Below are 144,179 nucleotides of genomic sequence, written 5' to 3' on the forward strand. Positions count from 1 at the left end.
ATGTTTAAAATAACCTCCACGCAGGTCATTAAGTTAAATGAAAACACCATTAAACACTTTATATCCTATGATACTTATAATCTTGAGAGCGTGTTTCACTGAAATATTCAACATCTGCTGGAAGAGGAATTTTTTTTGTTAGCTTTTATTGACTGCACAGTGTCTGAAACCTGTCCCAGTAGCGTTCAGCTCTTATCTCCAGATGCTGTCATACTTTGCAACAATGTGGGTTAACTGTGCAGCCTGGTTGTATAGTAGTACACCTGTTACTGCAGTGCCTACAGAAAAAAGCATTAAATTGTGTGTAAAACAGGACATTCAAGGCAATGAAGCTAGTTAATGAGAGCAAGGCTGGTGCAGATTCATTAACTCATCGACATGCTGTGTTAAGAATAAGGCACTTTGACTCTGCATGAGATAACTGAACTATTAAAAAGAAAGCTTTTCAGTGTTAAATGTGCAGAAAGTATGTCAGAATTGGAATAGGGGGATCCTATCAGGTCTGAACTCATGAATGAAACAATAATCTACAGCTTTAAAGCCCAACAGACCTAATATGTTGTCACATACAGTATCGCTGCAAAAACAGTCCATTTCTTGTTGTCAGCATGGAGGATGCTTCTCATTCAGATTCTGCGTCCGCATTAGCTCGGCTTTTTGAGTGTTTGACAAAGACTTTTTGGGTCTTTCTGTTTTGTGCATTCAGACATCTGCTGGATAAAAGTCTGTGCAGTGAGACTATTCCAGTATCTCCTCCACTTCTGACCTTCACTCCCTGCCAGTGGACCAAAACTCGCCTGATAATTCTCTCCACCTCCTGGTTCCCCGAAAGAGGCAAAAGATAAAATGCGTTGTGTTTCAGGTTACAAATCCGTGGTGGTTTAGAAAGACCTCCTGTTATGCCCTGCAGAGACACCTGTTCTACACGGCTGGCAGCGATCTCCTTCCACTAAAACGTGCTGCCTTTTTGCACCCTCCATGAAACTGAATAACAAGAGTCTTTTTGCTGAGTTGCATTTGACAGTAAGGAGCTGGTTGCATGTGCAGGAGTTGAACTGAGAGATATCTGAGTGTTGCAAACAGCTGACATGTGCAATAAGATCCCTCATGTTGGAAAATGTGGCAGCAAACCAAACATCTTCACAGTGATGTTAATTTGTCATCATTATGGATTAATTCTGCTTCTTTTGATCTGAAAACTCTTTAGTCATGCATAATTACTTCTTGATTGTTTCTGTCTTTATCAGAGGAATCCTGCAGTTAACTGTGTTACACACATGGACAAAATTGTTGGTATCCCTCAATTAATGAAAGAAAAACCCACAATGGTCACAGAAGTAATTTGAATCTGACCAAAGTAATAATAAATAAAAATTCTATGAAAATTAACCAATGAAAATCAGACATTGTTTTTGAACCGTGGTTTAACAGAATTATTTTAAAAAATAAAATCATGAAACAGGCATGGACAAAAATGATGGTACCCTTAACTTAATATATTCAAATTTAGACTTACAAATCTCAGATAATAAATAAAATGCATTCCCAGCCAGAATGATTTTGTTCTGAGAAAATTCTGAAAAACTTCTACTAATGTTTTCAGCAGGAAGATCTTTAAGTTCCCAGAACGTTTTTCTAAGAATGTTTAGTGATTACATTGTCAGATCATTATGCCCTAACGTTCTTTTTTTGTTATTATACAACACTGGAACATTGTGGGAATGTTTCATAGATTCCATAATGTGCTCCTCTCAACAACGTCCCCCAAATGTTCTCAGAACATTACATCCAGAATGTTCCACCATTGTTAATATATTGCAGTACAGGAATGCCTCATAAAGAATGTTCTATCATCTTCTTTACATGTTGGTTTGAGAATGTTCTGTGTTTGTTATCATGGAAAAATGTGTTCCTCAGGAACATCCCTAAGACATCCTCAGAACACTGCAGTCAGAATGTTCCACCACTGTTAATATATCACAGTAAAGGAACATCTAAAATAGAACATTCTGTCATCTCTGTCATCATGATCAGCTTGAAAAAGTTTTCTTATGTTTTACTGAGAACATGCTTTTATCATCATTGTGGAAATGTTTTATAGAACGTTCTAGAATGTGTTTCCTCAACAAAAGGCAAAATGATCCACCTTTAACATATCACATTACATTATATAATGTTCTATATTAATGCATTCTGTCTTCTGAGGCCTCAAAAACATCTGGAAAGGATTTTTTGAATGTTGGTTTGAGAATATTTCCTCTTTTGTTATCATGGAACACTGAGAGAATGTTTCAGCTCCTTCAGAAGAACGTTCTATCATGTGTTCCTCAACAACATCCCTAAAACATCCTGAGAACATTGTAGGAAGAATGTTCCACGTGTGTTAATTAATGTCACGTTACAGGAACATTTCATAAAAATCATCTAAGGTCTCAGTAACATCTGGAAAACATGTTTTGAAAATGTTTTCAGTGTTGGTTTAATGTAGCATAATCTGTGTTCCTGATCCTCTAAGAGTTGATGGTAAAACATTATCTAAACCTTACAGAAACACTACTGGAAATAAAAATTTGATCACGTTCTTTGATTTGGTTAAAACATTTTCTTTAAAAAAGATATTAGAACTTGTCGGTAATATTAGCAAATGTTGTAGGAACGTGGGAGCCTTGTTTTAATTTTCTTTAATAGTTGGAATAATTTCACATTTTTATTTCCCAGCTGAGGAGGTTTCGGTACAATGAGCAGAATGAGGCAACAGAACAGACCAAACGTCACCTGAAACCAACAGACTGTGTTAATCTGACCAACATTTGAGCTCCAGTGACAGGTTGAATCAAAAATGCATGCAATGTTGGGCTTTAAAATTCAATTAAAACAACAAAAAGCTTGCACTTTCTGAACAAACTGTGAGTCACATGTGCTTAAACCTTCAAGTAACCAACTGCTGTACTTTTATATGCATCACTGTGACATTTTAAATTGGAAAAATATTTCCTACCATTCATTTTTCGGTCTGTTTTTCATAGTTTTTCACAGCATTGGCATCGAATAATGAAGATCATATGTCTGAGATGTCAGAGTTCTGAATCTGTCCATAAAAACTGTGTTTGAAACGGAAGTAACGCTGCAGCCCAGCATGAAAATCACTATTGTAACTTTAAGAGTTCCATAGTTGGACATCTCATTTTAACATTTAGATACAGATAGATAACACTTAGACAGAAAACTTAATATCTGAAGTTTCTGCAGTTCTACCAAGAAGCTGTTTGCTTTGGTATAGTTTTAAACAGAAGCATGGAAGTAAAAAAGACAATAAATACATAAAACACCCCAACTACGATGATTTCATTATAATTTGTTGTTGATCAAAGTATTACAAAGTCACCAGTTCATCTATACTTTGGTGTTAAAATGATACTCGCATACTCTACATAATTCACCCAAACACCATTTTTTAAGGGTAAAAAGTTTTTAAAACAAAGAAAATTAGTTCTGTAAGAAGTAATAGCCACATGTTGTCCAAATAAATGTAATCTTGTGTGCACAATGTGTGTTTTTTAACTTCTTTTTGAAAAAAAATTTCTGTCCTAGATAAAAGAAGCTGATAGGAAACTACTGGTGGATAAAATGTGCTCATTTTGGTTGCTGAAATAGCTTAGTCACTTGTAGCTGTTACACCCAGCCTAGGGGTCAGTGAATGTAACATGAAAATGTCATCCTGTTGGGGCCTCAAGCAGCACACACCACAGATTTTTCCAACGAAATCAAGAATTTATTTTCCAAAAGCGAATGTAAACAAAGGTTGTATTAAACAAATTAAAAGTATGGATGAGCTGAAGTCAAAACAAACAAAACTACGCTAAACTTCCCGAAAACAAGAAGAACGAAAGAAACAAAAGATCGCAGCTCGATCCCTTCTCTTACAAATAAACTTGGGTTGTTAAACAAAGAACTAATGAGTGGATGGACTGTGCTGCTGTGTGCTGGTTGGGACTCCACGTAGGATGACTCGCTCATCTGGTTCCCTCGCTCTCTGACCCCCGGAAGCGACGTCATCTTTCCGCTTTTTATGTCCGTCCTCGTGGTAGACCGAGCCAATCCGGCGTCGACTCATCAACGTGACGTCCAATCCTGGCAGTGGTGCGGCGCAGCTGTATTTACATATTGGATTAGCTAAATAGAGACACACAGAGCGCAGGAAAAAAAACTTCCTCATACGACCGCAGTCGTAACAGTAACGCTTACATATACTGGTATCCCATAAATACCTCTATATATTGTTCCAAAGGGCAGGTAAAACTGTACATGTAATTACATTTTTACTGCTCTGCTGCAAACATTATGGATCATTTCCTTCAGCAAAGTTCAACAGCAGAAAAATGACACTTCACTGAAACAAAATCCAAGAATACCATTTACACAGATTTATTTTTCAGTTAGACTCTCACCTAAAATGAAGCAGTAAAGTGAAAATGAAGCTGAGTAGACATCTGGCCTAAAGAGGGAGACTGAGCACTGTGAAATAATGGAAGAAGCTGAAAAAATGAGGCTGGATGTGAGTGGGCCTCAGCCACAGCCGGTAAGGCGTTAAAGCTCTGTGTGATGGGCCTTCAGCCAGCCACACTCTCAGCTTACAAAGACGGAGCCAGTGTGTGATTCAATTGATTCATAATGTAGGTCATGAGTCTAAAACCAAGACCAAAAGCAATCGACTATTAAGCATCTTTAGTGCCGTAATAACGTCACTTTTTGAGATCTGGGGACGTGCTTTTGTTCTGAATGCGTTCATGAAGACCATGCAGGGTGACATTTGTAGGTGAGTTGCTAATATCTCACTCCTCTGACAACAGCCTCATGAAACCTCCCTGCAATAAACACCAGCTCATGCAGTGGAGGCAGAATCCAGGTTTCGTTGTGTTGACTGTTTGCTCCCTCTAGTGGTCCGTCACTGACACTGTTAGTGCTGATTGGGTTCCATCCTTCAGAATAAAACCAGCAAATGAGCAACAAAAATATAAAGCATGGCAGATATTTTGATGTGTAAGACAGCAGAAGTACTGAACCTGATGAGTATAGTAATAATAGGTATTCAGACTGAAAATTACTAGTAGCTTGTGTTTAAATGAATTATCACGGTGTTGTTATGGTTATTTTATCTTAAAAGTGCTTCTACCTCATATATGATACAGTGCAAAGCTTTCAAAACTCTAAAAATTATTCCAAATCGATCACCACATGTCGCATTAAAAGCAAAAAAAAATCTAAATTAATGAACCAAAGCTGTACAACTAAACACTTTTCTAGTGATTTATTGAGGAAATTGAGGTTGACAGCAACAAATTCCAGCCACGAAGCACAAAGCAGTCCTTTACATACAATCCTCTGCATCTGCGTTACCTCTTACCTGTGCTTGAATGTTATATTTAATTTTAAAAAAAGTTATTTTTGCACAACAAAATCCCTGGTGAATGCACAGATATAAAAAGCAACCTGGTTGAAATCTGAAAGAGGGTTTTTTGTTGGTGGTGAAACTGAATAAAAATCAGAAACTGTGCCAATCTACAACAAATAAATGAAAAAACCAAAAGGGCGATAATAGAGCTGTGAAATGAGCAGTGATTTATGTGATGGATCTGAGGTCAGTGCACGGTACAGAACACAAGTTTGTGGCCCAATATGGAAACAAAACAAGACTGTACAGACAATAAATCATCATCAGCCTGAACTAAGAGCTCTGCAGCCCTTTGAGTTGAAGTTTGCTTATTCTAAGATTTATGATCACAGTCAGACACTTCCTTAAACTGCTTCCAGTAGTGAGAAAACACTTTTCTGTTCCACGAAATATTTCACAAAATCAAAAATAATATTAAAAAAAACAAACAAACTCCTATCGTCCTTCAGAACATCACCGTGCTTCATCCACTTGCCGACCTTGATGTTGCTGCTCTTCGTTTTTATCTCGCAGCAGCTGAAACAGACACAACAGAAGCATTTCAGAAAACAAAACTGGGACAATTGATCCACACCTATCTAAGAAAAAAGACTTTTATCCAACTGACAGTGATGGAGGGAGTATTCATATGCTTTATTTAAACAAAAGTAATAATAAAACCCTGTAAAAGTATTCTGATAACCCTGTAAAACCCACTGTTACAGAAACACAATATTAGTTTTATTTTTTTTAATATTATTTTCTATTATATACATATATACAAATGTCGGATTTTATTGTTGAAGTTAGTTCAAACTGAGCATTATGGATTAATCTGTTGATTCTTTTACATTGATCGACTGATTATTTGCTTTGTAAATATCAAAAGAATAGTGAAAAAAGTCATCTCAAATGTTCTAAACAATAATTAAAACAAGCTGTGTGTGCAAAAATCTTAGGTTGCAAAGTGACTAAAGCTGCCACATAAATGTAACCGATTAAAAAATACAATATTTTCTTGTGAAATGTAGGTGACTGAGTAGAAAATAGCATGAAAATGAATATGCCAAGTACCCAAATTTATGGACGGAACTTAAGAAAATGTACTTTTTTCAGGTTCCTTTTTTTTTAACCAAAGTCAGTACAAAGAATTATGAAAAGAAACAATTATAACTTAATTTAACATGTAATAAAGACACACATCAAGTTTTTACCACATATTGTTTATGAATTTATATAAAAAAAGAGTTTGTAGGGAGTCTTAACTCTGTATATATGCTAGTTTTGTTTCTTATAAACTTAATTTATTAAGTTGAGTGACTCATTTAAGGCCACTTTAGGCCTGGAGTTGCTTTTCGAACAAATCTATTAATGCTGTACCTGATTGATTTTTATGAATATTTATGGTACAACTTATTTATTTACTTATTAAATTTTAATCATATCTTTACTAATAGTTGCTTATTTTTATTGTTTGTTTTTTGATATATTTTTTAATGTGATTCTGTTGTTTTGAAATTTCCTCCTGCTTTGCATCTTCTGATTATAGCTTGAAGGACAAAAAAGAGAATCTTTAAGTTATAAGAACTGTTCTGAAAAGAAAAAAAACAGACATTTTAAGTTGAATTAAAAAAAGAAAAGAAGAGTTATAGTGACTAAATTCCACAACTTCAACCTGATAAATGTCAGTACATTTTTTTCCAACTATTGCTTCTTTATGTAGAATTTAGGACTCACAGGAGCAGTAATTTTAATTTTCAGTCCTGAGAGCCACATTACAAGGTTTTATCTCCATGCTGTGAGGTATGCATGAGTAACAAGTTTTGCTGTTTTAAAGCTGCAATCCAGTGAAATCCAGTAGTCTGTGACAACACAAACACTGTTTTCCTCAGCAGAATTCCTAAAGCATGATTCCATTTCCCCGCGCAGCTCACGGCCAAGACATCCAGGCCTGATTGTGTGAGGGAAGGAAGGCAGGACGTTCGGTGCCCACATTTTTTAAGGAGTGTGTGGACAAACTACGTACGACACAAACGTGGATGTGCGTTCACCCCACCGGCGCACACTCACGCCTCCAACGTCTGGGCCGCGCTGACATTTAGCGAGCTGCACAATAGCTCCTGTCCAAAATAATCTGTGTTTATGTTAGGAAGTCCCTATCTTTCAGACCCTGCTGCTGGTTTGAGGGCGGGGGCGCGAAATCACAGGAAACACCTTCTGTTGCCCAGCAAAGCCCCAAAAGCCCGAACGGCACAATGAGATATTAAAAGCCAGTTACTTCCCTGGAATGATTGCAAGTTTGTGTCTGGAGAAATCACTCGAGCCAGTAAGCGATGGAAGAAGGAGCAAACAGAAGCAACCTGGGAGGAGGAACCTGCCAGCTCACCGTTTTCCTCTCCGCCTGATGACTTCACTCCCAGCAGCATGACGCCATCTTTGGTGCTTTCTGGTCGGCTCTGGAAAGATGCACTGTGGAGACGAAGGAGGGAATCAGATGCCTGTACTCACACCTTTAAAGCACAATCCTTAAATATTCAACTTACTTCTCAGTTCCAGTGTCGATGGTTTCTGTTGAAAAGAAGACGAGATTGTACATTGATTCTATGTAAGCATTCAGGCATAAACATCAAACGTAAAAGCAGATTCTGTGCAGATACCTGTGTGATCGTGGACTTTCTTGCATTTGAATTTGAGCACGATGATGGCAGCAGCTATAACCAGGAGGACAGGCAACACAATCCACCACAGCCTTTTGTCTAAGAGGGAAATTAGAGGACACAATCAGCAACATTCATCCAGTCTGGCTTGTCTGTGGCAGATTAATGAAACCAAATGGTGATGCACCTCACAGCTTTAAATTCTGACATCCCAACCAAGAAATCATCCCTCTTTAGTTCAAAATAAAATTTAACTGGTTGGTTTACAGATGTCAGATTTGACTGGAACTTAGAGGGATGTGAAGGGTTTTCTAGATGCATTGTGAAGTTAAGATGTTGCAGATGTTGGCTGCTCAGTCAGCAGTTTGGTCCAAGCTGAAGCATGTCAACAACTGGATGGATAGAGATGATTTTTTTTTTACATTTGTTTCCCACAAAGGACAAATCTTAATAGCATTTTGTTGTTTTATTCTCTGTACGGTGGACAGTTGTGGTTAAGATGCCTGTTTGCAGACATTAATGTCCATCTTTGGATAAATCAGTAAATCTTTGGTGACATTTATTCCCATCAAACAAAGCTGTACTTTATGCTCAGTGCAAATTATCGTATGTTGGCAAGTTGAAACTGCAATGGAAGACTTTGCAGCCATTATACTATCAGCACTGACGCATTATCATCAAGAGTTAGCATGCTAAAGTTGCTAATAATCAAAAACATTTCATTTTGGAACTCTGAATATGGTGTAGTTGTAGTTTTAGTCTTGTTATCGCGGCTTGTTGTTTGTTGTTTTTCACATCTTATCTCCTTCTCCTCACCCAGACCAGTTGAGGCAGACAGCCTCCCTCCCAGAACCTGATTCTGCCAAAAGTTTCATGTTTTTTGTCTTTACTGTCGCCAAGTGCTTGCTGAAAGGGAATCATTGGGTTTCCTTTTGTAATACTGCAAGGCCTTGACGTTACTATGTGGATGCCCTGATGTGACTTATGCCACAAATTGCTGCTACATAAATAAACTCAACTCAAATGAACTTTCTCTTCCTGTCACCAAGTGATCGCTCAAAGGGAATCATTTGTTTTCATCTTTACAATACCGTGAGGTCTTGATCTTACTGTGTGGATGCCTTGAGGTGACTTATATTGTAAACTAATGCTATATAATTTTTTTTAAAAAAGTTTGAGACTCTGCACCTGCTGTATCACCGTTGGGATTTTAATGGAACCAATGGAGTCCATTACCTGATTTGGGAGGTTTTTTCTCATCACTGCCCGTCATGGAACCTTTCAACACAACGTGATTTGATTAGCTTCCTGTCCCTTGTCACTGAACAGTTCAATTAAAAATCATTCACTACATCATTCAGTCTCCATGTGCAGCATTTAGTGATAAAGCAGAACTTACCAGCACTGTCTTGTTGTGTCGCTCCCGGAGGTGGAACGGTCTGATGTGGTACTGTCCAACGAAATAAATTCATCAGTTAATACCTTTAAAACATGACACGCCAACACAGACAGACATTTTTGCAATTTTACTGATAAATATCAATGTATAAATATTAAGAATACAAGAAGGAGTTTGTATACTGTACCTGAGGCAACAGAAGGTGTACCTGCGGATAATAAAAAATACCGTCTTCATATGAAGAAAACAGTTTTCAGACAATCAGCTAATCTGCAAACTTTGCTCTGGTATGTACCTTGTTTGGGTTTTTCAGTGCTTTCATCAGGTCCTAACAATACAGAGACTAGTTTAGATTAAATACACTTTAAATATGCTTTTAGTAAAGTTTAAAGTAGGAAAACCTTCATGTGCTGCATGTTGTTTTACCTCTAGTGTCACTTGACTCGTTTACGGTCTCAGAGCTGTTTCCTGTGTTTGAAGGCTGACGACCTCGTGGTACCAAAGGACCACTCTTTGTGGCTAATAATTCAGAAAATGAATTAAATAAACATATATTCCTGCTTGCAGGTCAGTAAATCCAGTTCAAATCATGACATTTAACCACATCTCTTCAACAAACCAATAATGTCCATTAAGCTCATAGAAAGACTAACTTTCATTGGCTGGTTGGGTGACAGCTGAGGGTGTGGTGGTGACCATCTGCCGGTCTGTAGGTATCAATGCAGGTGCAGTCGGCTTCACGGTCGGGACTGACGGCTTAGTTGTTTCTAGAAAAAAGGAAGGGAATTAAATCTCTCAGCAAATAAGTCAACAGCAGCTTGAAGACAAAATAAGGCCAAGAGAAAGGAGCTCTGAAATTAACTGAAAGCATCTGTCAAATTTATTTAAATTGCTCATAGGACTATGGGATTGGCTTCCAAAACATTCACAATATCACAAATAATGCTTGTATATGCACATCTAGAGTGAAATTCTGCACATGCATCACACTGAATGGTATACAAGAAGAAGCGGGATTTTAGCTTAAATACACACTCACTGGCCAGAGTTGTGTTATCAGCATCGTGAGGAACAGGAGGAGTAACATGGACTGGTGTTGGTGCTGCTGGTGCTGGTGGTGTAGCTGTGCTTGGGGCTGCTGCTTCCTGGGTTTCTGCTTGTGCTGCTGATATAAAGAAAAGAGAGGCAACGACATGTCAACACTTTGATTATACATGTGGAGTCAGAACTTGTTGCCTTAGTTACAGTGCAGGAAAGAATAACGTATTTCATTCTGCTGAAAACAGTTGGGACCTCCATTAAAGGAAGAGTAGGAACTGGATGGGAAAGATTTACTTTCTAGTGGAGGGTCTGATCTTCACTGAAAACAAGTAAAGTGCTATCCTGCTTCTGTCCGAAGATAACATCTGCCACCAACATCTCTGAAGCTTACTGACTGAGTTGTCGTATTATTGGACTGTCTGTAAAACTCCTCGTCCTTCGGTTTTCTGTTTTAAAACTCAGTGTCTGATTCCTCCTAACTACCAAATAATCCAAAAATGGGCAAAGAAAGTGGAGCCAAAGCTACGACACCATTAACTATCAATGACTTTCACCTCTAATACAATTTAAATGGGTGAGTTCTATAAAAATTAATCCACTTTATAGTTGTCATGAAGAGGGATATTAGCTACAGAGACCAAAATTGTTCTTTGACGCAGATGATGAACATGTTTACTTCTGCTGTAAAGTTGGACATTTTATCGTGGGGCTACATGGGATTGACTCGCTTTTGGATCCAGCCTCTACAGGCCATGTGAGGAACTGCAGTTTCTGAGGTACCCCCTTATTGATATCTCAGCTATCCATCTATCCATTATCTATACACCGCTTAGTCCTCAATAGGGTTGTTGGGGGGGGCGGAGTCTATCTCAGGACGCAAACCGGGGATCTTCTAGCTGTGAGGCGACAGTGCTAATCACCCTAACTGCAACTGACAAGCTACCAGGAGCAAATACCAGCTCTTGGCTTAGAAATAATCCTGTACACAACCTCTACACCCACAACAAACTGCGGATAGTCTGTCTTTCTCTGTTGTTTATCCATAAATAAACTAACTGACCCACATTAAAGGTGCAGATTTTGTTATCTTTGGACTTCACCTGTTTCCAGTATTTGTGCTGAGAGTTGTATTGATCTCATCATCCTCAGGGCAAGAAAGTAAATAAGTGTGTATTTCCAGTTTTATAAAATGACTTTAATGTTTTAATCTTGTACTTACTAGGTGACTTCGCTGGTTGTGTTGTTGGTTGTTTGACTTCTGGAGCTCCAGTAGCTGAGTCATCTGGTGAAACTGTAAAGCAGAAACAACTGGCGACTTTAAAACATGTTTCCTATCAGAAATGGCGCTTGGAGATGTTTGTATTATCTGCAAAGTCTAATTTCAGTCAGCAACACTGACACAAATGTTCAGTTTAGTGCTTATAATCGATCACCACCAGGCTCTATGTGTTCTACATCCTCTTCACCTCGGGTCACAGCGCAATATATAAAACTAATGTGTCATCTAGGAAGTCTAAATGCCCTCGTCACAAATACACAAGCATCAGTTTGTCTATGTAAAACACTTCCTCAGACAGATCCTCTATTTTAGGTTTGCATATTCACATCATTCCTGTTTGGCACGGCTTTAAAGGCCAGCGTCTGAGACAAAGAACTCGCTCCAAGTGTCAGACTGGGGATGAAAAGTCAAGCTAGAAGTGGAGGCTGTGGCGTGTTGGGGTGGATTTCCTCTGCCCTCAGTGCTGCAGCCGTGTGAAGCTGCATCCTGCCCCAGACATACGATTGTTACCCCCTGACCTGCGACAGGCTTCCTGTCTTCACTGCTGTCAGCCGTGAGTTCATTCAACATATTTCAAAGCAGAGTGGTCGCCGAAAGGGCCGAAAACACAGGTTTCAGCTTCAGGCGCATGCAGCTCCATCTGGATTTGTGGGTCTTATCAGGAAGACGAAGCAACTCTTCTCGCCAGAGTGTTTTTTATTAGCTCTGTAGTGGATCCAAGTTAAGTTTTTTGGAACAAGTCTCAAGCTCTTTAGGTCATTTTAGACAAGTTAAAGTCAAGTTAGCAGTGTTTTGAGGAAAATCCCAAGAGAAGTCTTCTTTTAGACAAAGTTTTTTAGAAGTTTAATCATGTCTGGTGAAAATCAAGATTTTGACATTGTTAAAATGTCTGCATGACATTCTTTATATGCTAGAAGACTTATCATGAGCTAAATAAGCACTCAGTGTAATGGAAATTGAAACTGCAGTGTTCCTACTATCATCTCAAAAACACAGAATTCATACATCCAGAGTTTCATATGTAATAAACCTCATGAACCAATCCTGTCAGCTTGCAGGGTGGGGCTTTGGGTGTATCAATTCTTCTTCAGAATTCAGGATTCAGCTGAAATGTGCATGACTGAACCTATATCACAACTTGCCATTTTGCAGTGTAATTAGTCGTGGGTGAGCTGGTGTGTTCCAATGAGGAATGTGGAGTTAAATCTCAGCAGTTTTAAGGCATGAGGGAATATTTTAATGGAAAAAAAGCTACTAAATGTAGTTTTGATGTACAGAGATGAGTTTTTCTTTAACCCTCCGCTTGCCTTCAATTACTGGCACCAAAAAATATTGTTTCCTTGTCTGAAAAATATCCAAGAATTGAATAAAAAAATTCCCCAAATTTTGGAAAATTTGCACAACCTTCAGGAAGAAAATTCCAATAATTCCTTAAAAGTTTCCCTTAAAAGTTTAATTTTAAAAAATCCCCCAAATTTGGCAAGAAAATTCTTGTAAATATTGTTCAAAAAATTAGTAAAAATCTTCCAAAAAAAAATCCTAAAAATACCTAAAGTGATTCCATATATATCAGTAAAACTTCTAATATTTATAATAAGGCAACTTTGGATGCAAGAGTCATTTAAACAAGTCAAACCTCCAATATTTCGCAAGAAGTCAAAAGTTAAATGTTGAGTCCTACAAGGGAAATATCAGAATGTTCCGGATTTTACGAGTTCTTCACATTTTTTTTTATGTGCTGTGGAAACAGAACCTCACACGGAATAGCCCAGGCGAGGGTGTTTCCTCCAGATGTTTGCTGCTAAACGCTGGAAGCAGATTTTGCCGCCAGCTGGGATGTCTCGGTCTCAGGATAATAAAGTGTCTTCTCTGTGAGAGAGGGGGCAGTTTGGTTCCCACTGCCTATCTGCTGCTGGATCACCTATCTGCCCTGAGCACAACAGTTAGAAGTTCTTTTGGCTCCATGGTCAAGGGAAAATAAACAAATCAAGAGCCTGCTGATTTGGCTTCTCCTTCAACCCACAGAATCTCATTTATCACTTCACATTTCTCATCCCCGAGGTTCTGATTTGAGCTTGAAATCTGATCTTCATGACATTAAAAATGGATTCTGCCCACTTTGACTAGATGTGGTGAAGTAATAAATGCACACAGAGCTTATCTGAGTCTGGATAAACGGAAATAGACTCTGAGTGGACGTCTCTGAGGTAACGTTCAAAGTGTGAGCGTCTTTTGAACAACATTGCGATCTTTATCTTTGCACATACCAAAACAAAACTAAATTACATGGAGGGGAACAAAACATGCAGCAGAATCAATCAGAAGAGTTACTGAGGAAAACACAAAACAGATATTTTATAACTTGATACTGACACTGTAAGATGTTAGGCTCTTTTTTTTGGTTCAGTGAAGGAGGTCATTTTTAAAAAAATCCTCCCTGCACAAAACAAGGCCAATCCTAACTTTTCTCTGTGAAAAGAGCTACAGACTTGTGATAAATCTAACAACATAAAGTCTGAATTATCCTCCTACCTGGAGTGGAGACGTGGACGGATGCTAGCAGGAGCAGCACGACGACCCTGATGGACTTCATGGTGACTCTAACGCCTCTAACTTCTCCCACAGACTGGAGCGGAGTGTCCGGTGTGAAGGTGTCCGAGCCTGGGCGCTGCGCTGCCGATGCTTATTTTGGCACTTCCTTTAGATAAAGAAGGGGAGGAAATACACTGGCTTCCCTTCCTGACGTAAAAGAGGGGTGGACGTGGAGACTAACACAAGGCAGCCAGTCGGTGCAAACCTGCGTCCATTTAATTTTGGTTTTGTGTTTAAATGCAAAAGGCAACTCCCAGCGCTTATTTTTTCCTGCTCTGACACCGCTTGACCAGTCTGGGAGGAGGCTGTGGGGGAGATGGGTGCAAGAGCGAGTTCATTTGTGAACACAGAATTAGAAAAGATTAAATCAGAGAACAGAACTGAATAGAAGGAATGATGCTGGAGAAATAAAACTGAAAGGACTTTGGAAGAAATGAGAGTTAAAGAAGGATCCTTTATTTCAAACAAGTACCAATAAGGCAGTATAAAATACTCCACTACTACTTAAGTTAAAGTACTAGTTTGGTCCATTAGACTGATATATTACTATAGATGATGTCATTAGATTATTAATAGTGAAGCATCAGCAGCATGTGACTGCTGTAGCTACTGAAGGTAGAGCCAGTTTGAACCATTTTATATGCAGTTTTATATTCAGGGATGCCATAGAAACCTTAAAGCTTGTGATAATATTATTGGGAGAGGACTGAAGAAAACAACTGTTTTCAGTTTTTTGACTTTTTTAGTGAGAAATTGGGTAATTTTATAAAAGGAAAATCTCTATTTTAGGCTGCTAACAAGTCGAAGAAGTCTGAAAACTGTCATTTTACAGTTAAATCTGTACCTAAATTTATACTGACAGCTGTGGTTGCAAGTATTTTACAGTATTTTTAGAGTTGCAATTTTAATTTACATGAAGAATTAACCAGTGTTACTGATTACAGTACTCTACACTAGAATATGAGGATTACTGCTCTATATTGCGAGTAGACTTTTTAATATCTACTGTATTTTTATACTGTTGTCACTGTAATCAACATTAACTGTATTTGTAAATTAGTTACCTGTAAATTAAAGCCTGCTCTTCTTTGAAAATGTATGAACACAACTGTGAATTGCAGCCAGATATCCTAAATTAAGATCTAGCAACTCAATTTAACATTTTAAAATGAATGTGCCACCAAAACATTCTTATGTATTTTGTAAAAAATGGTACGCCCTACTGTTTGAATTTGGCTGAATTTCTATGGTAATTTATTACAAAAGCCAAAAAAGATGCAAAAATGATGATCTAATCTATAGCAAAGTGTTGCATTTTAAGAGTCTGTTGTATTATCTACTGTGTAAAATCTTCACCTTGAAAAAACATGTAGTAGGAAATGTAGTGGAGTAAAGGATGAGAAATGAAAAACCATACTTGAGTAAATGTCTTTCTTCCACTTAATCCAGATGTGCAGATGTACAGCGCAAACTCAGAGAGAGACAATCACAAAATGGCAGTTTGTTATTCTAAATAATGACTGGAAGAGATGACAAAGACTTGTCAGCCCAGGGGAGCAGCTCAAATACCAGCCATGACGTCTCACTATTCTTCACTGTTTACGTAACAATGAATTCATGAACTGTGGAGATAAACTTGCTGCTGAGGCTCACTGGAACGCTCAGCCTCACTTCTGTACACAGATATATTTGAGGGAAAATGTGCCAGTTTCACCTGACACATGAGTATTTTGACTTTAAAGGTAAGTTCCTGAGGTTGCAAACACGGCAACAAGAGGTTTATCACTCCTGAACATGCACTGTTGAGTAATGTTCACTCTGCTTTCTTATTATCCCCCTGAAGCTACAAAACCTTGCTCCTGTTTTTTGGCCCTCCCAAAAAAACAGGATGCCAGAGTTTACTTCCTTTCATTTGAGCATTGTGTTTGATTTCAGTAGAGGAGACCAAAGAAAGAAACTTTCAAGGGACAAGAAAATGTTGGCTTCTTAAAAAGTAATTTATGTTCAGACTATTTACTTTATTTTTAACTTATATTAAGGGAAATAAATCAATACTAAAAATGAAATCAATAAGTAACATGTAATAGTTTATGAGTTTCTGAATGGCTTGGTTGGTATTTTATAAATCAAATATAACAACAGGGCTCTAATGCATGTAAAGAGAAGGTATAAAGAAGAATTTAGCAGATTTGCGGCGCTCGTGCACACAGGTATGTTTGTGAAATCTTGGGTTTGCCTTTGGAATTTAATCAGAGAAGTCACTCAGGTTGATAAAGAGGAAACACCTTTGGGGAGGAACTGCCAAGGAGCAATTTCCCATTTACACCCTCTGCAGCCAAATTCTTCAGTTGAGAGGAAAAACATTGAGCAGAGCAAAACACCGACCAGAAATGAAACTTATACGAGTGTAAGGAAGCAAATGGAAGAGACTTTTGAAAAGTGTGTGAAGCTCCGTTCCGTCTGTCGTCTCTACTGTTGGTTTTCCTGTGGTTTTGTGCACACATACAGGAGACGCTGGTTCATTTCAAGTTGAAATTCATGCACATTTTTATTGAACAGTTATATAAAATACTTTTCATAGTTGCAAGTGCATGCCTCATCTGCCAACAGTTTTGAAGTTAAATTACAAAAGCAAGGCTTCATGTCGTGTAGTGAATTACTTGGGCACTTAAGCAGTTCTTAAAAAAGATCTAAGTATTTTTTTTTGTTTCATCTTAAAGTATTGAGCAGTATCAAACCTGTAACTGATATACAAAGCAGAGTTCCAAATAATAGTAATAATAATAATAATAATAATAATAATAGTAATAATCAAATTACACTTTCTGTGGCACATTTACAAAACAAAACAAAACCGATTCACCTGTTATATGACACAAACAGCTAATCATGCATTTTTGAGTTCCACATGTAACCACACACCTCACAAGAATTGTCAAACATGCTTAATTGGACTGTGTGCACTTACAAGCGCAGGTTAAAAATATGATTTCTCATCCATCTTAGATAATTAAATGCTTCAATTACAAAAGAAGTTGAAGGCATAGAGCATCATGGTGTTAATTGAAAGTATGCAGGTATACATTTCCAGTATATGTTCACTAAAGCGCAATATATTTCAAAACAGGCCTCCACAGCCAAGGTATTCAGATTTTCTATTTCCTTTGTTTGATTTTTATAAAACATGCATAGGCAGACACTTTAAGTTTATTGTAATCTTTTTTTCATATTTTTTTTTACACAATATAGGTTCTCTATTTTTACTTTGTTCGCAATACTTAAAAAGAGAAAAATTAACACTCAATTCCAGCAAGCCACAATAAATCTACCCCCCCTCCCCATCCAAAAGAGACAAAAAATAAACATATTTGCAAATGATAGATAGGTAAGTGTAAATTCCAGTTATGAAACTCAAGAAAATAGGTATTCATTACCGAGTTATTTAGCCATTATACAGAAAAATCAGGTCAAAGCACACACCAAAAGAACCTGAGGTAAGCATAATATGTACAAAACCATAAAACGTTCCATTATTTGGCATTTCGACAACATTGCAACATTCTTTTTAAGACTGCCTAATTAATTTCAGAGCTATTTTATCAGAGTAGCAAAAAAAAAAGTTATCAATAAATAGTCCTTATTTAGTTTGTACACCCTTATACGTTAAAAACATTATCTCATGTTCTGTCCTTTTTAGTGCTGTATTTTTGTAAACGTACAATAGTTAGTAAGAAGTTACACAACTTTCCATTTCGGTGTAAATGAGCAAGGGTCTTTCAAGAAAAAAAAAAAAGAAAAGAAAATTAATCACCTTTAAGATCTCTCCGTGCCTCTGTTTCTGTCTGACATACTGTGGTGTGGAGTGGAGTCAGGCGCTCTAAAGGCCTGACCGTCCAGAAATATGACCTGGCAATAACTTAGCAGATTTGACTATGAACTAATATTTTGAAGGCATATCCAAAGACTAGCAAGTGAGATGTCCCCCCAGTGTGAGCCATAGATGCCTCCCCCCTGCACACTCCCCCTCCTGCACACTCTTTCACCCTCTGCCCCTTTTCTGCGGTGGCGGGCCGTGAAGAGGCCAGGGGCGAGGCAGCCCCGTCGGCCAAAGGTGGCGCCTGCTGCTGGCCTTCACTGGATGTTGCTGCCGCTGCTGGTGCTGCCCTTGGTGTCGGTGCCGTTGGTCTCCGAGGACAGGGCCTTGTTGAGAGAGTTGAGGCTGGCGTCGGAGGGCAGGGCGTCTCGTCGCGGCGGCATCCTCTCGTTGATGCGGTCCAGGCCCTTCGCCTCCTCGAAGCTAGTGATCTTGTGCTGGGGCGAGAAGCCTTTGATGGCTGTTGAGATGTGACAAAAAAAAACAAAAAAACAAAAAAAAGGAGGGAAAAGACGGGAAAAATCAGGAGCGACTTTCAGAGCGGGACGGTTTAAACGATTAAAAGAATGGAGTCACACTTGCTCACATTCACCCACACATCACCAGATTTGGTTTATCTGTGGTTTGATCTTGGTGCATGAAGTTGTGACAAAAAACTTGAGAAAATACCAACAAAGACGCTGCATATGAGGAACTGTTGGCTAATTCAGCTACTGTTCTTCCATGAAAATTGCACATTTGAAGGCAAAGTTTACACTAACGATCTCTAAAGACCTTGCGTTAAAAATATAGTTCAACAGTTTGGAAAATACACGTATTCACTTTCTTGGGTAGAGTCTGATGTCAAGATCAATACGACTGTCATATGTTTTGGTAGGCTGGCTAGCTTAGCTTAGCTTGTGGGAAACAGAAGGTAACAGCTAGCCTGGTTCTACCTGAAGGTACCTGTAAAACTCTATTATAAATCTATTTACTGTGTACATATACACTAAAAAGTAAAAAAAACAACTTTTGAGTTTATGTCAGCATAAGTACGCGACTCTTTCTATGTTGGCAATGCTAACTAGCTGCTAACTGCAGCCCGAGTAGAGCTTGGTAGTTGTGTTTTTGTGTAAATGTTTTTAAAGTGTCTGTGGTTTTTATTTACTTGCAACGATGTGCACAGCTGGAAGTAGAACAGTGTACACAAGGGGGACGCCTTATTTCTTCCACCAGCACAATTTGCACATTTATTGCATCTATCTATCTATCTATGTATCTATCTATGAACACCAGGGTGGCATAATGAAGCCAATGTGGAACTGAAAAAACATGCAGTTCCTTCAATGGCCAGTTGAGGCTGTGCCGATCCCCATAGACTCCCATGTTAAAATGTCCAGCTTTACAGTAAAAATAAACATGTTTACAGCGTGGTACATAAATCAATTTTGGTCTCTTTATCTTATTTTCACATTCATGACAACTGTATGTAGATGTGAATTTGTATACAACTCACCTGTTGATTTGTAATAAGACTTAAATTTATGTACAATGGCTGCTTTGCCTCAGCTCCACTTCTTGGGTTGTTTTTTGCACAGCCAACCATATCTCCACAGCTCAAAAATGCTGAACTTGTTTATCATAATCGTCTTGGTTTGTGCTAAAGTCAAGATGCAGCTATTGTGCCCCTGACAACAGTTAATTCAGTTACAGTTCAAGCAGGGCTTCCTTAGTGTACCATCCAAATCTTTAGCAAAGCTTTCAGTGTATATGTTGTTGGTGCAAAGGTTGCTTTCCTCTAGTGAATGGGGTTTCGAATGTGGTAAAACTAGTGGAAGAGGACAAGAAAGTCTAACGACATACGTGGCAAAAATAACAGACTTATACCCGAAGTCACCATCAGGTGAGTCAGACTAGGCAATGCCAAAATGGCGGTGCCTGGAGACAATGGCTTCAACATAGCTCCTCAGGGAACCTATGGCAGATGATACAGAAGGTTCATCCATATTTCTATACAGTCTACGCTGTAGTCTGATATTCAACCTGTATGTGTGAGAGTGGGATCAACCTTCTCATGTAACTCCACCCAGAAAAATGAATAAGTACATGTCCCAAAATGTTGAACTATTCTTTCAACTGAACGTAAAAAGCCTGATGCCACAAGAATTGGTACTATTCATAAGGCTAGACTTATTCTTCAACCACTGATATAACTGTTTACACGTGTTGTGTTTTTAGTGGACAACAGCATATATTGTACAGCATTGATCATTTTCAATGGCTATTGGCTGAATAAAAGATGAACACTTCATATAAAATATAGAATTAATTTTTATGAAATGACAACACATTAACACCATTTATCAGAGGTTCAAAATAATGTAGCATGACAGACAAAGGATTATATAATCCTTCTAAATCTATAAAGGGCTCTCTTGGCATCAGGGTCAACAGGTTTTCACTGTACCGTCAATCCATGCTTTATTCTGTGAAAAGACATCTACGATACGGGGCCACCTAATGGCCACCTTGTAGTGCTATTTTATACATCTTCACTATTGTACACACTCTTAAAAAGTTAAAAGTATGGCTGATATTAAACAATATCTCGACACAGGCACAGTCCAGAACACCTGAGGACCCCAAACATCCAGATCGCCCCATCACATCACAGCTTAAACGACAAAGGGAAGAAGGAGAATGATCAAAGAGACAAAAAAAAGAACAAGGGGAGAAAGAAAAAACCACTAGAGTGGAGCCCACTGAGACATTCACTTCCACAAAATAGAACCACGTTGAGACTGAGCTCACGTACAAAGACACTACAAAGGTACTTGGGGTGCTAACGACTTGTTTAGTCTGCTTGGAGCATGCAGCAATTAAGAGTTAATTGGACGTTATGAGGGGTGGAGGTCACAATGAGACTTGAATTAAAGAAAAAACAGGATCAATTTCAATGGAGCTGAATATTGGAATTACAAGAAAAGTCATCGAGTGATGTATTAAAGTATCACTGAAATGAATAAAACAAGGCCGATATGCCTTAAAAGTAGGGATGTTCCAATCAGGTGTTTTTGCTTCCAATCAGAGTCATTTAATATGTAATATCTGCTGAAACTAAGTTCAAATCTGATACAATTTCCCTAGATAATACATATTTCTAGTACATTAAAATTATTAAAATCAGCCCAGTGTATGTGCTCGACAACTGAGTAGTAGGAAAAAAACATATTTCTGCATACAAGCTATTACAACCTTGTGTGGAGAGACTAGGGTGTACCGTAGCTCCACAACCTCCAAAACATGGTGAAAAATTGTATTCTCAATATGCATCTCAGACTATGCATTGTAGATTAGCTGTAGTACCTGGGTGTGCCACTCTTACTGTTTCATACTGTAGTAAAACATGGAGGTGGTAGCTCAGACTACAGGCAGTTTATGTTGGCAAGCAGAAAGCATTGTGGGGGTTTAGCTAGTAGTGGGCACCATGACAAAGACCTCTATGCCGCTTAATGACCTCAGACCAGAATAACTGTGTAACATGTTGAATCTGCACTAAATTGATCAGCTCTGATCCAGATCTTTGGCGCTTGATCAGGACATCTCAATAAAGAAAAAATATTTCAAGACTGTTTTAGACAATTCAGTGGTTGCTTTAAGTACACAATCATTCCAACATTCAGCTTGATCGAGTTTCATTTCAGCTCACTTTTAATTAGTTAAAATTTTGTTACTTCCACCTTTCATAAAGACTGAGAGTCTTGATGGTAAGAATTACTATGATTGCAAAGGATGACCCTTTACCAGAATGAGAGAGGGGGCAGGGCATCGTTTTAGTGAACAAATTGGGGAGTGTGGAGAGAAGGGCATGATGGGTAGCGTAGTAGCGTTGCTGCATAGCACAGGTCAGACACAGGTTATTAGCAGCTCACAGGAAAGAACACGACACAGCAGGGCCACAGAGGATCCACATGGAGAGAGAAGCAGAGAAGTGTCTCGACACTACAATGGACTGTCCTCTATGGGGCTAAAGAGGAAGTACTACACAATTTCAACGTAAATAGCAGCTGGCAAACTACTATTTAGCTCGCAGTTGAGGTTGTTCTTGCGCCAAAGGCGGTGTAAGTAAAACTGATTTTAGAGAAAATCCAATTTGGATTTCAAAGCCTCCTGTGGAGCATTAGTCTCTATTCAATTCAGATTCAACTCTAACTGTGTTAGTGTATAAATACAACAGCAACAACAATGCACAACTGCTTCGGTTGTTTCAAAGGGGAAAAACCATTATGAGCTTTCATAGCAAGACTTCATTGTATTGTGTGAGGGCACAGCGGGAGCCACACTATCCTCTACGGGAACAACTGGAAATTATGGTGCTGAGTGATTTAAATGAAACACTTTCCTAGTTAAGGGACTCCTTTCCTTTGGCTAAGTTCTTATCGCTTCAGATAAGAGAACAATTTAATATTCTCTCCATTAACATGTTCTATCCGGACATTAAGGGGCACTTCTAAGCAGAACATTTTGGATGGTGCGTCTAGATGGACTTAAAGGCCCTGAAAACATACTTTCTCAATCAGCTTTTTATTCTGCGTGATCATATATGAGGTTAGAACAGCTTTAGTTACAAGTTTTTATTACATTGATCTACAGTGCTGTTCTTAAAGGTTTGAAGTGGGCTCATTTAGGACAAGGCCGTGTCACATGTGCAGCTACGTTTTAATAAAAAAAAATAAATAAATAATGACGGCTCTTCAGTTCTATTTATCACTGAGGAGAAAACCTTCAAATGTAAATCCAGGTTTTCAGGGGCTTTAAGGACACAGAATGTTGTTCCAGGCAGTGGCTCTGGTATCTGGCGAATGCTTGGTACAGCTGCCAGATGACCCAATGAAACCCATGCATTCACACCTCCCACACTATGTGAGTGTGAATGTACAATCCGTCAAGTGCACTCTCCATTTTAATGCTAGACTGTCTCATTAATTTATTTTGCATGAAAGATGCAATTTACAGTGATGTTTAACTTCAACCTAGTAGTTCTTGTGGGAAAACTATTATATCACAGACCTGCATATTTATTCATTCTGTAGTGTTAATAAAGGCTAATCTAACTTCTGTATTTGCTTTGCACTCACTCAAAATCACAGTATGGCGCCTGTGATTATGAAATCTGTGCTATGAAATATATTCCCCTTTAAAACGTGTGACCACAGGATTTCCTAGCTTACTTACTTCGTTGTCTCTGTTAATACTATGCCACATTTTGTTAGCCCAAACACCCAACACACTCTATTCAAGCACCAGCGAGATGGATGAAAACCCAGCGGAGCCCCCTGTCTATTGCCATGAAAAGCAACAGAAGAGGGCAGCCAGACCCATTTACCTTCATCAGCCTCAATAGCTTCAATAGTAGCTGAAGAGAAGAAGAGGGGGGTTGCAAAATGAATGAGAGAAGTGAGCAGAGGAGTTCATTTCGTCCCAGGAACAAGTCAATGAGCAGCAAAGACAGCCAATGCCGACAACAAAAGGTTAACGTCATCTCCACATTTGTTATGACAGAGGACATGTGGATGTTAGCAAAGAGAGGATAAGTAGGAGGAGGAGAAGAGGAGAGGGATGAGCCTTTTGAATTTTTGATGAGTTCCAGATCTGTAAAGGGAAGGTGACACATGTTTGTGGCTGCAAACCTCACAGAGAGGATTGCATCTTTGAGGTACTTTGAAAAAGTCTGGCAAGGGATGTAGTGAGAAACATTAATATAAGACAAAACAAAGCTGAAAAATGCACTTGTGTCCTCAAATAAGAACACAGATGGAAAGGAGAGAAAAACAGGGATAAAGTTCCAGTGAATGTGAGATTGTGGGTTTTATGGCTGATGTAAACTCAAAGTACCACAGACACATGAAGCACTATTACTGCTGCGTTGTGTGCGACATGGAGTAGCATCTAGAAAGGCAACGTTTAGCATCTTTTGATATGAAAATATCAAAAGTGCCGGCTTACTTTGGTGACGTGAGAGAGGAGGAAACCTTTGATATTTCATTCACTTACCAATCAATTACAGTCATCACTGAGGTTATAAATTAACATACAAATACAACGGTAGAAAAATCAGCTCTACACAAAAACAGGGGATGGCGTGAAGATGAGGAGAAATCACAAAAAAAAGAAAAAGCACGAGAGCGACAGACTTTAAACGGTATGACTGATGGAGTCAACATCACAGTAGAAGCACACTGGTGTCTGCTGCCTAAATGAGAGGAGCAATGTGATTCTACCGATGTTGCAACAGGAATCGCTGGACGTCACTCTACCTTCACCGGGGTTCTCTTTAGTGTCAGCTGCTTCCAAATAGCTTCAAAACAAAGACTCCTCAGCCTGCATATATTTGTTAACCCTACTGTTATCAGAAGAAACACCCCTCTAGAGGTACCAGTGTGTTTAGTGGTTTAAAAACTTCCATATTCACACTTAAAAGCCCAGTAGAGATGCTGAAAAAGAATGAAAATATGCTGATCTTTTCAGCTTAAAAAGCAACTTGCAGGTTGAATTTATTTATTAATGATTCGTTTTATGAGACTTTATGGCAAAAAACTGCTTAAAAAGTCATTCTGAGCTGCTGTAATTTAAAAACTACGTATTTTTGCCACATACTTCACATTTCAGAATGTCTCATGTTTGTGCACAAATTCCTGTTAGCGTCCACAGCTTTTCTAACAATAGAGCTAGCTTTAGCTTTAAGAGACAGAAACTTCTTTCAGATAAGAGGATTATGTTACCCGATATACGATTCAGTTTCAGATGGGATGTCTAAGATTTCAGAGATTCAACTTGATAAAAATTTAAGCTGTGAGTCTTCATTTATGTTTGCAAACTTCTTATGTGAAGCCGTAAAACATTGATTCACGTCAGACAAGTGAGATTTGACTATGTTATGGGAAAGTACTAATACTTAACAGGCAATAGTAGACGTGTTACATCCTGATATGTGTTAGAAAACTTTACATTAAGGAGATGAAACATAACATTAGTTAAAATTATCAAACATTTCTCGCTGATAACCATATTTTGTCCTAATCTGTGTCTGTTTCTATCCTCTGTGGCTCATAATTAAAAGGCTGTGATCCATCATATGCTTAGAAATAAACATCTTCAGCGTTAAAACTACTGCTAAGATCCATATTTCTTATTGGTATATTGGACCTAGCTTGGCTGCTCTCCCTTTTATGGGTCACTTCCAAGTTTTGTTTTCTCAGGTGAGAATAAAACTCCATTAAAAACTACTTTAAATGTTATTCTAGTGCACATATATACACAGTGTTTCAAAAACCTGCTTTGTTTTCCTCTACGCTAATTTACTGCGAACCTGCAAGTTGCTCTTTATATCAGTGGGGCTACATTAGATAAGAGCATCCCATCCTTCCTAAGTGAGATGTGTGCCAACACTGGCAAAATGCTAATTCTATCTGATTTGGTCACTTCCTCCCACACAGGAAGACGAAAGTCAACATGTAATTTTAGATGAGGTGAGTTCTGAATTTGTGCACCTTGTCTTGTCTTGAGTGAATGACACCGCTATACAAATTTTAACTTTAAGTGGCATCCTAAGTGACCTATATAACATTTTAGATTAGAAATAACGCATTTTTCATGTTAGGAATGAAATGATCAATTTACAAACAATAAAAGACACTCTTAAGTTCATACCAGTAGCTTCTGGTGGAAAATATTGCTGCGTAACAACAATACAGAGACATTTTGCCGACTATGTGATCAGAAAACCAAATATATACTAATTTATTGGACAACACAGTGTAAAATACTATGTTTTAACTGCTATCAATTTCCTGTAATGGTTATTTGTGTTAACTATACTCACTTTAAAGTTAAAAGGTTCCTAATATTGTAAAGATGAGAGCAGAATGTTACATAATGTGCATTGAGGGAAGTGCTAGCTGATGTAGTGTGAGAACCTGTGACAGTTAGAGGGAAGCGGTCTGGATTTCTGCTTTATTCTGTGAATGACAAGGCAGACAGCAGCTATCCCCCTTTTCACTCACTGTTGTTTATGTCAATTCCAATTCATCCTTTGAATCGCACAGACCTGCATCTGTCCCGACAGAGTCACAACGAGCTCTTAAATCTGGACAATGAAGTGACCGTTTCTGTCTGTGAGGAGTCCGACTAAATTTAAAGTGTTTGTAAAGCCTTTACTTCCTCGCTGCAGCAGCTTGTCAAACTCACCGAAAGGGAATGTTTGGATTTCAACATGAGAGGGTGAACTGAACTCTAAACTTGTCTCACAAAAAAGAAAAGAAAAAAAAAAACACAACAGAATACTTGCATAACCGATTATACCTGCAGTTTCTAGGGAGAAAAGAGAAAGAAAAAGATACAGGTAATATTGGAGATAAAAACCAGTGGATTACAGAAGAGAGACAGGGACGGGAAGACAGACATCAAGAGGGGACACATTCAAGAAGACAAAGGGAGAAAGAAAATCTCCTGAATGTATTTGACATTATTTGGGAAGAGGAGACTGTCTAACTTCATATTTCTAAAAACTCTGAACTGTATTAAAATTGAAAGTAAACCACACAGAGCAGTGGTTGTTGCTTAGCTGCATTACAGTGTTTTTCACTGTTTTTGTGCCTTTATTTGATTATGACACCGGAATAACATACGGCACATGGTCCAGCCGGCCGAGAATCCAACCGGAGACTCGCTGCTCAAGGCGTAACCACTCAACTATCGGATAACTAAGCATAAAGTATAAAAACGATCCTGAGTCATGCTGCCAGAGACATTCAACTACACTTACAGTATTATTTTCAGACAGCAATTTGAAATTCCATCGCTAAGAAGGAGAGCAGAGGAGCCTGTACAGACGGTATTCTCTAAGCACTGAGCTAGCATTTTGTTGAGGGTTCTGCTGTGTAAGGGGAATTTGTGTTTGTGTGGGAATCCACTCTCAGGGCAGCTGACGGGGGTCTCGGGGTTCTTGGTGACAGTCTTACCATTCTGCAGCTTCTCTTTGCCACCGGACAGCACCCCACTTGGCAGCATTCCTGTCGGAGTCAGTCCCTTCAGCGTCAGCACGCTCTCGCTTTCCTCTCTGAAATACCAACACAGGAGCGTTGAACTGGGCAGAACCTTGTTGAAAAAAGCTGATGAGCTGGTAAACAACACATTAATGTCACAGAATTCACCTCAGTCAACACAATTTGCAGTGGAACATTAAAGCAGCAACAGAGTTTATTGGCCAGTAGAACAAGTTGTAAGCCAGTGTTGAAGTGGCAAGTGACTTGGAAATCTAGTCGGCTAAGCTACCAGATACACGACACAATGTTTAGGACAAATTCTGTTTGACCATGTCTGATATGTCAGAATTTATTGTAGCATAAAATATGGATATTTGCAAACACGTGTGTGAAATTTTAGCTTGATGTATCAAATGCTTTACAAAATCTGTAATTTTCACTGTAACCTCTTATCATGCAAGTGATTTGGTATCTGCAATATTCTGCAAAAGTCCTGACAATTACACCTGGATAGCATTTTAAATATCCATAGTTTATGTAAAACATTCAAAGCACATCAAAGATGATCGAGCAGACAAATAAAATAACCTACAAAAAATGAATTTTCCCTACACTGAGAAGGAGAAACGTTGGAAGTTAAGCTGCACCAACACAGCAAAAGTTGCTTTCACTCTTTATGTTTATGTTTAATTGCCACCTACAGACATAGAAAAACATGTCATTAGCCACAGTTAGCAGTTTTATTAATAGAGATTGACTATCTGGAATTAAAATGACAGAAATCAATATCATCTTGACCAGTTGTATTAACACCGTGGCTAGTGAGAATTTATCTTCAAGATATTTCATTCTGACTAGTCACAGTAACAGTTAGAGACATCTGTAATTTAGTTCTGACTGGTCAGAATAATACCTGCAGATATCCATAGCTTTTGACATAGCTATGGATATCTGCAATGTCATTTCACCCAGTTGCTACATAAATCCAGTGTCGCTATTAAATCTTAAAACAGCCCGCTATACGCTTGCATATAAACTACCCTTCAAAAGTTTGGGGTCTCTTACAAATGTCCTTATTTTTGAAAGACAAGCAGGTTTTTTTCAACGAAGATAACACTGAATTAATCAGAAATCCAGTCTAGACATTGTTAATGTGGTAAATAACTATTCTAGCTGGAAACGGCTGATTTTTAATGGAATATCTCCATAGGGGTACAGAGGAACATTTCCAGCAACCATCACTCCAGTGTTCTAATGCTACACTGTGTTAGCTAATGGAGTTGAAAGGCTGATTGATGATTAGAAAACACTTGTCCATTTATTTTAGCACAGCTGAAAACTGTTGTGCTGATTAGAGAAGCTATAAAACTGGCCTTCCTTTGAGCTAGTTGAGTATCTGGAGCATCATCATTTAGGGGTTTGATTAATGGTCAGAAAAAGAGAACTTTCTTCTTGACGGTGTATTCTTGTTCTGAGAGACGAAGGCTATTCAATGCGAGAAATTGCCAAGAAACTGAAGATTTCCTACAATGGTGTGTACTACTTCCTTCAGAGAACAGGACAAACAAGCTTTAACCAGAGAAATGGGAGGCCCTGGTGCACAACTAAGCAAGAGGACAAGTTCATTAGAGTCTCTAGTGTGAGAAATAGACGCCTCACAGGTCCTCAACTGGCAGCTTCACTAAATGGTAGCTGCAAAACACCAGTCTCAACGTCCACAGTGAAGAGGTGGCTCTGGGATGATGGCCTTCTAGGCAGAGTGGCAAAGAAAAAGCCATATCTGAGATTGGCCACGAAAAGGAAAAGATGAAGATAGGCAAAAGAATACAGACACTGGACAGAGGAAGATTGGAAAAAAGTGTCATGGACAGACAAAGCTAAGTTTGAGGTGTTTGGATCACAAAGAAGAACATTTGTGAGATGCAGAATAAGTGAAAAGATGCTGAAGGAGTGCCTGATGCCATCGGTCAAGCATGGTGGAGGTAATGTGATGGTTTGGGGCTGCCTTGGTGCTGGTGAAGTGGGAGATTTGTACAAGGTAAAAGGAAGGCTATCACTCCATTTTGCAACGCCAAGCCAGACCCTGTGGACAGCGCTTGATTGGAGGTAATTTCCTCCTGCAACAGGCCAATGACCCAAAGCACAAGAAGTAGTCAGCTGGTATTCTGTCTGTAATGGAGTGACCAGCGCAGTCACCAGATCTCAACCCTGTTGAGCTGTTGTGGGAGCTGCTTAAAGTTGCCCATCAAGACAATCCAACTTGCGGGAGGTGCTTCAGGAAGCATGGTGTGAAATATCTCCACGTTACCTCAACAAATTGACGGCTAGAATGCCAAAGATCTGCAAGGCTGTAATTGCTGCAAATGGAGGATTCTTTGACAAAAGCAAAGACTGAAGGACAAAATCATTATTTTTAAAAAAAAAAAAAAAAAATCATTTTTTTCCAACCTCGTCAATGTCTTGACTCTATTTTCTATTCATTTGGCAACTCTATGGATGAATAAATGTGTGAGTTTTCATGGAAAACATGAAATTGCCTGGGTGACCCCAAACCTTTGAACGGTAGTGTATGTCAAGGCATGGTGGTGACATCATTAGTTTTATTGCAGATCATAGTGAAAGCTCCACTGTGCTTGGCCTTCAGAAATACTCAGGAAAGTGTAGCTTGTGTGGAAGCTACTGCACTGTTTGAGCAATGAAACACCTTCACTACTGAAAAATTGCATGATTTAGATAACATCACTTACAACTGCACTACTAAGAAACGTACGAAAACGAGTAATGCCACTACTGCCTGACACTCCTGTAAGTGCAATACTACCTTCATACTATGAAGTTATTATGGATAAGATGTCAGCAAAGAATTGCAAAACTGCACCCTTAGCAGATGGATAGCAATATTAACATTCCTTTTAAGTATCGTTTCTGGCAACCGGTGGAACACAGTATTTTTAGTTCTGTTTTTGTCTTTACCAACTCTACGCTTTGTTGCTGAGTATGTGTGCAGTTGGTTTATCAAAGACGTATCACAGTCAACAGCCAAAAATGAAATTGTAGGTTGTAAAACCAAAATAAGGTTCCCAAAGACACCGAAGAGCTTGCTAAACCTAATTATCTTGGTGAGATGTTAGAAATTTTATCCTCATTTGCCCAACTGTGAATATATATTAGTGCAGTTTTAAACATGCAGTTTAATCTCTTGTAATGCTGTATTACTGAAGTAAACACATCAACGAAGGCAGACTTTTCATATTTGCATACCTGAGCACAGAGAATACCCTGGCCATCTTTCCAATAGCGCGGATCTTGTTGCGGATGACTTCCTTACGGGCGGAAGCTGTGGCACCTGGAGGAATCACAAGTCAGGAGAAGTTACACAAACTGCATTTCATTCAAACTAAACCAGCTCCTGTGGAAGTGCGATGTACAGCACACTGTGTTGTCTGTGCGCTGTGGGTTTGTTTCAATCTCTATATGTCTCCTTAAAATTTACAACTACCATCAAATTGAGGAAACGTCCTTAGACAGAGCATGTTTGTTGGACTATTAGTTTTATCCAGAAGTGCATGAGGCAAACTCAGTACAAACACAATGTTGTTATTGAAGTCTGGTTTTCAGATTATTTCAAATAGTTTGAATCCATAAACACATCACACCATCTGAGTAACTCTCAGCATTCAGGTGCATTCATGCTTCCTCTCTGTCCCTTTAACTCTTACATACTATGTTCCCCGGAAATGTATTTTAAACCTTGTTAGTGAACATGGTCTGTAAAGGGCCTGGTCCTTGTCCAAACATGTCTTTTCAGCACGTTCGATGAGCGCACTCTACATGAATTTTCCTGCGCTGTGTTTTAGTTGCGGAGACTCTAACAGGATTTTTCCTGGAGTGGAAAACAAAACTTTGTTTAAAGAGACCCTTTTGCAGAATAACAGTTTAAAGGCCCAAGGGACCCAGGTTGGAAAACGCATGAGTATGAGGGATGGAAATGAAGTCGATGTGTGGGAAAAGGAAAGAGCGCTCAGTCTGATGTCTTGTTTAAAACTCCTCAGATTGAATTAAACATGTTTTTAAAAGATGTATTTCCACCCTCCACCTTTCACTCCATCATTGCTTATTTAATCTGTACAAAGTCTATATTAATTTGTCTTTTGTCTTGGCTAAAGAAGATGTATGTAAGTGTGATACTACTGACACGTCTTTCAGTTTAATTAAGAACAACAGTGAGACTCAGCAGAAATGTTAGAAGGTGCTTTAAACAGCGGTGTTAGTTGACAGACTTCTGAAACGCAGCGAGCAAGCACCGGACAAAAGTCTATCTACTGCTGCACACACCAGTATGGCTAATGTTTGTACCTTTTTTAGGGGGATATATTAGCTGTCCTTCTCATGAAACACCCCCAGAAGAGAAGACAAAAGAAAGGACAGAGAGATCAGTGGATGGCTGTAGAATGAAAGAGGAGGTGGGGGGGGGGCACACGGCGAAATAATAGGCGAGAAAGCACAACAAGTGTAAAAGGAAAGCGATGCCTTGAGCACAAAACTCTGGAAAACATAGAAAAGAGAAATTAGATGAAGTAAACCAAGAGAGTGACAACATCACAGCATGAGAGAGAGAAAGACAGAGAAAAATGCCAAAGAAATATGTGAAAATGTGATGGAAATATCAATTTAATGGCAAGTGGAAACCATGAAAAAATAGCAGATAAATAGCAGGCCAACGAAAGGATTATCAGAGATTATAAAGGGCAGAGGAAACGAGAGTGTGAGTGAGAAAGGATAAAACAATTCAAATGTCAACATAGTGAAAACTGACAAAATATATGAGTGGAAAATGGCTGTAGAACTGAAAAGAAATGAGCTCAAGAGGAGATAAAAGTGAAAGTGAGGGCAAGGAACGTGAAAAGGCTGCTGAAACCACTGAGTGAATGAGCTGGTGGAAAATGATGAAATGTTAAAGAACGGCTAATAATATGAGTACGAGTTGTGCCAACTTCCAAATAAATAAAAACTAAATTTAAGTTTTGTCATTTGTATTAAAAATTTTAACTTTTAACAGCAATCGACTGCTGCTCCCAAAAACTTTGTTGCTTTAACACGGACAGAAGATGAATAGTATATTAAAAAAAATGCAAATACAATTTCATACAACAAGTAATTTTTTATAAGTGTGGACATTTCAAAGTAAAAGTTTAAAAAGAACCGCATGTTGTGGTGTGAATTTACCCTCTATGCTCTATATCCTGTTACATGTTGCATTTAAACATCTTGAACACTTTCAAATGTGGTTGAAATCTGGTGATATCCTCACACTCCACCCATTTGTGAGAGAGTCAAACTGTGTGCATCAGTAAACACAAAGAGAGTGAGGAGGAGGAGGAGGAGGAGGAGGAGGAAGGACTGGTGAGATCATTTCTTGTTGGGCAGTAAAGGGTGGGGCAGGCAGAGGAAAACTGGTCATCTAATTGCAGATAAGCACTAACCCAGGATCAAAAAGACAACTAAAAACTTGTTGTATGACCATAAAAAGCATGAGAACTGCAGGACTGATTAGAACAACTTCAGACTTCAAGGCATTTAAATATTTTAGCCTTTAATTTTGATGCCGAAGGATATGTTCAGGGTCCACTGTTTTTCTGGGTTATCAAAGGGATACATTTTTAAGCAAAATACAGAGTTTGTGGATGTTTTTCTGCTAATAAATATGTTGAAGAATGTTTAAAGGTGAAGGGAAACCTGTCAAGTGTATGTACACGTGTGTATATGAGGGCTTGAATGAATAAATGTCTGTTATTGGCGGAGGTCTCCCTCTACTGGAGCTGAAGCAAACTGCTGTTCTTACCGTCCAGCTCCTCATCAGTCGTCAGCTCATCGTTGGAGCAGATGCTCAATACGTTCACGAGCATCTCAGTTACTGCAAAGAAAAAAGAGACACATATTTTAGCTTATTTCTATTATCACACTTCCTTAGTAGTCTTCAGTCTGAAGGTGTTGAGCCATTATTGGTGTTAGTCAGACAGACAAAAGTTCACCAGAGGAACTCCTCCACACACCCAGTCAGCAGTGACCATCTGTGACCTCGTAACACTGCTAGAAATGGCCTTGTGCAGAGGTCACAACTAAACTGGGCTTCCTGGAGTGAGTGCGTCAGCCATAGTTACATGTGATTAACTGACACAGATGTGTCACAGCTTAACCCAAAAACACAAACAGCTGGTATAATATTTAAGGCACTAAGACCTCTGCAGCGCCGACCTCTGCTAACGTCTGTCCGTGATTTAGTGTTTGCAGACATTTATCAGACCTCACAACTAGACTATCTGAACTAATTCTAACTCCTGTTCAGACAGCTGTAGCTCATCTGCAGATGGTTTAAAATGCTGCACCTTCTCATAAAGGAGCTCGACTGATGCCTTCTCTCACTAGAACTGAGTATTCAGTAAAAAACTTTGGTTATGACTTGTACATTACACAATTGTTGTGTCCATAATTGGGCTGCAGCTAATGATGAACCACTGTTGATTAATCTTTTGACTATTTTCTCGATTAATCGACTAGTTGTTTGGTCTATAAAGTGTTAGAAAATGGTGACAAATGTCAGTTAGTGTTGCCCAAAAGCCCAAGATGACATCCTTGAATACCAAAGATATTCCGTTTACTGTCATAGAGGAGTAAAGACGACAATTAGAGATTTGACTTTTTTTTTCTTAAAAAATTATTCAAACTAATTAATCAATCATCAAAATAAGTTTGACAGCTAAATGATTATTTATTGCAGCTTTATACTAACTTAAAGTCACTGAGATTGGCTACACAGTATTTACTGAATGTGCTGAGAACTAAACTTAGATGAAAGAAGACTGAGCTTCTGTTTACTTTGCCTCTGGAATAGTTTACGTCTTAATATGAGATTATGCAGTTCAACTGAAGCTTCTCAAAACACAGCGGTTTTCCCTTTTTTCACTATAACCTCTTAGTGTTCCTAGTTTGAAGCACTTTGTAACTTAAAAAGTGCCATTAAAATCCATCTTTTTTAAGTGCTTACCTCTAGCACATCTAACTTATTGAAGTATGTTGCCTGTGAGAATGTTTCTGCCTCCTAGACCATAAGTATTGTACTCATGAACTGATTGCCTGTGCTACTTCTCAAGGCTGGTCCATTTTCATCGTGACTCAGGGAAATGAACGTTCATTACAGCTTGTACTCAGTGTTCTCCCTTTATGTATATTACATCACACTGAATGTAGATGTGTGCAGCTCACCCTTCTCTCCAACAAAGGGCAGGGACCAGGTGAAGACGTCCATGAAGTTGGGCAGCCAGTAGGGGTGAGGTGAGCAGTTAAACTGTCGGATGTTCATCACGTTGTTCTCGTACTTCAGCACCGCCGCTGAGGACGGAAAGAAAAGCATGTGGAAAGTTGAATACAACGCTTTCTATCTGGTATTTGAACACACAGCATGAACAGTTGCCACAGAAACATCTCTGTAAAAACAAAATCCGCATGTCCCACGATAATGAGCCTGAGCACTAAAGTACGTCTCTTTACTGTGCAGCAAATCTCTCTGCACGATGGTGAAAAAACCCAACTCCGGTAATATTGAGGTTTCAGCTCTGACCGCTTTCCAGGTCCATTACTAGATTTTATCATGTTCCAACCACCACTTAGAAATGTACAGCCATCACTGGAACACTCCAGCATGTTACTGGTCTGAAGGGAATATCTCACAAAGTACTCAGTCTATTAGATAATCATCAGTCGAGGAGCGAACAGGATGCATTAAAAACAAACTAAACAACTGAGGAATCACTTCAAAGATTGTTTTACACTAAAATTCTCAATGAAATTAGAGTTTACTTTACTAATCACCTTTTTTTTGAACTGACATTTGTTTTTTTAGCGGCTTATTGACCCTGACGAATGCACTTTGAGTCAAAATTCACAGCCCTTCTTCTTGGTTGAGTGGTTCTCAAAGTATTTATTGCAGCGAGGTGGATCACACATCAAATGAAACTGCGTGGTTTGACCTTTCCAACAGCGCTGGTTGCTTGCCTGTGCGATTAAGTGTCGTGACAAAAAACAACATTTAATCATAGTCACAACCTGCATATAGCTGTGCATCTTCCGCGACGCTCATTGCTCCTATTTGAATTAGTCATTGCATATAAATGTTAATATATAAATACGGTAAGGTATTAACATTTATGAAATGATATGGCAAACATTTGCTTGCTTTGCCTCCTTTGCAAGTACACTACCGTATGTCAACACTTCAGCAAATCAAATGACATTTATTTCTGTTAAGCACATTGTGCTCCCAGCATCACTGTGCTAATGTCACTTCAGACACGCTGCAGATTTATGAAAAAACATCTCTTTTTCCTGCATTTTACGGTGAGAGACATGTAAAAACATACCAATTTCATAATATGAAATACTCTTTTCCTTGCCTACTATTGAAAAAAATAGAAGTATTGTCACATCAAAAGCCTGAATACTGGATAGCTTTGACTGTTCTGACAAAAATAAAGATACAGCATGTTTGGCTATCACTTAAAATTACCAAGATAAGAGTTTAAAAGCAAAGGGAGTGAAGTCAGTCTGGCTCACAGGGTTAAGCCATCCCCTGAGGAGCTTTAGCGTTCTTAAAACATTACATTGAAGACCTCAAACTTCCTCTGTGTTTTTGTTGTTTACCTTTCCTGGTTCGTGATTCAGTAGCCGCAGGTGCTGGAGGAGGTGTGATTAAGCGAAACCACCGATTAGCACCGAGCTCCAATTGGCGACAAAACAATCACGGAAAGTGTAAAGTGGCCAAAACTGTCATCCACAGAAAAACTGATGCCTGGATGGAGCTCAAGATCTTATCAAACGCTGTCAGTCAACCACTGGTGATGACAGTAAATCAAACGGTTCAGAACAAAGCTACCTACACAAAGACCCAGAGGTAGATCTTTTATTTTTTCCACTCTAAGGTGATATCTACACAGTCAGCATTTGTCAATCTCTCACTTTGACAGTGGGACTAATTTATATGCACAAACTGAGTCGTGTAAATTAAAGCTAGCAAACTGCACAAGCATCCAAATGAAGGTAACCGGTGCTCAGAGGATATATTAAAAATAAAAAATCAATTCCCCCCTTTTCTCTCCACTGGAACATTTCCTCTGAGTATTGATTACCGGCCCCAGTGGGTGAAACACGTCTGTCATTTACAGGATTGGATACATGAATAACATCACAGAAACACATGGCTCAGCATTTGGCCTCTATGAGTCTGAGCACTTTTCATTAGTTAACAGAAAAGCAATTTCTGGTGAGGAAGGAAAGAGGAGAGCAGAAAACTAAAGTATTGATGTGGAATACTCGCTGTGGAACTGAACACAATGATGGCCATTAGTGTGATCTAATTAGTATGTTCTTAATTTCCAGGCAATCTGATATTAAATGCAGCTGCTTATTGACAAGTTTTTTTTCCATTGTTAGAAGATTCTGCTTTAAAAGTTAAGGGGGGGCTAAGGGGACAGTACACAACCATAAAACTCAGTTTTTAGATTTATTTTGCAATTCAGATTGAACAAATGATGGTGATCTTATCAACTGTACCTATCTAAACACCAAAATTAGCTTATTTGAATCATTTTCAGATTATTTTTTACCTGCAAACTACTATTACTCCATTTAGAAAACTCAAAAGATGCCATATGCACCTAAGAATTCATCACATAGTGGCTTTAAATTATTGAAATGGTTATATTATTCATGTAACAGCAGAGAGTCCAGTGGGTTTGGTTAAGCTGGTAAAAAAAAAAAAAAAAGCAGAGCGAAAGAATAAAAACAACTAAGCTGTGTGCTTAATTCAAGCCTATTTGACAGCAGAATCGTTTTTTTTTTTTTTAAATTACTTAACAGCTGTGATGGCAACTGTCCATCCTCATGTACTTGCTGGAACATGGCACGGCATAAAAAGACACTCTGTTTGGAAGAAATACGTGATATCTTTCGGTTTCTTCTTCAGAATGCGTTCTTATAATCACATGGCCTCTGTGCACATAGAAACCACCTTCCAAACAGATCAGAGAATGCCCCATGTGACCTCACCCATGATTAAGGCGCAGTGCGAACGTGGGCGTAGAGGCAAACATGAGCGCTGCCAAACGTAAATATATCCATGCTGTATATAGAGGCCTCAGCTTCTCTTAATACGCGAGGCCAGTCTGGTGGCCCAGATCCGGGGTAAGCGGACACCGTGGCTGGGTCACCGTGGGGGACTTTCCTGCCTCACCCCCTCTCAGGCTCGAGAATAGCAAGTCATCAAACCTGGCATCCGAGCAGCTATAGCCTCAGCACAAATCAGGTCAGAAAACATCGCGCCAGGCCGGGATTTGCCTCAGTGTGACTGTGGAATCACTAATGCATATAGTGCAGTGACTGTGCAATTAAAGTGAACTACCCTGCAAAGCTTCGCCTCTTTGTCCAAAGCTGCACAAACAGAACACAGAAACCTCTCCTGCAAGGGGCAACATCCATACACTTGTATAATTAATCTGGCATTATTATCAATACCAGCAAAGCATTACAACCCAGTCCAATAAGAGAAGCATTGTATTACACTGACACGCTCCACTCAGACGGAGCTGTGGGTGTTTATCTGTGTGCGTTGGCGTGTATGAAAGCAATCGCACACGTGGGCAGCCATTGCATAAACATCACATACTGCATAAACATCGTTGAGGCACTTGACTGAATGCAGCCATGGAAGCCCAGAGGGAAAAAGGCAGAGCGGGGGAGAAGGTCAGCTCCCCTGCTGTCGCTCCTTCAAATCAGATTCCCTTTAAAGGAACAGAGACACCCGACAACCTCCCCTGTGCAAAACAAACATACTTGTCGAGCTCTGGGTGCGAGCAGTTCAAGGCCTGCTGTCTTTTTTTAGAGCGTGCACATGAGGGCGACGTGAGCGGCACTTTGTTTCTCAATTATCAGAACACTAATTAGTACAAATGCACAATTATATGCAAAGTTATTTCTCATGCAGCAGGAGGTCACTGCACTTGCGGCGGCCAGCTGCGAGTTCTGTGATTAAGTCCTCTTCTGAATCCAGCTCTGCATGGCAGCCACTAGAGGTCTCTGCTGCTCTGGTGCCAGTTCACAGGGTAGCTGAGGCCAAGCCTGCTGCAATGGTAACACACATTGCAAGGCCACGCCCGTTCATTAATTATTCATAAGGGAGTGCCTCCAGTTGGTTTCCCCGGTAACGAGGACGGTTAATTCTGCTTTGAGACCAGGGGGAGATTCCCACTGTCCTTCCCTGACGCTCAGTGCTGACTGCATATCTGTCTGGAATGCCTCCTGTATAGAGTTCCACTGGGTTAGTGTTCCACACCAGCCATCCTGACCTTTTGGTTCATTACATTCAGAGCTCTCCTTCCATTTGATGTCAGATATGTGGATAGCATGAACTGAATCCCATCCATGTGCATTTGCCGAAGGGTTAACAGTTCATTTTCAGTCTGAGAACATTTGCAAAATCACAGAAAAACGTGTCTTTGCACTGAATCGAGTCTTGGTTCTGAGCAGCTTCTCTTTTAAAAGAACCTACTGGACCCTTGGCTCAATACTGCACTACAATACGGCAACCAGGACTGAGCACTCTGCAGTGTGGGCAAGCACCACAAAAGACAGTAGTGATATATAATCACTGCACCAACATAAATTCATGCAACAGTAAGAGCCCATCTAAAACGACAATGCATCTACTGCAGCATGGTGCAAGAATGCAATGCAAATAAAATGTAATTAACCGCATGGCAGGAACTGTTTATGGGAGTTTTTATTTGGTAGCAACAGGTAGTTGCTGATTAAAAATTATTTTGATTTCACCCTATAATCCCCAAAACCTGCCGGCAAATTTGAAATCTAACCTAACTTACACCATTTATCAAAGCTAGAACATGTAAAAACAGAGAAAATCGTTGAATTTTAAACTTCCCTTGAACCAATCACGTGTGACAGTCAGTTTTACTGGTAAAAACAACCATATTTAAGCTCAAATTTGGGACATTTCACCAAAAATCACTTTATTCTAGATGTCTCATTTAAAAATTGGCCAAAAATGAAACTTCTGGCGTACCCACATTCTGTAAAAAAATTAAAATGATGCTCTCCTCCGATGATGTGATGTGACAAAAATTCAGGGACTTTTTCAGCTGAACTGCAGGCTTACACAAAGTAGACAGGAGACAAAGTATAGAAAACAAATAAAAATATAAGTAGTAATATATCTGTCGCATGTAGAGCCACATTTTCTCAAGTATTGGGAACACCTGTGGATAGTTGGGAAGATGGTACACATTCCAATTCCAGCTTTTAGTAATTTTATAAAATTAATAATCAAACAAATTCAACACTTGTGTTTGATTTTTTCTTGATTTATGGCATTATAACCATGTATAACCATCTCACTGTCTTTTCTGTAAATGGATAGCTCAGTATTATGTGTTTTTGTTCGCGTTATTACTCAAGTAATATCGGAAGAATGGGAACCAGAATGTAAACAAAGACATGCTCACCAATGTGAACAAAAGTGATGCTATACTTTAATACAGCATAAATTTCAGTTATTGAACAAGGAGAGCATTACGTTGCTCAGTTTTCTTGTTTGACGCAACATGAAAAGTTTCATAAGGGAAGCATGTTTACAGAGAAATGAAGGGGAAGCCCAGTAACGACCAGAGTGATAACAGATGGGTGGGCATCTGCAGCCAGGGATACTCTGTTTCACTGGCACAAGTGACGAGGGGGGAAAAATGAATTCCCTGCTGCGCTGGCGTCATCACCTCCCCTGCTTCCACCCTACTATTTATTCCAGAGGCAGGGCCAAGAGCCAATCATGCCACTCCATTTCTCCGCAGGAAGGAAATGGTGCAAAAAGTGACCAGTTTGACCCGTGAGTGAACCAGTGTGATGCCTTTTTTTAAAAAAAATTCATTCAAGCTTCCATTCCATCAATCCATTCCTGTTTCCACTTCTGATCCTAATTTTGTTATATAAGGTTTTACTGGTGTGAGACGGATCAAATCAACCAAACCTCCACTTCCTCAGGGGGTGAAGTAAAAGATTTGCTCTGGCAGCATCACTGTCATTTAGCTTTTATTCTATCCAAGCAACATAACCATTAGGATTCAGTCGCTGGCTTTGCTGGACCAGTCAATAATGATGCAGCACAAAACATTCCATTAATACAAAACCGCAAGCAATCTCCAAAGTGTGCAGCTGCCAACTACACCCCCCCCTCTTCCTCTATCCTCCTCCATCTCTCCTCTCACTCTCTCCACTGCAGTCACTTCAGGACTCAAACCGTGAAAGATCAAACAGTGAAAACTGCTAAATCACTGCTGTTGCCTTTTCATTTAACACAGTCTCCCTGCCAGCTCGCAAGTGTCGCCGCTACTTTTCGGATTTCACTGAAGGGGGTGCAGGGGTCAGGAGCGGTGACGGGCAGCTGGTCAACGCCTGACACTTCCTGCAACAGTTCAAAGTAGAAGGAGGCGTCTTGAAGCTTTATCTTTACAGAATCACCTCCTCAGCATCATTCATGTGTAGATTAATCTGACTCAGCCACGAGTTCCTCCTTGTCTGCTTGTGTTGCCTCACAGATATATATTCCGCCTCCTCCTCTTGGCACCTTTCCCCCCTACGTGAAAAGGTCCCATTGGTTAATCTGGCCAACTCCCAGCGCAGGATTGATGGGAACTGCTGATGCCTCCCCCCCCCACTCCCCTTGAAGATTTATGTGCCCAGTCGATTGGCCATCAATCACAGGGGCGTTGCTCAGTGGGCTTGGAGCTACAGCACGAAGCTAAGAGAACAGCAATTCATTACGGAGGCTTTGGTTCTACCAGTGAACCCCACCCACATGACTGATTAGAAGAGCATCAATGGGGCTGATAGGGCTGCATTGGTTAGCTGTGTAACTGTGGGGGAAAAATACATCAAGCAGTGAAGAGTGAAGTAAATGATTGACAAAATGAGCTGAATTTTAAGAGCGCTGGGTTATAATCTCTGGTATATTTGCTTTGGAATTGCTCTCTTTCTCTGCTATTATATTTGGATGATAAGTCAAAGATCTCGTCATTACGAGATAGATCCAGCCAAAAAGAAAAGTGCATCTCCTTCTGAGGCAGACAGTGAATGATGAGAGAAATAAAAAACATGCGCTCCAGCTAGTTAAGATGTATCTGTGCTCCTTAATGAAGTCAGTTCTAAAAACGAACACAGAGTAATCTTTCTCTTGCTGATAACCACTCCTGCTCTGGTAGGCATTTTTATCAGCTGAAGGTCAGCCAGTCGCAACTAAAATGAGGGTGTAGAGGAAAATCATTTTAGATATTTTGACTGTTCCATATTGAGCTCGAGAGGTGATTTTCCAGACGAACGGTTGCCAAAAACTAAAAACAACACATGCCTGACATCATTTTGTTTGTTTGTTTGTATTGTGTTGTGTTGACTGCGAGCCATAGGAAGATTAGTTGGCATGGAACAAATAAGTTCCTAATAATAAACGGCAATCCAGACAGGCAAACTGCCTCGCTGTTTCTTGACTATCTTTAATGCGAAGGGAAGGAGGCACCAGAGGGCAGCGCATGGAGAAAAAGAGCAAACAAATGTAACCTTGTCTCAAATCAAAGGCAGCAAACCTGCAAATGGGCCAAAAGGAAAAAAAAAAAAGGACAGTCCTCGCCCCCGTCCTCACACAGGCAGTATTGTGGCATTTCATCACAAGAGGGATTGGAAAGCAGCGTGTACAACCTGCATCCAGCTCTTTCCTTCCCATTTCCATTTCCTGTGGTTTGCCCATCGCCACCTCCACTCCTAACGTGCCCCCACAGCTAAAGCAGATACTGTCTGTTCTGCGGGGAAAAGTGCTGACTCACAGCACAAAGGCAAACCTATCTGGGTGCGTGGGCATCGCAGCACAGCGATGGGTGCCACCAGGTGCCAAGTGAACCGGCACCGGGCCACTTCATTTCACACCAGCTCGCTTCCTGAACTGATCAGACCAAAATCAGCAAATCACAGACGAGTACAAAGCTGTGACCCACTTTCATTCTGTACTGTTGATGCGGGGCATATTGGCTCTCCATTGCCATTCTGATAAGCTGCATATGAATACAACGATGTGTCAATCTGGATTTTTTAGCATATTTTGCAGTCTAGCGAACGATTTTTACTGCCATTCTTGATCAAATAAAGCGCTTTATCCGTCTGAACTCCAAAACGGAGAGTAAAAACAGAGATAATTATGAGATTTTCACCTTTTGGACCATCCTTCAACATATCTCATGTACATTTTTGAGTTTTACAAGGCAATCCAACCAAATATGAGCTTGAAATCCTGATATTACAACAACATAATCACTTCATTATACATGTCTCTAACAATAAATCACAGTAAAAATCTAATTCTGCTCAAATGAGAACAGATAAAATTTCAAGGAGTTTTTGGCTGAACTGGGCTGATTGTTTACATAGAACAAATAGGAGACAATTATGAAGACTATTAAAAATCTAAGTAGTAAAGTATCTATAGTATGAAGAGCCACCATTTTTGTTACAGTATTGCTAATACCTGTGGGCAAAAAAAAATTGTGCTTCCAAGTCTTTTCTATTTCTGAAAAAAAAAAAAATCAAAGAAATTCAACATGTGTTTTGCTTTATTCTGATTTATGGCATTATAACCGTGGTAAACTCCACAGATGACTTTTTTCAGTTCTTTCTGCTACTAGTCACTGTTGTCCTATTTCCATAGAGATGCTGTACTTTATATTGCAGTGAAAAATGAGCCCACAGCGAGTAAAAATGTAGTGTGACTCACTGGATGTAGGCTGTGGGTATACGCCTGCCATTGACTGTACACTTCAAGCAGCTTTCTCCTCCTATCTGTGTGTTACAGTTTTTTAAAACCCACTTCACTACAGGAAATGACAACAAGTTACAGCAGCATTCTGTGCTGCAAAAAGGCCTGGCGAAGCAAGAGCTTGGAGAAACAAAAAGGCCCAGAAACTCCTTGGCGTTCAGCAGGTTAAAGAGGGAAGAAACAGTACTTTAAAGTGTTCTACCAGGACAGAAATAAAGGAATAAATGAAGCCTTTCGTCTGTTGTAGCTTCCCCGAAAGCCATGTCAGCTGGCATCGACAACACAAACGAAAACACTCATATTGTTTTAAATTACACCTGCATTTTCCCTCTAGCTGTGTAAAAATAGCATGAAAAAAAAAAGCATTTTGGATCGTCCCAAAGCTGTCATTACATTTTTCACAAATCTGAAACCAGCAACTCTCCAAACCTCGATCCACTTGTCTGTGAATGTGATGTTGCCCTGAAGCAAGTCATAAATGTGACACTGTGGTATTCGTGCTACAAGCCACAGAAGATTGATAATGACATACTCCGTTTACTTACCTTTGTTGTTGTAGACATCTAGATAGTTAGGTGCTGAGAAGATAGTGATAAGGGACGGGAAGCCAGTGGTCTGACTCTTTCTGTACATGCGGTATCTGGTAAAAATATGAGAAGCATTAGTTAATTTTACAACAGTTCATCCATGGATTAGTCAACAGTTTTAAACCCTCGAGATGTGATTAGCAGCGACAGCTTCTATTGCCTCTTGTTTTCACTATGTTTCTGTTGATGCATTAGCAAAGGGGGCTTAACCTCAGGAGAGTAAATCCCCGAGTTACAGGTGAAACACGCCCACAAGTTGTCATCACACTGAACCAGCTCAGCATTTAAAACCAAGTACTGCTACTAATCTCACTGTGGATGATTTATTTGCTGCACCAAACCTTACAGAGATGTTAAAAACTGACCAATTGCTAAGACAACCTAAATGGAAGCCGGTAGCATAATTACACGTGTGGTCTGGGGTGTCTGGGGGCAGCAGTCCCCCCCTGTGACCGAGCTGTGGGTGTGCGATGGTAAACAACCTCCTACCGCCTTCACCTTATTCAGAGGCAGATCAGCTTGACACATCCACCCACCGGGCCCCCTTTTAAAAGCCTAATTTTTCAAAGTGGTTTTCATAAAAAGCCTGAGTGAGATGTTACTGTGCAGAAAATTTGGTGCTAAATGTGTCTGAATGTGAAGCACGAATCAGGCTAAACTTTTATAAACCAGAGTTCTTAACAAGATCCGCATGAATCATTCTCGTCACATCACATCTGGCCAAACTCATACTGGATTCATTTTCATTTCTCGGATTAACATGAGTTCAGACTGCAACCGAAACCTACTCGCCAGACAGGCTGGATCAAAGCTTTTTTTTTTTTTTCATTTAATACTGAATCACTCTGCTGTGTGACGAGTGTGATGGGAGAAGACAAAATGCCACAACACTCACCCAGCATCCTGCGCTTCATGGGCCCGGATGATAGATAATAAGTTATTGTGTTGTAGAAAGTCACAGACTGCAGGGTAGCTGTTGAATAAAGAGATGTTTGGTTTACTCATACATCAAGAAAAATCCCAGTAAGACCAAGAAAGCATGATCAATAGAAATAATTAAATAAGTCGCGGGTGTTATTGATTGTGCTCGGAGAAACAGCGGATAAACAACACAGAGTTCAAGTTAAATTTGTTCTAAAACCGACTGCAGCTCATATGTAGACATATTGGCCCGACTTTCATGTCAGTTTTAAGCAGTTTTAAGCAGGCTCTTCAATGGCTAGAAAGCCAACAGTAGAATAACTCATAGTCTAAACAAAAGCCCATAAGATGATTTCATACTATAAGAGGAGTAGGTGTGATGCTTCTCAAACGTTGGACTGTATTTTAGAATGAAGCTAAAAAAATGTCAAGTACGACATGATTCATAGCAGACTGCTTCTTTAAGAATAAAAAAAAGGTATCACTGGGGAGTGTTAGAGCGTGTTTTATGCTCACGTTGATCTATTCAAGTCTGCGAGACTAAAAGCCCGACTGCCAACAATCAAACGACGGTTCAGTCGGGCTTCAGAGTTTTCCATTTCTATCCTGCAGCAGCGGCTTCCACTGGAAATTTCCTTGGCAAACGCTATTTCTTAAGTAAATCTGCCTTTAACACTGCATTACCAAAATACATTTGAGAGGTGCTGCTACCGAACACGATGAAAAACCCAAGCGGACGTCATGATTTGTGAATCGTGGGATGCTTTGTAATGAACGACATGAGTGGCAGCTCACGATAAATGAGTGACACCGTTGCTTTACATATGAAACGCCTGAATGTGGGAGGATTTTTTTCAGTAATAACAGGGGCCTAATTCAAGTGGCTTTTTGCAGTTTCATTTCTAGAACTTTTGGCTGATTAAAACGACAGTCACTTTACAGCTTTTGCAGCAATGCAGATGATATTTTAGGGAACTTCACAGCATTGTGTGAGGCAGACAGTACATGAATCAAATCTCTATTTTCTCCGGTGTCTGCTGGCATCACTCTGACTGGAATCCCAGTCTGTTTCAGGTATTAAGTATCTGTCCTGTTGTTATTTAACCAGTGACGTAAAGCAAAGAAAAAAATAAAAGTATAACCAGGATCCATAAACACCCCCCCAAACACCCAAACTTTTGTGTATCAAAGAAGCAATATGATGTACAAGTTGGGATTTTGTACTAAGTTCTGTAATCCCAGCTCAACACCTCTGCAAAATCAGAGCACAACAATGAACAACGCCCACATGCTGCAATCAAAACCAAACTAAACATTTTTGTTCATCAACTGCCTCACGACCAAACCAGCTGAGTTTAAAACAGGATTTTAGAAGATTCTTTCTCAATATTCAACAAAATACACCGTTGAGGTTTCGGAATTCTTAACGGTCTCGGATACACACGCATTCCTGACAATCAAAACAAACATCTGCTGGGAGGGACGTGGAAAGGAGAGACGGCAGATGCCAAGAGGGAATTAAAAATGCAATTAGTTTATTTTTCTTCATGGGAGACAAGAAATCAGGAATAAATGTTTTATTTTGCACTTGATTTCTTGCAGCAGATGCAGATACGTGCCATATGGCGCTGTTCGGGCAGATAAGATACGTTTCGGCCTAGTTTGTTTTTTGGCAGTTTGCATTCTGAGTTTAGATCATCTCCCATCTGTCCAACAACAGGGCACAGATGTTAATGAGCTCCTTGGACACCATGAGAAGTTGCACAAGAAATTGGTTCACCAACCTGCAATCTGAAGGGCCACATTGTACATTCACTGTGTCAAAAGCGGAGTTTAAAGTTGGTTTAATATGCATAGCTTGGATTAACGCCGATGATTAAAGATGCAACAACAAAAAAAACAACAACAATCCCTTTAGGCTGACTGATCTATACTGCTGTGTGGAAGCTATAATAAAAGCAACCATATTTGAAATGTGCAATTTCATGCCTGAATTACATTTGTAAAAGTGTTACGAGCGTGCCTGCGGCGTCGGTGGGGGGAAATATTGGTTGCCGCAAGACGGAGGCAACAAAGAAGCTGATGTTCAGGGAGGGGTTGTTGAGGAAGGGCTCGCTCTCAGTCTGGCTTAAACCATCTCATAAATCCCGCAAGCCAGTGTGATGCCAATTAGTGACCATCCCCTGGGCAGATGAAGTGGAGGACACTGATGAAAACAAGACTCCGGAGGAATTTTGACCAAACGGCAGAAGGTTAACAAGGATGCCGGCACAACACAAACATGTGACAGTCAAATCAGTCGTCTGAGGTAAAAGGCCAACATTGTTGACATTTTTGTTCGACCTCCCTTTATTTACATTAGCGAGAAACATTCTTTTCACTTCTGCAATGTAAATGCTCAATAAACTAAGAAAATATGTAAAGACAATTGGTGGAAATATATTCTCATAACTCCCCAACTACTGGAGCGCTGGGAGTTCATTTCTAACATTAAAATACTATTAGGCCAGCAAGTTATGAAACACCTGCTATTATTAATAAAAGACAAAAAGAGAAAATGCTTATTAGGAGCTTCAAGACATATCTGACTACTTCTGCTGGCTTGCCCCAGGCATGCAGGGCCAAGTAAGCATCGCTCAGGCCATAATGAGCGGAGGGAGCGCCGAACACATTTAGAGACAGGACTGTGCCTCGTGGTAATGTGCCAGTTCATTACATTTTGTGACAGTGCAAGCTGCTTGCTCCGAGCACTTCCTCTGTTTGTTCAGTTACTCAGCTCAATTGAAGGTAATGTGGGTTACATAAATACGGGCAACAGGAAGTCTTTGAGAAATTCACTGCAAATATAGCGCTAGCTGGTTAATGCTAGTAGGGAGTTAAAGCTGTTATCTCTCTGGAATCCTAGTGCAATTTTTCAAAGATCTTCAAATGTGGCATTACTGTAATTGTAAGAAACACAACGCTCACCTGTAGAAGTAGGAACAGCCTCGCACTGTGTTGTGTGTGAAGTGCTCTTGGCTCTTTTCATTTCCAAAGTCCTCCAGAGGGTCGGACCACAGCAGATCGCACATCGGCCCATACGCTGGAGGCTCTTTGAATCTGTCTAGCTGTGGAAGAAAAAGCAAAAAACTCCCGTCAGCCTGTGTGGCAGGAAAAATTACACACGAAGAAGACTGCAGTCATCGTAATTAAATCATGGCTGAAGCTAACATGCTTGCTGAAATGATTTTAAATGGCATTCAGAGTTACACAGCATGGATGATGTGTCAAAGACTGTGCTCATCTTTCAGTACCTAGAAGGATGTTATATTGGAAAGGCATGAAAAAAAACCTGATGGCTGCCATTCTTTTCAAGCAATGAACATAAATGTCTCCGCTTTCAGGCAAGGATGGCTCTTTCTCGAACAAAAGCTTGTGGATTACTGGATGGGTAGCATGATGGACACTTCAATAGAGCAAATTCTATTATGCATGCCCTCTGATTGCAGCCACAAAATCCATTTGGAATTATTGAATTAGTTTGAAAGCAGGATCCGACTCTTCAGCATTTTTTAATCAGAGAGAGGACCAGACTGGTGCTTACAATCCCCCGTGTCCAAGTCCTGAGCAGTATCTGAGACAGATCTGGGAGAATCACTTCATGCACTGCGAGCAAGGTTGTTATTTTCACAGCACATCATGCTAAAACGAACAGTTTTTTCTCTCATTAACTTGAGTGAACGCAGAAAATACACGAAGCGGACAGGAAGCTCCAATTTTCAACAAATGATCGGTATTTTTAAAGTCATTAACGGCAACCTGCTGCTAAGAAATCACACACGGACTGTAGCTTTGAGAAATTATAGAGAAAATGATGTCAAATCAGTCACATACTTTCCTGATGTCGTCAAGATTTGTGATTTCTGGGGATAGTCCTCCGTGTACACACAGGAACTGCTGGTTCATAAGTGCAGCCAGGGGAAGGCAGTCGAAGGCGTCCATACATGCGTCATACACCCTCTCTGAATACTTAATTCTACCTGTCATGGGGGGAAATAGGGCAGGGAAAAGAAAGCATGCCAAGTCAAACAAAGCCGCTCTCATACATTGGGGCAGTGTACTAGTCTGGGACGGAAAAGGCACTCAATAGTGCCAAAAAACTTCCAAAACATACTTAAAAAAAGAGCACAATTTCACAGCGTTTTTGTTGTTTTTTTCCCCTTCCCTATCTGAGTCCAACAGAAACAGTTCTGACATGTGTAAATATCAAAAAGGGCAAAAATCTGACTGAATCCTGCAGCGGGCCAGAGGTTCCTTTAAAGTGAGCGTTTAAGGTCAGCGGCTGAACCGGACACATAATAAACAGCTTTTAGAAAGAATAACTCAATTCTCCTTCCACTCTGTACAAAAGCATCAAGAGATGGAGCCTCACTTCAGATCAAAGGTGAAAAATGAAGTGCAAAAGCATTACTTACATTCCTGCTTAAATGTGAAATACTCTGTTAAATGTCGACATTCATGATTCCCACGCAGCAAAAACAGTGTTTTGGGGTAAAGGATCTTTAAGGCCCACAAGTACAGCACACACTGGAATAAAGAAGGACAAAAAAGACATGGGGGAAGGGTTAGCATGTCATCTTTACTTAAACTCGAAGCAAAACCCCTCAAGTCAGACTTTGTCAGCTTCACAGAGTGGCACAATACAAGTAGTTCTTCTTATAATGAAACATTCATGCAGCACATTTCGAAAGAGATGACAAACCTTCAAAGGAACCTTCGGAGAACAGGCACGGCACACTCCATTAAAATATATTTTATTAATACAAGTATAATGTTTCAGGTGATGAGATGGCAGGAAATATATATATTACTAACTCCAACCTGCAGTCCCAGATTATATACATGTATTTTGCTTCATATTAAAAATCTCTCTGTACAGAACCCTAAGCTACACCATGACATTTGCTATCCAGGCTACATTTGAAGTTATTACAAAAGCCCATCACCACTCCAATATCTGCAGTCTGATTTGATCCACGCTCAGAGAAAAGCTATTAATAAACACAGCTTCAGTCGAGCACATGGTGTGTGTCGCACTTGATCAGGCCCCTCGTGGGGACAAAAACAAATATACAGACTCACTTCAATACTGAAATACCCTCTGTCAACGTAGTCCCCCAGGAAAAGGTAGCGCGTGGATGCTGGTGATCCTCCTACTTCAAACAGCTTCATCAGGTCAAAGAACTGCCCATGGATGTCGCCGCAAACTGGAAATATGGCAAAAAAAAAAAAGGGACCAAAGCAAGTCAGGATGACAAGTATTTTACACCTGAGAAACAACACATGAAAGCCTCAGTAACATGGTGAGAGGGGTATTTGTTTATTTCCACATTTTGCATCATTTTTACTGTTCGCTGTCCAAGTGAGCTGAGCAGTTAAGAGCACAGATGGAACAACATTTTATCTGCAGTTTTCTACACAGGATTTAATCAGATCCCTTTAATGAAATGTATTTATAGAAACTGTTTTTGATCAGCCCATGCTACTACTGTATCACTCTCAAAAATTACACAAAGAACATGAAACAATGTTGATTTGTACCCAAAAATACAAACAAGAGATTCTCTGAATGTCAAAATTAGGCAGATTATCGCTGCCAATATTTGGCAATTTTTCGGATTATCGGTATCTGTATTTTTATTGGTTGATTAATAACAAATTAAATGCACTATTTCAGGTCTGATGCAGCCTCCTTTCTCTGTCTGTCATCACTCTGTGGTCTCAGAAAAACTAAACAAGAAACAAAAGTTGTTGTCACAAACCAGGAAATTACCTTCTCTCAAAGTGGCTAAGGCTTTAAGCTAACAGCTAGCGGCTAAGTTAGAAGGCAGCCACAGATTAACCTGAAACAGAGTCTGGAAAACAATAATGATGCTTTACGATATGCACCTTGCATTAAAAGTGAACAGAAAAACAACAGATGTAAGTGCAGGAGACAAACTGATCAGTCTCAATCGATGCTACATAAACAGAGGAGAGCGTACTAATTTAATCCCAACTATTTCTATTTAACAGATCCAATTATAGTCACCCTTATAAATGAATAAGTCTAGTTATGAATGATACGTTATCTGCTATCATGCTGTTAAAACATTACATTTACCAGCCTTTCCTGAGTTCCAGAAAAACCCATATCGTTCAATCCCTCGTCAAAATGTTTGCTAAAATAAGCTGTTTATTCACAACCCTTGAAATATAGGAAGCATAGCATTTCTATGGCAGGCACTAAATGTTAGACATTAAATTCCATATGGTTCCAGCTCATGTCTTTAATAGCAAACAAAATCTACCAGACGTCAGAACACACTCTTTTCTCCAAGAAAGAATTTGTCCAGTTTGGAGAAGAATCACAAGAACTGGCTCCATTTCCAAACCTGGCTTTTCCACCACATCCTCCTCTTTCAACCTCTTTTTAACCTTGAGGTGTTTCAACTGGCTAGCAGGACTCATTCTGAACACAGCCCGTGCCTTTGCCAAATACACAAATGTTTCATTGGCCAAAACCACTGGAAAGCTTTGTGCAGTTTCTAAATTTTTCCTGTTAAATTACCTGTGATTACAAATCTGGCTTGTCATGGCAGTAACTAACAGACAATTACTCAGAATATGCTCGCGCTGTTACACTCGCCGCATCACTTGACATACTTTGATCTGCTGTCATATCATTTCCATACTAACAGCCACGGCAGGCAGCTGTTAAACACCGTCAGGGGAGTATTCTGGGACCAACAGGAACCAGCCACGACCAATGATTCACCCTGGATTGGTTTCCCATCACCCTATGTGATCCTGTACTTCATTACTCCCTGAGGACACAGGAGAAGCAGAGGCCCCCGGGGATTTGCTGCTTAGCCAACATTGACTGACAGGAAGCATGCGAGGTCGTCTGATTTAAACGCCCCTCGTCAATTTTACAGACACCATAAAGGTCGGTTCAAGGATAAGCTCCACCTGAACTTATTTATCACTAAAAAATCTCATCACATTTTGCCAGCTAGTGACTTCACTTTTGGATCACTTCTCCCTGTGAATAAAATTAAATTCTAATTACCTAGTATTTAAAAAAAATAGCTAAAAAAAAAATACAGATGTTCCTCCTTTTTCCCCCTATACTCATTAGTCTGTGTGCAGCAACTCCTTTTTTTAAAAAAGTAGACTATTAATGAGGTGCAAAACAAAACAAAACATAAACACAGTAATTTTTGAATTTCTGCTGAGAATAAAAAGCAGCGACAGACTGAAGGACGCATCCAGGAGACTGCCGCTATGTGTAAAACATTAAAACAGTGTGGTGTTGTTTAGGAAAACACTGAACACTAACTAGGCGACTTATCTAAGTCATTCTGAAGTTGGAAGGGTGCAGTCTTTGGTATGAAGGCACACACGAGCGTTAGACACTTAAACACCATCGTTATATAAACATATTTACATCTGATGGGTACTAAAGTCACTCTGCAGCATGACAATGACCACAAACACACAGCTGCTGTCATAAGGAACTGTCTTTAGTGACAACATGAACAACACGTAGTGCAACAGATGGTTTGGCCCACACAGAGCCATGAACTCAACCTCGTGGAGTCAAACTGGAATATCATGAACAAACAGAAGCAGCGAAAATCCACACAAGGACTGTGGCGAGCTTTCTGTCAAGCGGCTTCGATAAATGAGTAGCTCTGGAGACGATTTGAAGGCAAAGTTTAAAGTAAAAAGTTATCCAAACCAGTATATTTTTAAGGAATCCTTGGCATATTTTTAGTGTTCCAGGTTTCTGCAGGTATTTTTCCAAGGAAACAGGAGGTTAAATGTTTAGTGTGCAACATCGCAGACCAAAACATTGGTAACACCTTTAATTAAAGAGAAGCTGTGGACGACAGCAACGACATCTGGATATGGAAGTCCACTGACATATTATACACTCAAGATGTACTTTTTTTAGTCAGGCTTTTGATTAATTTGATAGATTGTACTAATGTATCACCTTCATACAGTTAATTTTATTTGACTTCTCTATTTATTCACCTATTTACATTATTTTAGTCTATTTAACGTAGTTTATTACTACATTTTTGACATTTATTTTGTTATTTTTATTATCATGGACTTCTACTTCTATTTTTATCCATCTCTAGTTTAATAATAGCTATTTTATTTCACTTATTTTATTTTAGTTGTCTAGCTTATCTTATTTTATTTCATTTTATCTCCTCTGGTGTTTCCTCATTGCATGTGTTGTATAAGATAGTGTTTATTCAGTTCCTCAGTCCGTATGTTTTAAAGTCCTTTACTGATAACTTGACTGTGGGGTGGGGTTGGGGTTGTTTGTGCTGTTTTATTGCATTTTTATTTCTATTATCTGTAAAGCATTCTGAGTTAAAGTCTGATGAACTGATTGATTGATTGATTGATGTGTATATACACAAACAGTGCTGCAGGCATTCTGGATACAAAGACACTGATTGTATATATAGAAAATACTTTTGTTTGGTTAATATGGTCTGCATTTTGGACAGGGTGAGGGTCTGCAGCATTTACATTATTTGGATGTGTTACTGCTGTTCACCTCTTCTGTCTGATTGTGGGTTATGTTATCCAGTATTGCTGTGTATTTTCTAATGAGCTTTACCCACACTAGGTCAATATCTTGTGGCAATATCAATGTTTCTCTTTATATTATTGTTGACTCTCCTGTTTCGTATAAAAATAAGCATTTTGTCTCTGTTTTGGTGATTCATACCCCCATAGGGTAGGGTCTGTTCATTGGTGGTCTTCCTTTTTAAGATGGCTTCTGACTTTGAATCAAACAAGTTGCCTCATGAAGGTCTAGTACCAAAAAGTTGCACCAATAGATGTATTTTTGCAAGTTAGACGGTGTTTGGGAGTCTATCTGAAGCTGTTGTGTACACGACAGCCAATAAAAAGTTATCCAGCAGCCGTATTAGCCCAAGCTAGCATTATAAAATACACTGAATGTCTGCAGCTAGTTGTTGTTAGCAGTGTTGGCTGTTTGCGGCCTCGATGAGAGATGTCAAGTCTGCATAACTACAGAAAATGAGGTGAAATCTTGTGGTCCTTTACTCACAAACTGCATCCTGCTAAGATAAGTTATACCCATGCTATGTTTATTATGCAGCTATTTCACATCACAGAAAAACTAAATATCAAAGTTTTTTTCCCAATATTGTGCAGGCCTTGTAAGCACACGTCAACAAAATCTACAACATTGCTTTTGTTGTTTTCAGACATTTTGTTGTGAAAATGGTCCATATTATAGCTTTAAGTCAAAGTAACTGACTTGTAAATGTTGTTGCAATACTTATTTTTGTTTTAGAAGTTCATTTTTTTCTTGATAAATGCTTCTAAAGTCATTGCACTTGAAGCCCAGTTCTACTTGAGTTGTAGCAAATTAAGACTGAACGACAGCAAAGAGGGTCAGCTGACATGCTGAAAGGTTGGATGGGAAATTTGGACACGCACATTGCACCAGTCGGGGACTGCTAATCCAAATCTAATGAAACTAAAGATGAGTTCACCGAATGCTAATGGCTGTCAAATGGTGTCTAATAGTATAACAGGCATAGTGGTGAACAAACGTGTCACTGAGGGCTTAAGTTACAACAAATATTAAATCATTTAACACAGAATTAAATCTACACAGCCAGTTTGATCACAACAGCAGTTAACGGCACCATTTAAAGCCTTTCCATGTTGGTTAACAAGTCAGAAAAGTCATCTTCATCATCTGATAATAAACAAATAACACAAAGATAACAATCAGCAATATTCACTGAACGCTCTCACAGCGACAGCAGCGATAAGCAAAGCATCCATGTCTGATGCCAGCGTGCCACAACCCATCTATTCTTCAAGCAATCGGTTCATTAAGTAATTAACAACAGGGTGAACAGATTTAAATCTAATTTGAAAAGGACACAGACTTTCTTTTTGTGAAACCGTTGCTTTATGAACTGTATCTTGGAGCAGGAAATACAATAAGAGCCTGTGAAAAAAAAGTCTTTCACAGAGATACCCAATTAGTGGGAACTGGAGGACAGCATTGGAGAGCAATTATCTCAAGTTACGAGCCTCGTGAGACCGCTCGGAGAATCAGCTCGCCTTGACTGTATCGTAAACCTCCGCTTTACCATTTGTCTTTTATTAAATCCACACTGTGTAACTGTGTAAATCCACAGCAGGGACCGACTTCAAAAAGGTGCCTTGTTATTTGTGTCTGATTTCTAAAGATGTCCTTATTCCCTCGTGTAATCAAACCAAATCTACTACAAACGTTGGGCTGGTCTATTTTAGATTGGGTGTAAAGTTCAAGGGAAATTGATTTAATGGAATAAAAATTACTGAAGCTGTGTTTTAATAAGTAGAAATTAAACTGCAGCTACTGTTTACGGGCACAGTTATTTTCTGTATTAAGTAAAGAAAAAACACAACATATCTTGATAAGATGTTGGACGTTGGAGATCGGCACTATTTTTCTGCCTTTTTTCTTCTCAAATTCCTCCCTTACAATGTGATTTTTGAAAAAACAGCTCTCATAACAACCAGAAGTGACCATGTAACTGTCATTTTCTTTAAAAATCTGTGTTGACATCATTTTATTTTGCTGAATTTACACTTCAAATAATGTATACTTTCATTTATGATTTAAAAGCTGGGTGTTGCAATGCTCTCTCCAGGTTTTCGGGCTTCGTCCCAATGTCCAATATCATGCTTGGCAGGTTAATTGGTAATTCTAAACTAGCTGAAGATGTTTAGGCGAGCGTGTGATGAACTCCTGACCTGTCCACACCGCTTTTCACCCTCTGCACCTCTCTATTGGATGAAGCATGTATGGCAGATGGATAAATGTGTTCCTGTACATAATGATGCAACAGAATGCAACACAATTACCCCAGTGATGCATCTATCCAGAAAGGTGTGTGATGCTAAAGCTGCTTATTGCTATGGAAACATCAAATCCTTTCAAATGCAAACAATGGCAGCTTGTAACACGGAGGTGAAAAGAAACTGACCGAGGCTGCTGCTGAGCTGATAAAGGATCCCTATAAGCATCACCAATGGCAACAATGCAGCGTAAAAACATTCAGAATCAGGCTCTGTAGCTAAAAACATTCACATTAAACTCTGGAGAATACAATACTGTCTGAAGGGAGGACCACCAAGAGAGCAATTATTGTGAAAATCCAGTGTTTACAGTTTCCCACTGAACGGAGCAACATTTTAGAAGTCTATTGAGGGAGCGAGAAACTTCAATTTCACCTGAAGCACACGTCAAACACACTGTGTGGGAGGACTGCACCTCCAGCTGACCTTTTGGAAAGCTATCACTGGCTGGAGAAGAAAACAGCGGGGTGACACGGCAATGCTGGGAGTTCAATCACCGGCCAAAAAGACCCGACGTGACCGTCACTGTGATTTGCAGTCACCTCTTCTGTGCGATGCTGGTCGATGCAAATCAAACAGAAACAGTGCAGCGGCCCACTCCTCCAGCTCAGGGCTCTGCTTTATCACAGCAAACACACAATCCTCCCATCACTCTGTTCCTGTACACCTACAGACATGCTTCTGCCTCCCTCCCTCTTGTCACACAACACACAAAAACGAGGTGAGAACCAAAGCCCACATAAGAAGAGCAGGTGGGAGTACATTATCTGGAGTGAGAAACAATTCGTTCTGGCCATCTCCTGCTTGTGCGCTAAAGTGATCTTCCTGAGTAGCAGCATATCAGCGGGCAGCAGCTATCGAGTGGGTGGTGGGCATTACACAACCTGGCTTCAGAACCTACACAGGCCACTCCAAAGGCCGGGCTCATTGAGCGAGTGATGCAGACTGTGCCATATCGCATTTTGATTGAGAATGGGCGATAACAATACCCCCGTTTTTTGTGACATCCTGCAGAGTGTGCATTCATGGAAAGGCTGAGGTGGAGCTTGCAATCCATTACGAACATCAATCTGTATGCAATGCTTCAAAAGCTGCTGTTAAAGTACGGCAGCAACAATAAATATTACCATCTCTGATTTATTATTGGACTTTGAAGAAATGAACTAACTTCAAATTACTGTGCTGGTGTAAACTGCTGGTTCCCAACATTTTATAGCTATTTAATGCCTACCCCTGACTGGATGTATCTATATATATGGGCTTTGAGCTTGTATTTTATTGTTTCCATTTTCGAGGCCCGAATAGGAAAGCCTTTTTAGTATTCCACATGCAATAAACAAAAATCTAGAAAAAGACGGAGCGAAATAAACATCGCTTTTGTGGGGCAGAAACATTCTTTTCCTCTCTGCACTTGCACAAGTCCTCTGCTTTATGTTATGCACACTTGAGGAAGTCTCAAATCCAAGGCTTCACCGATGCCAAAACTAACATCAGCATTTGAGAGTTTAAAAAAAAACAAAAATAGATAATGGACTATAGTTTTTTTCACATCAAAAAAAATTCCAATCTGAGTTTAAAAAGGTGAAAAAAACATGTCCTGGACAGTTGTGTGATGCATTGCATCAAGGTTTCCCAGTTTCTATCCTCCCTCATTCTTCTTTCACTTTACATCTTCTAATGACTTCTGTTGCTACTTCCCAGTGTATAGTATACCAGCTACCACATATACAGACATCATTATATCTGCAATAAGCAAAACTTGACCCAGCTGGTCCATCTATCAGCCTCCATACACATGTATTTCTCATTAAAAGACCGTTGCATAAGATTTAATAGCCTTGCAATGCGACACAGAGGAAGCACACTTTACATTTAACTTATCAAGGTCTCATCAAGGTCTAGTAAGACCTTTTAACACACACAAGTCTTTCTTTACCAAGAATGCATTTTCTAGAAAAAAAAACTATATCTAATGTTATGAAATGGGAGCAGCTAAGGCAAACTGCGCTGGAATTTAAACCATTTCAGATTTTACTGAGCACTCAACTCTAAACCTCATGAAAATCATCCTCAGTGGTTTAAGCACAATATTCTTCAATGTGTTTTAACTCTAATAAAAAGTGTTGTATTTATCAGAGACAGATCTTTAAAAGCAGGAAGAATCATTGAATTTTCTACTTTTTGACCACTAAAGCTCAAAGAACGTGCAGTTCTGTTGGGAAAAATGACCACATCTGGGTTTAACATTGCAATATTTAATTGCTTCCATTTATTTTACTTATTTAATTTAAAAAATTGGTCAAAAATAGATAGTTTGCTTTAACCAGATTCTGTAAAAAAAAAAAAAAAAAAATTCTGTGCAACAGTGAAGCCACCAGCACAACAGTTACGTGCCAAAAATTCTAGGACATTTCGGCAGAACTGCTGGCTGTGTTTACATTAGGGAGATTGGGGATAAATATGGAAAATGTCATGTTAAAAATGTAAGTAGTATAATATTGATAGCATGCAGAGTCGCCATTTTTGTTTCAAGTGTTGGAAACGCATGTGGGTGGAAGGAAAAATGCTGACACACTGATTCCAAGTTTTAAATTTCTGCAAAATATATAATCAAAACCATCCAACGTCAGTTTTTTTCTTTCTTCTGATTTATGGCATTACAACTATATCGTACTCCAAGGAAGACATTTTTCACTCCCTGTACTTCTAGCCATGGTTGTGCTGATTCCATAGAGGTGCAGGACTTTATATTGCAGAGAAAAACGAGCCCGCAGTGAAGCAAAAATGCGACAGGAGCAAAAGAAACTGCTTGGGAGGGTTAATACGATAGAAACCCTGCTCCCGTATCGCGAGCATGTGCCCGAACAGTTAAAAGCTTGCCGACGCCTGTTGATGTGGCTGTTGGAGCTCTGCTGATGGTGACTTGTGTGGAGGCCATGGGAGCAGCTTGTACTCAGTAGCCTAAGCCAGCTCCGTTCGTCACACACACCCCTCCCATCATGAAAACCCCACCTGCCATCTGGCCCAACAAGGAAGTGACTATGCGAGAAGCAGGGAGAGAGAGGCAGAGAGATAGCTGACATGTCACGGCGCTTTGCATCTATGATAAATATTTACATACTAATTTGCTGACCATGTGTCGCGTTGGAATTGGAGGTGCGCTTGCAGAGGGGGAGAGAGAGAAAGAAACGGCTTCTGACCACGGCACAGAAGGTTAAAACATGGCAGACAGAGGGAAGAGGAGTGAAACAAAGACATGTTAATAGAGAATGGCGAGTTCGGGAGTGCGCACGAGAGGGAAACACAGCAGGAGAGTGAGCGCGCAAACAGAGAAATCCTTGTTGAAAAAGCCTAGTGAGTGGGAGAAGGGTTGAGACAGAGGTGTTGAGTGGGAGGGAAAAAAGTGCTTCATTGCCGCACTCGTGTACACAAGCGTATGAGCACAAAAACACACACAGCTCCTCAGGATCTGCCGAACAGAAGCACTGTTTCTGTGTAACACAACAAAGGCAGGAGGTTTACTGGCCGATCCGTCATTTCTGCTGCTTTAGAAAGAGAAAAAAAAAGTTAGCTTGTAACAGAGCTTCTCGGAAATTTCAAAGATTATCTGACCACAGAGGAAGGTCAGATTGTGTTCACACGCCAGAGTCCAGATTGTGACCGAGTTAAACCATAAAATCGAATCATGCTTTTACACATCCTGCAATAAACGCATGTCATTCACTCAGTAATCTAATCTCCCCCACACCCAATGCCACATTTTTAAAGTCATATTTTATTTGTGTTCGGTTTAATATTACTCATAATTTCTTCTTGTATTTTCCTGGAGGTCTGCTACAGCGAGAGGAGAGAGTTTAACTTTTCCATCCTGCGCGTATGTGTTTAATTTTTACAAATTGCCCAGTGCCTACTCACTATGGAAATGAACTTATTGTGTGCTGCTTAGCTTAAACTGGAACATCAATACCATTTGGTTGAGCTTCAGTCTGAGTCGGAACTTAATTCATGAGGTGCACAGCTACAAAAAGTAGCAGTATATGTTGTTTGCAGAGTGGTTACTTCATCATGTAAACCACTCACATTTAAGGCTGGTTATGTGTAAACATGCTTAAATAATCAGTAATCCCGTTGGATTTCTCTTAATCTCTTGGTTAGGTGAATGCAAACGCAAGGACAGAGGCAGGAAAATAAGGCTCATGATTGTGCAACCTGTTTGCATCTTTTTGTTAAGCTTCACTCTCCTTAACAGCTCAACAAAATACTCTCTCATCATAATGACCTCGATAAAACCCCAGAGACTCACAGTGTTTAAAAAGGGGCCGTGCATTCATGAATGTAAGTAAGTACGATGACTGCCGAATATGAAAACAGGTCCCCTCTGGTCGATATTGTGGGAATGAGCTCATATTAAGAAATGATGGGTTGCCATAGATCCGTTGAGTAGGCCTCTGATTACGACGACATCAAAGAAGCCTCATCAGAAAGTCTAATGGAGGAAGAGGGCACTTGACCAGGAAGAAAGACAACAATAGACGCACTGGATCCGTGCATTTGCATCAGCGAAAACCTCCCACAACAGCATGTTTCTTCGGGGAGGCAGCCATGAATGAGCTCAACTTCAGCTGCTGGGAGCTTAGAATAAGTGCACAACTATAAAAAATAGCAAATCTTGTTAAGTATCCACAAGCAAATGAGATGAAAATTAACTTTTTCAAAACAGTTTTACCCAAAAGAAGGCTAATGTGTTTCATTACCTTTTACCAAGTTTAGCAGAGGTTTTCAGTATCACCTCTTGGTATTAAAAGAGAAGTATTCTGTTGATCTCACTACCTTTGCAAAATTGAAACCTGTGTGTTTCTCAAATTGCATTATTATGGCTAGCAACGCGACCCATGTGTGGCCTTGAGGCACAATGACTCAGTTAATTAGGAAAATTAAGTTTTCATACTGCTGTAAACATTCAGTCCTCTCATCCAGTGTGATTTTGCTTCAGCACAAGTGTATCTGCAAGTTGTTTAAACCTCCTAATACGAAAAGCAAACAGTTGGTTATTGTTCGCTGCCACACAGTGCAGTTTTGATGAGGATTCGGAATCTTTGGAAAAACAGAGCGACAAATAAGCCAGGAAGCTGGGGAATATTCATCTTCTTCCATCATGTTTGCATGCAAACACCAGAAATATCTCTAAGTGGATCACCGTCTGTCATTCATTAAAATAACTGATGACAAACAAGTAAAAACTCTGAAGTCTTTCCGAAGAGTTGTGAAGCAGTCCTTAAGTTTCAATTTGGGAAACAGGCAGACTGAATAAATGCAACAATAAATGCAGATTTGCAACAATACAAAAATCAATAAATGCAGATAACATTAAGGAGTGTATGGACAAGAAAGTCAAGGAAGTCTATGGTGGATTTTAAAGTCACATTCAAGAGTCCTCTTTTGGAAAAGCAATAATTTCTGGACTTGTTTAACCTATGATGTTCAGGTTTCCTAAATTCCATGGTTTGCTTTGTGTGACTAAGAGCATAAAATCCAAACATAGTCTAGTAACACAAAAGACAAAGAAACCCTAAATAACATGATATAAATTCAGTTATTATCTGAAAATCCAAAATATGTCCATAATAAATACATTTAAATATATATATATGTGGCATTATTATAACATAAAACTACATATAATTCAGAAAATATCCCTAGTTGTCTACTGCAATACAGTTTTCTTTGTTAATGTGTGCTCAAAGATTGAATCTTTCAGAACATTTTTGTTTATTTTTCTAATACTTCAACTAAATCAGAGATTATTGTATCTACTTGTCCAATATTGCAGATTTGAACTGGGGGACATGATGACAAATAATAGTGAAAACTTCAGGCTTTTGAAGTTAATAGTTCATGAAATATTGTCAAACAGCTTCAAACATTGATATGCAAAAAAAAAACAAGATGCAAGTGGGAGAAAAGGCAACTTAAAAATCTATATATCTCAATAAGTATGTCATCTATCAAGCTAAAAGCTCACGGATATCTTTATAAATATACATATTTTGTGCTTTTTCAGTTTTGGCTCGGATTGTTTCAGTTTTACTTTGGTGACAAGCATGCCATATTTGAGTGCTGACCTGTCACCGGGGCCTCGATGTCCAGCAGGTTCTTCTCTGAACGCAGGATTGCGGCACCCTCCCCTATGAGCCTCAGAGCCACCGATTCCTCCACACGGCCTTCCTTGGTTAGGTGAGCTTTCAGCACGTCCACTTTGGGCTTCCCATCGCTGTCAAACACCTCTTTAGCTGTCAGCCGGTGACTGGGGGGGAAGGGGACAGCTGCGAGGGTTTAAAAAAGAAAGCATCATTAAGGCCGATGTTCTTTCATAGCATGTTTATAGTACTTTAATATTCTCTTCATTGACAAAAGACTTATGAGGATACACAGATAATTCCACATGACTGAGCAAACGGCATTTAAGCTGTTTGATTAGCAGGTACTTTGTACCTTCCAGGGGATCGACTCCCTGCAGGAGAGGGAGTCAGTGTTCACTCCCCTGCTTCCAGCCCACCCTCTGAGACAATTTACCAGATTGCTGCGATGATCTGTGAGTCATTCAATTTTCAATATTTATAACAGACCCACACATTTTCTAGTTTTCTTGGCATTATTCATGGCAAAAGAGATTACACTTTGAAAATGAAGCACAGAACTGAGACATCTGTTGTTTTAATAATATAAAAAGGGTTTCATACCAGGAGTATATGCATGGTTTAATGTGTAACCGTTCTCCATATTTAGGGTTAGGTCAACAGGCTTTTTTTTTTAATGTGTGAATACAGGCATCATCCTTAGTCTGACATGCATTCACTTATTTGTCAGCTACAGTTATTTAAAAAGGCTAAAATAATGTTTATTCCCGACAGTCTCGAAGGCATCACAGAAATTAGACTAACCAAATCCACAACAAATCTCTGTTACTGTCAATTTCCATAATTAGTGGCTTATAAGGCATCGCTTTTCACAGCAGTCCAGTGCGCTCCAGTAATTCTGGACACGACTGAGGCACTCACAAGCCCGACTGTTGTTTGCATGTATTTTAAATTTAAAACAATGCGCTCTCCAATCTAATCACTGCATAAAAACACAGATAATTAGAAGCTTTACTGAGTATGAAAATATGAGACAAGGTTTTAATTAATGTCCAGTTGCAGACTTTGCACATAGCATACGGGTGTGACTAATGCACTAAGCAAGGAGCAAATACTGTTGAGCTGGTGTTCATGCATGTGCGTGTTTGTGTGTGCGTGCATGTGTATGTGTTAACATCCATCCCTCCCATAGGTGACATCACTGGTAATCAGACCAGCACTTTATCTGTGCCACACTGTGCTCGGTGACAGATGATATTTGGGAACTCAGCTGCAGTAGTTAAAGCTTCCTAACAGGTGTATGTTGGAATTACAGATTTACTGGACATGCACGGTTGCACCCTGGATATTTTTAAGCATCCCTGTGTCTGTAACAATCTAAATCTGACTGACAGTAACACTTCTCTACAGTTGTTCCAATTTACAAAGCATGATGCAGTTAAAACTCTGCCTAGAGCCAATGAAGGGAAAACCAATTTCTGACATGTGAAAATCAACATTATGTGCTGGCGACCTGTATAAAGCAGGCATTCTGGCACTTCTGACCATTATATTTTTCCTTATCCACTAGTTTAAGATTGTGTGTGACAGGACACAAGGGTTATGGCACCAAACTCATGTTTACTGAAATACAAAATGCTCAAAATGGGTCATTATCACCAATTTTGTTAAAGCCAATACTTAGTGTGGCCTAATAAATCTTATTAAACAATGTAGGACTAATGTCTCCACTCAGGTATCTAGGGCATTCAGGGATCCTTCATCTGAGATAGAATTACCCAAGGCCCCGGTTTGGCCTCCCATGAGCACCTGCTGCACAACTCAAGCCCCAGGACCAGGACCTCAGGGCTTTGGGGCTCCACAGTGGCAAACAAGTAACACTGCTCCGCCGAGATATTGAACACATACAGGACAGTGTGAACACTCATGTGACTTATTTGGGGGCATTTTCCACCTGAATAGAAAGACAGATGGGCTGAGAATCTGCAATGTGATTATGTCAGCGATGCAACACAAATGAAGACGACTAAAGACACCAACCAGGCATGTCTGGAGATATGCATGAATACTCTGTTTTTAATAATACTACATTATAAATAATAATAGTAAACCATTGTATAGAAGATCAAGTTTCTGTTTCACATTTGTTTAAGATGCATATTGGACCGGGACCCTAGAAATTAAGTCCACACCTTCAACTAGGACTGAGCAATGTGAAGAAAATATGTAATATTATGCAATTTTCCTGACAGATGTTGCAATTTGATTTAATTTTCTAAAATTGAATTTCATGATGGACATGAGATACCATCATAAGAGTGACTTTCACATGAGGAGGCAGCATGAATTTGCAAAACTAACAACACAACAGTTTAAACATTCAGTCAGATGATGTGTAAAATGTACAAAGTGTGGCTATTAAGTAACAAGACTTGGCTTATGTCAATTAAACCACAGCGTGCAGGTCTGAATCACATACTACGTATCAATCAATGGGCATCAACATCCCCTAAAAGTTGCCCAAATTAAAGAAAACTGAATTACAGCATTAGTCTCATTATTTAATAGCCGCACCTCATATTTCCTAGGCAAACTCTCCTCTGACAATTTTCTGTAAACTGAAGTTTAGAATGACCAAAACATGCTTTCAAGCTGGAGGGAGACTTACGAGCTGTTGAACATCAGGAGCATTGGTTTAGTTTGCCGTCATAATAAACACTATGAAATTTTGTGTAACTGTCAGATGGGAGCAGAGGCCAAGGTATTTGCTGTATTCTCCTCAGCCCACAATGTTAGCCAATTAAGCATTAACCAGTGACAGGTAAACTCCCAAAGCAGTCCACCACAACTATGTTGCTGTTGAAACTGAACTTTAGAAAACTAAACAAAGTTAATTCAAGAATGTCGGCAGAAAATTCTGTGAAAAGATACTCAACATACTTGAAGCTAAACACACTGATTTTCATGAAGAAGGTACATGGGAAAACACATATTTACTAGTTATAATGGTAATTTGGCATGCATAAACACTTAAAAAATAAAAAAAAATCTGTTAAAAAATCGTGGAATACTGTTACACTCACAAACTGAAAATAATTGCAAATATCTGTAAAATAATATTTTTCAGCTGCTTTACATACAATAAAACTGTAATTTTTACAGTCACATATTGCAAAAGAATGAATAACATTTGACAAAACAGGTTTTCTGTGATTTTAGTAGATACTATCTGGGAAAAGCTATTTATTTTGTGGAGTGGCCGATTGAAAAACGGTAAAAATCATGTAATTTTACAGTCATAGATTGCAAAGGAAGGAATTACTATTCATAAATATATATATATTGTTTTTGATGTAGACGTTATTTACAGTTTTGTCCTGTTTTGTGACGGTTAATGTGTTATATGTAATTCAGCAAAACAGGCAAACTCTGGAAAACAATTGTTAAAAAATTACTCAGAATTTTTCTATCATTAGTATACATATTTTTCCTTTCAAATAACGAACTTCAACTAACAATCTTACAGTCACACATTGTAAAAGAAGGAATTACTATTTGTACAAACACAGATTTGTTTATGTGTACATTCCTTACACTTTTGTGATGTTTTGTGAGGGTTAATATGTAAATTAACACCTTTTTATCTGTACTAGTTAATAGCAGTAATTTACCAAACAATGAAAATCTAAAACAGTCTCCAAAACCTTCATTTGTTAGAGTGAGACCACAAGCCTCCTACATATTACTATCCATAGGTGATGGGACACAATGGCAATAGTTGAGTTGAGTTTACAGCAAATTTGGAGACGCTAGTGCAGCGTTTGGTCCCATTCGAACAACTAGTGAACCACATCTGCTCCCACTGAAGTGCCAAAACATGGCACATTCTAAAATTCAAACAATAAAGAATAACATTATTCTTTAATTGAAATAACTCGCACGAAAGCTGTGGATGTTGGCACCTCGGCAACCTCTCGACACATCACCCTTCCATTTCCTACAGTCATGACAATGGAAACACTGTGAACTTTCCCCTTGTGGAATTTCTAACAGCCCTCTTATTAACAAGAGTAACACCCACCCCTGCCAAAACATTACATGGCACATTGTAATGGTAGGTTCTTCACTCTAAAGAAAGAGGTGTTATTCCCAAGACAAAAATTAAAAGCTTGGAGTTGAGGAAAAAGTCCAACATGGGTGAACACCTATCTGTTGTTTTCTGTTATGTGAAAGAAAAAATAATTGTTGGAGGCAAATATTACATTATATAACCATTCATGGAAGTAACTAGCTGTTGAAAAACTGTGAAAGTCTAACAGAATTAGATGGAAAAAATCTCTCAAATCCTTTTGCAGCCAAACCCTGCTATTATCAGCAGTATCAGGATTTTCCCAGACAGCAACTGATTGTTGCAAATAGCCCTTTGCATCCCTCCGTCCTTTCCTACGGAGCTTTACAGCCACGAGAACACAAACTGACCCCACAGAAATCTGCCTGAAACAAGTATGACTCAGAAATGGTCTCCATTAGCTGGCTGCTTTTGCCTTCATTAATTTTACCATTTCTCTGTTCCCTTTCTGTTATGTAACTGTGAAATTGCATTGCAGCCTCAAATCTAGTATGAGAGAGAAATGACTAGAGAGTGAGAGAGGGTCAGAGAGGAAGAAAAAAAAATCTGTCTGATTTAACTTTTCCTAGTAATGTGTCTCAGATTAGTATTGTAATTTCCAAACTACAAATTAAAGCCATCCATCAGCTATAAGGTTTAAGGCTTACTAGACCACTAAACCTCTGAATGTCTGGAGGGCATGCTAAATAAACCTTAAAGTTGATTTAATGAAAGTATAGTATCCTACATTGGTGAGGTTTATAGCAACATTCAACCATTGGTCGAAGGTTCTGAACTCATCAAGCTTGAGAATTGCGGAAAGAACAATTGCAAAGAGCAGATATTCAGGTGTGAATTTCAAGAAATAGCAACACCAGTGCATCTGAAACTGCTGGGAAGCCTTGAAATATTGAGGCTGGTGTAATTCACAGCCAATGCAATCTCTCTGAGGAGCGAGACAGCGTGAGGTGCACAGTCATATGGTGCTGGACAGAGCAGCTTAATTGGAGAAAGTGAGACAGACTGTTGCAGAGCTCAACAAACCCCCCTGGCGTCATTTAGTGAAGAGCAACCTGGCCTGATCTGGCAAGTCAGATGTGTACAATTTCTGCACGTCGTCTTGGTTTTTTGCTGAAAGTTGCGTGTGCTAAACCTAGCATGATTAACAGACATCCGTATGGCCACATTCTGAGATATTCAGAAGAAATTTCAAGAGCTACAGAGCAAAAATAACTCTGCAAATACTGCACACAATATAGTCAGTCGATCAATATCCAACCGGTGCCGCTACTGACATCAACTGCAAACACTGACTGTGGCTGCTCCCCATCATTCACCCAGTAACTACCTGAAAAAATAATAAGTCTGAGCCACATTGGGAGTGTAGTCAGTGAGGAGGCATTTATAAAACAAATGAATTCCTTTAAAACCGCACAGACACAACACACTGATCCGATGATAAATTCTTCCAGTTCAGCATCTTTGCATCAGATGCCAAACTGACCGCTGACGTTGCACGATGCAGCGAGGGAGTGTGGGCCAGACTCTCAGTTGTCACGTCAACCCCTCCATCCCCTTCCACCAGACAAGCCACCGCACCAGCAATTTTCCTCCCTTAAGACTCAGCGTGACCAGTGGAAATCTCAGCATGACCAACAGGGAGCTGAGGCAGAACAAAGACTGGGGGAACTATGTGCGAGTGCAGCAAAGGTCAGTTCGCACCAAGTGTATAGAATACCAGAGGTGATTTGACTGTATGGACAGATGTTATTATGCAAACACAGCGTGATCTAAAGTCTGATACCGATCAACAACTTTGCTTCCTCGCTGGCACAAAGCAGCAGACTCTATTTTCCTGATCCATTTGCCTTTTTTGAAATATGGTTCCGTGCCCTTTATCCTGAGGCGAGGTAAGTGGCTGGCAGCGCAAGCAAGATCTCCCTGTAATGAATCAAGTGGAAACTCACTATCTGATCAAATAAATACCAGTGCCAGGTTAGACAGCGCGACCAAAGTGACATGCAGCAGGCACGCAGAAAAAACAGAAATACGCTGAGCAGCATGTTAACAAATGGGAGATTACGCTTCAGAATAACAGCGTGCTGCTCTATCTGCACACTGCATATGCATATATGAGATTAATTTTCTATTGACGGTGCAGAAAAGCAAAAAAGAATCAATCAATCACAGACTTTTATCCAGTTGGAAGGCTTTTAGTGATGAAGCATCCACTGCGTGTGTTGTATGTGCTGAGGACGACTGCCAAGTGTTGAATAGGGCACAGAGAGTGTGCAACTCACTCTCCACTGATAGCCAGTGTTTGTTAATTAAATTACATAACTACACTGAATTAGAGTGGGATAGGAGTCCAGGATGAACAGAATGCATGAGCATCTGTAGGCGGCAGGAAACAAAGGACATACTGTACAGCAGAAAGCACCTCAGCTTCAAATGTCATCTGGCAGCACTTTCATCGCTTCATTATTAGACCATTTGGGCCGTTCAGAAGCTGATTACCTGACATGTATAATGCAAAAGATCACATGGCTACCTTTCCTGATGACAAAGAACTGCAGCACGTGAACCATGTAGCACTTATTATATTGCATGAGGTGATAAATTATTTGCAGTATGGTCTACTTCACACGCAGGATACAGTGTGACGTCTAAAAGTCGGATGTGAAATTGGCTTGTCAGCTTCTTTTTTTTTTTTACAACTCTGTCTTCCTCGACAACCCAACTAGAAAGCCTCTATTGCTATCAATCAGTAATTCACAAGTCAGGTCTCCTTAGAAATGACGCATCTCTTAAATTCAATTAACACAACATAGATTTCAGCTGTAGAATGACACGAATGGCAGCAATAAAAGGGGTGTTATAAGACAAAAAAGGGTTTAAACAATATTAAAGCAAGAACTTTTGGATTCAATTACAGAAAAACTATTATGGACAAGGGCGAGAAATGCAAAAAGCCTTTCTTTTCTTGTCAAAATCTGGTCTTTTAAACACCAGGCACTTAGTCGCACATTTTAATTCTCTGAAAATTGAAGGATCAGTGAGCTGATGCAGGAGCACAGCTGAATCCATGCATGTGGTATTTGCAATGTGACTCAATATATCAAATAGGGGATCTACTATATTATGTCATATGAAGATGTATTAAGAAGTCGACCAATAGAACGTAAAGGACTCCCATCTGCCCTACCACAGATTCAAAAGGCCTGCAGGCTTTGGGACTGACGGTGAAAAGGTCACTTATAAATTGGTGTGAACCTCTTTAACATGCATTAGTAGGGATAGAAGCCGGCCTATAGCTTTGAAGCTCAGCGCTTTGAGTGCACTGATTATATCTGTGTGCCGTTATGGGAGTGAAGTGGGTTACCTTCGTGGCTGAGGCAGGAAGGAGCAGAGCCCTGCGACACCAACCCTCCCAGAGACAGAACGAAAAAAAAAGGAACTAGAAATGCAAAAGGGAGTCTGAGGAGAACTGTCAACAAAGACTCAGGGGGCCTGTATCAAAGACAGATGCGGTGCCATAAAGACAAGTAATGCTACAATGCCCAGCAGGTATCAAGGATAACATATTTAATCATTTGCGCACACAAATTACTCCCTCGAATTAATAATTTCTGCTCTTGTACTACTCAATTTGTTCCCTGTAATTAATAATTCACATGCTAAAATTACTAAAATGGTGTCATCAAATCACTCAATTCATTCTCATAAATTAGTAGCGAGCTGGTTGGATTTATTGGAGCAGAAGGAACAGAAGTTGCATATTGTTCCCATCCCAGCCAGGAAGTAAACAATACCCAAACTTTAAATTCCCACCAGTAAGCTATAACATTTATTCCATCTGTTAACATTTGGTGAACATCATTAACCCTTTGATGCACAACATGGGTCAAGAGATACCCATTTTCCATTGAATATGGATCATTTTTGACCAATGTTGTGCATCAAAGGGTTAAAATCCAAAGCCACTTAAAGTAATACCAGCTCTTTTTACACCTTTAATTGGTCAGTTTTGGCTGAATGGAGCTTGATTGTATTTTTACAGTGTTTCTGCTGTAATGTACTTAAAAGAAATCACAACTGCACAATTAATGAGGCTCCAGTACTATGCTGTATTTATATATTGTGTTGCCACTGTGATCAATAATTACTGTAACCGTAGTTTTGTGCCTTGTTTTTGTCATGTGTCACAATTTTCTTTTGTGTATGTTTGTGTCATTTGTCATTGTTTCTGTTGTTTTATGTCTCGTTGAAACTACTTGTATGGTATTTGTTGTTTGTGCGTCATTTTGCATCTCAGTTTTCTTCAGGGTTTTGTTTCTGTTGTTTTATGTCTCATTTTTCTTTTGTGTATCATTTGTGTCATTTTTCTCTCCTTTTGGCTATTTCTTTTGTAATTTTGTTTCTCATTTGTGTCTAGCTTTTGCCACGCTGCGTTGCAATTTTTTTGTGTCTCATTTCTGTCCTTTTCTTGTTTTTTGTTCAGTTCACACCGACAGTTTGTACAGCAGCCTGTTGTTAACTGTCACTCTCATTTGTGGCTCTGAAAAAAGCCTCTGATTTTGCAGTTTCTTTTTTACTGTATTTTGTAAAAACATTACGCTGCTGTTAGAATTTGGCTGTGCTATTTCAGTAATTTAATACAGTGTGCTTTGTTCTGCAAATTTAGGTTCACACGTTATGAATTTATTACACAGTTGCATGCAACTTTTTAAGCAGCACAATCATTCTCCTTTCTCTGTTTCAGTCTTTGGCTATGGCCTGTGGTCAATGTCATAATTAATTGTGGCTCTAATGACCATAACTTCAATTTAATGCTACGAGAGGACTATTACTGTACTTTAAAGAGCTGCTGACCATCGAGATCTGCTGCAGAGATATAAGCTTTTACATTGCATCAACAAACAGGAGAGATATTAGATAAAAGTGAGTAAAAGGGTTGCCAGGGAAACAGTGCTGTAGAGTCTCAGTCTTAATCTTTCATCCATCAAAATATTGGCTTAAAAATGAATTGCCGGCAGCATGTTGCAGAGAGCCGATTCAAAGCTGAAGAATCGAGCAGAAGCCTGATCATACATATTACACTCTAACATGCTATAAAATGACATACTATCAGACATAGCGAACACAAACAGCAGCAGTGCGATGGTGCGTCTGACAGCTGTTGGTTGCAACAGCATGTATGGTCGTCTGCACAGAGGTTTCCATCAATGACAGTTATTTAAGGATCCTCATTATTAAGATGGACAGGTTGTGTACTAAACAAGCCAACAATCCACCCAAGACCTGCAACCATCCTGCCATAGCTGACAGGGGTTATCAAAGCCCTTCCAGCTCTGACAGAAAATAGCCTATAGCAGTGTTTTAGAGGCACGGGGAATGTGAGAATGAGCGACAAGCAAGCATTAATCCTGCTGTTGCCGCAACAGATTTTAGATGAGAAATGCAGAAAACATTTGCAGCAGCAGGTGATCAAACTGCACCACTGCTCAGACAGCACTCTGACTAAGTCCCTGATTAATTAGTGAGGTAAGGACTGAAGCGTAGGACGCTGATGTGGGCGAATATCGGGATGGACGAATGTATATATGCATGTGAGGATGGATAGAAGGGAGCAGGCAAGCAGATACTGTGCTGGGGGGGTGGACGGGCGTTTTGTAAGGGATGTCCCTATGCTGTTTTTCTGGTGGTGGTTGGGCGTGTGGCGAGCCGTCAATGGAGCAGCGGATCAATGACGCAGTGAGAGGCCGCCAGGGACACGGATCACGGCTGGCAAATGACTTCAGTTATTTGGGGCTGGGCTGGGGGAAGGGCATGAGTCAGGAAAGATCAGTCAATGAAATAAAAATGCATCAAAATGGCTGAAAAAAACAGAATCTGCCAAACTATAAAAAAAAAAAAACTATGCACTCCCTGACTCTCAGTCCACTGATGGGACGTCCCCTGGAGACTGACACAACTTATAGTCCACAGCCAATTATAAGCCATGCAGAAATTCACAGAATCTGAAATACTGTCAAACCTCTGGTGTGACTTTTCTCCTGTTTTTGTTGAATTTTAGTCTTTCTTGAACTCAGATTGTGACCAAACCCAACTCATTCTGCCAAATTAGCTGTAAAATAGCAGCGAAGGTGTAAAGTTTTGTAAATACATTGGGTGTCTGATTTTCTTGACAAGTATGACAACTACTTCAAGTCTAAAGGTCCTGTATTCCAAAGAATTCCCTTAACTTGCTTGCATTAGGCTTGTTATAGATACTTGATGCAAGTGTAAAAGTCAATTCATGCTTTTTGCATCCGTGTGTGCAGGCTGACTCTTTTCATATCGAGCACACAGCAGCTGTTAACAGATCACACTGCAGCACGGTGTTAATACAATTATTCCTTAAATTTCCTGAACACAAAGTGTGAATGTAGCACAAGAAATCTGGAGAAATTACTGCGTTTGGGCTTCGTAAATGGGAAGCATGGACAAATCAAAGCTCCTTCGAAGTCCGGCAGTGACAACTTCCATTCCAACTCTTTTCAATGATAAACTATAAAAAGGTATGGAACGGCGGAGAATCACTTTTGCACATGCTCAGTTTGCGCACTTATAGTACAGAACCTTGTGGACTTGGGCAGACGACAAAATTTACTTGTTGTGAACCCTTGTGGATGAGTGAAAGTGTCTATACTCTAGACAGGTGTTAGAAACAACAGGTTATCCCTTAAATAAGACGATGCTCTGTTTCAGTACAGGTAAACACAAGCGAGAGGGATGAACAGCTGGACTGATCATAGCGAATTACTACAGAGTATTACAGGTTCAAGTCGTGTAAGGTGCACAGAATAAAGTTCAATGTAAAACCCCTCACAGACTTCCAGGTTTGTGGAGACGTTAACGCTCTGCAGAATTTCCTCTGAAAGCCACTCTGACAGGCCTTGAAGAAGACATTCCCTGCTAGCTTTGCCGTGCTGAGGCCTGCTCCCCCTCCTCCTCTACCACCTCCTCCACAATGCCGTGACACAGGATTAGCTTTCATTAGAGAATGCGCTGTAATCAGCTTTGGAGCATAGCAGAGACGGAACAATGAAGGAGGCTGAAAGGATCTGGAAGACTGGGTGCTATGGGTGCATGTTCGGCCGTATGCAAGCTGTTTCCACAAACGGAGCCTGTGGCGCACAACGGCCAGATAGTGTCATGGCGACAATTATCTGTATATTCCCTGGTGTTCTAAAAGTCTGCTGTCATGACAAATGAATCAAGCATAACATCAATGCAACATGCTAATTGCTCCACTTGTCTTTTTATGGAGCTGACACTTACAAGGAGGGCATTCTTGACCTGGACTTCGGGGGCAGCAACACCTATGGATTTTGCTGCTAGATGTAATATTTAGCAGCTCTAACTGGCAGTCTACAGACAGGTGGATCAGACGGGCTAATTTGCGATTTCTGCTGTTTGCTCCAGTTCCTCTACAAGCAAAACCATGTGCTAACACCAAAGCAAAGAAAGGCAAGACAGCGTGCATAACTACCGGATGTATTCACGCATAGGAGGTCAGATGGATGTCGGCTTTAGCATTTGCACGGCGGAAAAGTGCAAACATTAACAGAAGACATGATGGGACACTAAATATTTAATTGGTCAGCTCCCTTTGGTGCTAACTTGTGTAGATCAACTAGGTTTGTCCAGGAAAATAGCCAAGCTACACCTTACAAAATCCAAGGGATCAAGAATTTCAACTACCATCGCAATAAGACACAAAGAAATCTAAAGCAGAAATCCATTCTTCTCGTACCGCCTCCCTAAAAGCAAACAAAGATAACCGATCCCAATATTATAGTATAGAAAAATAGTGTCACTCATGGTTCAAATTAAATTTACCTAGAAGATGTGCGATGTCTAGTCTTTGACATAACGACAACATCCTTGCAAAGGCCTTCAAGGCTACAATTTCAACATTTTCTTCACATGGTAAACAGAAAGGTCAGGCAGCTGAGGATGGATTGGTAGGGATGTTTGGATTCCAGTCTGGACAAAAAAAAAATCTAGCCCTTCACATTGACAGAACCACCTTTGTGCGAGTCTTCCACCGCTCTCCATCATGTTGTCAACTGCTTCATGTATTCGGAAGGACTGACGACATGGTTCTATCGAGAACATATGTCCCCACTAACCCTGGAGAGGTCTGCCAGCGCACCGGCAGACACTTTACAAAGCGTTCTTGTTGGTGGCTTGTTCTATGAGTGCGCACTGACATGCAGGCGGCGGCTGGATGTGATACAGATCCGCAGTGTGCAGTTCAGCTACAAAACCAGAAGTCTGACTTCAAAAGTTTCACTACTAAACACGTGAAACCAAATACTATAATGATAGCATGACAGAGAAGTAAAAATATAATGCAGCATGCTACCACAAATAAACTGGCCGGTTTTGCAGTAACATTTGCACAAGTAATTTTAACTGCTGGTTAGTCATGTAACATTAGATGAGCAAGAAAATTAGTTGTACTCTGTACCTGCTACTGAATGCTTTCATTTGTTTCACTGCCTGCTACAGTAAACTGTCCAGAGACAAACTGAAGCTGCTTTTCCAGCCCTCCTTAAATATTTGAAATGACATATGCAACCCTTCTGAATAAAGTAATTTTCTTTACAAATATCATCTCTTCAACTAAAATTGAACTTTTCTCTTTCCAGCAATTCAAACATATACATGTTTCTAGATTTTCAGTAGCAAGATGCTGAATTGTTAAGGTGATCAACCTTGTAAGAACATGATTTTACAGATACTTATCCAGCAGGGATCATTTTTATGTTATTGGTCTTCTAGTGATCTCTATTCATTATGTATTTTTTAACCTGTTCTTGATTGTCGTCTTCTCCGCGGCACTGATGGGGGCTCACGGGAAGGATATTTCGGTTTTTGTGTACACGGGTGCACAAAGAAATGACAAATAAAGAAATCCTCAATCTTAAATCTGAGATGCGGGACACGCTTCCAGTATCTAAACATACAACGTCTAGAGTGAATTCAAGAAAATCCACGATTGCATTCAAATATAGTACCGTGGACATTCTGAAAATCTGGTTGGCTGTTACGGGATTCGTCGAAGCTGCACATCTGGAGGAGGTCAAGCACCATGAAAATTGCAAACCCTTAATTCAGAAATCTACATGTATGACTCCACAAACAATCTAATGAGTACAGGATTATCCAACATGATACAATGTGGCATGTAAATCAATAGAAAGATGCTGTTATGTTCCAGAAACTCCAACTGACTTCAGTGTTTTCTGTACTCATTCACAGCTTGCCTCTGAGATAATATGCCTCAACAGGCGTGATCGCACCTCCCAAGGAGGGCTCGTTGGCAGCCGGGATGTTGGCATTTCTAGAATGCAATTACTAGACACATACAGAGGGGATGAGGCCAGTCTATATTTGCACCCACACTTGGTAAACGGAGCATACCAGACCTGAAGCTGACCCAAATAAAACACAGCCTGAACTGTAGATAACATTCCTCATTATTAATTAACCTCCATCGCCCCGATCCTCTCAGCTGGGAAGGTTACCTGCCCGACTTGAAAATTAATACTGCACTGCCAACTATCACAATGATGCGCGGACTGGGGCAAACCCTTCTGACCATACAAGAATAGCCACATCATGTGTGAAATGGCATTCCTCCATGCTGTGTCAAAAGAACGAGGATGGGTCAGCAACAGCAAGTGAAGTATGCGTTCTAAATAAATAAAGCCAATATGTTCAAGTATAATATGCCATATAATAAGCATTTTGCTGGCATCAAGTGTTTGTGTTCAAGAGATCCATGGTTGAGCTTTCATTTCTGGCAGGCGGACTGTGGTTTTTGGGAGGACAGGTGGTGAGGCAATGGGATGGCACAGCCAGCCACCTCCTCCCACCTCTTGCCAAGACAATAAGGCCCCTTAGAGTTCCCTTCCCCTGCCATCGCTTCCTTTTCTCCCTTGTCCACGCCCACCTCTCAAGCCCATCTCTGTTTCTAGGCCATGACTGTGCGAGTGTGGTGGGTTCTCCTGCCAGCAGGGGTACCTGACTGCCAAGAAAGAAAAGCAAAAACAGCACGGCGCTGGGATAGGAGGGGGGGTGGGCAACAAAGGAATTACTTCTCTGAAAACCAAAGGAATTCTGAGTCAGCAAGGAATATAACTCCACACCAAGCGCACACATATCTTGTCTCGCCATTCCCAGCGCCCCCACCCCAGAGGAGCTCTATATATCAGAAGAAACTGTGACAGAGCCCCTGAAGTAGCCGCTATTATGCAACCCTTCTGGGTTAAAAGTGACTGTAAAGTAAATCATCCTTCTCAGCCACCAGCCTGACCTCCATATTGCAGAGAAAGCACTTTCAAAATTCACTAGTGGAGTATAATGCTGAAGGCACCATCTGTGCAGGCTTTACTAGCAGCCGTGAGATTAAAGGCAGTTAAAGCCTCACATTCGAAAGCCATCTCCTCAGTCAACATCCAATCAAAGATGAGAGCATAAGTAAGAGGCCAAGGCCTTTACTCTCTAGGCACTGCTGGATTGTGTGGGTCAAGCAGCAGTGAGCTGCCTGGGTCGCAGCCGTGCTCCCATTGGGGCAAATAGGCCTGCTACAAGGGTCATATGTTCTTGAGGATCAGGTCAGTGAGTAAGTTCAGTTCACTTGACAGCTTGACTGCCTACAGGGAGCCTTGACTCTATTCTACTGCACATCAGTAGCTGTTACATGCAAATCTTGTCAGACCAGATATAGGGGGTTCCTTAAATTCTTCACCTTTGCAAAATTTCAAAGGTCATTCCTGCTGGTTGTGCAACATAAATGTCCAGTAATTGCAAGACTATACAGAGAGAGTGAGTACGCAAGGCTGAAAATTCAAGTAGGCAAAGACAAAATACACTGTTGTAAATCCTGGGTGGGGTATTTAAGTTATCTGGCACTCAAACACACAGTGTATTTACTTTCATCGAAAGCAAACAGGCTTTAAAAAAAGACATCCCATACAGTGCTGCAGTCCTGTGCAGTGGAACAGAATAGCTCTGTACTGTATACACCATCTGTTGGGCTGAAAAGAAGCCCCTGCCCTGCTAACTGCTGGCTACAAAACAGACAGAGCTCAGCGAATGCTTCATGCAGTTTACAACTATTATCTGACATCACTCCTGTCATGTGTGTTTGTGATTAAAAATAACCATGATTTTGTTCTGGTGGTGGGTAAAAATTAAATCGATGCCAAAGAGCTGGCTTAAAATCACTAGCAGATACACTATCTGCGGGCCGACCGGCTGATTTGTACCTCGATTTGGCCGTCCCCGAGGCTCGCCACATTCCTCCCGGGGGATTGGATTACGTTCTATACAGGGAGACGGTCCTGAGGCATTATGGGTGTTTTGGTCTTACAAACATGGGTCTGACACAGTTGAGCAGGAGCCTGAGCAAGCGAGTGTGCAAAAGGGAATGAAAAGAAATGCTGAATGAATGGCAGACGATGGCCTAGAGGAAGCGTTGTAGTCATGGTTGAGAGCAGGGATGGCAGAACTAAAGCTAAAAGTGAATGGCGGGAGAAAGACAGAAATATAAAATATGTTGTTGGAGGGTGGTTGAAATACATGACACAGAGACAGAAAATAGTCGAGCCAGTCAGAAAAAAAAATAATCGCCTTTGTACGCTATGTCTCCCATTTTTACAGGACATAAAACAAAGGCTGACTGAAGTAACTGTCGAGTCTCAGTAGAAAAGCTGTCAAAGACATTGTACTCTTTAGTATTCTCCAGGCTGTGTGACACGGATGCGGACATATCAAAACTTGTGTTCGCAGCAGTAACTGTGCACCAGCGAGCTGCTGTCACTCAACAACCTCACCAGTTTCTGCGGGGGGAGGCCCGCTATTAAAGGTTTGCATGGTATAGAAAGGCAACAAACAAGCTGCCAAGAGGATGACAGCTAGGGAGGGCGTGAATGTGTGTGTAAAGTCTGACCGGGGTGTGACAACGGTATTAATTACCAACAATGGATCACATCTTGGGCTCAGGAATTCACAGAGAGGAGATTAGCCTGTTGAAACAACATGTTTAATACAAACAAACAGTGGAATGGGAGGTTCCAACTTCTACCTCACGTCTGACATTCTTCAAAGTTTTTCCCACACAAATATGAAAACATACATGTATTAACATGCACAACAATGACAGCTGATGAGTGCATAAAGCACGGTGTGCAGAGAATCTCTCTCTCTAGGCAATCAATAATGGATCCGTTCATAAATGGCAGGCCCATTTAACAGCCAAAAGATACAGTAGAAGTGCCTCTGCTCTTAATGGTGCAACAGGGAATGGGATGGCATTAAAGCTCAAATGATTGGTCAGTGTAACGTATGGCTCTCTGGTGGTGTTTGGACAGGCACACAATCAATCGAAGCCATGGGACGCACTAACCCGTCCACAGTCTGGCTAACGGAGACACACTGAGCGCTCAGGCCGATGAGATATCAGTTTGCTCTAACTGTGAACTTCCAGGGGGCGGTGACTCCCTTGAGTTCCTGATAGGATCGAGTTGACATGGGTTTTCCAGGGCCGATACCGATGCTGATTAATGGCACTCAAGAAAGGCCGATGAACGATATTTAGGGCCGATATTCATTAACAATATTAACAAGGGCGGCTATAATTGAATATGTAAAATAGAAACAGGAGTGATTAAGTTAGGACACTGTCCTCAGTTTATGTGGGATCAACTGATCAGCTACGTCTGTTGGTCTTCTCTGTTTTCTTAATCTTTCACTGTTCTATCACTTTTATTGCCCACTAAGGTCCATATTTTCCAGATGATGTTTTAGACTAATTTGTGGCTGCCCTCTATCTTAGTCACTGTGAGAGATGCTAATTTCCTGGTTTGCGGCAACAGCTTGTATTTGTTGTTCAGTTTTTGCATTCTCTGGTTGAAAAGCATTTCCTAGGCCACAGAATGACAACAGACAGAGAGGAGGCTGCATCAGACCTGAAGTAGCACATTAATTTATCGATAATCAGCCAAAAAAAATAACGATACAATCTATAAAATACCAACTATCGGCCACAATAATCTGCCAGGCCAATAATTGGTCTATTCCTTGTTCCTGGCAGTCAAATGTGGACAAATCCAACTTAGATAAACAGAAATCATAATTATTGTGAGGATATTCCCAGAGAAAATGCACTGGTCCTCACTGAGCTGACTCTGGAGCCTAATTCAGTTGACGAAACGGCAAGGGCAGGAGAACAAATACACCTCTACAGTTGGTCCAATCTCCCCACCGACACCACAGTCACGACTCAAGCTCTGGTCAGCCTCTGCAGCCTCTGCAGGCGGCCGTCCTCCTCCCTCCCCTTTCCACGTGGGAGGAAGTGACTGAGTGGCCTGCCATCATCGGCTCTGGGGCAAACGTAACACCTCTCTGCCCTTTTTTGTTTTTGCCATGGGCGAAAATCAACCGCAAAGTCATGTAAAATTCACTTTTAAAAGCTGCAACTGAGCCACCGGCTTCAAAACGTGCAAGTGGAAATTTATTAAACAATGTCCCAAAGCCAGCGACATAAGTATTAATAATAAATATGTAGATGAGAGCACGTCAGGCAGCATCAGGAAGCACTGTCATGTCCGTCACACGAATGCCAATCTCACAAGACAACATCCTGTCAGGTCAATTATAGAACATGCTGACATCCGATGAAAAATTTTAATTTTTTTTCCCCATCGGTAAACTAAGATAAGCCGACACCAAATTCACCGCCACCACGTGGAATACGAGGGTTAATTTTCAGCCAGGTGGTCTATAATTAACGCGTGTGAATGAGTGTAAATAAACCTTGGGGCCTCGACTCACCTCCAGCTGTATTTGTATAGCTGGAGTTTCTCTCTCGTCCACACACTGGGCGCTTTAGCTAGTAAACTGACGACACCTGAAAGGAAAAAAATCCCCCAGGATTGTCATTTCACGCACCAGGAATAACAGTGAATGTGCAGAGGGAAACTACACAGCACACGACGTGCTTATTTACTCATCTGTAATTAGGACTTTTCCTCAATTAAGCTAATTTTTTGCTCACTTGCTTAATGTAGCGGAGCCATTAAAAAACACCTTACTGTTAAAAGGCTCCATGCAGAACCTGGGTATAGTGTTTGGTTTTCACAGCACAGAGTGAAAATGAATTCATGTGTTCTTTGTCTAAATCCCTTAAAAACTAAATCGCATTATCCAACACAGGCAGCACAAAAAAAAAAAAAGGAAAAAGCAGCAGCTCAGTGCTCTTGCTCGTGTCTCCTGTGTTACTTATGGCCTTATTGGAGCATATCCGTAACACCTGATGAAAACTATTGATTGGACTTTTAATTAAAAACAACTCTATTTTTTTCTCAAGTCTCGAGTCGCAGCTGAAATGAAATAAAAAGATGAGGATTTAAGCCCTATACAGTGCTCTTTCACTGCACAGCAAACAACTGGAAGCTGGTACATATGACATTTAATATGAGTCCCACGCATTCTTCACCTCAAGGGTCTGCTGGCTCTTAATCAAAAGCTATGAGTCCTGCCCTGGAAAATGTCAAACTGCATTTTAAGGGCTGAACTCGTCGCTGGCCAGAAACCACCGGGGCAGTGTGTCTGAATGCGTCGTGCTGATGCCATATTGGCTGCTGCTGCTGCTGCCGGTGCTTCAGCGATCAGCCAAAGCGAACTGCCGCCAAAACAAACCTGCAGTGGAACGCAGCGCTGCACCCCGAAGACAACTGTGAATTCTGTGTGAAATCCTGTTCTGCCATGAAAGCTGATAGGCTTCATCAAATACCCTGGAAAAAAAAGTACAGCGCCTGATCAAACTGAAATAAGAAAATCAGTGCGGTGTGGTCGCTTCGAAGCAAATTTGCTTTGCGGAGTCACTTTGCAAACTGGAGTGTGCTAACATACAAAGGTCGATATAACAAACTTCCTCATAAGTAAGGTTTGCCGTTACTTGCATGCAAGCTGTATATAGGAAATGAAAAAAACTATATATTCAAAAGTTTTTCATAGGAACAGGTTGCATGTGCATCAGACTCCGTGTGTGTTTGTATGTCAACAAGTACAGATGCTTACAAGATAGCAGAGAAGATGCTATCTCGACTCGACACCTACCATGAGATATTGTGTTTTCTGGCCGCGTCATCCCCCCCGTTATAGTTGATGAGCCGACACAAGACATTCCTTCCCCTGCGGTGACTTTTCTCCGCTTGCTAATCTACCATTTACAGGCACCTCACAGATGGCTTTACTCATTTTACCCGAATTTAAATACAAACGGCCGCCCAGCACAACACTGGAGTGTCTATGTTTGCATCTGTCACACAGCAGCAACATGTAAAGGCTTGTCCCCGAACCACCAAGTCACGTCTCCCATTTAGCATACAGGTATGTTTTCACCACCTCTTCTTCTAATAGTGCAGCAAGAAAAACCAAGGCCAAAAACGCTGCATGAATTCACACACAGGAGATTAGTTCTAGTTAGAAATATGACATTACCGTGGAAATATTTTATTCGGAGGCACACAACATTATTCAGTGCCGCTAAAATGGTTTTTCATTAAGGTATGCGGTTTAGTGTGTGTACCTGTGGGGCTAAATAAATATTCAGCTGATTTGAAATACCAACGGAGTGTTATTCTTCTGCGAAGGATAAAGCTCGGGGTGGAAATGTTCATTCAATACATTGACGTGCTGATTTTAAATTATGCAACTGCTTTTATGTGCAAAAAAAATCAGATTCTTAAAAGAAAAACAAATCAATAAAAGGACATGCAATATGTTCAGGAAATACATCTAGATTCTCCCACCCAAGTTGAAATTTATGACACTGTATTTTATGAAAAGTGATGGAAAAGCAACCAATAGATGCCTGAAATTCGAGATTTATACACTTTAATGCCCTTACGGTGCAGAATTTTAGAAAAAAATCACAGTGCAAACTCTGTGAAATGCTGCCATAAATGTCAACCACCTGTATTTATGAGAAAGTATTTTGAAAATCCAACTTCTGAGACCAAACATTTGGAGGCGACTCTGCAAGGATTAGTAATATGAAGAAAATTTATTGAAAGATTAATTTGCAAGGGCTTCATATTGTATCCAAAAAGCTGGATTCAGTGAAATAACCTGACTATCTAAGGTAACACACACTTTTGTTTGCCCCCTCCTACACACATACTACCCTCCCTGATGAGTAAAGATGAGTTTTTGTATTTTATTTGTACTGTCACCACCACGACTAGTGTTATTACTGTGACAATACCGCTACTATTCAGACTGTGATGTAAGTGTGAGGTGAGCACCGGTTGGATCAAATTCATAAAAGCATTTAGAAAATAAAGTGTTTGCTTTTCATTCATTTGGATAGATTTAATAAAAATGCGGTAAAACAAACGTGTTTAATGGATTGCCAATTTTAGCAAACACTTACTAAATCAAACAGTAATTCACAAAAAATACAAAAAAAATAAACATCGCTCCTGAATCAACTCATCATGCACTGATTCGTAATTGAATTGAATCTCGGCAATGATTCACAGTCCTTGACAAAGCTTTTGCTCCCAGTTTTTTTTTAATATTTTTTGGCAACAACTGCACGACAGATGTTTCTCTGGATTTGAATTCTTCCGCAATCTGCTTTCTCGATTAACTAAAACTGACCCGGCTAATGTGTGGACACGGGTGCGACTCTGAATCTACCCCCACAAAATCCAGTGTCTTTTGCAGCCCGTCGATGCTCGGCCCTCTGAGTAGGAGTTGAAGTGAGAAAGCAGATTTACTACTCCACTGGCCTCTAATATAACCCAACTACTCCCAGTTCACTGGGTTAGCCTCTCCTCCCCCACGCTCATTGTACTGGGTGCCCAATATGTAGTTACATGTGTTGCAGACACTGCATCGATTGATTTGTGACTGTGCTGCGACCGAGTCCACAGAGGGATCTAATGACACACAACTCCTGCCTCTGTTCCAAATGGCTTTTGTTTGCCACTGTAAGCTCACAACAGCTCCGTGTGTTGGTGTCTGCCAGCCATGAAATGGGAAATGCTGAGCGTTTGTTTACACCGAGGCTGATTTTTACCAAATACAATAGCACAACATTATGATCTATGGCCCACTGTGGGTATGGGCAATCAAGAATGGAATTTGTGCGTTTGGTGCTCTGCAAAAGAGGGAAATGTGGCACATGTGGTGTTCATAAGGCACCTTAAGAAGAGCCACATCAATATATTGCTTCCATCAACATATAAGTTACAAAACTGCTGCATACAAAAGGGCTCATATGTATCAACAGCATGAGTTCAAAGGCTTGCAAATCCCTAAACTGTACTCATAGGATTAGCAATAAGCTAAAAATGCTAAGGTAGGTATATAGTTTTTCTCCCCTTGTTGCTTCATCAAAACCCACCATCCATTTGTTCAAATGAATTAGCAAGAGCAGAAGCTAATGCATGGAGTCAGATTACAACCTCCGAGCAGAGCCGCCTTTATCCCCCTATATGGAGCTTAATCTGTCCAAATCCGCTGCTTTGCTGTGCCCTAAATCCACAACAGAGCCTAATTCCTCCTTAATCTAATGAGCAGTAAAGGTGCACTTTCTCGGGTTCAGAACACCGCAGGCTGAGTATCTGAGCGTCACATCGCAGCGGAGGCAGCTCAGGTCTTCCCCCTTCCCTGCCATGATGCAACACGTCGTTATCAAAAACTACCGAAACAATCTCTGGCGTCACAGCGGACCGGGCAAGAAGATACTCGAGAGGCTTTGATCATTTGGTCGGTTATCTTCATGTCACTCATCGTTTCTGCCGTAGGCGACATTTCCAGGTTGAGCTGTGTGAGTGGACTGCTGTCAAAAAAGGAAGAAAAAAAAAGCAGAGGAGCCCCTCCAGCCGCCAGCACCCAGACATCTTCTTCACATGCCAAGGAGATAAGTCAACAAATAGGGGGAGAGGTGTCATCCCTAAAGACTTGTAAAACTCAGGAAACTGACTGACTAACTTTTTCTTATTGAGAAAAGTTTCAAAACACAGGAAGTATTGCACAGCCAACCTAAATACTTGCAAACTCCTTTGGTTGGATCAGTCTGGAAAGCTGAAAAACGTCTCCAGTGCTGCTTGAACAAGTGAAGTATCGACCAATCACAGGCTCAGATTAACCTCTCTGCTCTTACCCAGGAGTAGCGGCAATGATTTTAATGTTAAAGAAGACAAAGAAAACCAGACATGAACACACTGAAAAGCTGATTAATAATTGGAATTAGGAATAATGACCAAATAACGGATAACAAAAAAGGCAGTGCAAGCATTTTTCCAGTGATCTTAAAAAGATTTATTCTATTTAAATCAACAAAAATATAATTATTTGACAGATATTTGCTATTACTTGTAAGAAAACTGACCCGGTTTAAAGTTTGAAAATGTGGGAAAAAATATATATTTTCACAGTAAAACTTCTGATGTCCACATTTTCAACCTTTTTGGGAAATCTTTGAACATTTTTTGGTGGAAAAAAAAGAAATGTTAAAAATGTCTCTTAAGAACATTCACAAAAAATCATCCAAAATCCAGCCAATTTCCCTGGATTTTGGTTGATTTTTTTTGTGAATGTTCTTAAAGAAAATATTAAAGTTTCACTGATATATATGTAATCACTTTAGATATTTTTAGGATTTTTTTGGAAGATTTTTACTCATTTTTTGAAAATATTTACAATAATTTTCTTGCCACATTTGGGGGATTTTTTCAATAAAATTTTTAAAGGAAACTTTTAAGGAATTATTGGAATTTTCTTCCTGAAGGTTTTGCAAATTTTCAGAAATTTGGGGAATTTTTTTGCTGAATTTTTGGATTTTTTTCAGACAAGGAAACAATATTCTTTGGTGCCTGTAAACAAGGACAACAGGAGGGTTAATTTTATTTAACTGTACAGAGACTGTTCCATTGTTCATGATGTTGACCCCCCTTGTGAGGGTCTGGTGTTGTTCTGTAAGTTGGGGGGAAAAAAAGTGGGAAATATATAATATGTATAACCTCTTTTTTCTGTATTTCCACAAAAAAGATAAAGAAAAAAAAATCCATACTTAGCAGAGGGGAAAAAAAACAAAGTGTGCCAAACACAAACACAATTTACACAGGTTTTGTAACACATAGCGTCACCAAAATACAGCAGACAATTTCCACTGAAGGTTTAACTTCACAAATTACACACGCAACTGACTGGCACAAGATTAACATTATAAACAGCGTCTGCAGCGGTTATTATAAATCACCCAACTTTCCCTTAGCAATATTCCCATGCAAATAAACCTAATGACGAGGTTTATGCATGCTAATGAGGAAATATCGCTCAGTATGACAACACCTCTAGGAAAATTCTTCCCAATTGGTAATTTTAGATCTCCCCCTGAACCTGACGACTACAATGGCGCACATGTCGGCTAATGAAGGCAGAGCAGCTCCGCATGCAGGTGATCACACGTAAGGCGAGGATCAAGTATGTGGCATTACTTAATGTTCTGTTCTATAAATGACTCGCCTATCCAGCTGGGATCAGAGGCTGGCACTGCGCCGCTGTCACCACCGCCATCTCTCCAACCCACGCATGTCTGAGCATGGGGGCCTCTTCTCAAAAGTCAAATGTCAGATGTTATCCATCCCCACTCGCAGAGAAGGACCCGGTGCAGCATTGGGGGCTCGGAGGCCCTGCTTCTCAGCCGGCAGATGACGGAAAAACACCATTACTGAGCTCAGGCGCTGGGCCTGTCATGATTGCACCATGACAACCATATTACTAATTATTTATTTTATATCTTAGCCAGGGTAGCACTGGCACAAACTCTTATACAACCACAGAGAAAGATCGTGTTTCCACATTCGATTTTCACTCTACAAGCCCAAAGAATGATGAATAACAATGGATATTTTGAGCAGCAACAATATTATTTCACAGTGCTAGAGTGCTTCGGCAATGAAAACATTTTCTGGTTAGCTGTAGTGCCTTGGCTAATAATTGTAGCAAAAAAAAAAAAAAAAAACCACAACAAAACATTAGCACAGTTTCTGACAAAAATAATCAGGATTAGCATTCAACCCAAAGTAATCCTTATTTAACTGACACTTAATCAGGTAAGCCTTTAAAAAATGAACAGCTGCAATGATCAACAGGCGAGCAGGAATTGTACACAATAATATCACCACACAGGTCACAGAGCTTATTAAACAGAAACGCTACATACTGGAAATTGCTCATATGTTTATTTCTGCCAGGGAAGAAAAAAAACATCATGTAGGAAATTACGCCACTTCAGCTGATTAAACTCTTATGAGTAATTACTAAGCAGCAGTGGCTTTCAGGAGCATTAGGACAATATATTTTGAAAACAGGTGGATGCAAAGCACTTAGGATAAGTTGGACTGACACCTCATAGCACGATGAAAAACAAATTACTTCACACCTATAGCCTGCAGTTGTTTTGGAGAGGTGCTTTGTACACAGTCGGCATCCGTGTTGTCATAATACTGATGCATTACCAAAACACTGACTTCTGGAAACCTGATGAATGAATAATGAGTGAAATTACTTCCTTGGTGTCCACATGAGGTTTAAGAGTGAGCCACATAAACCGAGCTCTCGGACAGCTCCTCTAATGTCTAATCAATACATTTCAACCTGATTAAGACCATCGCGAAGCCCAGCAGAGGGGAAATACACTACTGAGATGTGCAATTCGATGGCATCTGCACGAGCAGCTTCAGGTCCATGTAACACGACCATTCGAGTCACTCAGCGATATGGTTAAATCTCTATAAAATCCATACTTGTCATATCTATTTTTCAGTACCCTTCAAGTTGGTGGAGACTGTAGGGGTATGATCTCTTGAAATATTCATCATGAAAGCACCCGAGACACGCTGTGACTCTCTTTTAACACTCACCCCGATTTTCCCCGCAAAATGCAGCCATGGCACAGCTCTGTACTCGCTCCAAATAAGAAATTGTTGCAGCGTTTCAAGTGGCACAAGACTAATAGAGCAACTCAGTGTAACTACGTTTGAGAAAGAGCTCAGGCTTGTGTGAAATACAGCCGGTGATTCCAGTCATCATGGTCGTTTGAGCAATGGATGCTCGCCTTTTGGAGATTTCCCAACAAAAAATCTTGTGCTTAATGGTCACTGATGATCTAATCATTTCAATCGGTTGAACTCTTGCAGCTAAAGCCTGGATAAAAACCACTCAACAATCCCCTCATGTGCTCGTGCACGCTGTGATCCCTGCACTGTTGTGATGTGCTGGGAGTCGGGGAGGATGTTGGTTTGCACCTAGTGCTGGATCCGAACCAGGCAGAACAAGTAAACACTCTCCGTTCGTATTTGTCATTTTGTCTTCCAAAAAGGCTGTTTTTTTTTTTTTGTTGTTGTTGTTTCTGCCCTGCCTTTCACATGACTGGGATGCAGCTGGGCAGGCTACAATGCTCCTATTCTGGGTTAGGTCGACTCGATTATGATCTTTATTGCATTCTTATGGTAGACTGCTAAGGTGGAATGTCAGACCTGTAAACACAGAAGGCAGGAAGAAACCACCCCATGTGGCATGAACACTAAACCCCCCCCCCCAAATTGTGAGATTACAAAACAGGCGACATCAAGTAGTATTATGCAATGGTGAAAGGAGAGAGAGAAAAAAAGAGGAGCCTTGGTATAAAAAAAAAAACAAACTATGTTTGGTGATGCATGCAAAATGAGGGAAAATCGCCCTTGGGGTTGAATGCAATGGTTGTGCAATATCTGCATGCATACTGTAAAGCTGTGCACTGTATAAGAACCAAAATGCATCTGTCACCCTGCTGCCTGGAGGCTCCTCGCTGCTAATGAACACAGTGTATGTGCAGACTGAGCGGCTATATCACACCTCACAAGTAGACAGTGACACATTTCTTGTTAAATTCTTGCTCTGGTCTACAAACTGAGTTAGCCTCACTTCCTAGTTTGCTGCTGCTGCTGTCACAGCTCGGCTAACACCCTTCTTCTTCCTCCATGGCCAGCAAACAATTTTTTCGACTACATTTCGCTGCTGTTGCTCGCTACGACCGTCAAGTGAGCACGGCAGCGTCTCGACAAACACGCCATAAAAGCTTTTAAAAATGAAATTGCACTCACATTTCACCACCCTGTCCGTCGTAGATAACTTCGGCTCATCATTCGGCTTGTTTTCGGACATTTCCAGTGTGATATAAAATTGAGATATAGCAGAAATGAGACTGAAAACGGTCCCTGCGTTGCTCTCGCCGAACAACTCTTGAGTCTATCCGAGAAAAGAGACCGCAGTGATCTCACTCGGTCCTATCAGCGGCCAAAAATACTTGCAACAGGGGTTACAATTTCACTGCTGGTGCTGTAGGAGCTGCTGTCTGATTTACTGTTACTCTGGATCAACTTGTCTGAGCGCAGTGTGCAACCCAACCTGCTGCCACGCAAGTCCCGCCCACCACCGGCCTGCGGCGCTTCCCATTGGTCGAGGAGCGACGGCCCGCCCCCCCGCTTGTACATTCACTTTTATCAAAGGACTGTCTCTGTGTCACTCCGGTATTAATAACCTGCAATAAACTCATGATAAATGTGCAGTTAGGTATGCGCAATAAAACAAAAGTAATCATTAATTTGAAACAATCTAACAAACAAGTAAGCATTCCACCCAGTTTATGCTGGGTAAGAGGTTTTCAGGCTGATAGCACAGTAAAATTAGTAAAATGATTTTTATTTTAATGCTTGGGTGCCTCTAAAGAGGTTTTTAGAGTACAGCAGAAAAGCAGTTTTATGCTTGAAGAAAGAAAATATGTCTCACAACTGGTTAATGTAAATATATGTAACCCATGCAAAGTTAAAACAAACATATGGAGTGTTGGGAAAACAGGACAATCTCTGAAAATACAGAATTATCTCAAAACCTCTGCTATTGACATTGACTCCATTCCCCAAATATACACAAGGGGAAAAATAAAGAATAACTAAACACAGAACTGATATAATAATAACTCCATTTCAAACAAAAAATGTCCTGAGAACACTTTTTTTTTTTTTTTTTTTTTTTTTTTTTTACAGATTGTAACACCATATATTTTGATGTAAAAAACTGAGAAATTAACCCTCCTGTTGTCCTCATTTACGGGCACCAAAAAATATAGTTTCCTTGTCTGAAAAAAATTCAAAAATTCAGCAAAAAAATTCTCTAAATTTCTGAAAATTTGCAAAACCTTCAGGAAGAAAATTACAATAATTCCCATGAAAGAAACAAAAATCCCCCAAATTTGGCAACAAAATTCTTGTAAATATTTTTCAAAAACTTAGTAAAAATCTTCCAAAAAATCCTAAAGTCATTACATATATATCAGTAAAATTTCGAATATTTTCTTTTAGAACATTCACAAAAAAATCAACCAAAATCCAGCGAAATTCACTGGATTTTGGTGATAATAATAATAAATAAATAATACGAACATTTTAACAACACGCAACCGGCACATATGCATCTTTGAAAGGTCAAAAAAGAGTATAGAATTGATTCTTAGTCATTTTAATACATAATTACATTCAGTTACATAAATTGGAATCAAGTGGTGAATATTTGTTTTTAGATATTTATAATCTGAACAGTTTTAATGTCATTTCAATTTTCACTTTATCAAATTCCTTTTCAACAATGCATAAACAGTGGTTTGGGTTTGTTTTATTTATTCCTTGTGAAGACACACATTGCTAAGCTGAAGTGTCTCAATTTGCCAGGTGTCCTATTTGAACAATATTCATGCTACACTAAAAAGATTCCAGATTTATTTATGCACCAAGGCCACAGACGTTCCACTGTGTCCGGCAATGTGGAAGGAAAAAAAGCATTTTGGGAAGACGTAAGAGCTAAATGTGAGGAGATTCTTCTAATTCTTCTTGGCCCATATTCAAAAGAGCATAATTATAACAAAAGTGAACAAATACTCAAAGACCAACTGTTACACATTAGAGAAGACAAATAGAAAAAAAACTTCCAATAGAAAATATAACTTACATGTTGAAAAATAAACAAAAAAGAATTGAAGAAGTTTAAGAACTATGTGAAAGATCTTAATAAAACTGAGAATCCAACAGAATAATAAACCATGTCGACATGATTTGATATTTATCTTGAAAAAACAACATTCGTTTTTAGATTATTGGAACTGAAATGTTGTGTTGGTTATATCTGCTGTTTTTCTCTCTCATTCTTCTTTCTTTTGTATGAGTAAAGACTAATTCTAAAGACCTATTAAGGATTATAAATATGGATTACCATCTGTTCTGCACATCTGGATTTGCTGTTGTTGTACATTTCTGTACTGGTGCAGCCATTACAAGCTTTGCTGCTGTGCAGGACAACAACTTTAAAGAGCAAAAACTTGTTGCTTTCAAATACATTAAGATATTGCTGGTGGAAAAAATAGTGAAAAAACTACAAAACTGTGTGCTCTTCAAGAACTGGGCCAGTCGTCTGTGAAGACAACAAGATAATGACTGTCCCACTTCTTATTAATGCAAATCCTCAGTATTGATCTGCAGGCCAAAGAGTATCTGAGGAGCTCCTAATTTTACTAGAAAAATCATTTATTAATACACGGATAGACCAATACGTTTTGACTCAGAGACCATCAGAGTGTGAGTGTCCACCGTCTGAGTCGAAACGTTGCTTTATCCATGTGATAATGACAAATTTTTATTGTCAAAACTCGGACTGTTGACTAATACAGAAGACTTCCATGAATCAGAATTCAGACAGTTGTTACCATTTAATCTTTGCTGTAAAAAAAACAAAATAAAATAAATTAAATCTGACTCACTTCAAAAAAAATTCTCAGATGAAGTCAAAATAACAATAAACACATAACAATAAAGAAAGAATATTAAGTTAGATAAAATCATGAGATAAATTGCACATTTTTTACAGAATAAATAAAAAACTGTGAGGTTCTAAGTCTAGGTTGTGATGAATTATCCATTGTTCCCAGAGGATGAATCCTGAGGTTTAGTGGCGACCGACTTTATCATGTTGTCCCTCTAGCGCCACCCTCAGTACAAGGCATTTTTAATATATCTCAATCTATCACAATGTAACAGACACATTTCAAAGGAAAAACTGAATACAGAATACTCATGGTTCCATGAAGATAAACCCTTTTGATTTCAACTACCCCATGTCCTCTCCACTAGCACCACCCTCAGGGCAAAATTTGCACTTTCAGTCTGGTTTGTTACATTTATAATATCTCACTGAAGTCGAGTTTTACCTGCTTTTTTTTTTTTTTTTTTTGCTTGTTTCCATGTCACCAGTTATGGAGAAGAAAAGTTGCTATAGAGGGCTTGATTTGCAAAAGAAGACTTCAGGTCTTGTTTTAACATTCAGACCGGACAAAATTTGAGTGGATCTGCATGCAGGGGAACAGTACGATCTGCCATTGGTGAGTCACCAGCTACCACTGATTTGCATGAAGAAGACCTCGACTTTCACCTGCTCGTTTTCTCAACAGTTGTGCCTCTCAGTCGCTGCACTGCAGCTCAAAGGAAATAAATGGCGGCAAACTGCTATTAGTGAGACACTTGTGTGTTATGAGTCACTGGTTTGGCAGGTGGAGGCAGTTAATGAAGCTCTGAGTTCTACATTTTCTGCAGAGTGCATGGTAGGTCAGAACATCCTTTTTATCTCCACTTGTTCTACAGACATTCACACCAGATCATTAGTTTAAACACGCCTCAGGTTCCACTGCTCTGCTTTGCACCCGGACTTAATTAAACTCCGGTCAAGTCTCAAGCGCTTCACTTTCCGGTCACCTGTTGTCTGCTCCACAGTGACCTTTGTTATTTGGTGGTTTTATTCTTTGCTTATATACATACCTACTCTGCTGTGGTTTTTAACATAATTTTAGACTAGTTACATTGTTGGAAATATGGAAATAATATTCTGTATAAGATGAGCATGTTAGTGTTACTGTGCTGCCCTCTTCAGCTAATAAACATGAGCTTTTTCTCAGTATATTTCAACTTTTACCTGCCAGCTTCAGAGCAAAACTAAACATACATGACGAATCGCAGTTAGTTTAGATTTTACGTTTATTTTCACTGATTAAGCTGCTCAGAACCACTGCAGTCAAACTACTCCTGTAGTATATCTTTTGAAACGCAAAATCACATGTCCTAACTTGTTCATTGTCACCAGTTATCTTTGATGTCTTTGTCTGCTTTGGCGTTGCAGGAAACTTCCTCTTATCTGAGCTCCTGCTGTTTTCCATGTTTCAGTGAAGTGAGACCTGCACACAAAGCAGCACTGCAGAAATGAGCCAGACAGGTAAGCTACCCCTCTGCATTATTTATTCATCAACTCATTATTACATACATTTTTACTTGGGTAATGAAAATGATTAATGTTTTAATATATGATGATTTATGATCCTTTGCGATGCTCAGAGCAACATTTGGTACTTAAAATCGGTACTGTAGCTGTGAAAAATGTCAAGGTTATGCTTCTATGTTTGTTAATGTATATTTCAATTAGATGAAAGTGTTACTGTGGATTTTTTCCCATCTCTGAGCAGAGTTTGCCTTTTTTCTTGTAGCTGAGGATCTGCTCATCATCTATGAGACCGAGGCAAAGCAATGGGCGACCTACCTGCAGTCCCTTTTCACCGGTTCCATCTCAGAGGCCGGGATCTGCTGCTACGACATCGCCACGGTGTCCAGCCGGAGGGACGACTTCCTCAGGCTGTCCCGCTACACCTGCAAGCTGCTGATCCTTTCTAAAGGCATGCTGGAGAGCTTCTGCCCGATGCGACGCTTCTTCCTGGCCCGGGTTTTGAGCCCGGCAGCCCATGTGGTGGTGCTGCTGTGCGGGGTGGATTCTCTGACCCCTCTGCTGGAGCTGGTGCCCCTCAACGGCGACGAGTGCCTGCAGATCTCCAGCGAACAAGATGCTGCAGAGTACCTGTCCACTGTGACCGACATTGTGAGAAAAGGTAGGGATCCAAGCTGTACACTTTTCTGGAGATTTACAGATGTGACTTGCAGAATTACTTGCATTTCATAGAATAGAACGAAGAAATATATGTCTTGAAATAAACCTGTGCTTGTGCATCTTGAGCGCCGTGTGAGATTTTTTTTAGCGTGTGGCACAAAAATACAGATAAAAGTGCAAATAAATCCACCATAATGGGAAAAAAATGTGCAAAATGACTTGTATAGGCTATCTTTAATCTTCATATAACATAAAATAGAAATAAATGATACAAACATGTGGAACAGTCTCAGAAATATATGCAACAAATGTATAGAAATAAACTTATACTCATGCATCTTTTTAACCCTCCTCTTGTCCTCATTTACGGGCACCAAAAAATATTGTTTCCTTGTCTGAAAAAATCCAAGAATTCAAGAAAAAAATTCCCCAAATTTCTGAAAATTTGTAAAACCATCAGGAAAAAAATCAAAGTAAATCCTTTAAAGTTTTATTTAAAAAATCCCCCAAATTTAGCACAAAGATTCTTGCAAATATTTTTTTTAAATTTGTAAAAATCTTCCAAAAAATCCTAAAAATATCTAAAGTGATTGCATATATATCAGTAAAACTTCAAATAATTTCTTCAAGAATATTCACACAAATTTCACTGGATTTTGGTTGATTTTTTTGTGAATGTTCTTAAGAAATATTTTTAACATTTCTTTTTTTCCACCAAAAAATGTTCAAAGATTTCACAAAAAGGTTGAAAATGTGGACATCAGAAGTTTTGCTGTGAAAATATATATTTTTTCCCACATTTTCAAACTTTAAAACGGGTCAATTTGACCCGCAGGACGACATGAGGGTTAAGAATGTAGTACAGAAATAAATGTAAAAGTGCAAAATAAATCCACAGAATGGATTAAAAGTGAAACAGAACTATTAGTATTGTTTACTAGAGACATCTTGAATGCCCTAAAAGATCCTTCACAGGCCCCTAACCTTATTTCATGAACCAGTCAGGTGTGAAATCCAACCTCAGTTTCCCTACAATTCGATAAAATATGAGATTTTGTGCTTATATTTAATGTTTCTTTTTTATTTTAAAAGTATTATTTCCAACAAAATCCTGTCTAGTGTTCTAAAAATGCAGTCTTGACTTATTAATCTTGATTATTCCAAATGCGCTTTAAAAATACCCTTTGAAACACTCCTACGGTGATAATTATTCTAAATCAGTTCAGAAGGAGTTACACAGCACTGATTAATCAGCTGTTTTGTATTCAAAGACCAGTCCTCTGCCACCAGAAACAAATATTTGCTTGTATGACAAATTGAACTTCAGTCACCGTGTCGATCCCTTGAGCATCTTTTTTTTTTTCAAGGAAACAGGATAAAAAAAAGAAAATTCAGATGTTCTTGCTGGTCCTCTGCCATAAATGTAAGTGGAAAAGAATGCTCATTATTTGTGAAAATGCCCGAGCAGCATCTTGGAAGCCTGTTTACTGACTTTTTTTTCAAGAGAATTGTGTGTTGAAAATTGACACCTAATATTTTGGAGCACCTGCTGCTGAGACGTCTTTTTGCTGAAAGTGTGTGTCTCTCAAACATGTCCTCATCTGCCCTGCCAATTACCCTCGGCCTCCTTCCCTGTTTTTCCTCTGCACTATTTGTATGAAATCATAAAGCGGAGCAGTGGGTCTGTATTTAAACAGCTGTGTGAGCAGGAGGAACATTTGATGCAAATTTGGCCTCCACTGATTACTCATTGCGAGCCATGCAAATTCAAGAGGCCTCCTCATCACTTCATTGCACTGATATAGTGAAGTGGTTCTAACCAGGATCCCATGAGCAGTCATATTTTAACCCAGGAGTACCTGGGCTATTCATGCAGGATGATGCTGTTTGTTTTCAAATGCAAAACATGTATAGGTGTTTGACAGTGCACAGCCCCAGTAAAGACAACACACTGCATGGCTGGTTTCTAGAACTGCCATAAAACCAAATCAACCAGAAGACACTGCAAATAAATGCAAATTACAAGAGAGTTTCAGTTTGTTTAACAGTCAGAGAGTAATTTTAGGACAGTTTAAACCCACAGAACCTTTTGCAGGGATGTTTTCAAGGGAGCGATTTTAGTTAAAATCATACAACAAACAAAAAAATTGTTCCAATTCCAACATGCTCATTGAACTGGAGTCCAATAACTGCTATTTTGTTATTGTTTTGGTGTACTCAGAGGTAATGTGTAATGTAATGATTCATTCTCTGGGGACTATGAATGTCAATAAAAATTTGTGCAGGAAGAAAATAGTTCCAATGTTGGCAAATTTTATCAACCTGGGCTAAAGTGGTGGACAAATTATTGCCCATACACAGAGCAGTGCAATTAACATGCAGAAAGCACTCACTAAAATGAGACTTTTGCAGAAACTGTTGGTGCATAACAATAATAATGACTCTGACATTCAGTGCATCTTTTACAGGTGTATCAGCCTCCGCAGCAAATGCCAACCTCTTGACACGTAGACCATCAGGATCAGAGCAGAAGGCGGAACAAACACAGTCGACTGGAACTGACAGTGCCAGATCCAGCATAATGGTCATTCCTCCCAGAGTTCCCTGCGGGGTGAGACGCTCATCTAGTCGCTAGTGAGCCATTTCGTTTATTCACAAAGCACCTCCACTACACTGCAATCCACTGTACCGTCTGTTTGGCAGAGCTCCGCGGAGGTTTTCATTCTTTTGAGGAATGAGGCGGCCGCTAGCAACGCTGAGGTTGAATTTAGTGGCGAAAACCAGATGCTGAGACTGAAGCCTGTCCGCTGGAACGAGCGAATCCTGTGTGTCAGTGCTCCAGGTGAACAAAAAAATCCAAATAAAGAACGTATGATGAAGAATAATGAAGCCCTGTTATGCTTTTACCCCACTTTCTGATTATTTCTGCATATTTCTTGCAGATTTTCCAGCAGGGAATGTAAAAGTGACTGTTTTTAGTGGTGGAGTGGCCCTGAAAAGCACACAGTTGCAGTACTACAGCAGCATGGAGGAGATCACCTGCCTTCTGTTGAGGGTAGCAGACCCTGTAGATTTCATGTGTCAGGTAAAGTCATTAAAGGGCTGCCTCAGATTTTCCGCATGTCGTTTTTGTGCCTTATCTCAATTTTATGAAAGGTAATTCCACTGTTAGTTCCCCCAAAGGTCAGTGATTACGGCACTAGGGGATTTCTAATCATTTGCACGACTGAGAAAGAACCCTGATGACACCATCTAACGACATATTTGAAGCCTGTTTTTTAAAAAATGGTGGCTTGAAGTGTAAGAAGATGGTGGTATTTGGTCTAACAAAAACATTCTATTATTTGCCTTATGGGAAATGTAGGATCCAGTGGGTTTTTTTTTGACTCATACCAGGACAAAAAGCTCTGAAGATCTTCATCTCTGTTGCTTCAATTTGATTATTTTTTCTTTGATTAATTTGTGGTGAGATTCCATTAAATTTAAAGGTAGCTTGTTAAATTTTCATACGTTTTCTGGCTCACAACAGAGCCAAGAGAGATTCGCATTCATATTCTACTTCATTTCGTCGAGGTTATTTTGTAAAATAGAAAGCAAACCTAACATATGCTTGCATAAAATGAGCAGTGAGCACACCTCGAACTTCAAAGTTATAACACTTGCAAATTTATTCAAATAACTACAGTCAATCATTGATTTAGTAATGTAGGAAGCACATTTGAATGCACTTCTGTTCTCTCTCTTCTGAACTAAAGTAACCCTTCTGAGGCACTTTAAATGTGCTATGCTACTTAGTGACTCATCGTTATGTAACTCAGTCATAGAAATTAGTCAATCACCGCCTTAAAACACTGCTTATAATCGATCCACTCAAAAGAAATGTTAAAAAAAAAGAGATAAATTGAAGGAGTATGTTTCTGCTGATGTTTGTTTGAGCCACTGTTTACTGTCGCCTTTCTGAAACTGAAGAGGCAGCAGGTTTCCACCTTCTTCCAGCCACAAACACTTGATTTGATTAGGTCTCTTTTGCTGAAGAGGTAAACTTGAGCAATGCCAAAAGAAGAATTTGCAGAGAGAGTTTCAAAATAAAAGCTTGGACTAGCAAAGGCGGGACTCTGATGAGTGCGATGGTTGAATTCAAACTGGCACTTTTACTGCTCCTCTTCACCAATAGCACTCCCACTGGGTTGTGTTTTTTTGATGGTGCTTTCATTTGTTGACCAAATCCAACATTTTATTAATTTTTTTTTAGCAATTTCCTTGTATTTGTTGCTCAGAAATAAAAGTTGTCATTGCAACTGAACTTTTCAAAGTGTGTCTGGATTTCAGGCTCTTCAGGTGTCCTCTGTGGACAAGCTGGATGAGAAGTTGGCCTCCATGCTGTTGGAGGTGATGCCCACCGGAGGCTTTCAGGGACTGCAGAGTGAAAACACACCTGAAAGAGGTACGGCACTGTAGGACTGCTTACTCTGAACTTTTACACTGAAAAACATCCGCTGAGTAATCACACTTGGAGGTACAGCTTTCTTTAAATTCTACTTTTAGAGTTACATAAGCAAGAATCGTCTGAAAATCTTTGTTGGCAGTACTTGTACTCTCAGAAACAGAAAATCTAATCTGTCTCTAAATGTATGAAATGGGAAATTCTTACAGGTGACTATTATTTTTAAGCGTTACTTCAAGTATTTAATATAACATATAAGCTGCAGCTATGCTAAAGGTAATTCCCTCTTTCCCTCTGACCATGTGTTTAAGCAATAATGTGAGTTGAACTTACTGCTCACAGTTGGAAAACGTTCCTGCATGATGCACATTACCCACTATGTAAAAAAAAAAAAAAAAAAAGCGTATTTCTCAGCTCATTATGCTGCAGATTGATGGCTTCATCAGCTACTGAGATTGATCCTTAACTCTGCTAAAAAGGGCAGAGGGAAATGTTACCATGACAAACAGGTCAATAACTGCCTCCAAGGCGTCTTTCTTTGACTCTGGATGTGTTAGATTGCCCACATCGCAATGGATCACCTTCGACTTATTACCTGGAAAGGAAGTAATATGAGTTTGTTTTCAAGGACTATTGTGTGTATATATGTGCAGCTGCTCATTTTCAGTCGTAACTAGGCTTAATATGAATTCCTTCTCGCACCTAATCAAAATGATCAAATGTCCACGGCAGAGCTCCATCATGCAGATGTCCCCTCACTCCTTCACTTCGCTGCTCAGTATGGATTCAGGAGCGTCTCCAGCCTCCTACTGCAGTGTCCAGGTGCTGACCGAGCATTGCACACGGCCAATCGCCACGGACAGACTCCCACTGAGATTGCCAAGAGCCACGGCCACACAGAGCTTCACGTCTTACTGAAAGAGACGCTGGTAACTACCTCCTGATCATCTATTTACCACTCTTACTGTCAACACTATCTATAAAAAGTATTCTCTCCCATTGAAACTTTTTTTTTATCGCGCTTTCAATATTGAATTATGATCAATTTCCATTGGCGTTTTTGACAAGAACTTACAAAAAAGATTCTTTCGTGTCAAAATAAAAACAGATCTCTATAAAGCAATGTCAGTTCAATAAAAACATAAAATGTAGAATAAGTCATTGCATAAGTGACTAACAGTTCAACACAGGTGCCGCCAATCGGTGCTAGAAGTCACACATTTATTAAAATGGTGACATCTGTATCCGGAAGGTCCAGTCACGGCTAAAATCAATGCTCTTGGTTGAAGACAAACGAACACTTGAACAAAATCTGTGAAAGGTTGTTGAAAAGCAGAAGCCAATGGATAAGTCAAGGAGATATCCAAAAAACTGAATATTCCTTGTAGTACAGTTAAGTCCGTCATTAAGAAATGGAAGGAACATGGCATATGTGTGAATCTGACTAGAGCAGGTCGTCCTCAAAAACTGACTTTCAGCTAAGTGGAATTCCATAGTTTTCAGGTAGCTCCTGACAGAATGCACCTTTGCTCTTCAGATCTCACAGCAGCACTAAGGATTGTTCTCACCTACGTCAGTACAGCACTAGAACTATGAGTAAATGGTCCTTTATCAATAATGAACAAAATGGAGAGAATAGACAGGTGGGAAGCAGCGACAGTGACCTGTGTGTCAGGAGTGACCTCACCGCCTCCTAACTAGTGTCTTTACAGCTCGTGGCCAGGTTAGTGGATGAATGGTAAACCCTCCTCCTCTCATCCTGAATATGTTTGGCCTGTGAGGTTCCTAATGGAACACCCCCACAGAGACTAGAAAGGCTGTGTTTGTTTATGCATGCACAATGTGCCTCACAGCGCAGCCCGTCTGCATACATTCAAGCAATTAATTCAGTTGCTAATGTCGAGATTTCCTTGTGTAATGGCTGCCATTTTCTCACGTTAATATGGAGATCCTCTTCCTGCTCAACCTCCCATTTTGCTTTGTGGATACTCTTACGCCCGAGCGGCACGTTTGCCATTCTCTCGCTAATGAGAGGCAATCCAACTTTAATAGCTCCCTTGCATGCATGCTCATACCTTTATTCGATAAACCGGAAGGACACTAGTATCATAATGTTCTTTTAATGCTAATTTCATTAGACAGTGAAGAGATTATCATTTTAAAGAAATAGATAATGCACCAGTAGTAAAGCCTGAATGGTAGACTGAAAACGTCACATCATTTTTAGTGTGTAAAGAAAATACTAAACCAGATATTACACTTAGACATGATACCTTTTTATGGATAAAAGAAAAAGTTACATCTCTGATCCTGTTTGTAAGTATCTGTGTCTGCTTTGGACTGTATAAAAAGGTCTAGGTACTGTCCCTCACCAGTGATTCAAATGAAAAGCAAGGTTTGGGGATGTGTGACATCTTTGGTATATTGTTGTGTTGTTTTTCTCTCTTGCTTCTTTGAGACAGTCAACAGTCTGCTCTACCATTTTAGCCTTGGCTGTAATTGCTTGTGCTACCTAGAAGCTCCTTCTATGTATAACAAGCAAGGTAACATAATCCGCCTATCTTCAGCTCTAAAGCTCACTGATCAACAGATCACATCTGTACAAAATCTAAAGAGAAAAGTCAATTTATCACCTCTGTGAAGCTTCCATGTGGCTACCTTGGGACAGAGACAGTCAAGCTGTTTCTACCAAATGCAAGTCTTAGCACAAAGGTAACTAGCTGCAGGTGTATGGCATTAATCTATTCATTTCGCTCCTGGCATGAAGCTAATAAGTGTACTAAAAGTAGCAATATCACCATGTCAAAATACTTCATTATGAGTAACAGTCCTTCACCAAGATTTTACATCTGTAAAAGAACAGTAGCTATTATAGGAGGGTTGAGCAAAAAGTTCAGAGACTGTGCTACCAGCAGATTCTAAGTCATTCAGCATGTCCAGGATCATCGCTAGTGACAAGAAGCAGATTTGTGATGACAATCAAGAGAAGAAACAACTGTTTTTGTAGACAGTTTTACTCTGCACCACTAAAATCTTGAGATGAAAGAAGAAATGTAGTTAGTAGTACCGACACTACCGACAGACATAACGTTATGACCACTGACAGGTGAAGTGAATATCATTGATTATCCCTTCATCATGGTACCTGTTAGTGGGTTGGATATATTAGGCAGCAAGTAAACATTTTGTCCTCAAAGTGGATTTTTTATACATGAAAAATATGCAAGGATTTGCAGTGAGTTTGACAAGGGCCAAATAGTGTTGGCTCTATTTGGAGCATCTCCAAAACTGCAGCTCTTGTGGGGTGTTCCTGATCTGCAGGGGTCAGTATCTATCAAAAGTGGTCCAAGGAAGTGGTGAACCTGCGGCAGGGTCATGGGCGGTTAAGGCTCATTGATGCATGTGTGGAGTGAAGGCCCATGTGGTCGGATCAAACAGACGAGCTACTGTTGCTCAAATTGCTGATGAAGTTGATGCTGGTTCTGACAGAAAGGTGTCAGAAAACAGTACGTCACAGTTTGTTGGTGCCATGGTGCCCATGCTGACCCCTGTGCACCGCCAAAAATGCCAACAATGGGCACGTGAGCTTCAGAACTGGACCATGGAGCAATGGAAGAAGATGGTCTGGTCTGATGAATCATGTTTTCTTTTACATCATGTGGAAGGCTGGGTGCGTCACTTACCAGAGGAACACATGGCACCAAGATGCACTATGGGAAGAAAGCAAGCCGTCAGAGGCAGTGTGATGCTTTGGGCAATGTTCTGCTGGGAAACCTTGGGTCCTGCCATCCATGTGGAAGTTACTTTGACATGTACCACCTAAGCATTGTTGCAGACTATGTACACCCTTTCATGGAAATTGTATTCCCTGATGACTGTGGCCTCCTGCAGCAGGACAATGCGGCATGCTACAAAGCAAAAATTGTTCAGGAATGGTTTGAAGAGCACAATGAGTTTGAGGTGTTGGCCTCCAAATTCCCCAGATCTCAATCTAATCGAGCATCTGTGGGATGTGCTGGTCAAACAAATCGGATCCATGGAGGCTCCACCTCACAACTTCCAGGACTTTAAAGGATCTGCTGCTAACATCTTGGTGCCAGATAACACAGCACACCTTCAGGGGTCTAGTGGAGCCCAGGCCTCGATGGGTCGGGGCTGTTTTGGCAAGCAAAAGGGGGACCAACACAATATTAGGCAGGTCGTCAATATGTTATGCCTGATCAGTGTATAAAGTCTCATATAATGGAAGCTCTCACATTTAATGACTTTGTAACTATGAGTATAAAACTTCAGCTAAAGTGCTTTCTGCAAATGGATGCCGATTTTGACAGATATCTAAAATCCTGGACAAACTCAAATTATCCGTAGGCTAGTTATAACTAAGTGTGAGCAATGCCTTGAAGCTTGTAGCAGCTGTTGAGTCCCTGACATGTTACTGCCCATCGGTTTGTAACATGTCAGCTATTTGATGCTCATTCATTCATATGAAAATCTCTCCACTCTCATCTTCAGCCTTCCCTTGTAATACCGACAACTTTTAACTTTCTTTGATGCCGAGGGTGAATCTGTGGAGAATTCCCCTCGAGGGAAATTTAGACACTCCAACAGCTGTTGCAAATGCATTTATCCCCCTAGCAACACTGCTAATTGAGAGTGAATGCAGACCGAGCAAGGTTTGATCAGATTGCTCTAGTGAGCGCTCCTTGCAAGGCTGCAGCGAGTCAGCTCAGCTGACAGGGGAGCAATGAAGTCAAACAGAGGTCTCTCCACGGGGACTTCAACAAACCTATAGATGTAACCAAGCAGACAGATTCGACATGCACCAGCATTTCGTTGTGGTTTTCTTGGAAGGTAATTAGAATTCATCTTGACAGCTAAAGAATATACATATACTGTGCTTGTGTAACGTGTTAGAGAAATTATAAGACTCATGATTGCGGGGTGAGGTTTTGTTCCTTTTTTTTTTGGTGCATGGCAGTTTCATTAACTCATCTGCAGTGTTTCCCCCACCTCCAATTAATCAAGCCATGATGCATCAGTGATTTGGGCGTCAGTGTAGCAGCACTCTGTCAATAAATCCTAGATGGATCGGTCCCCTGCTTCATACACAGGCTAAATCACTCACAGGGCCTACGTCAGATCCACTAGTCTGCCCTGGCACCACACTTCTTTGTTAATTAGCTGTGAACTGCTCCAGAGGGGAAAAGCTGAATTATTCAGGGAGAGCATAACTAGAATACAAATATATAAAAATGCTCTGCTGTTATCTACAATGTTTTTGTCCTCTGACTGCTGCATTGTGCTTGCTCAATTATCAACGCAAACACGCCCAGGCTTTATTTAATATTTTAATGCTGGGTCACAAATTTGGCTGTGTGTCACTTGGCATTTACATGGACTCGGTGCTCCCAGAACAAGATTTCACTGTGCACTCTCAGATGCAGAATAGTTTGCAACTGTAAGGCCCTCCAAAGACTACAACGAGCTATTTATTTTTTGCATACTGCGCTTGGTTACAGTATAATCCTATCCAAATTCAAGCAAACCAAATTAGCCGACTTCCTATAGTCCAGTTATGGAAACATCAGAGATTTGTTTGTCATTTGAATGATACGGGTCTCATTTTTCACTTCAATAGAGAGTCATGTACATCCATGGAAACTGCACAGCCATGGCTAGAAGCGGAGAGAACTAACAAAAAATTTAGTTTCGTGAAGTATGGCTCCACATACGACAGATATTTGACTGCTTCCATTTTCGCAATCTCTACACTGCATTTTTCACACAAATCTGCACATCAACTCCAGAAAGATACTTCACCGTGCCAAATGTGTCTTTCAACAACTTGCTAACAACTTGCTACATTTGTTGAATTAATCAACTAGATTTTCTTTTCCTCTGAACCTGTCTCACTGTGTAATCTGTTCTAAGTAAACACTGCCTGCAGCTCAACCGATTAGTCACTAAATTCTTGCTATGCCTCATGGAGTTGAGTCATTCTAGCTTTGTAGTTGTCCTGAGGTGCAGTTTTTTTTTTGTTTTTGTTTTTTAACAGAATCTGTTCAGTGCAAACCTGTTTAAAAGGTTTTTGTTTTAAGCTGTTTTATTAAAGTCTTGAATCTTAAGCTTAGATTTAGTTATTTTTCCAGACAGAGCCACATGGCACATATAATTAGTTCAAGAAAAGTTCAAGTCTAAAGACTCATTCCAACAAAATGGTGTCATTTTGCCAATATATAGCAGTCACTATAGCAGATAATGATAATGTAGGTCCACTGCTCTGGTATACTCACAAATATGCCAAAGCTACTGGATGGATGGCCAAGAAAATGTTGCAGAGTCGTTAATGGACAGTAGAGAAGTTGAAGACCTTCAACAGACTTCTATGCTAGTGTCACCAGCTGAGCAAAGTGTTTACCTTTCCAGTGAATATTCTCAGCATCCAGTTGATGGCTTGTGAACTTGCTGTCTGTAAATTGTATTCATCCATGCTTGCCGCACAATGAATCACAGAGACTTTGTAACTTTTCCTTTCGCTCCGTAACGAGGTCGACCTTTGTGGCCCAGCAGGTTATGTTCAGTGCTAATTAGCAAAGGATAGCATGCTAATGTGCCAAACAGCTAGCTGCGACACATTAGCATCGTGAGCAGACTGACACTCGCAATTAGCTCAAAGTGTTAAAGAGCAGCCTGCACACTCTTGTTATAGCAGCCTTCAATAATGAATGCTTGGTCTCCTGCTGACTATGAAGACAACACTTTATGAGAAGAATTAGTTTTGCAGAAGTGTGAGGTATTTATCTGCCTGCTGAGCTGACCGCTTCTTATTTTCCTCTGCCAAGAAAAAGCCACAAAAAAACACAAGTTGGTGGGATTTTAAGTGCACAGCTCTCGTGTGATGGGTTCACAATGGCTCTACAATCTGCCGTGCATCAAATCCATTCATCCTGCCACCGCTAAAAACAGTGAGCATGGTGGTGCTGAGAGCTCAGACCAGCCAGCTTCTGAATTGACCATTTTGCCTGCTGCTAAAGACAAATTTACCCTCCTTCTGCTGCACTAGATTCACTCAAGATTTGTTTTCCCTCGAACTGAATCGTGCCTGCTGTTTTGTCTGAGGTAGTGCTGCTTGGACTGCGGCGGTGAAACTGAGTTTGTCTGGAATGCCTGGGGCTCCTGCAGTTTCAGACATCTGTAAAATGATTTAGCATTCGCAGTTAGTAAATACCCCTCCCCTGCCCAGACATTACCTCTGAAAATACCACACTGTGCTAAAGTGCAGAATACAACTATTAAAATTCAATATTCACGCGGCGGTAATTAACCCATCCCTTCTACCTGTTGGGCCTGTGATGACCCTCTACTGTTAAGTAATGCATTCATGGCAGCCTTTAAGTAATTTGCAATACTAGGAACAGAGTAATATTGTAACTGAGTCATGATTGGCTGTGTTGCCTGGAAACAGCACACACAGCAAGGCATGTTATATGAAGGATATTTTGAACCAAGTGAGCTGTTTCTCATATATCCTGCAGATTTATATTATTGCCGGGGACTTTGTTATTGAATTTAGACTATACAGTATTCTCTTAAAGTGACAAAAGGAGTCAAATATAATCCTGAGGTGTTATCATGTGGACTGTGATTGAGTATTTTGTTGACACAATCTGTCTGGATGCAAAATCTACAACACAGCTGAGCAGCAGTGGAAAAAAATACAACTGAAATACATAGTGGTTAGTCCATATCTGAGGAAATATTACTAAATATATCTTTAACATTTCGGCTTAAAATAAAATGAGTTTTCCTGATCAGAAGTCAAAATATGGCAGTAAATTATCATCTGTACGTGCGTCTAATTATGGATGCAGTCTGACGTCAAGTCAAGGGTCTTGAATCGCTCGCTAAATGATATGTTTGGACTGAAAGGGGAAGATTGTCTGATTTCTTAATTACCCTGATCATACCCCTGCCTGTCCCTCAGCATGCTATTAGCGGATAGGACGGTTCCGCGGCAGCTTTGTTCAGCAGCCGTGCCTTACAGTGCACCTCACACCTCTGTAATTCATGCTATAGCTCTGAAAATTGCCTTCCCACAAGTCCTAACAGATGCAGCGAGAAGCCTCAATAAATAATCTGGATGTTTGTCACAGCTGACATGAAAACGCTGAATATTAAAGCAGCCTTACAGCATGACAGAGAGGATGCTGGATAGTCATCTGTGCTTTCAGGTTTCATTTTTATGCCTTGGAAGTAGGATACAGGTGAGAAAATTAGCAGCGTGGTGAGCGAGCCAAGCATGAATTCACATTTTTACCAAGACTACAAGCCTGCAGTGCATTGAGATTAGCCTGAAAATCTACTGTTGCATAGCAAATGTCCATCTCCAACAACCCAGATGAAACATAGTTTTCTTTGAATGAATGTTGAGGTGATTTGGGTAGAGGAGTAAACCACATCTCTTCATTCTCTGTTGTTACAGAATATGTTGAACTCAGGCGAGGACAATGGTGATTCCAGTGTCTACGAAATGATGTGCAACGCAGGTGAGTGTGGGACTGATGGGAAGTGGAAGGGGGACAAGGGAAAGCCAGTAATAGAATTGTTTTTTCCCCCCTCCTCCAGCACATCATTATGCTGCGTTCATTTCCGACCACTGAACAGTTTCCCCTCGCTGATAGGTGGGTGGGGGGGGGACATCATGTAGCTTCCGATCAGCGGCGAAATGACAGCAGCAAAAGCAGCATGCAGAACTTCATTATGACAAGGAGGCAATAGTGCAGTAAACACTTTGTGCATTAGGGAATCTCTCCATCACAGATGTACAGAAACAGCAAGGCGGCGAGGATAAAGAGGGGGAGGATGAGGATCTGTACGCGCCACTGGGGATGAATGATGAATATGACACCTTCCTGAACTCCACAAAAGCGGTGCTCGTTGCCAATCGCCCACCAGCACCCACACCTCGGCCCGAGAGCACCCAGGTGAAGGAGAGCGGAACCCCGTACATCGCTCAAGGTATCATGTGGCGACTTGTTGCTCTTTTGTTGCATCTTCTACTCCCTTCGCTCCACGGCTGCAGATACGTGATTCTGGAGTAAAAACAAACGCTGAGTTATGCACAGTATGTGAAGTGGAGTTCACGTGGGAGGGAGGTAGTGCCTGGAATTTGCCATTGTCAGTGGAGTGCTGCTGAATAGAGTTTGTTTTGATTCCATAAACCACAAGAACATTGTCGTTCCCCGTTGCAAAAACAAACAAAAGCGAGGATGGAGAAAAGAGCCGTGGACAGCCCACAGTCCCTAACTGTTCAATTTCAGCAGCTTGAATATTTCATGAAGACGAAACATCCAAAAGTCAGTGGTATTATTAAGGCTCATAAATCATTAAACAGCTGTGAAACATGCATCCGCAATTAATTGTTATTCCCACAGAAAATATTACAACTCGTCCCTCTCTTTCACTTGCATCCAAAACACACAAAAATGATTCGAGATGCTCAGCAGACACTCTCGCCCCATTATGCGGCTTTTCATTGAGCTCGCTTGCATCCAGTGTGCCAACCTTCTCCCCCAATGGGCTTACAAAGCAAAACAACTATCTGTATCCCAACCGTCCCCTCAGTAATAGAAGAGAACTACCGGGCTGCCATCTGCAACCAATCTTGGCCCAACCAAGGCCAAGTCAGCCAGAATAAGTCATTACACATGTTTTCCATCGTCCTTGTCCCCAGAGCGCGCAAGAGAAGTTAGAGGGATTTTGAGGTTTCCATCTATTGAGACAGTGGAGCTTCAAACCACACAAGGATCACATTTTGCTCCTCACTCCCACTGCCGCAGTGAGAGATGTGAGAGGAGAGATGAGGCTTGGTGGAGGATTAGGCGAGGAGCCAGTTATTGGAAGATGCTGCACAAGTGGAAATAATGAGGACTCTGCTTTTGTTAGCGGCAACATCTCGAGCTCAATGAGACCGAAACGTGAATGAAATCCAACCCTATAGGGAGGAATTACTGAACATGTAAACTGCACGGCCAGCTTGAGTGAAGCCATAGAGCCAGGGATTGTATTATGAGCCAGGCAGGGTTTGAACACCAAGTGGAAAAGGGAGATGCTGTCTCGGAGGAAGTAGTCAGAGGTGGGATTATCTTCCAGGGTGTGGATGTTGAATTTTAATCCGCGGTCGGTCACACAGCCGCAGCCCTGCTGCCTCTGACAGCTGAACAGTGCAGCCTTTCATTCTGAGCGCTCACCACTAAACCAACAGCATCGTTCAGGGTGGATAATTCACTCCAGAGCTCAACATGGGTCCTTTCTGGCAGAAATCAAGATTTTAACTTCTAATATGCACCTTCTTTTTTTTTTTAGTAATTTTGTGCATAGTTTCAGATTCCATCATATTTTTAATCTCTAAACCAGTAATAAGTGTTGTTGTTGCATTATGTTTTTCTACTCATTCTTCACACTCTTCAGTCAGTGGGTTAATTAAATTTAGTTCATGGCTCCATCTTGTGGGAGGAAAGTTAAAATGCAGGGGCAAAATAAAGAACATCGTAGAATGAGCCCTGACATGAATCCCTCTAGTAATAGTAAATATAATATGCCAAATGCTAGTAATAGTAAATATAATGTGCTAAATGCTAGTAATAGTAAATATATTGTGCTAAATGCTACTAATAGTAAATATAATATGCTAAATAGAAGTAATTATTGTGCACTATTTTGTTATGATGATGATCTTACCGGAAGCTGCTCTGTGTTCAGTGTTCCAGCAGAAGACGCTACAGAGTGATGCTGATCTCTATTCACTTCCCACTAAACAAGGTACGTTTTTCATTAATGTCAAACCTCATCAAAGTGTATTACACTGGTCTAGTACTGCTACAAACTTAACCCTCCTGTTGTCTTCATTTACGGCCACCAAAAAATATTGTTTCCTTGTCTGAAAAAAATACAAAAATTCAGCAAAAGAATTCCCCAAATTTCTGAAAATTTGCAAAACCTTCAGGAAGAAAATTCCAATAATTCCTTAAAAGTTTCCCTTAAAAGTTTGATTTTAAAAAATAAAATAAAAATACCCCAAATTTGGCAAGAAAACTCTTGTAAATATTTTCAAAAAATGAGTAAAAATCTTCCAGAAAAATCTTTAAAACATCTAAAGTGATTACATATATATCAGTAAAACCTCTAATAGTTTCTTTAAGAACATTCACAAAAAAATCAACCAAAATCCAGTGAAATTTGCTGGATTTTGGTTGATTTTTTTTTGAATGTTCTTAAGAAACATTTTTAACATTTCTTTTTTCCACCAAAAAATGTTGAAAGATTTCCCAAAAATGTTGAAAATGTGAACATCAGAAGTTTCACTGTGAAAATATTTTTTTTCCCCCACATTTTCAAACTTTAAAACGGGTCAATTTTGACCCGCAGGACGACACGAGGGTTAAAGTATCTTTACTGCGACAACTACAGTTACTTTTCAGTTTTAGATTATACCCAAAAACATCATAAAATGCAACGGACCCTTCAGTGCATATCAGATTTTTTTTTTTTAATCTTGCCAACAGGTTCATATTGTGTGTTTTATGTGCTGGAAGACAGATCCTGAGATAAATAAGCCCATGGCAAAATCAGACCTCCAGGGTTTCACTATTAAAACTTGCCACTGTGTAGCATAGAGCAGTTTTAGAGTGTTTAATTGAAGTTGTAGGTGAGCTGGTGTGCGAACAAGATTTTCTTTTGGTTTATTTTTCCTTATAGAAAAGCTCTAGCCAAGTTAGCAGTTTCATTCTAAGTGTCATTTTCCCCCTCAAAACTTTTAATTTAATTAATATGCACCTATCTGCATCAGCTACATTTTGACCAGTCAAACCATCAAAGTGTAATTTAAGCATTGATGCATCTGTGATGAAATTTTGAACAGACAGTTTGAGAACAGATTTGCGGCATAATTCTTTACAGTCAAGCTTTAGTTCAGCAGTGCTCAGTAAGTGAGACTGTATCTAAATATGTAAAACCACTGACATGTTAGTTTAAGTCTACGTCAGACATTCTGCATAATGTGTATCCCAAACTGCAGCCTTTGTGAGTTGCTAATTGCATTGTTTCAAATCAAGATTTTAAATAAGAATCAGTTGATTGTAAGTGGGGTGATTTTGCAGCGTTTTCCTGATACTGTTAGTGAAGTGAATGATTTAGTACAGGGGGGGCAAACATGCGGCCCACGGGCCAAAACCGGCCTGCCGGAGGGTTCAATCCAGCCCGCAGGATGACTTTGTAAAGTGCAAAAATTACAGAGAAGACATTAGCTGCAATTTGTAAATTTATAAATCTATAAGTTTAAAAAAATTCCTAGACCATGACAAGATGTTTTGATCATAAAGTAAAATACTAGATTGCTCTTTTGTCATTTTGTGTCTCATTTTTGTAGTATTTTGTCTTGTTTTTGTTGTTTTGTCTTTTTCTATCTGACTTTTATCGTTTTTCACATGTTTTTGTCGTTTTGTGTTCCTTTTTTTTCCAGCTTGTGTTTTTTGTCTCATTTTTGTCATTTTGTGTTTTGCTTTATTCATTGTTTTGGGTGTCATTTTTGTCATTTTGTTTCTTGCTTTTGTCATTTTTTGTCTCGCTTGTGTCAATTTTTTTTGTCGCGTTGTAACTTTTTTGTCTCTTTTGTATTGTTTTGTGTCATTTGTCTCATTTTTTGTCATTTTGTTTCTTGCTTTTGTCATTTTGTGTCTCATTTTTGTAGTATTTTGTCTTGTTTTTGTTGGAGTTTTTTTGTCTTTTTCTGTCTGACTTTTATTGCTTTTCTCATGTTTTTGTCATTTTGTGTTCCTTTTTTTCCAGCTTGTGTTTTTTGTCTCATTTTTGTCATTTTGTGTTTTGCTTTATTCATTGTTTTGGGTGTCATTTTTGTCATTTTGTTTCTCGCTTTTGTCATTTTTTGTCTCGCTTGTGTCAATTTTTTTTGTCGCTTTGTAACTTTTTTGTCTCTTTTGTATTGTTTTGTGTCATTTGTGTCATTTTTTGTCATTTTGTTTCTTGCTTTTGTCGTTCTGTGTCTCATTTTTGTAACATTTTGTCTTGTTTTTGTTGTTTTTTGTCTTTTTTAAAGTAAAACACTGTATTGTTCAGTTCCAGATACCTGTGACTAAATGTTTTGTTCCTTTGTAAACACTCTGTGATCTGGAAGTTGCAATGTGTAAATGATAAACTGAGGCTGAATGTTGTTGAAATTGAACTAGTTTTTCTTAACAAATCTCAGATTGTTCATGATGTTTTGTAAAAAAGATGGTCCCTGTAATGTGAACATATTCAGAAAGTACTTTATTTTGCACTAAAACAAAGGAAAAATTTGCAGTTGTGTTTATTTATAGGTTATTATGCTCTGATTTTACTGGTCCAACCCACTTGAGATCAAACTGGGCTGTATGTGGACCCTGTACTAAGATGAGTTTGACACCCCTGATCTCGTAGGACTAACTAACACATCCAGACCTCAGAGATTTTAATGCTCAGTAGCAGCTTTCTGTTAAGATAAACATCTGCATCTTTCAGACTCCTGCTCTCAGTTAGTGGTGCAGCCTTTCTGCTAAAAACCTCCAAGCCCACGCTGAGATAATCTGATGATATGCAGCATATCATCAGGGGTTGTTCTCTCAGCCTTGACAAAGTTGTCACCTGCAAGCTAATGCACGAAGCTTAAAAAGGTTCTGTGTTTTCGCTTGTGACGTTCAGGCATGACAAGACATTTGCAGTCTTTGATTCTGAAACAAAGAAAACGAACAAACAGAATATGAGGTCAAATCTGTCCTGCTTCTTCCAAAAAGTGGCCTTGATTTCCCCATGATTAGTATTAGCACTTTGAAATCTACAGATACTCACCACAAGAGCAGGATTTTTACCATGCTGGTGATTTTTGCTGACTACTTTCCTAAGGTTTCCTGTTGGAATTACCTTCTGAATTAATGGTGACACTCTTAAATAATTTGTGGTGTGCTACTAAATTAATTAAAACTGTAGTGATCACCGTGGGGAAATGAGTCATTATAGCAGCAAAGTAATGGGCACACAAACGGTAAAAAAAGGCAATAAAATGAGCAGGTAGCACATTTAAACAAAAGCCGTGTGCTGGAGAGAGAAAGAACTAAACGGAGCACCTGCAGAGATACAAAGCCATTTATCTGCCTCACTGTTCTGCTGGTGACACTGAATGACAGGTCCATAGATCATCACAGTCACCCAGAAAATTACTTATAATCCACAAGACTCGCTGACGTTACAGATGTGCAGCACAAGCTCACAGTGCCAGACAATCCTAAGCGCTCTGCAATAAAAAAGAAATAAAATCAAATCTGTAAAAAATAATAATAATAAAAAAATAGTAAAAATCTGGCAGCAAGGGTGCTAGAAAAATAATGTGAAAAAAATAGATAAAATACTGTAACGTTAAAAGGCTATAAAAAGCTGAAACTTAACAGCATATATTTGTAAAATAAAGCATTTTTTTAGATGATTTTTTATGTGTACATTATTTACAGCTTAGGTATGTATTTTAGGGTTAACATGTAAATTTACACTGATATTTGTAATTTAATAATCCTTCAAATACATATTTTTTTCTGTCAAACAGCAGCAAATATCTGTTAAAAAAAAATTATATTTTTAACTGACCATAAAACCGTGTGATTTTAGAATTACAATGTAAAAGAACGATTGTCTATTTGTGAAGATACAGATTTTTGTTGTGGAAAATATTTACAGTTTTGGCCGTTTTAAAAAAAAACGTAAACATGTGAATTATTGCTTTTTTCTCTTTAATTTCAATAAATATTATCAGTAATTTGATACAAGGAAAATTAGGAAAAAAATACTTAAAAAAACATTTTTCAGTCCTTAATATACATATTCATTTCTTTAAAACAATGACAAATATCTGTAAAATAATTATATTTTTAGCTGACCATAAAACCGTGCGATTTTACAGACTTACAATGTGAAAGAACGACTGTCTATTTGTGAAGAAACAGATTTTTGTTGTGGATAATATGTACAATTTTGGTTGTATCATTTTTTTAAAAAATACATAAACATGTGAATTATTGCTTTTTTCTTTGATTTTACTAGATATTATCAGTAATTTGACACAAAAGGGAAAATTTGAAAAAAAAATATTCAAAAAAACATTTTTCAGTCCTGAATATACATATTTATTTCTTTAAAATAATGGCAAATATCTGTAAAATAATAATATTTTTAACTGACCATAAAATCGTGTGATTTTAGAGACTCACACTGTAAAAGAATGACAGTCAATTTTGAAAATACTGATTTTTGTTGTGGATAATATTTACAGTTTTGGCCTTTTTAAAAATACATAAATGTGTAAATTATTGCTTTTTTTCTTTGATTTTATGAAATATTATCAATAATTTTACACAAAAGGGAAAATTAGAAAAACAAAGAAGTCCTTAATATACATATTTATTTCTTTAAAATAGTGACAAATATCTGTAAAACAATGATATTTTTAGCTGAAGGTAAAACTATGTGATTTCATAGATTTACAAATTTTTAATGTGGACATTATTTACAATTTTAGCCAGACTTTTTATTCAGTTAACGTGTAAATTAATACTTTTTTTTAATTTTACTACATATTATATTTGATTTAACAAAACACAGAATAATTGTAAAATGACAATTTAAAAAAAGTCTTGTACCATTTGTCTTTCAAGTAATAGAAAATTCTATTTATTTATTGTAATTTAAATACAGTAAAATAGTGTAATGTTATGGTCAAATGCTGTAAAAGACAGGATTACCAATAAGAAGCCTATATATTTTGCTGTGGACATTTATTTACAGTTAGAGGTCTGTTTTTTTATAGTTAACATGTAAATTATTACTTTTTTCTGTAACTTCTCTAATTACCTGTAATTTTACAAAAAAACAGGGAAACCTGTACCGTAAACAGTAAATTGTTCATAAAAATCACCGTTAAAAACATTCACTGAAGACCACCTGAGGCATTACAAATTGTCTTTTCCTGTTTCTGTCTTTTTCAAAGCAGAAAATGAACAACTGAATTCATGTCATTATACATTAAGTCCACCTTGTTGACTTGTCATGGCTTGTTTAGGGAATTTTTTGTGGTGCCTGGTGGTAAAAATGTGGAAAATGTGTCTGATTTCCAGATCATTGAAAGCAGCAGATGTGTTTATGGAGCTGTTGTTCGTTGCAGCACGCGGTCGGGAAGACAGAAAAAGTTCCACCTATGACACCTTTGAGCCGAACAGAGTTCGGCAGCTCGTTGAGCAGAGAAGGAAGTCAGGTTTACTCACCGTGGATGGTGCTGCTGAGAGGACCGTGGACGGCAGGCAGCAGGTAGGAGGAACCACACACTGTGAACACACACACACACACACACATGAAGGGATCTGAATGGAGGAGCATGCAAGACTAAACCTGAATATAACATCTGTTGTTAATGACACACAGTATGTTGGTGCTGTGCAACGACCATTGATCTGAAGAAAGACTCATTATTTCAGGTTCACCTAGAGAGGAGAAAGAAAGAAGTGATGGACCACAGATTCTGAGAGCTGTACGGCAAGCCAGAGAGCACAAAATATGTCAAAAACAAAAAACACGAACTTTTACAGAATGTGTGCTTTTGATTTTACTGTTTGTTTTTTTGAAATACACAAAAATATCAATAAAATCACAAAAATAAACTGTGAACTAACATGTAAGAATCTGTAATTGAATATTTCACAGATTTTTTTAGAGAAAACTGACATTTTTTTGACATAGAAAGACTGAAAAGAAGAATTAGAAAATTCATGATAATTCTACACATATTTTCTTTAATAGTTAAACTTATGTGTTAAATACAAACTAAATACAGTAAATATATTTCTATGTTAGATACAACTAGTTATGATTAACAGAAAACATATATGTCATGTAGTTTTATTTAGATTTGCCTGTAAGATGAGAGATATGTATAAACACAGATGTTTCACAACACAGATGTTCAATGGTTGTGTTTTCATCAGTTAATAGTATCTATACACAGTGGTGTTCAGCCAAAATACAGTTTTTAATCAATCTAATTATAAAACTTTAAAATTAGGCTATACAATTTATTGTAATTAAGGAAAATCTTTGTGAAAATAATTGTCTTCCTTTTTTTTACAGTATTTTTGGGCACTCCACCTGCCAAAATATGACACATTTTTTCATAATTTTTTATGGCTATGTTTTTTTTAAAAATTTATTTTAAACTGTGTATTCTTCAGTAATTGATCAGCTGTATTAATTTCACTACCATTATTAAGTAATAAATGCTTTTGCTTTTGACTGCGAAAAGGGCAAGATTTCTGTCACGTTAAAAAAAAGGGCTATAAATAAAAATCTTTTATATGTTATACATATTTGAAATGAATTTGTTAAATCTTTGCTGTGACAAGTCTGTTGTGTGGACACTAAAACAAGATGCGTGCTGTGGTGGTGATGCAAAAATCATTTCCAGTTGTTCCTCGTGTAAAAAACGAAATTAAAGCGAGAATGTGTCTGCATGAGCTCCATAAGTGGTTCAAGTGAGGGACAGGTGTGCAGGCAGGTCATTATCAGGTGACTCTGGAGCAGCAGAAGGAGCTGAGGACACCTGCTGGGCAGAGAGGGAATAGACGCTCTGCTGTGACAGGAGACGTTAGAACTGACAGCAGGGCAAACGCCTCAAAAAGGCGAGAAGAAAACAGGACCATGACAGTAGGCTGCCGTTGTTAATATGAATGTTAATTTACTCTGAGGTGCTGGGCCTCCATCTGTCTTTTCTTACAGCTGACGTTTTGACACGTCACAGTAGGAAATAATAAAATGAATGATGGGGCAATTCCATTTAGCTGCTTTGGTTTCAGGGTCCTGGTAGTGTGACAGGTCTAACCGGGACACATTGTTAATGTTATTAGTAACACCTGTGCATTTCCTGCTGAGACAACACATACCGTCTGGTCTGCTGTGCATCAGACAGACTGGGAAACAGCAGTCTAACACTACGAAACACTACGAACACTAGAAACACAGAGGAAAAATGTGACCGTGGTGGAGACAGTATTCACAGATTTGACTTAAAGTCAAAGTAATATGACATTCCATCACTAGAAGAGGTTTTGTATTCAGTATTATCACCAAAATGTACTTAAATTTTAAAAAATAAAGTTCTCATAATGTAGCATGGCCTCTGCGATAAGTAATTGGATTTTATGTAGTTTAACCCTCCTGCTGTCTTCATTTAGAAAAGTCCCTAAATTCAGCAAAAAAATTCCCCAAATGTCTGAAAATTTGCAAAAAAAATCCAATAATTCCTTAAAGGTTTCCCTTAAAAGTTTTATTTTTTTAAAAAATCCCCGAAATTTGGCCAGAAAATTCTAAATTTTTTAAAAAATTATTAAAAATCTTCCAAAAAGATCCTAAAAATAACTAAAGTGATTACATGTATATCAGTAAAGCTGCTAATATTTTCTTTAAGAACATTCACAAAAAAATCAACCAAAATCCAGCGAAATTTGCTGGATTTTGAATGATTTTTGTGAATGTTCTTAAGGAACATTTCTTTTTTCCACCAAAAATGTTCAAAAATTTCCCAAAAATGTTGAACATGTGGACATCAGACGTTTATCTGTGAAAATGTTTTTTTTCCCACATTTTCAAACTTTAAAACAGGTCAGTTTGACCCATAGGACACACAAGGGTTAAATATGTATTTATACAGCTTAGTTGAGTGGGTCCGGTCCTTCTACAGAGTCACAGGATGAATGTTTTTGAGATGAATAATGTAACAGAGAAGAAAAAAATATCTGCAAAGTAAATATGTGTTGATATTTGGAACTTTTGAACACTTTAAAAGCTTTTTTAGGAGAAATATTAATAGTTTTACCTCTTTAGAACAGCTATTTAAATGAAGCCATCTCAGGATTTCAGGAGAGAAATCACTGTCTGGTGCAAACAATTCTGCATGTCCATAGTTTATATCTAAAAGCTGAATGTGGCTTCCAGGTATGAAAGGCGAAGGCAGAGTATTTCCACTGTAAAGTCAAATGATTTCTGCATTTGCGTGTCTGTTAAGGTAAATATGACTTAAGTTTCATCATCCACCCAAACCCACGTGAAATCCTCTCAAAAACCAAAATGTAAGTCTGCATCCACTATCCACACTACCAACGCCCCGACTGCATAAACAAATGGTGTTTTACATAAATGCCTGTTATGAGGAGAGACTGTATGAGAAGATTCTCAGTTCATCTACTCATTAATTCATGATTAAAAGAGCTGTAATTGAAGTAGCCGCTGCTAAACGATGGAGGTACTTAGATTTGTACATGCCTTCTGTCAACGGAGATCAAAACACAGTGGGAAACTGCAAGTTCTCCAGAAGTCCTGTGTTATATCCACCCTAACTTCAAGAATAAATCACAAAATTAAGTGCAAAAGTACAGCCTTTCAGTCTGCATTGGTCAGACAGAAACCATAAACTGGCCTTTTAACCTGCATTCTCACTAACAGCCAGCAGGGGACAACGTCTGATTGTATAGAAGTCTATGAGAAAATGAGCCCACTTCTCATTTGATCTGTCAACTCAGTAAACATTTTCCTAACAAGTTCATGGTCTCCACTGCTGGTTTCAACTCTCCTTCAATACAGCATGGTGTTCATGTTATTGATTATGGTCCCATTTAGAGTAAAATAGACGATACAGCAGGGTATGTTTTCATTATATGCAGTCTATGGCACCAACAAAATACTGCATTATCAAGACAACGATGATTTAATCTTTAACAGTACATGAAAAATAATATATATATATATATGCGCTTTAAATAGTATGTAAATCTGCATATGAAATTATATATACATGCAGAGGAGTAATGAATGCTATATTTTTGGGTTCCTTCGCTCTTTTATTCAGCTCTGTTGCTGCATTATTTAGATATTATTTGGACCTCCATGAAGGCACCAAAAGATTTATGACCGAGCAGAAAAACCTCGGTCTGCTCTTTTTTTCCCAGCCTGTGCGAACACAACACAGATAAATCATGAAAATCTCAGAGTGCGTAAGTAACCCACTGCTTTCTGTATGTGAGTCTAATATTAAAGCGCTGATCTTTGTCTCTGCAGGAGAAGTTGAGTCATCTGAGAGCCAGTATCATCAACAACAGAGCGGATGATGACAGTGTATATGGTAAATATTCCTCCAGACTGGATATGTGGACTAAACTTTGCTGTCATCACAGAGAGGCTCCACAGACTTTAGTTTTCCTGGAACTTTAACACGAGAACAAATATTATGCAGCGCAGGTAACTGGGACAAATAGCCACATTACAAATGGCTGTATTAAACTGTGTACTGTAAACGGCTCAGAAAGTCTTCTCTCCCCACAGATAAAATCAACATCGTTCATCAGGCGCCAAGTGAGTCTTTAAAAACTTATCTCAGAGTGCACAGAAGAAACCTGTGTTTGCATGCCTTTGTAGTTTCTCCAGTCCCGGTTGCACTGGCGGGGAATTAATCCTCGGGGAAGCGTTATTTAATCAAATCCATAGCGCTGTGTTTTGATCTCGTGAGTTTCACTAGCACTAAATGAGAGTTCTTTATTTTCCTTTACTGAACAATTCTCCGTTCAGCAGTGCATGTTGGATCATTTCCCCCCCAGGTGTTGCGGTGAATGAAAGTCGGAGAGGAAGCCAACCAGCGGAGTCGGATTTTTACAGCAAGCCACTGAAAGGACAGCAGGTAAGTTTACCTCACTTGTGAAAATTTGCATAAATGTATGAATGTGCACAAACATACAATAATGACTCGCATCCTATCAATCTATCTTACAGTCATATTTCTTTCGGAAAGCCGACAAACGATGAAGGTGAGTGTTAAAATAACCTAAAATAACACTTTCTGAATCTAAAGCTGTCAAGCTCATCCCATTTGTTACATTTGTCTTATTTCCAGGCTCCATCACCCAACAAAGATCCCATTACTTCACCAAATGTACCACATCTAATCTGATTAAATAACAAAATGTGTTCCTTTTAAAACTTGTATTATTATCTTTGTTTTATTTTTCAGCCTATTAAGAAGCAAAATGATAAATGTTGATGATAAACTTACATGTAAAATGCAGCATATGGATACAAATGCACTTTTTCAGCACCTTTCAATCCTAATTTTGTGAAATGGGTGTCTACTGCTACTACTTTCTGTAATTTCGAAGATTAAACTACCTAAAAAGGGTTCTTTTTTATCTCTATGCTGAGCTTTTTAATATTTACAGCAATTTTAAAGTGAATCAGGATTTAAAAAGTCGAGCAGAATAAAATCTATGTCATTTTACCTGGCAAGATTGATTGTCACGTGTCAGTGCTCAAGGGAAAATAAATAAATTCTCCAAGAATTTACCCTCAAGAGGGCGCCATATCTCTAAATATACCCATCACAGGGCTGGGGCTGAAAAAACCGAGACATCTGGTGAGCACAGAAGCACCTGCTGACCTCCTGTTGGCTGGGAGGCAAGCAATGGAAAAAAACTGCATCCATACATGTTTGAGAATGTAAACGGAAAGTAAAAACGCTCACGCAGAAGGTGAGAACATCAGTGAAGGGGCTTCTTGCAGTGCTTGGTTGCAAACAGGAAGCATGTGTTTGGTGTGTTGGTCACAGATACTTGCGTCAGCCAAGAAACGTCAGGATTAATCTGCAAATTAAGCACCATGGGAGGAAAACGAAACGTGCAGAAGTATAAGGCGGCTCGCTGGGATAAATATAGAAACGGGAGGGTTAAATTAAAGGTGATTTGTGGGAGAATCGCTTTGTTCTGGACTTCTGAATGATCAACATTGACTCTATACACTTGTCAAAAATCTAAATTTGCTGTCATGTGCAAACTATTCAGGAACTGGCACAAATGCACACGTTCTTTCTCACACACACACACAGACACCAGTTTGTTGGTACAGGCCTGCCTGTGCCTGAATGAATGAATAAGAGCTGCATGGGGAATTCAGTGAATGCATGGCTAAATCCAAGCTCGGTCTTGAAACCCAGGCAGAGGCTGAGCTGTGTGCCAACAAAGCAGCTGGGTACACGCCGGGCACATTTTTCTGTTCAATCATGCTCTTTGTGAATAATATGTATTAATGCCGTCCCTACTTAGACCTGCCAGTTAGCCTTTGGAGATGATCCGGCTTCAGGACCCCATGGCATTTGAGGCATATGTTTGCCTGTCACCTGCTGAGTATATTTCAGCCGGTGCGTCAGGCATGGCCACCGAGATAGTGCTCCAATCAGTGCGTATGCAAATATCCCAGCGCCACCACAAGGAACGATTCCCATGTCGCCGAGAGACAAGGAGATAGAGAACTTCAGTGACATGTGTCGCCCACACCGAACATGCTTCTATATGTAGGCAGCGCCACATCAAAGACAAAGGATCAAAGACCGACTGTTTCAGAACCCTGCATTGTATAACCATTTTCAGAAAAAAATAATCCTCACAATATTTCTGAAATGCAAAGGATTGAGAGTGTAATGGTATAATTTTGTTTGTTGGCCAAACTGACACTTTCTATCTTGTGAATTTGTTCTTTTAAACCTCCTGTTGTCCCCATTTACGGGTACCAAAAAATATTGTTTCCTTGTCTGAAAAAAATACAAAAATTCAGCAAAAAAATTCCCCAAATTTCTGAAAATTTGCAAAACCTTCAGGAAAAAAAATCCATTAATTTAAGTTTCCCTTAAAAGTTTTATTTTTTAAAAAAATCCCTCAAATTTGGCAAGAAAATTCTTGTAAATATTTTCAAAAAATGAGTAAATATCTTCCCAAAAAATCCTAAAAATATCTAAAGTGATTACATATAGATCAGTAAAACTTCTCATATTTTCTTTAAGAACATTCACATAAAAATCTTTTGTGAATGTTCTTAAGAAACATTTTTAACTTTTCTTTTTTTCTACTAAAAAATGTTCAAAGATTTCCCAAAAATGTTGAAAATGTGGACATCAGAAGTTTTACTGTGAAAATATATTTTTTTCCACATTTTCAAACTTTAAAATGGGTCAATTTGACCCGCAGGACGACACAGGTTAATATCTAAATGCAACAATGGTTACAGTAGATGCAATTTTGAGTACCGTATTTACATTTGGCAAAATATCTGATTTTTCGGCAAAAAATTCAAATTTGTAAGCCTAAATTTTAGCAGTGCTTTGCAGTTTTTAGTGTGTAATAGTTTCTAAAGGCCATCTGTATTTAATTAGTGTGGTATAGGAGACCATTCTGCACCTCAGAATGATCTGCTTAACATGCTATAATAATGTAAAAGTATTCCAAATACAGTACTGACTTTGAATAATATAATAAAATACATTGTAAATAACATTTAGCAGCATGTATTGAGTCATCTGTAATGAAATGCATTTTAAAAGTAACCCTCTCAACACATAAAAACTGACTTCCAGTTAGACTATTCTGCGGCACAGAATGGTCTGACTGTACCTCACAAACTCTTTTTAAGACCCATATGTTAGTAAGAATACGCTCAAACTACAAATTAAAAGGGCTAAAACTATTATAAGTAATTTAAGTATAAATCTGTGTTAAAAGCGTCTGCAGATAACTGACTTGAGAGCACATAGTTGCAGGTGTTCTGCTGTCTTTAATTAGAATTCTGAGGAGCTCTTTTTTGGTCTCCACCATCTCCAGATGAAACTACGTGGTTCTTCAGCTGCTGAATGATTCACTGTGTTCACTGGTTGCAGCTAACGTGGGTTTATTAAAACATTTTAACCCCATTTTTCCTATTCGAACAATGAGAGCAGTGAGAATGAACTAAAGCAGTAAAGTTGTGATCTATTAAAACCAAACCAGTGAGTTGAAGGGTGAAAAATTGAGAAAAATAGAGCTGAAGGGAACCAGAGTTTGGTGATAAATGTATGTGTATGTTTATCGATATTAAGAGTTTTACTTTGAATGTATTTCAATACAGAACGTGCTTTTAACATATTCAAAGTTAGATTGTTCAAAAGACTCAGACATATTTTAAATATTGTAGATCACTTTGATCAACATTGCCTTACATTAATAATGCATGTGACAGAGTGAACGGATATGGCATTCACACAATACTTCCTACTAAACTACAGTTACTCCTGAATTTTGTCTGGCAATAAGATGAAAATCTAATGTTTACTTGACCTTTTACTTTCCACAGAATCAAGTGAACACTAATAAACAAAATGAATATGAAACTATGTAAAACTACAGCTCTTGAATAGAACATTTTGTTATCACTTCAGGTTCTTAGCTGCATTTTGTTGCCCTAAATCGGCTGGTAGTCTCCACATGAAGTTTGACCGGCAAGTGGTCACATTTAGTAGAAGAAAAATAAAAGTGGAGAGCAGCTGTTTTGCTACCATGGCAACACTTCTTGCATAGCCTAATATGGATGCAGTCTATGCCATGGTGCACATATGTTATTGCACTTCTGTTGTAGATCATGGGCTATGGGAAATTACATGTTAAATTTAAGAGCACACTTAAGAAAAACAATCCCTAACTATATTCTAACTACTAGCTATTTAAATTATAATTCTCTCTTTCTAATATGCTGTTTTCCAAATATATATCGCTCTTATGTGTTTGAGTGTTCTGCTACTCCCCAACAAGACTGTTTATATACAAACAGGTGACACATTAAAGGAAAAAGGCTGCACTGTGAAGATGCAGTGACCCAGTTATGCTTTAGGGGACATTTTGCTGGCATGGTTTGGACCCACTTGTCCCTGTAGAATTAAGCATCACTGCAAATCAACACCGAGTTCACCAAGTGAGTGAATATCTTTTGGAAGAACGGTGCTCCATCACCGCACTGAAGCTGTTCTGGCAGCCCGTGGTCGCCCAACACCCTACGAAGACACCTTATGTCAGGTTTTCCTTTAATTTGTCGCCTGTCTGCACATATATAGACACAAGTTGTGTTTTAACAGTGGACAGAATAACAATTATGCAACATGGATTGAAAAATTCCACTAAAAAATCCTCTCAGTTGGTCTCCCTCTTCCTCTACTCCAGCATCAGGCTTGGTTAGACACTGGAGCGACAGGATTATACAGTCAACGCATCAATAATATTGTTATGACACAGCTCTTAACCGGTGATGGCCTTTATCAATTGAAACATGAAAAGCCAAGCTGTCGCCTCGCTCGTGTGTCGAATCCTTTCCTGCATCCCCGCGGCATTGCTGGTTCCATACTGCTGCAAAAACACTGGGATAACGTATCAGGGATAACTAGTCTAGTGGAGGAGCGTGCATAAACACAACCGCTCAGAACCTCTCCGGTATACACCTCAGTGTGCACACAAACACACACAGGGAGGCAACAACACACATGCACGGCTCCCCCGATTCGCCCGGTCCCCTCTCCAGCCCCGAGATTAGGGCAGAGGATTGTGCACAGCTGCTCCCCAACATCCCCGATAAAAATCAGGCAATTTCACAGTCAGTGGCATTCTTTCATCCCCTAATCCACAAACCGCATACAGTTATAGATGAACCTCACTGCGATGAGAACAAGCTGTTCTGAGTTGACCTCACCAGTCGGTGTGGACATCGTTGATTGGCTGTAGAGGCTCTGAGCAGGAAAAACAAACTGAATCACCCTGGGCTTTTTTTTTTTTTTTTAGCTTCCAATAAGACACACTTGTGCCTCAGATCAACATGTATCAGTCTTGCGAGGAATGATTGCAAAATCTTTCTTTATTGTAAAATAAAGAAAAAATGTGTTTTATCCCTCGTGTTGTCCTGCGGATCAAAACCGACCCGTTTTAAAGTTTGAACATGTGGGAAAAAAATATATTTTCACAGTGAAACTTCTGGTGTCCACATTTTCAACATTTCTGGGAAATATTTGAACATTTTTTGGTGGAAAAAAAGAAATGTTAAAAATGTTTAAGAACATTCACAAAAAAATCAACCAAAATCCAGCGACTTTCGCTGGATTTTGTCTGATTTTTTTGTGAATGTTCTTAAAAAATATATTAGAAGTTTTACTGATATATATATATATATATATATATATATATATATATAATCACTTTAGATATTTTTAGGATTTTTTTTGGAAGATTTTTATTCATTTTTTGAAAACAATTACAAGAATTTTCTTGCCAAATTTGGGGAATTTTTTAAAAAATAAAACTTTCAAGGGAAACTTTTAAGGAATTATTGGAATTTTCTTCCTGAAGATTTTGCAAATTTTCAGAAATTTGGGGAATTCGTTTGCTGAATTTTTTTTTTTTTTTTTGCTGAATTTTTGGATTTTTTTTTCAGACAAGGAAGCAATATTTTCTGGTGCCCATAAATGAGGACAACAGGAGGGTAAATGAGTGAAATTCATCTAATAGGGTCGATTTTCAAGATGTAAACTTAAACTAACTTCCAACAATTCTTACAAGATTCAAAAAAGATCTATTTGCTCCACCATTTGCAATAATAGGAGAAACTATCATTCACAGACTTTATTTAATGTGTTTTTATTGTCATTGCATGCTGCTATACTTCATAGTTTCCCCCCTTCTGAAGTCATTCACTTCGCCCATTTTGTCTGACCCCAACCTCCATTTGCAGAGTGATTCTTCACCCAAGTTCAAACAGGGGACAAAAAGGTACTTCACAAGGGGAGGGGGGAAAGAGGAGGAAGAAGAAGTATGAATCAAAAGGCAAGGAAATGGAATTCACTGTACAAACGGCGGGGGAATTTCAATGTCCGCCGAGGCACAGTAGAGCTCTGTTCGGTCCTCGCAGGCTGTGGGGTGAAAAGAGCAGCAGCCCCAGCAGGGTACAGCTATTCTGACAAGTCCTTACACACAGTGAAAGCCTGAGCAAGGTCTATTTGTTTAAGAGGCAATGGATGGAGCTGAAGGATAGCGGAGCTTTAAGGCAGTAACAGGAGAATTTTATGGGTTTTTGCTTTTTGGCAGATTTATTTGACGGAAATAAATTTGAATCAAATGCTTCCTGTTTGTGCATTAACAGATCAGGGAGCTTGATTGTAGAATTTTATTATTTTGGAAAGTTAAACACAAACTATTCTATTTTATGAGGAAATGAAAGAGATAAAACTATTATGAGAAAATCTGCGTTAAAAGCGCCTCCTGATTAATGACTTGAGATCACATAGTTGCAGTCTTCTGCTGTCTTTAAATTCTGATTTATGCATGAGGTTATAAGTTTCATTCAAAGGAAGCAGCCCATATTTTTTAACACCAACTCCCTTTAACATACTTTAAAATGGTTAATGGATGTACATAATATTTACAAAGCAGGTTCTTATTTTTTTATCTCTGAGGGGAAATTCTGCTTTACCTTAACCCTCCTTTACAAAGGTCAGCTCTGGATTAAAAACTAGTCCTCTGGGACAAGACGTCTCATGAGAATGCTCATCCATACTGCAGCTTGGAAATAATCAGATTATACTTGTATTATGTGACTTATTATGAATCATGAGTCAACTAATGTGATGAAAGTGAACTTTCTGAGCCATGTATGTGTGGTTAAATCCTAGATAAATTATTAATATGTATTAATATTATCATTTTGTTGTTTTTTCCATGAGAGATGACCTTGTGGTTGGTGTTTTATTCTGACAGTTTATAGATACTAGGGTTATATTTTTGTTAATTGCATGACAGAGATCACTTTTAAAATGTACAGTGCAAAAACAGACAACAGACTACACAGTAATCTCTCGAAACAGCAGCATTTTTAGCAAATGTTGCTCAGGAGTGAATTGTGTGTGTTTGTGTTTGTGTTTGTAGAGGACTATATTCAGCAGTGCACAATACAGCTTTTGAATGCATTTACGACAACAGGAAGCAGAACAAACTATACAGCGTCCATGAGGGTGAGGATGACTGGCAGTCGGCTCTGTAAAAACATCCAGTTTGCTCTTAAAGATGAAGTGTGCTTGTGGGGGGAAAAAAAGCTTTAAAAAAGGAAGTGGCTGGCAGTGCATTTTTTTGGATTTACCTCAAGTCGACGGCCTTCTTGTGCAGGTTTCGTCGTATGTAGCTGGTCTGAAAAAGCCAATCAAAGGTGGAGGTAGAGTGGTTACACAAGTGTCGGCTTAGTCAAAGAGAAAAATGCCCCCAGGAGCCTTATTACACCTGGGCCTCGGAGTTAATGATAAATCCTGTTCTCTACCGGCGAACCAAAAGGAAGGAGATAACTGATAATGTGACTCTAATGTATGAGCTTAATACTCAACTTAACACCGTGTTGGTGGTAATGAAGAGACGACTGTGTTTTTAATAATGTGTGGAACAACCGTGGCACACAGGAGTAGGTCATATCAGGCTTCACATGGTACTTGTTTGGTCTTTTAGATTTGTTGACACAATAAAAAAAAAAGTAGAATTGCAACAGATTTATACTTAAAGTGTCTCGCTGGTTATATATTTCAATTAAAGTGTGTCACACGTGTGTAGAAAATTAACCGATGCAGATACTCAATTATAATGTTCAAAATACTCTCTTAGAATTAAGACAGATATTTAAGGAACCCTGCTCATGTAGTTCATATAGTTGGGGTTCCTTGAAGAACCTTTAACAGCTCAGTTCAGATGAGAAGTAGCTTAAGGAACCAGCAGGAACTTTGTGTTTTCGTAGAATAAGTTGTAGGGCTACCTGTCACCTCTGCATTTACACTTTGTTTTATCCATTTATATTATTTTTAAAATGTATTTCTACACTACTATTACTACTCTACTGAAACTATTACAATCCTTACAGTACAACACAATGCTTAATTGTATTTTAGTTTCCTCAATAACAATTAAAAACATACTGAAGAATTGGTTTTGGTTGTAGTTTTTTTTTGGCAATAAATGATTAAATACAGATTTTAGAGGTGAATTGGTCCTTAATGTAAAGACAAAAATGTCTGTTTTAATTTGGATCATCTACAACACTTTTTCTTAAGTTCAGGGGGTTAAAAAATCATCCCATGATATTAATTTTTAAAAAATAATGATGATAATGAGCTTAAACCCCACAAAATGGTCCTTTGAGTAGCCTCAAGTAGCCTCCTCATCTGCAATAGTGACAAACCCCACCATTATTCAATGTATTTCTACTTCAAAGAGTATATGTATATCTGATTAATGAATTGTACCAACAAATTATATTGAACTATAGAATTTCCTATTTCATAACAGTCTATGAATATTTGAAATACACACTGCTGGTAAACAGTCACTGTTGTTTTTAGATGTCACAAAGGACTCATAACACTCTAACAGGCCTTTTGTGTTTCAATATTGACTCAGAGCGCAAACAAACAAGTTATTTACACCCACAATGTACACACTGAACTGTATGCTATTATAATTTCATGTATCAAGAGATCAAACTTATAATAAAACATGTCTCTTGTTGATGATTTAAACAACAAACAGAACAGCGAGGGAAAAAGTGGCACCACAGGTGCTGCTAATTCACTTCTAGAGAGAAAAGCTGCCGTGCTTTCAGATTCCTTTCCATCTATCTCCTCTTTAATGACGGAGGAACAGCAGTTCCATGCTGATTGATGTTGGTGAAGGCCAGCAGCACCAGGAATGATCCTCTCACGTCTCCCCAGAGCCAGCCTCAGCCTGGCATCTGCTAAAGGGCACAGGTACTCCATCCTGTGCCCTTGTCCTGCCCTCGCCTATTTGATCGGAGGCCAAGATTGACCCTACAGAGCCTGCCAAGGACCCCTGTTTGTGGGCCCCGGGCACCAGACTCAGGGGCCCACACTGGCTCCTCTGCTTTTTGAGGCTTTGGGAAGATTAATAGGCCTCCTCTGTAGAGCGCCTTTGTGAGGCAGTGCCCAGGCGTGTTCAAGCTGTTGGGTTTGCAGGAGACGAAAGGAGCAGCGGCTAATTCCTCTGCAGGTCAGTTTGTCTGTTTCCACTCTGCATTTTCAATGACTCGGAAAGGTCACATCCGCACTGGATGAGCCAGAGCAGGAGCCTCACAAACAGCACCAACTTGAGCTACACTAAAGATTTCTGTGCAAGGAAATGGCAGCGTCTTTATCGATGCGGTGAGTTCGACCCAAAGCCCTGGTTTGCACGTATTAATCCACTGGATGATCCCGCAACCACAACTGAACAATCAAACACGCATCCACACAATGCTGTTTACCATCAGTTTAGTTTGGATTATGGATTAATGTGGAAATGAATGACAACAAACATGCAAATGTAGATATCATATTTGCACAGCTGTTTTCAGACGGGGGTGCTAATCATACACAAATACGTGGGTCACAATGGCGAGTTGTGAGCAACACTGCGCCTTTGTCCGACTCCCACAAACACGAGCTTTGACGATTTTTAGACAGGACGCCTTGTTTTCCCCTCATATATTCCCTCACACCTGCTGCAAATAGCAAAACCCCAGCCAAGAATTTCCTTGAATGTACTTTGAACTTTGAATTTAACACCAGGAGAAAGTGTTTTTTTTAAACTAAAAGTTTCTGGATTTTATGCAAAGGCTTTTGGCCTGAAACCATTTTAATGATTTTTCTTCTCACTTGGTTGCAGGTGAGGGCCTTTGATTTTCGTCATGTACCGCCTCCAATAGTGCAGCCACCAATAACAGCCTCTTTCACCCTCTCCCCCTCTCTCACCCACACACACACATATATATACTGCACACACACACTCACACACATACTTCTGGCTGCTCCAGGTGCCAGGGTGTGAAGGGATCAGCCAATCCCAGCACTCGTCTGAAGCTGGATGGTGGCCATCGTGTTATTAAAAGCTACGGGTGAGCTTTACTGCTCGCCTTTCCTCTGCACTCAAAACAATTTATACGAAAAAAAAAACTTATGAAATAAAGCACTAGTGGGTAAACTATCCAGAGGGATGTTTTTTCTTTCTCTTTTTTTTTAGTTTTTTTTTTAACATTCTAAACCAAAGCAATTCACTCTTAACATTCATTTTCACGGACTGATACATGATTGATGTCTCCATCTCGCTGATCCTTGCGTCCAGTGATAGTCTTCAGTGATACTATTTCCATAAACATCATTATCAGACAGAGCCGTACCATCTCCTCGCTCAGGACTACTGGGAAAGCTGAAGTACCTTTGATGAGATGGGATCGCATTTTAGAGGGAGCTGCCTTCTCTTTGCCTGTAGCCAAAAACAGCCTAATTGTGTTTTGTCCCATATGTGAATTATTATTAACGCCGATTCATTTACTACACTTCCTTTGCCAATTTCCTAAATTAAAAAAATACCATGTTGAGATTTACAGCGTGCGTCCCCCCCCCATTTTCAGCACCGGCTTCCAGCGTCGCCATGGCAACTTCCAATCAGCAAGGATGGTAGAGCCTGCCGGCCGTGTGTTTGGCGCGAGGCTCTGAGAGGCGCAGGTGGAGCACATATGGAACAATGGCCCAGCAAAAAAAAAAAAAAACACCCTGCCCGCCTGTATGTGCCAGCAGTGCCCATTTTAATCCCACCGTTACCTTCTAGTGCTCTCTGATGGAGACGTTCTGCTGCAATCACAGCCTCAGACTGCTGCTGGGCCCATGCCAGACTTCACTTGACAAAGCCAGACCTGGTGTGCTTTTGTAAAACAATGTCTCCAAAAGTCCACCATCTCTTGATCATTCATTGAAATTGCTCCTCAGCGTTCTGCGCTGAAACACCAGTGACCTTGGCTGATCTTGACGCAGCTGAGATCTTTTCCTCCTGATTGCGGCTTCGTATAGCCTCGTCATGTTTCGGCAGCTAATCTCCACCTCAGTATATGTTTTACTGTACGTTGGTGCATTCATGGCCGTACATACATTGAGTGTTAATGACTTTTGTGCCTCATATGGCTAGTAATTGGGGCAGCAATGTTATGGAAATCACTAGCATGTGCAGTAAATAAATCAATCATCCAAGGGGCCTTATCTATCACTGCACATTTAAGCAGTCAGCTCCTATGTAGGTTAATTAAAGCACAATGGCCGAGGAGAGGACCTGGCACCCGTCCTGCTTATGTTTAAGCCTTCTCCAGGCCCGCTGGGCTGCAGCTTTCTACAGCCAGATGAAATTTGCCCATTTTATCCTCCCCCATTCCCAGCTGAATACATAAATCATCTGTAAGGGCCTCGGCTTCGACCCTAAATTCCATGAACAATGGCGTTTGTCCGCAAATGCCACACATAATTGCTGGATACTCTTCAAAGCACAAACCGTCGTTTCTTTGCACTTATCTAGGGGCATATAGCGCAGATTTTTGTGAGTCACTTCATCTGGTTTTGGAACAAATCAATTAAGATGTTGTGCCACATCCAGCAAGGATATTGGGTAAAGTGTGCCGCTACTGATTTGCTTTTATGTTTGGTCTGAGCTGTGAGATAAGAATGAATGGCATCGGTGTGTAGGGGGAAGCTGGGCGGGTACGAAACATGTCAAAGTTCAGACAAAGGTATATTTCATATTAGAAGTTCGTAATGCTTAAGCCTGCCAACGTGAGGTGAATTCTTTAGAGAGAAACAAGAAGTGTAGGGCATTACAATTTGAACTTCAGTATTTACATCATAGTTTCTGATCCATATGCATACAGTAAACCATGTTACCATTAAATAATTAAACTGGATATGCATCACAGATATCCCGTTTAATTCTCTTTAGTCTAAAAGATAATTTCAGATACCTACAATGACATTCTTTCTATCCACAACTGTCATTTTAGAGATATTCATATCATTATCTTTCCTCGTACAAATGATGTCCCTTTTACTATTCATGTGTTTGTTTGTTTTTGAACTACTGATATCTATTCTTCAGTTGCACAATATTGAAAATGTAAATCTCCAAATGAGTAGCATTTATTCCAGTTTCAGGTATCTACTGTTTAAACCTGAGTAGTCGTATTTCAAGTTCAAGATATCTTTAGCTTCTCTCAATTCACTGTGTCTTTATAGTCCTTTTAAGATATCATAAATTAAGCTTAAACTAATTAGAATGACGTAGAATTTTAAACTGGACAATGACTGGCCAATTTGAAGTTGTAGATATTTCAAACTGGATTTCTGCCGAGTCAAAATGTATTTACAGTCATCTTGAAAATGAGTTTTGAGTAGACGAAATTACGTTACAGATATCTGTTCTAGTATTTATGTTGGAAGCTATGGCAAGTCAGAGGCGGAAGTGGCTTGCCAGGATGAACGAAACCTTCCTTGCTGATGAAATCTTCCTACTTCATGCCATTATCTAGCAATCTTCTCCACCACAGCAACCATAATTACTTCCGTAAACACTGTTGAAGTGCTTTGCAGGGCCAGTATCCAATGAAAAGCCTAACAAGCAGCATTAAGCACAACAATTGAATTATTTATCATAGATTTATCTTATAAATACTATATAATGTTTTTTTTTCTGTAAGCTGCTGGACCTGAGCAACAAATTTTGTTCTTTCATGTTTTAAACATATTTGAATGACAATAAACTGAATTAAACAATTCAGATTTGTCATAAAAACGTTTCAGATTTCTGCAGCTGATATTTTAACTAACTAAATCGCAATTAAATGACACTTTAAACTGTTGTTTTGACTAGTCAGAATGACGTTATTGACATCTTGAGTTAAAATTCTGACTAGTCACAGTGTATTTACAACCTGACAAAGTGACATTGTTGATGTCTGTAATTTTAATGCAGGCAAACGTAGCTATTAACTTGCTAGCCTTTCAGTTAGCTGCCACCTAGCTAGCTTGTTTACTACATAAAAGTCTTATTAAGATCTAAGAGCAGACAACTGTTGACACTACTTAAATGTAAGATTTGTGTTTAATTATATGATTATATTCTCTTTACTACATAGACCATGACCATGTCAACAGCTGAGAAAATCACATTAGCAAGCAGCTACCATTAGCGCCTAAACTTCTGTGCTAGCAACACAACATTCAACAGTCGTAGCTGCGTGACCATATGCCATATATTAACTTGTACATTCAAACTGAGATGGCACCCTCTAATTGTTGAGCTTAAAATATGATTGCCTTGTTCTTTTCTGTTTTCCTGACCATGTTTTTCTATAGCTTAAACAAAACTTGAAAATAATTATGTTAAAGTCCTTCACAGCGAAGGTCAATGGCTGCCTAAAGCAAAACAAAGCGCTGTTATGAACTAATTGTTGTTTTCCCTAATGTAGCACAATTAATGTATTTTGTTATGAGTATTTCTTGTACTTCTAAGCCTGTAGTGTATTGTGGTTTGCACGTTAAACTACAACCTCCCTATTGAGTCAAATAAAATCATAATCATGTTATTTAAAAAAAAAATTCAGCAGGAATGTTTTCGTATACTCTACTAGCTGGAAGAGACGAATAAATTCCATTGATGTAAGTTACAGCTTTTGTACTCTACATTTTGTAGTGCACTACAGTGGATGAAATAAATAGTAAATAATTTGAACAACAGTACAAAATGAACTGCTGTTGTAACTAAATATCTCCAAACTGTATGACTGTAGCTTGTTAACCAACACATATCTCTTTTTTTGTTAGTTTTTGCTTGTATAATGCAAAAATAATGCACATTTCGGTGATTTAAGGATGTTGACAGGGAAGTGATGTAATTTGCGTTTCTATGTACCACTGAAAAGTGACTCAAATGATCAGTAAACAAGTCAAAATTACAAGTGCTGGGGTGTTTTTCGTCTCTTTCCTGTCCAGTTAGACCAACTATTTATTATCTGTAATTCATGCTACATTTCTGTTGTGAAACGTTTTTATATATAACACAGTTAAAGATGTGTAGTTTCCACTAAGAAGCCATCAGAGAGGCTTTCAAGTGAGCATCCCAATCTCTTCTGCCACTCTGGGAGGATCAGAGTAGAGGCACCGGGCCGATACAACTCCTTGTGGCCCTCGGCTGTCACTGATAACAACTGTATCTCATTATCCTCCTTGTGGGGGCCACGGAGGTAGCGGCGACCGTAAACACCATCCTCCTATCCCTCCACAATGGCCCGTTCACCGACAAAAGGCAGTCTTGGAAGCTTGAACCCGAGCCAACAGCTCTATTCATGTTGCCATGTACAGCAGATGTCTCGGTGAGTCTATAGAAGGCTGCAGATCTATGCTCTTCATATAGACAACTGCAACACAACTGAATGTCTTGAGGCATGTGCAGTGTATGAGGAGTAGAGGTATTTTGTATATCACTGTTCATGTGGTGGGTTTTTCAGTTTGTCTAATTAGCAGAAATCCTTTCCGAGTAGGAGTTAGGAGAGCAAGACAGTAAAAACCAGGGCATCAGTAAGAAAATCAATGAACTCCAATCTGTAGCACGTGCTTTGGTTGACTTGCACACTGTTGGATCAGATCACATCATTAATTATACTATTTTTTAGCACTCCATTGATTTCTTGAGAACATTGCTTAAATCAATCTGCGGTCAAAGACAAATGGATCTTGGAGCCAAGCTTAATGTTTCAATGAAAATGGAAAGTAGAGCTGATCTGATAAGTTCAGTGATCAATTAGCTGGTCCACAGAAAATTAATCAACGAATCTGATGGTTGATTTAATCATTTAAGTCATTTATGAAGCAAGTATGCCAAATACAATACAGACAAGAGCCAGATTCCTAAATGAAGACACAGCAGACTACAGTCAAAGCTGTTGAGAGGATTGAATGAATGAAGGGTAATTTCTGAAAACATGTTTCGCATTTAGATAGGGACTGTGAACATTATAAAAAGTTTGAAAGCAATGGAAGATTCATAGGTAACGCTCGGGTAAGTGGAAACCGCATCACATAAAAAATCACTGTTCAGCACTGCACAGATTCTCAAGAGATGATTGACTTCAATATAAGAAGAGGACTTATCCAAGCCTTCAAATATCCCATCCAGCATGTTTTCAGTTACTGGTGGGATGAAACAAGTGATTCTGGAAGATTCCACCTTCGACCCAACACTGAAGTGCCAAAATCTGCAGTTCCTCGAATGACCACTTGAATCTGGTTCCAATTTTGAGTCAATCTCCATAGACCCCCATGTTAAAACAGGCAAATTTACAGCAGAAAAAAACATGTTTATAGCTTGATGTAAAAACAATTTTGGTCTCGACTGATAATTTTCCTGGTCATGACCATGCATGCAAGTCAGAACGTCAATGACTTGAACCGACTTTTACACATTTAACCTGGACATATGCTGAAAATCTTATGGATTACTTTAAAAATCTACACATTTTGAGCAAAAGTCCAGTCAGGTGGTTTGCAAAAGCAATCAGCAGATTGTGTTTTGCTATGAAGTTGCAAAGCAGAACTTCAGCCTTCACCACATTAGTCGGCACATGGATTTGGGCAAACGTGGACATCTGTGGCCGGTTCTCCCTCTGATGTACACTCCTTTGGTGTAGATTTGATTTAAGATTTTGTCTTTGCATAATGCACACCAGACGCTGGCACCTTGATGTGTCACACACAGACTTTGTACTCTAATGTTTTTTGTTGTTTGTTGCTGGTACAATGACGCAGCTGAACGTTGCTTTGTGTTGATTTTTCAATAAAGCGCTAATATCCTAGATCCTGAAGATTTTCTATGGATACAAATAGACATTTAAAAAGACTGACTTTGGCACCTGTACAAGGAGTGGATTGAAATTGCATTTAGGGTCATAGATATGCATAATTAAGGGTGTAGCTGCTTTCAGTGGCACTTGGGTGTCTTCATAGGACAATCCATGGCCCAGCTGAGCTCCAACTCTTTGCCTGGTATTGGATTAGTCAGGACTTAGGTGAACTTATGTGTTGCAAACATGGCGATGGCTGAAGTCACTGTGCTGAACTACAAAAGTGCTTTTCAGGAAACTATGAGTGACGTCGTGGAGGGTTCGTCCATGGACCTCTGAGAGTTGTTATTGCTAGTTCTGGTTTTGTGAATGTTTCTGTCTTCCTAGATCCATATTTCTACATGTGCCAACTATCTTTTTGTCCTGGAAGACCTTATCTTTTTCTTTCTCTGTTTCCACTTACAGTTATTCCTTATCTGAATCAATGCTATAAAGATTGCAAAACACTTTGACCTACAAAGAGAACATTTGCTTGATCTGTTCACTTGGCTTGTTTCATTATTATCTAATCTTCCTAAAAAATAAGCAAGACTCTAACTGATAGAGGAAATAATCACTGCTTGCCTTTCCCCGTTCATGATTGCAGAGCGTTGGAATGCAGCCCACTTACAGAGAAACACTCTGGACAGTTTGCTGGTCTGTTTCAGTGCACGCATATTTTCATCCAAACAAGCAATGCAGAGTTTCCATTTCACCTACTGAAACCCTGCATGTGTTATAACTGTCTGGGTATAACTGAGATATGAAACAAAAAGGGAAGATTATCTGCTGGCCTCGCTTATGGCTGACAGTCAGTATTTTCATGCTCCCTGCAACGTACACAACAACGGCAGTGATAACTGCAGAAAAAAGAAAACACAATGAGGAAATTCATATTAAAGAGTAGCACTTAATGAAATTGAGAAAACAATAGCGCCGTAATAAGCACAGAGTTAAACATCTTCTCCAACAACTCGAGCCATTATTAAAAAAGCGAAACAAATCAATCATTACTGAGAGCGGTAGCCCTGCTTTCATTAGAAAATCATATAGATTAAATGTTAATCATAGCTAACTCTATACCAGTGGGCTTCTGCCAAGATGACAGATGGATCATTAATGAGAATAACGAGGGGATCTTAGTCTATACACGGATATGGAGATGCAACAACAAGCATAACACCACACTTGGCTTCCAAAAAACTGTTATTTTAGACAGAAATAGAGCAAGATAATCAGTATGTACATGCAGAATTTGCTTCTTTTCCCAAAGTCAAAGAGTATGTGTTAAAAATGTGCGAGATCACTAAAGTGTGGATGCGGACGTGTTTTAAGATGTTTTCATAGTGGGGGCTGCCACAGGAGACTGAGGGAAATTGGTGGTAACACCTGTCACACACATTCAGCATCAGATATTAGCATCCGTCTCTTTTGCTGGTCTGTGAACGTCGAATAATTACTCTTGTTTAAAAATCTGCCTATTAGCACAAACCAGGTTATATTGGACATCTGTCTCGGAGAGCTGACTGATATAATTGGCTGCCATCATATCTTCACTCCGTAGCAAAGCACACCGGCATGACAGGCATCGGGAAGCGTTGCTGCTGTCCGTGACGTAGCTCCAGCATGTCACTTTCACGAGTGAGTCAAATGAAATTGTACGAGATGAAAGTTGCGGCAAAAACAGAACACATATGTCCACGCGCCGCGCTCAGTGGCATGTTATTGGCACAGTGTTTTCATCAGGTCTGATAACATATGTTTAGAACTCAGGAGGCTTTGGGCAGGAGGGAATAGCGCTGTGTTTGAAGTCAACTGCCGCATTAAGCAGAGAAGCGGCACAGTTGTGTGGAGATGCTCTCTTGTTCAAAGGGATGGAAGGAACCGCTCCGGGGAGCGTCCAACATCAAGAGCTGACCCCGGCACTGTTTCCCGCTACCTTCTGCCATGCATCCCGCCGCCGTATGCTGTGATTCCCAAAGACCGGCAGGCCTGTGCCATCTGGCCTCACTTCGGATTCCCCGGACACATATTGGGAATCCAAACTATGCCACCTCCCTGTCTCTCCCTTCCCTCTGCGCTCTCTCCCTCTGGGTCGTCTCTGCAACTCCACTTCATCCCTGCTTGAGTGTTGGCTCAAGTGGAAGGGGTCTGCTCTCCAAGTGATCCCAGTTGCCCTTTTCCTCTTTAATCCCCTTGTGATGGGATCCAGTAGGAGCCCTTTAAATTTGGAGGGAAACGGTCGATAGTTTTTAAGATGAAGGAAAATCCCCTGAGGGTTATCCACCTAGCAGTGTAGTCTGTCTCTGTCGTAGGGTGCTCGGTTCATTACATGACCTTCAGAATGCTTTTCTCTGAGCTGCTACTATTCAAACTGCGCTAAATTTCTCTCCACTTTAGCCAAAAAGTCAACACCTCAGTTGGAGGAACCTCTGCAACCGGCTGGATTGTTGCTGCAAATCTTAACTAACACTCGTTTTGTGGCGCTGCTTGCAGTGTAAATGTGTTTACAGACACACAAAGACAGAAGAGGCTCCAGGAAGAGAGCAGTGGTGGGCTGTGCAGTATGTTCTGTAGCACTGCCACAGATTTCACACTTCTTTTGTGTGTCTCTTTCTCTTCCTCTCCTCTGGGCGTCGCCTCAGTGGGGAATTCAATTCCCTAATAACTGGGGAATCAAAGTTGGACAGCACCACTGCTGGGAATCATAAAGGAAGCAGTGGAGTGGCTGGCCATTCATTCATCCAGGCCCATTACAACGTATACCAGATGGACACTGCACGTCACCGGGTGACATCTCAAGACAGCCGCGGCCGCCTGCCTGCCCGGCGTGGTAAAGATGAAAGTTACGAGGGAGACGGGAAGCAGGTTGTGTCAAACAGAGACAGATCTGATCAACAACTGCACAGAGATGAAATCAAAGTGGTTGAAGCATGTGGCGTGAGGCATCTGGTATTCTAGCAAACAGAAGCTAGCGGAGCTGCCAACGCGTTCGGGGGAGAGCTGCCTCCCCCGCTCAGCGGCCTTAAGCCAGTGGAAATGCTACTGGCTTGTATTTTAAATCCACAAGAGGTGTGTTTTTTGGCCGTGTTGTCCTAAGGTTATTATTTATTTTGGGAGGGGGGAGCATGGAATTTTTGCAGGTGGTAGAGACACAACACAGACAAGTGACAAAGGTCCTGAGCTGATCCATGCAAACACTTAAAAGCTGCCAGGACATCCTCCCCATGCTACTGTAACTTCTCTAAGTCCAAACAGGAGCCCATTTACTCACAGTAAATCAATAGCGAAGGTGACATTAGGAATTTGTACCTGCTGGAAAGATGCCAGAATATTTCTCAAATCCTTGACCACTTTTCTTATCTGCAGGGGGAACCAAGATCTGATAATATATTTTTGAAATGCTCTTTTGGTTTGTTTTACATCAGCAAATATTATATTTTCATTTGCTTCTTACAAAAAAAAAATGACAGCATGCTAACAAATTAAAACAGAGTTGATGTAATGTGGGTTTATGTGCTGTCTAACAACATTATGTATGGTCTATCTGTGTACATCTGCATGTCAGGTGTAAAGGACCTGTCAAGCCCTCCTGCCATTGATTTTACATTTCATACTACTTCCTGCATAGAGCGCTGTGAGCATCTGATCCCCTAATCTCAGAATGCCAGCTTTCACTCAATGTCATCTGCCAATGAGCTGCAACCAGGCGCCCATCCTGCCTCTGGCACCAGAACTGCACCCATCCAGCTTGTGTGCGTTAATACCCACCGTTGCTAGGCTACAACGAGAGGAATCAAATTTAGGTGGCTTCCACAGCTGCGCTGTACTGTTGTGCACCGAGGGATATACATGGCAGCGTTCCCAGTATGCACCTGGATGGAATGAAACAGGAAGAAGTGGAGAAGTCTAATCTACTAGGTACAGTAGTGGCTGTCTGCCCTGCATTTGCCCCACAAGTATGTCCGGAAACAAGGAGAAAAATCACATTTTGGATTTTCAGATTTCTTTAAGAAGCCTTGCACTGTTGACGAGGTAAATGTGTGCAGCAGGGAGGTCAGCAGGGAAACTGGAGAAAGCACGATGTGTTAGCTTCTGGCCTCATTACAAGCATTTTTGAAACTAGTGCCACGAGATGTTTAACTGATATAATAAACATGTGTTTCAGCAAAAGTTGTGGGAATCTCATGAAATCAGATCAGTCTGGTTTCCTCTGTGGAGTCATAATACAGTTATTTTCACTTAGGGCTGATGTCCTCTTTTAATCAGTTTATTGCATCATTGAACGCTCTTTGCTCGGATCTGTGAAACAACAGAGTTTTGAACAATTGGCTGCCGACAGTCTCTCCAACATGCCAAAAACCATAAAGGGCTTCTCCACAGCTCGCTTCCTGCATCTTGGCTTGAATGAAATCAGCGAGCTGCGCTGCTCAGACATTGTTAATTTCACAGGGTTCACACAACTGCAGCAACATCTTAACAATCAGTTTCAAAAGAGCCGTGTGCCAAAGGCTGAATTATTAGATCCTGGAAAGCATGTCAGGATGACATTAACATGACACTTATCAGTCCTCAAAGAAAAAGCGTTAATTGAATAAGCTTTCTGTAGATCCTGGTGAGGATTAAACCTGGAAAAAAATCTTAATATTACATTGAGAATATTGGATGCAACTATTAGATATTATGCACCTGAAAACTTTTCTGTAGCTCAAAATTCTGTACAATGCTAACACTGATACAACTCTGATAGATGTAAATAAAAAGCTGCAATCAGCAGTCAGTTAGCTTAGCTTAGCATAAAAACTAAAAACAGCTACAACTTGTGCTTTTATTGGGGGGTTATGCGACAGATTATTACTTGGCAGTCAATTCCTTCCTCCACTGGTTGCTTGGCAGCTCCATTGCGGCCCGTAAAAATCCACATACTAATTTTTGTGCTTTAGTTTATCGTATGGATTAAAGAAACCAGATAAAACTTGTTTGTCAGTGAGCTTTAGAGACTTTGGATAAGGAATTCTGTTACCTTTAGAAGCTTTTTCTTCATTTCTAGTTTTTGTAATGCTAAATGGAGCCAAACAGCTGCTGCATTTATAGTTCAATCTTCTCATCTAACCTCCAAGAAGATGTAGAATAAGCATTTTTGATGTTGAACAATTTCTTTAACAAAATCTCGTGTATTGAATTTTAAAAAGATGCCTCTAAACTTAACTTTATGTAACTGATTCTGTCTCATTGACTTCCTTGTAAAAGCCGATATCATTTAAGTCAGGAATTAAATTGCAGTCAGTGAGGGTATATTCCTTTCTTTTTACTCCGTCTTGGCATATATGGATTGGTAATCCTTCGATGTGTGACTTCAAAGCTGGACTTAACCAGTGGGTGGACCGCAATCGTTTAACACAGGCTGTCAATGCGCACTAATAAATGCACAAATACGCTTTCATTTGAAAAAGGGCCAACTTCCTGGACGCAGGGATCCACCCCCTCTTGGACGGACACATTTAGCTCACACTTCTCCAACTACTACCAAAAGCCCCATCTCTATTGTGGCACCGAACTAAAGTGCACTCAGCTTTGCCGTCGCCTCCTCGAGACATCAGGATCCATTAGCAGCTGCGTATTTGACCGAGATTTTTTTGAGGTTTATCCCGAAAATCCATTCCCTCCTCTTGCTCCTCCTTGCCACTGTGAGCCAGAAACAGATGCTGGTAGCACCATGTTGCCAAGATGACAGGAGCTGCCAAAAAAAAATTCAGCCTCCTTCAGCAGCCGAGGCTCAAGTGATGTTCAAGTGCGTACTCTGAAGGCAACTGCGTTTGTCTCGTATGTGAAACGTCTACAATCTTAATGTGGACACGTGAAATGATACTTAACATTTCTGAGGACATATAATGGGAAAAGAAAGCACAGATGTGGTTGATTTCCTGCTCTGTGTTGCTTCTGTCCTCACCTCCCTCCTTTTCCTCGCTTTCTCTGCACCAACTTACTTCCAGGTAGAAGATGAGCTGCCGTGACAAAGGAGGAAAAAACGTATCTCCGATCTTTGTGTGGCCTTTCCTCTCATCTGCACTCGTCAGTGGGAGTGGGTTGTTTTTTGGTGTTTTGAATAGAGGATGGGTGAAATAGGCAGGTGAAGGAGAGCTGGCAGAGGGAGGCAGTGGGCTGAGGTTTGTTCTGCTGAAATGTGGCAAAATGTGATACGTATTATGAAATCAGATGCTGGAATTTACTTGACATTAATGCAGTGATTAGTAAAACCTGTTATGAGTGTGTGTTAATGTATGGAAAAAGGAAAACCATACATACAATTACAATTTAAACAATTTTATGGTCATTTTCAAGGGAATAATGTGTTTATAGTCATATGTTAGGATCAATATTTTACAAATAAATTGCATTATCAGGCTGTAAAACATTATGCATAACCATAGATAAAAACATTCAATATTCTGGCTGACTTTCAGTGGACTATTTCTACATTTTCTCTACTTTTTTTCACCTTTGACGGACTTGTTCCAAACTCGTAGAGGTCACGTAGTCGTGTCCTCTGGCTGATAAGAAGGCAAGGAGGGAGGAAGGGAGGGAAGAGATGGCAGCTGTGGAGCTCCTGACACTTTTCCTCAACTGTTTTCCTTCTTTGAAATTCACTGTTGAGGTTTAAATTAAGGGGGAAAAAAACCTGCACATGTTGGGTTTCATCTCAGGTTTGCACTAAAGTGGAGGCTGGTAGTTTTGGAATGAAATGAAAGGACAACATGGCAGCGACACTGCTTTAATTTTAAGCTACTGTTGGGCTTTAAGATGTGGTATCTTGTGTTTTTGTGGTGATACTGAGAAATCAAGGAAGATGCTGACATTAAATCATGTTTGTTTTAGCTTGTTTTTAAAATAGAAATATGATTTGTATTGTTGTAAATAGACATTACACCAAAAAAATAAAAACTCATACACATATATATATATATATTTATATATGAAATTATTTTTACTACTTGTAAATGCAGATTAAACTAAACCTTATCAAAACAAGATGAACATGAACTATATGCATATAAACTATCAGCATATTTGACAAAACTGAAGGTGTCGTTAGCGTGCAAAGACTAAAGGCCAATCAAATCAAATAGCTATATGTTGCCTGTGGGAACTGGCATATCTGTAGACCTACAAGCTTCTGGTTCTCACACACACACACACACACACACACACACACACACACACACATGCGAACACGCTCTCCGTCTCACGCCCCATGTGAACACTCATCTTTAACGAGGGGAGAGCTGAAGCCGTGCGTGATTGTTTTAGAGAGGCTGCCCTGAAGGCACGTTATCGCTCAGTGTGGGACTGCTTCTCCCAGTCATACGTCCTCCTCTTGTTGATTGTGCGGCGCAGATCAGCGGCAACAAAGGCGTCATTAGTGGGGCTTTGGTCCCCACCAGGCCCGGGCTAATTATGAATGGGGGGCCCCCGGTAATAATTCAAGGGCCCCGTCGGTGCGGCTTGAAACTGAGGAGAGAAACTTCACAGATTCAGTGGTGGTGCGCTCGGCCCCATCTGCCTCCATTTCCCAGCCACCTGCCTGAAGATCTGACCCACGTCAGCCACAAGATTGGAGAACCATTACGCACAAGAGAGAGGCAGGGGAAGCATATGGGATTTATACGTGGCTTTTAACGAATGATTTGCAGTGGTCATTAAAAGCTCTAGACAATTACCTGGTTGCCTGGTAAACTGACTGACAAATGCATTTATTTCTGGATCCGTTGTCAAATTTACTTCCCTTCTGTCACATGTTGTAGCCTGAAAAAGTGGCCCTTCATGCACGCATACGCAGCAATATTGATAGAAGGGAAGATCTTTCTGTGTAAATCTGCACTTTGTTTGGAAATTCTGAGCTCAAAGCAAAGATTTGACATCATCTTCAGCTGTGGACAGATTCCTGTATTCCACACTGACAGAAAAGTGATTGTTGTTTCAGCCAGAAGAGGGCAGTATCCATTTTCTTAATCACATCTCAAGTGATTTCCCCTTTGGCCAAAGCAAGCACAAACATTGCTCTAATTCCAAACCCACAAAAGAGGGAATTTGAAAGTAAACAAATGAGCCCGATGGGATGATTAGCATTCTCGGATTCGCAAGCATAAACTCTTTTCCCATGGAGCTGGCGCACAATTTCAACGCAGGGCCTGGATTTATCTCTCAGCTCTTGATTCATTGGGTGACGAAGCTCTGATTTATAACAGATCTCATATTTAACATCTTGGGGAAAAAAAGAGGAGTTGGGATGAGAATGAAGCAGCAACTCCTGCAGCAGCTGCAGGGCTGCGAGGAGTCGCTGCTGTCGCTCACATTATTTATAGATGCTGAGAGTGTGTATTGTCAGGTCAGATAGTGTACTAAGTTCAACTAATTTGAAATGTGAGCCATTTGGACAAACTGTAGCCATAAAGTATTCATGAAATCATGAGGTGTAGCAGGAAATGTGGTGGCTGAGAAAACTCAAAAATGCTATTTTTTTGGAAGTTATCTACGGCTGAATCAAATCAGTCATGATGTTTGGTGATTGTAACTGCAGATTTTAACTATATTCTCTAAATGAAAAGCGAATATTGCCAATCTGCCCCGGTCAGTCATTAATATGCGAGCTCTAATTTGGGCCTCCTCGTATAGAAGTCCGTTCTGAATGGAGCAGCTAATTTGAAAATAATCTAGAGTGGCACACAGCTTTTGTCAGCGATGACATCACTCTGTGGACTATTCTTGTGAAGGCGGTTTCCCAATGATGGCTTCACTACCAGTTATAAATGTAGCCTTGAGGCGATGAACCTTTTGTTTTCTTTTCTGCCTTTTTTGGGGGTTTTTTGCCCCTAAAACTTCTCCACGAGGCCTGAGATTTTCCTTTACTGCTCCTCCACTAGAGCCAACAAAATATTGCAGTAAAAATATAAGTACCCTGTTAGGATGTTGTGTTTCGTGCTGCGGGAGGAACGGTCACGTTGGCGGTTTACACTGCCTCGCCGTCTCAGTTGCAGGAGCAGTAAGGGGACTGACTGTGAAGAAGAAGAAAAAAGAAAGGGGGAGTCAAAAAACACAGGGCTGGTTTTGATCTGGATTCAATGGCCTGGAATAACTGGCCCCTGAAGAGCTCTTGTGTCAAATGGTATCTGTGACAGGGAACAGAGAAGGGGGATAAACATGCTGCATTTAACATGTGGACATAACACCTCCCCCTTACACCATCTGGAGGAAAACAACCTCCACTAAAGAAGATTTTGTCTTAGTTTGCTTGATTTTGACAACGCTCATGCGGAATCATTTTTGGGTGAAAAGCAACAATAAGCGGAAGGAATCGCTCTGTTTTTTTTAACAAAAGACGAGCTACGATGTTAGCAGTGAAGACGCATCGACAAGTTTGGCTGACTCCCGCCTCCCTTTGAATCGTCCTCTGCTTTGTAATGTGAGGGTGTTTGGAGGCAGGTCAAAAGGCCCTTTCAACCCAAGGCCTCACCTACTTCCTAATGAATTCCCAGGGTCCATCAACCTGCAGGCGCTCCCATACAAGCTAACCAATGATTACACCTTGAGGGGGAAGAGGGGGCGGGTGGAGGAGGAGGAGGAGGAGAGGCTGCTGAGATGGAGCATCCCCGAGTACACACACACACACACACGTATATATATATATATATAAACACACACAACACACACAACAACCACCACCACTACTACCATCACCCCCCAGATTGGAGGCAGGTGCAGCAGCAAATCAAGCCTCATTAGCTGCACCTTCTGCTAGCGTATACCGTGGACAGATGGAAGCTCGCCCTCACATGTTACCTCACATCAGATGGCAGTTGGAGGAGGGTGGCTAGGGGGTAACGGGGAGGAACACTCGCCCCCTTCTGCCGACACCGCTTCCTCCGAGCTACAAGATGCCCCCAAGCGCAGATCCAGCAACAGAATGCTCCTTAACCTTAATCCTGCTGGCAACCGCGAGCTTCCAGAGAGTATCTAACATCACATCAGTTGTAACTTTCTCCCCGTCAGGCCTGGCCCTGGTTAGAGCGGTACAT

At 39.7% G+C, this 144,179-nt stretch overlaps 3 protein-coding genes across 9 annotated transcripts; 1 reads left to right on the forward strand and 2 right to left on the reverse strand.

The window, feature by feature from the left end:
* Positions 1-5,293: 5,293 nt before the first annotated feature.
* LOC111567544 (proteoglycan 4-like) lies at positions 5,294-14,612 on the reverse strand. Of its 2 annotated transcripts, none has more exons than XM_023268735.3 (13): positions 14,340-14,612; positions 11,748-11,819; positions 10,527-10,649; positions 10,141-10,254; positions 9,914-10,006; positions 9,783-9,815; positions 9,675-9,695; positions 9,488-9,538; positions 9,325-9,366; positions 8,089-8,187; positions 7,975-7,999; positions 7,818-7,900; positions 5,294-5,968 (listed from the first exon to the last, which is right to left on the reverse strand). In XM_023268735.3, exons 1-13 carry the CDS (start codon positions 14,398-14,400, stop codon positions 5,955-5,957), a joined length of 831 nt encoding a protein of 276 aa, XP_023124503.1. In that variant the 5' UTR covers positions 14,401-14,612; the 3' UTR covers positions 5,294-5,954. The 2 variants fall into 2 exon arrangements, with proteins under 2 accessions (XP_023124503.1, XP_023124502.1); XM_023268734.3 differs by having other exon boundaries at positions 10,527-10,652; positions 14,340-14,596.
* Positions 14,613-16,921: 2,309 nt separating this feature from the next.
* On the reverse strand, positions 16,922-88,394 carry LOC111567535 (protein phosphatase 3 catalytic subunit alpha). 5 transcript variants are annotated; one of them, XM_035947483.2, is made up of 15 exons: positions 88,124-88,393; positions 61,781-61,981; positions 49,842-49,966; positions 49,175-49,286; positions 48,594-48,739; positions 47,688-47,827; positions 44,695-44,772; positions 43,758-43,852; positions 34,560-34,685; positions 33,139-33,210; positions 31,653-31,679; positions 30,558-30,642; positions 27,273-27,370; positions 23,639-23,668; positions 16,922-18,733 (listed from the first exon to the last, which is right to left on the reverse strand). In XM_035947483.2, the coding sequence occupies exons 1-15, from the start codon at positions 88,182-88,184 to the stop codon at positions 18,531-18,533; spliced, it is 1,599 nt and encodes a 532-aa protein (XP_035803376.1). In that variant the 5' UTR covers positions 88,185-88,393; the 3' UTR covers positions 16,922-18,530. The 5 variants fall into 5 exon arrangements, with proteins under 5 accessions (XP_035803376.1, XP_023124486.1, XP_035803377.1 ...); XM_023268718.3 differs by lacking the exon at positions 31,653-31,679; XM_035947484.2 differs by lacking the exon at positions 23,639-23,668 and having other exon boundaries at positions 88,124-88,392.
* Positions 88,395-91,543: 3,149 nt separating this feature from the next.
* LOC111567545 (B-cell scaffold protein with ankyrin repeats-like) lies at positions 91,544-119,091 on the forward strand. 2 transcript variants are annotated; one of them, XM_055007871.1, is made up of 17 exons: positions 91,544-91,665; positions 92,238-92,330; positions 92,599-92,994; positions 95,462-95,604; positions 95,697-95,835; positions 95,936-96,078; positions 97,323-97,437; positions 98,170-98,366; positions 105,920-105,983; positions 106,240-106,455; positions 108,199-108,258; positions 113,681-113,823; positions 117,619-117,682; positions 117,883-117,912; positions 118,155-118,234; positions 118,327-118,361; positions 118,448-119,091. In XM_055007871.1, exons 2-16 carry the CDS (start codon positions 92,318-92,320, stop codon positions 118,357-118,359), a joined length of 1,836 nt encoding a protein of 611 aa, XP_054863846.1. In that variant the 5' UTR covers positions 91,544-91,665; positions 92,238-92,317; the 3' UTR covers positions 118,360-118,361; positions 118,448-119,091. The 2 variants fall into 2 exon arrangements, with proteins under 2 accessions (XP_054863846.1, XP_023124505.2); XM_023268737.2 differs by having other exon boundaries at positions 106,258-106,455.
* The last annotated feature ends 25,088 nt before the right edge of the window (positions 119,092-144,179 follow it).

Source organism: Amphiprion ocellaris, chromosome 23 (genome assembly GCF_022539595.1).
Source record: "Amphiprion ocellaris isolate individual 3 ecotype Okinawa chromosome 23, ASM2253959v1, whole genome shotgun sequence".
Lineage (NCBI taxonomy): Eukaryota > Metazoa > Chordata > Actinopteri > Pomacentridae > Amphiprion > Amphiprion ocellaris.

Bases quoted from the DNA above. Each gene is read 5' to 3' on its own strand.
- LOC111567544 (XM_023268734.3), bottom strand. From the start codon at position 14,400: ATGAAGTCCATCAGGGTCGTCGTGCTGCTCCTGCTAGCATCCGTCCAC. The intron at 10,255-10,526 runs GTGAGTGTGTAT...CCTTTTTTCTAG, and splicing joins TGATAACACAACTCTGGCCA to AAACAACTAAGCCGTCAGTC. The intron at 8,188-9,324 runs GTAATGGACTCC...TTTCCCTCTTAG, and splicing joins GAAAAAACCTCCCAAATCAG to ACAAAAGGCTGTGGTGGATT.
- LOC111567535 (XM_035947483.2), bottom strand. From the start codon at position 88,184: ATGTCCGAAAACAAGCCGAATGATGAGCCGAAGTTATCTACGACGGAC. The intron at 49,287-49,841 runs GTGAGTCTGTAT...TCTTTATTCCAG, and splicing joins GAGGGTATTTCAGTATTGAA to TGTGTGCTGTACTTGTGGGC. The intron at 27,371-30,557 runs GTATGCAAATAT...TTGGTATTTCAG, and splicing joins AGGGTATTCTCTGTGCTCAG to AGAGGAAAGCGAGAGCGTGC.
- LOC111567545 (XM_055007871.1), top strand. The intron at 108,259-113,680 runs GTACGTTTTTCA...TGTTCGTTGCAG, and splicing joins TTCACTTCCCACTAAACAAG to CACGCGGTCGGGAAGACAGA. The intron at 118,235-118,326 runs GTAAGTTTACCT...TCTATCTTACAG, and splicing joins AGCCACTGAAAGGACAGCAG to TCATATTTCTTTCGGAAAGC.